A 144,179-nucleotide genomic window follows, 5' to 3' on the forward strand; every position below is an offset into this window, starting at 1 on the left:
GTTGACTTTGCAGGCCTTCTTCTCAATTTATACCTAAATGGAGTAATCCAGTAGGTTAAGACTTGGGCTCTGAAGGGGCCAAAGGTTCTTGGGCAGAAGTTCTTATTAAAGCATACCCCCCGATCATTTTGCTTGTTGTAGACAGGGTCAACGGTAAAAGTATTTTCATCAGAAAAATAAAATTTCCCAGTTGCTATCGTGCTTCAGATCATTCAAGAGATGTTGACATCGTTGAAGACGGAGTTTTTTTTTGACGTTAGGACAAGAGTGGCCTCTCAATTCTTCTACGCGACCTTCTCCAGCCTTGTCCACAAGAGACCGATGCACCATCTTCTTCTTGGCGTACTTTGACATCTTCTTCGTTGGGTTGACCTTAAGGACCTTCGTGATGCCTTCAGGCTTCACTTTGGTGGATTTTCCACTATTGGGGTTGTCCTTAAGGTTGTCCCTATCAGCCAAATGATTTCGAACCTAACATACTGTGGCCTTGCTGACGTTTAAGGCCTTCACGATGTCTGAGGTGGTCCTCCCGGCGCGGATTAGATTGCTTATGATTGCTCTTCTTGCCTCGATCGCGAAATATACATAATTTTTATTTACAACATGTATATCAATAAAAGGCTTAAAATCTAAACTATTGAAAAATAATCGGGACTTTAAGATTTATTCAACAACACCTATTCAAAACTGTATTTTTTGAAGGTCTCATTACTTTTTCTACACTCGATACGACAACATTTTTTCAAGCCACCGATCTTAAATAACTTTTTAAATATTAATCTTTTGAAAGGTACAGTTTTTTAATATGAAGTTGTATATCTTCACTTTACGTCAAGCTATAACTTGTGTCATTTCGATCAAAAATGAGGATTTTTTTTGTTCACAAGCACACCTTTATTTGCCTAATGTAACAATCCTTTGATACAAAACCGTATAATAAATTAAATATATTTATTGAGCATGTTATTAACATATGAGATAAAATTGTCACGTAGTGGGGTTCTTGTATTCCAAATTTTAGCTATTATAATATAAATGTCTTCTTTATTGGGGGTAGTATATATATTAACTGTAATCTTTGGCTCTTAAATACAATTTTAATTTCGAATAAAATGTTATTTTCAAGTGTTACCAAATTTCTCTCATAACTTCACATTAAAATAAAAAATTACTTGACGCATTTTTATTCTTATTGTATTCTTACAAAAGTTTCAAGTCCTTTTGTCTTGTGATCTTTCAAATATGCTTCTGAGAAGAAAGAGTGTTGGTTACCATCCTGTACTTCAACCAGTACAAAGAAATGGTAAATTTTTTGCTTTCTTGGCCCTTTTAATATTCACTTAGGCGTACACTCTAGTCCCAGTATTTCTTTCCTTCCTTTTAATGTTCCTTATAAAGCGCATTATACTCTTTTTGTGAATTTGCTTTTATATTCTTGAAAGCTTTAATCAATTTGTCTGGACTCCTGACTTTTGCATCCCCTAATGTAACTCAATTTTTATCTGTCATTTTGTATTCCAAGATTCTTGATCACACTTTCCCCAACCAAAACTCTTTTAAACAAGTTGAACAGTATGCAGGGGCGACTGCAAGGGGTAATATGGAGAACTGTAGCCCTCCCCAAATTATGAAAAATTTTACTGGAAAATTAAATATTTGAAATTTGCTTTTTTCCCCCAAAAAAATAACTTTTTGTTAATATCTCTGGTTTTTCGAAATTTTTTTCTTTAGTTTTTTGTGAATAGCCGTGGATTTTTGAAATTTCTTGAAATAAAATTTAATATATGAAATTTAATTTATCAATTTTTTTAAAAATGTAATTAAATTTTCTTTTAAAAATTAATTTTTAAAAATTTTTTCCAAAAAAATTTTAATTTTGGTATTTTTAGGAAAAAAAATAAATTCAAAAAACCAAGTCTCAACGACAAAATCTTCAGAGAATGGTCTTACTTTAAAAAGTTGTGTTACTTAAGGGAACACAAAGACTATCTGGACATGAATTATAGCCCGTGAAAACTTCCTCATAATAATCAAATACCTTGAGACAGCATTTTTAATTTTTGACTTAATGATCCTTCGATTTTCCTGTTTGTCCCTCTCAACCAATAAAAAAAGGTTCCTAATATTTTTCACGCTGAAACTTCGTGAATGCTTCCAACTCATTTTTTTAAGTGTTCCTTTAATTGGTGAGATGCAGTTGCACTGATTAAGTATAGGTAAATATTCTAGTATAAATTTAACTCCGTCTGACGTAGGAATTGTTTGGGTGAAATCCATATATATAACGTATATTTCTTTCTCTAGGAATCCCCTGGGCGTGAACGTACACACATGGAATTCAAGAGAATAACTTCTCCTGTGCACATTGTTCATGAGCTACGGTGAATCCATGCAGCTCTCATTTTATGATACAATTTGTGATAAATTCTGATTTTTGGAAGTTTACCTTCTATCCCAACATTGTTCGGTACTCTTCAAGGATGACTAAAGATTATTAATCGACCTTACTATTGCCCTATTTCTCCTGAAGACAATGTTGTATGTCGTCCTCTAATGCTTCAACTTTATGTTCATGGTCTCCATATTTTATACCATGTATATTCACAAATTCATTAATCTTTTCAATCAGCCGATTTAGCCCAATTATGAAAATATTTTGGAGATATCAGATCACCTTGTCGACATCCTCTACTTATTTTTCTCCAATTTATAGTGTACATTAAAATTGCTTGACTTATTGATTTCTCTTCCCATATCATCAATAAAACTTCCCCGAAGGAAACCTTTCTATGATGATACAAATTTTTTTAATTTCAAAATTATTTCTAATCTTTTTCCATTAATGGATCCAGCAATGTACATAGAAATATATATTTTTATCCTATAGGGAATACGCCCGGATCTGGTGCTCCGTTTTCCTTGCTGCATGCTAAGCTATATTTTAGCATTTTTTTCAGATCAATATCCTCCTCAAGTAAGTTAATTTTTTTAAAGCCCAATAGGCATACATTTACTTACAATTCTGGGAACCAAAACAAACAAACATTCTAACTGACTATATCACACTCTTTACACACAACTGGTATAAGTTAATGAAAAGACAATTATAAGAAAAACGACAATAAAAATAAAAGTTTTTTTCTTTTTTTCTTCTTCCATACTAGTATCCAAAATTCCGAGTGAATTACCATTGTGGGAAAAATTATCTAGAACGTCGAGTTCTTTCTCTATTACACTTTCCAAATTTGTCGGTATGGGTTTCTTGTTACATCTGCAAAAATATAGTATAACTTGCACTTTACTGATGATGGCCTCCATCCTAAAAGCCATGGGAAGATTCGGATCGGTAGCCACTACCCAATCAGTTTATGACGTCGAGACTTGTACTTTTTCTATTAATTTTACAAGACACATCCTTACCAAAGGATTCACCTTATTACACTCGTAGAAAATATGTGCTGACGTTTCTATTTTCTTGCTACAGAATGCGCAGTTCATACTGCCATCCTCTTTATTTGACTTATTTGTATAACTTGATGAGGTAGCGATTTTGTAGCGGAGCCATTTTTGCTTTGATGAAGTAAAATGACTTTAAATAGTATTTTTGTATCGAAGACAACCCTTGGGAGACCTAGTCTGTCCAACCGTTTGGTTACCAGCTTTTCCACTAAGGTTTCTCCACAATCTAGTAGTTCCGTTCTTATTCTTTTATTTTTTATTAAATCCAGAGCTATAAAGAAAGGAGTTGGTGGTCCAAAACGCATAGTTCCTTTGTACTTGAGGACAAACGAAGTAGTCTTCTTGTGAGTTATAAAGTTCGCAAGGCCAACTCCTCGTTCATTCCAAAGCCAGAGTTTACCATCAGTAATAATATAGAGGAGTGAATTGTATTCATTCCTTGTGTCCAGTCTTGGGTTATAGCTCAGGGATTCTTGTTGGCCTAGAATCTTGCTAACTTGTACAAGTGTTTTTCACCACCCTTGTGACATTCTTTTTCAGTACCAAGTAAGTTTTTTCGTCACTTGAAGAAGGTCTAAAGACCCTTTAAATATTTTTTCCTTCAAAGGGCTTCCGCTGGTTTCTTTGTTCTAATTAATATTGCCCAAAAATCTTACGAATTCTTTTCAGCCGACTAATTTTCAAGGTTCTCAAAAAAAACAAAAAAAAAACAACAAAAAACATGTAGACAAGTCCTAAACCCCCTTTGAGGTTCAGTCAATTTCGATTCGGAAATACACTTCCTTTGTCTTTCCCATAGAAACTCCTCTCTCTTTGCAGTGATTAATAATATTGCAAATGCTTTCTTTAAGGGGAATATCGCAAAAGATGCTCCATTTTTGATAGAATTTTTTGGTTCCATATGTATATTTTATCAAGTTTGTTTATCCTAAATGGGACTAACCCTTCGACTGCTTTGATGATTATGCTTAACATTTTATACCTGTTTTCGTGTAATGGTTCTTCCTCACTATGGTAGGAAACTATAATACCCAAAAGGCATACAGAGTCAACGTATGAATACAAAGGAAACTCCTTGATGAGTTCATTTTCCATAGATGTAAGTACTTGTGTCTTTGATAAGTTGACCTTTAATCCAGCCTTTCTAGTTCTCGTAAAGTAGTTTGCTTTGTACCATGAACCAGTTTATAAATAAAGAGACGTCGTCAGCAAATAACATTATCCTTAGTTTGTTTGAGTATGTGAAATTAAAGAAACATGCATGCTAATCGATGTAAAGAAGGGGGTCTTCCTATAGTCCTTGAAACTTTTATTTAACGGAGTATACATTTTTTGAGGAGGTTGGACGACAAGGGGCCAGGGAAAATGTTAATGCATATGTTATTAAATTTTATTTTTTTCATTGCATAACACCAACTACATAATATAAACAAAATATATATCGGAACAATTTAAAAAAATAACACAACCTCAACTCTTTTAAATGGGTTGGCGTTTATTGTACATCGTACATCATTTTTATTGCATATTACAAGTATATTTTATGGAATATTGCAGTACACTTGCTAGTTTCGGAGTTTATAAGCCAGAAACTTTTGCTTGGACTGAATAGACGTACAAACTAGTGTTGGGTTTTGCTCTGGAAATCCTAGACCAGTCTGATACAGTTATACTTTTGTAGGACCGTATTAGTTAGGTCCAACAAAAAAGCTCAGTCTCGACTGGTCCCATATAGAAATTCAGTCCTGATCGGTCCAAAAGAAAAATTAGCCCTACTTCGGTACCCAAAAAATCGGTTTAGACCGATTTTACAGATAAATTGTTTATAACATGACATCATATGTTTTTTCAAATACGGTGACGTTATACGAAGTTTAAACAGAGATAGCTCGGATTAATTTTGATCCTGCCGTCTCTTATATGCATACAGTATTTGTTCTATAGTGTACTTTTGAGATTTTTTGAATAAAATGAATTAAGGTTAATCTACAAAAAAAATGGCCTCTCATGATATATGATACCAAAAAAAATCGGTCCACGGTCTGTACCAAAAAATCGGTTCAAATCGGCCTAGAAAAAATCACTTAAGATCGAACCAAAGAAAAAAAAATCGGTGCTGGACCGAACCTCAACACTAGTACAACATTGTTTTTATTGTTTAAAACGATATATTGTATGTAGTTTCTATTTATTTCAACTAACTTTAATGTTTCTTTTGTTTGTAATAATTATTATGCTTTTTGAGTCATTTTCTTTATGAATTAATTTAATTTATACCCGTGATGTTGGATTACAATAAATGACGATACTACTAATAAAAAAAAACCCACTTTCTGCCTCCACCACTACTACTTTTTTTATTGTTTTCGATCTTTCGATGTTAACATAGAGCTTATCTCCCAAAATACATACTCCCAACGTTAATACATCTTTCGGAAATACACTGATTTTCAACAAAATTTTCCCTTAAAATTCCAAAACTGTCTCAATGTTGTATCATTACACAAGAAGAGCAAGCATTATGTTCCTTAATGATTACAATTCTAAAAGGACAAGTCAAATTCCAGAGCCCGAATGAAGGTCTAGTCCTTGAAAAGCTACAAATAAATATCAAGTGCTGATTTAAAAAAAAATATTGTATCCTTAGGATATGATTCGATTGGTAAACGAAACAAAATAATTGTGACAATGCAAAACAAATCATTTCAGGGATGCGGGTACATCTAATCATTTATACCGCCTCGGATCAAATCGAAATATTGGATCAATAAATATTTATTAATTGTATTGTAAAATATTTAGGCATCAGCCTGTGTCTAGTACAAACCAGCTGACACGAAAATGTACTCTAATATAGAACAAATAATCCCACTCTTTTCCAGCTTAAAGTTTAACGTATCCTCGGAGTTCTTTTAAGCCTTAATTGCTGCATCCTCTAGATTTCCTGAACAAACTATTTTCTTCATTTTCTTATTAGAAATTTTTCTTATTTTCATTTTTATAGTTTTCTGTATCCCTCCCCCTACTGGTCTCTTACAATATTGAAGTCCCTGATTATCAAGAATTCATTATTTTTCCTGTCATTGTCTTCCATGAATACAAAATCAATAAATTTGTAAAATTATGACTCATCTTTATTTGGTACGTAGAAAGACAAATCTTAATACCACTCCAAATTACAATAAATATTACATTGGAAAATCAACATCAATAGGCACTCTGAATATTGAGAGGAGATAACACCAAAAAGGACAATTCTAGTGTCTTAATACATGACATTTATTTTCATTATAGTGTTAAAATATGTTTAAAACGTGCAAAATGTTTGAGAAGATATTCTGGAGCAAAATTTGGGTCCTTTTCATTCACTGGTAAGGTGTTATGGGATCCATCAAACCATCCACCATTTTTTATTAGGGATCTAATGTAAGGTAACTTAGTCTTTACCGAATAGTTTCCCCATCGGTGTGTATCCTCCCTTTGAGCTGTCATCAACTTTTTTCATATTCGTTATGGTTTCAGGCACCTAGAAAATATATTTACAAAATTAATTAATCACAAAGTACAGGGTTGCACAAATCAAGTTTCATTTTTTTTTTTAAAGTTTAAATTAAACACTTATATAGTCATGGAAATTTTCTAGAAGCTGTTTTTATGACTGAATTTCTTTGGCTATCAGTTTTCAAATGATATACCACAGTACTTCGATTTTTTCTAAAGATGTCATATGCAAAGACAACTGATAGTTGATTTGATCGTAGTGCAATAACCAAATAGGCTGAATCATCTTTCTGTACGAAAAAAACAATGGCTTAAGTTGAATGTTTTGTCTGATTCAGACCGGTAAAATCACTTGGAGTAGACGGTTAGGTATCTGACATTACGTCTGTAGTAGACTTGGTCAATTGTGTGAGTATATATATTTGGCTTAAAAGATCGTAACCATCTCTTTTTAAAAAAATAACGTATCCATCTCTTTTTATAAAAATAACGATTTCTTTCCAATGTGGGATCCGTTTCGTTATAAAAGTCAGTATCAGCCTTTGCCTCTTGACCCATACATAACCTCATATTAAGCTCCTTCACCTGCCGTGAATGTTTGTCCTCGACTTCCCAATCTTGCTATTGACATCGTTAGATTGACGGCTATGCCCACTCCGCTCATCAAAGAATTACGAAGACAAAGAGATTTGCATAAGAAACCATCTACTGGCCTGGAATGAATAATGAAATAGAAATGATAATAGAAAAATATGAGCCGTGCTATAGTCAAAGAGCATGCCAATGCCAAGAGACCTTACCTTAGAACCGGATTCAATACCTTCCATGATTTTTGAGTCAATTGACTAATTAACGTTGAATGACAAATCCTATCTTTTATGTGTCTACGCTCTATCAGGCTACACTGTCGTGGATGAGTATAAGAAGGATTCAATGCTGACCAAATCATTGGAACATTCTCAAGATGGTTTCAAAATTTGGGATATACAAAGAACTTGAGATCTGATCAGGGCACTGTATATTCTTGTTCTTGTAAGAAATTTCAAGAGCTTTTGAATAAAAATAAAATTGTTTTGTCACCCTCAAGCCCACACTAGCCCCAAAAGTAATAGTATTTCAGAGTCCATTGTGAAGAATATGAAGGTGGGGCTTTGGTTTTGGAATTTTTTTTTTAATCCAAAAATTTAATTTTTTATGGAAAAAATTTGAAAAATTAAATTTCAAATATATAATTTTCTGAAAGAAAAAAAATCATATATTGAATTTCTAAAAATTAAATTTCTGATATAAAATTTAGACAAAAAAAAATCCAAAATTCACAGTTATTATTAAAAAAGAAACTTTTTGGGAAAAATTTCAAAGATCTAAAGCTGTTCACAAAAAATTAAATTTATCAAATATTAAATTTTCTGGAAGAAAAAAGTTCAAATATTGAATTATCAAAAATTAAATTTCAAATATTGAATTATACCCTTACATCAACTTGACAATGAATCTATTATTGATGTTGAAGGACAAAGAGCATATGAAGAAGAGTGAATATTATTGACAAAAATTGGGTGTAGTTTTAGCTCATCCGCTTTTTTAAAACTGGCAATCTGAAGAATGAATTTTCTTTTTTATAGCTGTTATCAGTATGCTTAAATTCCCGAGGATTGAATTTCCTTCTCTATTACATTCAATAATTTTTTTTGTTTCTTAAACTTTAATTGCCACTCCGTGGAACCCATTTTGAGTCTATTAGAACCATGGCCATGCCAAAAAGTGCAAAAAAACAACAACTGAAAAAAACGTTGGCATAGGTGTATTGCATCCCATGGAAATTACTTTGAAGGCCACACAATAAACTTTAATGAGTAAATGTGAAATTTGTCTTTTACTTAACAATTCCCGGTACTTTTTTGAAAGAATGTATATCAAAATACCACTTCCTCATCTAATATGAATTTAATTGCTTTGGTGTTTATCCAATTATTCGTTATCACTCTGTTTGACTCAAAAATGAGCAAGGATGATGCTATTTGAGAAAACATTGGAAGGGAAATATCTAATTCATCATTTTAGTGTCTATAGTTTTTGTTGAAATCTCAAATAAATGTGACTAAATGTTGAGAGAATCTATTATATAAATTTTAATGGAACTAGTAAAAATTAATGGAATCAATGTGTTGTTACTATATAAAAAAAATGAATCCATTCTTTGACTCATGATTGACTTCTCATTTTCTGGATTTTATATTGGTTATTTTTACAAAACAAACTGATTAAAAGCAAAACAACATAAGAAATTATTTTTATATGGAAGCAAATGTTCACAAGTGAATAAAAGGCAATATACAGTGATATGAAATGTAGTGATAAAATACGTTTTAGAAAGCTTTTGTTAGTAGGCAATCTGAAAAGAGTTTTATTTTCCAATCCTGCTCCCATTATTAATTAATTCTTCAAAAAAGAAAGATCCAAGTATAAAATAATAACTAGTGCTTGGTGTCATGAAAAGGCTGAGTGGAAAAATAAGGGTTTGCTCGGGAAGTATAAGTTTTTGTTGGATCTGAGTAGAATGACAGCAGACTGTAGTTGACCTAATGAAACGACATGACAGCTACGCTGCTCTTCCCCAAGACATTCTCCAAAATGATTAGTCTTAAAATGTTAATTTTCATTTTTTTAGCATGCCCAAAATACACACGATTTTCATTACTATATACATATATTTTATTAATAGCGAATAATGGAAAATAAGGAGACCAATGAATCAATGATGGTTACAATGTGTAACTGAGGAGATTGAAGAAGTGTGCAGTTGCTATAATTCTAGAAAAAATATAAAGAAATAGCTCATTTTATTAATATGCTTATAGCCATGTATGTAAATCTGGTGTGTTTTTTTAGCTGGCCCGTTAATTTGTAGTTGTTAGTATAAAGAAGGAATTTCCTTTTCCTTAGTAGTTGTCATTATTATTTAATTCCTGAGTAATGAACATCCTTTCCTAAATAGATTCAATTATATTCAAAAACTAATGAAACATTGGTGTGTGCTCATAAAAGACGGAGCGTAACCCTAAGGGTTTGTTGGAGAGATATAACTCTAAGTCCTTGTTGGATCCTTAGAATTAGGGATCGATATCAGAGAAATTCGAGCAATTGTCCTAGTTTTTTTCCTTCTCCCCTTCTCTCTTGTCATAGCTGATTGTAGCTGATCTAATGAAACGTCATCACCATTATTATTTATTTCCTCCAAAACATTCTTCAAATTGTTAGGGTTACCATGTTGATTTTAGGTTTCTTTTTTTTAACATGCCCATTCCACACTGGCTTTTCACCTTCGTATATAGCTCTATGTCTTGGATCTTGTTGAAAAGTTCACTGGTAGCCCTAGGAGAACCCTCTACATTTTGAATAGCAATGGTGTGGTGAAAAATGATACTCTTACAAAAGTTAATAGAAATACAAAGTTAGACCATGATGTAATGGGGCTTGCTAGAATTTTCCATCGGATGTATTGTACCGACTGCAGGGCAAGATAGGCAGGTTTTGACAAAAACGCAATCACTCATAGTCTATGACGTCATTATTAATAGAATTTTTAATTGAATGTATCGTACCGACTGCTGCCCCAGAAAAATAGATTTTGACAAAACACGCAACCCCTCATCTACTATGACGTCAATATTAAAAGTGTGGTGGAAGTCAAACATACGTTGTACACGCGTAATGGTATAACCTTGTATTTCTATTAACCTTGATTTGTATATGGTTGTGCATTCAGTTATTATATAGGTCGGTGGGGTTACCATGTACTAGGTTGCTATTATTTTTACATACGGGTGGGATATCTTTTATGATGATTATATTGATCCGAATGTTGAGCAAATATTTGCTGAATTCTTAAAAATAGTATTCAATTTTGTAGGGATATATATAAAAAAAGAAACCAATGAAAAAAAAATCTTTTTTTATTTTTTTTTATTATTTTTCCCCGACGGCAAGAATAAAGTTGACATGTATCCTTTTCAATGATAATTATTTATGTAAATGTTTTCTATAAATTTTATTGTAATTGTATAATTTTAAATAGATTTACATTCATTTCAGTTTGTGGTATTATTCATTCGTTACATTAAACACGGGAATAATCCTTAAGAATGAAATCTTTTAGTCAACTTTGAATTTCAATAATCAGTCAACAAATAAAAGAAATAGAAATGATTCAATTACACTGAAATTTTGACTCCATATCACAGTGTTCAAATATTTAATCCCAAACGCTCTGTCAATATGAACATCTTGGAAATATTATTTATCTTTATTAGCTTAAATGCTCACAAATACTGAAAAAATTATTTTTCCCATGTAAAACTTCATTCTGCAAACATCTACACGTTTAAAAGAAAAAAATTGAGAAATTTTTATTAGAGACAAATTTTTATAAATAAAATATGTAATTTTTTGATTGCACGGGTTTGAAGCTCCCTTTTTGTTTGTTGTTACTCTCTTATGTATGTATATGATCATAATTCATGTGCGTATGTGTTAAGATTTGAATAAAATTTAAATAGAGGTATGTTGAAATTAATTTTGTTTGTTTTTATATTGCTTTAGACAGAAGTATCGTACTCATAAGTAGAGATGGATTTCTTTGTAAGAGTGCTTCAAGAAGAAGGTAGGAGCAAGACACATGGTACACCTAAATTAAGGCCCTTGTCAATATAACCTGCCTGTTTTATGATTGATGAAAGAGAGGATGAATGACTCCCATAAAAAAGAGAACCTTCTATATTTAAAATAGCATTACTCATTAGTGCAAGGAAAAGATTATAATTATATTAATTATTTCATATACTTTTAAATTAATTTAGAACAAAGGTAGACGAAATAAGTTTTTAATTTAATTTTTCCCAATATGAATGCAAAAATAAACTCCAAGATGTATACGGCTGAGATTCTTAGAAACTTTGATAAAACTCATTGAATCATGAAATATTTTGCTCTAAAGGGAGTAAATGCCTTAGAATTACTCTAGAAATAAGCCGCGTTGCCTGTAAATCATTGAAACCATGATTTTAATTCGCCTTCATTTTATTTTATTTTGAATACTTATGGAATTTTTATATTCTCTTAACTGGTCAAATTGCTCTGATTTAGTGCAATATAAACACTTTTAATTATACAATTACACCATCTTGTAAATTTTCTTTGAAGTCCTTATACGTAATGTATATTATTTTTCCTTCTCTAGGAACGATCAAGTATCGAACCAACACTCTTTGCTTTATGGGGGGAGGGCATTCAAATCAAACTCAATTTTAACCCAACTTTCCGGATGAAAGAGCATATTTTAAGCCCGGTTGTTCTTGAAGAAGCAACTATAATTTATGTATATGGACTTCAAAGAAGATTCCTTGGTCAAATGGAGTAAATGTAATACTAAAATGATTACTTATACTTAATCAGTGTAACTACTTCTGACCAATTAAAGGAATATTAAAAAGAAAACCTCCAACCAGTAGAAGCAATCTAAAATTACAGTAGAACAATGGTCTTTGTCCCTTTATAGACCTTCTTTCTTGTCCAATGAGAGCTAAACAGGCTGCATTACGTAGTCCCTCAAAGGACTCGAATCCTCGAAGTTGTATATCTAGGACTATGAATTCATACTTCCAATCGATATCACGTAAAGTTATGAAAACCACAACAATTTACTTATAGGCTCTTTCAACAAATTTTTCTAAGTATTTTTCTAGTATGATGCAATGCCAATTGAAAATATAATTGGGGTTGTAATAATGGTCTTCAGTGATATTTGTCAAAGAATATGAATATTACAGCTCTCTATATTCATTCATTTAAATTTAGAATGAGAATCCGGCTCCAACTTCATTAACAAGTAAAAAAAAATATTAATGTTAATTCCTTTGTCAATGTTTAAAACCAGCAATTAATTTATTTATTGAATAAATGTAAATACATATTTCATAACGACAGAAACGGCTCTAAAAAAATGTTCTCGACACTCATGTAATGCAAATGATTGTTCGTCAACCCATGAGTCTTGTCCAATATGAATAATCCATCATGTCTAAAGATATCATATTTAATAACGGATAATTAAGTCATACTCTCCTCGAGGAGTGACCATTTATTCTTATTGGGGTCCCTCTAATAGAGTTGTATGGAGCTTCATAATTATGTGAATAGATTAAAGCTTAGTGCGACCGTATCCTTAATAAATATAAATATAGAATCGAAGAAGGCAACATTGAAATCGGTCGTATGATCCATTTTACGATTAAATAATTTCGTGTGGAGGTAATGATGGTTGATCTAAAGCAGGGTTTCCAAACTTTTTCAGTCTAGCGCCCTTTGGCTTGAATATAAACTTCTAGCGCCCCCCTAAACATTTTTTCAAAAACGAAAATAATGGGATGGGTGTATTTGACCGTTCTACCAAATATGATGATGGAAAAACAAAAATATATTTTCACCTTATTTCATATTATTGGATAGAGGTCAGATGCTTTTTTTTTTAAATCAAAAATCTTGATACGATATCTTGAACCTTGGACTTACCTCAATGTAGTTCTTGAGTAGATTGTATAATTTTGCCAGCCACGTCATACTTTCTCGAAATTGGTGACAGCAACAGCAGATAGTTTAAAATAAATTATTGTGGCCTTTTAATAATAATGTATAAATAAACTATTTATGTATTTTAATATTAATTTTCTGTTACAGGAATTATTTGTATTTCATGACGTAGAAGTTATTATTCATGATACTAATTACATTCATCCTGTAATTATACTGTAATGGCTCATGGTAGAAAATGAACTGACAAAAAAAAAGTTGTAGTGCTTTACTTAATTAGATGTGATCTCCTGCTGCATCATCCCTCTGTCTACAGATATCCTCCTCCACATAATGTGACCTTCTATTTACTTTCATGATTCCTCAAACATAATGTGACCGTCCATTTACTTTCATGATTTCCCAAAGTATTAACTGTCGGAATATTTCGAAAAAGTCGAGATCCTTCTTTGTTCATTATCCAATAATATATGCTTCACTTTGGGAAGTTATTTACGTATTATTAAAATGTTGCAATAATTGAATTTCAACTATCCATTGTTCTTTTCTCCAATTTCAAGATAGAAAGAGACAGTATGACGTGCAGACAAAATTATACATTGTACCCATCGTTCTTATTTAAAAATAATTATGCCTCTACCCATCTTGTTTCTTCACTGCTGAATTCTAAGAGTGGATTGACAACCCAGTCTGGTACTATTAGCTAGGTACTTTCAGACATGTATCTTTGCAAATCTTCAAGGAGAGTACAATACACTTAAAGCTGATGATCTGATATGTTAGTTTCTGTATCCCATATGAGGTTATGAACTTACTCCGGACCATACTGTCATTTTTTTTTTTTTTGTACTTTAAACCCCTATTTTCAAGCATTATTAATTACTAAGAAAATGTAAATTAAATTAGAATTGTTGTTTCCAGTGTTGTAACTTTCATATTATTTTATAAATATCACTCAAGACCATTATTACAAACGAAGAAATATAGTTTAAAAAATTTGTTAAAGGAACAAATTGGACATTTGTTATGCTTCTCATAAATTGCCTTGATATCCATTGGAGGTATGAATTCAAAGTGATAGATATACAACCCTGAGGGTTGAAGTCCGTTGAGTTACTATGTCGTGCGGTTCAAGCAGTTCTGGTTCTTGAACCACTAGAAAGAAACCGGCAGAGTCGAACTGAGACCGCTATATATTGTTTATCGGTCTTGATTTTTTGTGCTTTTGTTCTATAATACCTATATAAAATACAATAAACATTATAAAACATTAATTAGCAACAATTTTCGGAGTTTTTTGTGTGTAATTGCAGGGTTTCCCAAATTATTTTTTTTTGGTCGCCAGGGTAAGACAATTGTATCTGAGTTCCAAATAGTTAAGGACTTCTTATGGATCTGGAAAAGTGGTTTTATGTACTAGACGGTGTAAATAAAAGAGGGAAGGGGTGGGGTAGATTATGGATCCAGGTACGGTACGTAGCTTGACAGTGTCCTTAAATATGATAAATATAATATTTCTTAAGCCACAACCCCCCTTCAGTAATACATTTTTAGCTGAGGCCCCCTTAGTAACAACATGTACATACAATGTATGGTAGTATTTATGTGTAGACTGAAAGCAATCCTCAATTCTCCATCTTCCTGTGCTCTCCCCTAACCTCCCCCCACGCCCCCACTTTAAAAACAATTGTCTTCAGCAGCCCAATTTCTCGGATTCCTGCTGGAACATGTGGCACTATGGACTTTGCGTACAGCTGCAACCCTATTTGTATCGAATATCATTTACTGGGTCCGTTTCTTCTAGCGACGCCCCTTGTTTTAAGTGCCTGTTACTTAAATGAGCCTCCATAAAAAAGAACCAAGACCTTTAAAGCTGAACCGAGACAAAAAACCCGTCAAAATGAAAGAACCGCTGAACCTGAACAGGGTACAACCTTGAATATAGCCTGTTTCGTACTCTTTGTAGAAGAAATAAAGTTGATAATTGATCAAATCCTTCTTCCTCGACTACTGAAAAGGGTTCCCTGTCTTTAAGCTGTGGTCCTCCCCAAATTAAGGATTTTTATTTTACAAGACAATTTAATATTGGAAATAATTTTAGAATTTTTTCCCAAAAAAATTATTTTTTTGTGTATAGCTGTGAGTTTTTGAATTTTTTTTCCAAAAAATTTATTAATATTTTGCAATGATTAACTTTTTTTGTATATATTTGTGGATTTTTGGAACTTTATTCCAAGAAATTTTTATTTATGAAATTTAATTTTAGAATTTTTTTTTCCAAACAATTAAATTTTTCCCTGTGGACACCCCTGCGATTGTTGTAGAATATTACTCACAGGAGGTTATACTGTTGTCCACAACTTTTCCCCATTTTCTCTTTATAAAGAAATCCACTGTCCCCAAACGGCATACTTATAATTACTAGATAGAAGTACATATTCTACACCATATCAAATACGCTATATATAACTATTTGTTGGTGGATGATGCTTAAAATAAATCTTTAAAAAAAAAGAGAAAAAAAACATAGAATACTTTGAAGTAGCTAAAAACAAAGAACCGAGTAGTTCTTTTATTTAAGACGGAATATATATTTATGACGCAGAATATCTGTTTGATTTTGTAAAAAATAATAACCAACGCAGTTTTTCCTATTTATATTATTATATATTTTACTGACAATATGTATAATTAGGCATTATATTGAATACCTAGGTTATGCTTATAATGTCTGATGGTGTCAGGCAAACAATAAAATAACTGATTTATTCACAATTTTCTAGGTATTCTATGTAATACCCTAGATATTATATATAATGACTTGTAACTGTTTAGGCAAAGTATTAAGTGATGACAAAATGGGAATAGAAAACTTTATTTTAAATTAGATCAACAAGAAATTGTATTCTTGTCCATTCAAAAATGGAGCATAAGTATAGAATAAATTATTACCACTTAGTTTTTTTTATCAAAAAGAATAAATTAAGAAATAACCATGACATATCGAGCGAATTGACAGTTGACAACAAAATAGCAAGGGGGCTATATATAAAGTGTGTAAAGCAGTCTCGTTGATCGGTGCTTAACTGTTGGCGAATCTGTCGATGGCTTATAAAGCCAAATAGGATTTATTAAATATGCATTTAGATTATTGAATATATCTTGCAAAAATATTATATTTTTCTTTATAATACAATATAATGCGAAATTATTATATTGTTACTTGGTTAAAAAACACTCATTGACGTCACGAGGGATAAATTTTACCTTCTGTAAGGAGCCACAAGTGGTACCGGACTGGATGGTATTGGACTGAATGGTACTGGACTGGATGGTACTGGACTGGATGGTACTGGACTGGATGGACTGGACTGGATGGGACTGGACTGGATGGGACTATACTGAACCGCTGTCCTATATAAGGACCGATACAACACTAATGCCTTGTACCAACACTATTATAAAATAAAAGAATAATAATTTTTTCCGCCTTGAATTTTACTGCAAACTTTCTCAAGATAAATTTTCCAAAGGTTAGCTTTTCTGACACCAAAGTGACCAAGAAATATCTGTTCAATGATGTTCATTTTTACTAGTAACTTGCATCCAGAAATGCTAAGAAGGGAACAATTTGAGAACTGTTACACTCTATTGAAACAGCTTTTGACAGCTTTGTCCCACCCATTTGCACCCAATTCCATACAAATAAGTGCCTCCACCCCCAATTAATGTCTTTAAGATCTTAGAATAGGAGAAAAGTAATTTATAATTGTAAATATGGAGCGACGCACTCGGGAGAATTTATTCTCTTCACCTTCCTGTGCGTAGGTTCGCGCCTCGGTCGTTCCTAGAGAAGGAAATATACTTAATTCATATGATTAAAGACCATTCATAGGTCAGACAGAGTAATTGTAATACTATAATTTTTACCTATACTTAATCAGGACAACTCCATCAGACAAATTAAAGGAACAAAAAAAAAAAAAAAAAAATTACGTACAATTTTTTTAATGATTATAATATGAATTATAATTTATCACTGTATTAATACAAAATTTTATATAGCTCATCCTGCTTGTTGTAAAAAAATGGGACTTAGCAAAATATAATTATATCTGGGCGCAGTGAGCAGCAGCAGCATAGTTTTGCAAAAAATATACCAAAATTTAAAAGCTGTGACATCTGGCTTTTAGAGTTTGTTGAGAATAAAAATTCCAGATAAGATGTGAAAAAATATATAAAGAAAAAAAAATATAAAAAGCTTCAACAAATTGGGAAAAACATTTTTTAGGTGTTTTAAAATCATACTTTTGACCACATTTAGAAATTTCAAAGTTAACAACTATGGTTCCTTGCCTGGAATATTTTATTCTCAACAGATTTTGAAATCCAAATGTCCTAGCTTTTATGTTGGGGTGCCATTTTGATGGTATATTTTTTTGCAAAACTATACTGCTCCAGCTCACTGGGTGGGTCTTAGGTTCATGATACAAAAAGTAGACTTAAAGCCATCAAATTGATTCATATTATGGTACTTTAAAATTGTAACAAAAAAGATATTTTTTATCGTACACAAATATTTATATATATTTTTTTACATCTAAAAATAACATTCAGGGGGAAAACTAATTCATTTTTACCAGTAAAACATTGTTACTATGTCCGGATAATCCATGTTATGAAAAAAACCGGGAGCTGGATTCATTGTCACCATCCAGGTGTTAATATATAGTGGTTACACTCTATAAAAACTATAACTTGACATTTGTGCCAAAAATTGTTATAGACAGGTTACTCTTCGTAGGCCATAAGGGCCTTAAATTAAATTATGCTTAGATCCACCAAAATACTTGGACCCACACTCTGTTTGTATATTAAGACTCCACCGTTTTGAACATCTTTACATTTTCCAACTTAATATTTAATATTATTGATTAATATTATATACATAGATTCATCAGTTAATTCTTGCGGTAAATATTGTTGTCCAAGTGGTCCTTTTAGTAGAGGAGTTCAATCTGAATATGAATAAACTATTATTCTATGATAGATCCTTTATACCTTGCCTATGTACGCATTAAACACTTGATATAATAGTAGGAATTAACATATCTTGCGAGTACAATGGGATCCCTTTCAGAAGAACAATGTATTCAACATGCCCAGTCCAAACAGCCCAATGGAAAGCAGGCACGTAAAGCATGGACACACAATCCTTTTTAGCCTATTTTGAACATGTTGGAAAATTATAGGAGGTAACCTGTAGGAGACTCCGCTGCGTTACACAAGAGATAAGCGCATGAAAAATATTTAACCTGCCTGTCTAGTACCTAATTATAAATGTATTTGAGGAAGTTTACACCATCGAATATCGTAATAATCATTAGTGTATTCATTTACTACGAAACAAGTGACATATGTACTTTTGAACTCTATAAATGTTTGCAAGATATAAAATTGAATTCAGATAAGGCAAAAATTCGGAGAGTGTTTCAATTACATTTCTTATAAATAGTCATTCTCCATACGTCAGTGTCGTGAATATCAGCAATGAAGGCAAACACTAAATATATTTTGGATACTATCCTTAATCTTCTTTATTGGTAAATTATTATTTAATTTTTAATTAGCACACTATTATACCTTATTTATTGGCATAAAAACATTATTATTTATTAAGTCTGAGACCTATATAAGTATTACATGCATTAATTACGTGTAATTTACCTCGATCAATGTCGCTCTCACGGGAGCATCTTATTTCTACATGGAGAATTTTAGTTATTTTTATTCGGTACTAACAAAATGTGTATCTAATCAGTAGATATTCATTATACTTATTACAATAACTCAGGCACGCTATTAGATTTTGATTTATTTTTAACAGACATCCATGTTTAAGTATCATTGCTTTGTTGATATATTAAAATATACCTGGCGTACTTTTTAGCTGTCTGTGTTTCATAGAATACATCAATTATCATTAATTCTAAATAAGAATATTTTTTCTCTTGTTCCTTGACAATAATTAAATTATAATGTCTTTGAAGCAATGATTTCATTAACCTACATTGTCATTCAAATTCAGAATTTAACAAGAAAATTATATTCTAAATAAATATACATAATTTTGCCAGTTTAAACATGAATTTAACTCCAATGCAATTCATATATTGTCTTATCTACATATAGGTTGCCAAAAAATGAGAAACTTTTTTTTGTGAATAGCTATGGGGTTTTCAATTATTTTCCCAAATATTTGAAATTTAACATCGAAGTTTTTTTTGCGAATTTTTGTTTTTCGAATAGATGTAGAATTTGAATTTTTTGAATATTTCAGATTTAATTTTTGATATTTTTTCCCCAAAATTTATTTTTTTGTGAATAGCTTTGGATTTTTGAAATGTTTTATCAAAAAATTTAATATATGAAATGTCCTTTTTGAAATATTTTTTCCAAAAAGTTTAATTTTTCAGTTTTTGTTTCCAAAAAAATTTAGAATTTTTTTCCTTAAGTTTAATTTTCTATGAATAGCTAGGTATTTTTGAATTAATTTTTCAACATTTAATATTTTAAATTTTTTTCCAAAAACTTTTAGTTTTAGCTATAGATTTAAAAAAAAAAAATTAAATACTTGAATTTTTTGAAACTTTGTTGCGTGACCGTTGTTTGATTAAGTTGATGTGAGTATTTTGTGAAAATGGACAAAATGGATTATCAAGCTGTTAGTAAAACATGTGAGTCCCAAATGGCTGAAACTTTGTTGCGTAACTATCAACATATGATAGATAGATGTGACAAGCTTTTATTTACGGATACTGACATCTTCACTTAGAGGTTGGAAACTTTTCCTCATACCCTCATATGTATGCACATGAGTCCATTCCTAATCCAATTGTAACTTCTATGGGCATAAAGTTAACTCCTAGATGTCCACATAAATTATTATATCACAAATATTAGCGTGATATTGAATAATGATTGAAAAATGCTGAATAATGTTTTAGGTATATCTAAGTCATTATGAAATTGCTATTGTATTTATTACGTATTATGACCACAGGTTCATTGACGTGTTTCTGAATTATGTTTTTTTAACGCATATCTTATTTATTTTTTATTCTTTGGGCATTTCTTTACAACACGTTTTTACCTACTATATTGTATTTCCCAAACTTTCCTACAACACAAAAACGAGCTAAAATCCAGGGCTTGTAGAGTTGGAGTCAGAAGTTGGAAAACTTGTACTGAGTCCGACTACAAAAATTATTATAGTGTATATAAATAAAACTTATTTTTAATCTAAGGCTTACATAGAGTAAAGTTTTTTTTCTAAATGGTTTTAAATTATGGGTATTAATTACTAGTAATTTATGAAACTTGAAAATTAACTAATCTATAAATTTACTTCACAAATTTCAAAGGTGATTTGTAGTCTACACAATCACAATTCCTGAGCATCTCTAAAGTCTAAATTATTATATTGAGAAGAGCATAGCCACTAACGTAAGAATGTATTAGCAATCGATAGATTGTGATACGTTTCATTTGTTGATTGTTGTTCATCTTGTTAAATATCTTATATTCCAAATTTCTTTTTAATACCTGGTACAATTATTTACTACATATAACTAATAAGTTATTAGTTGTATTAATAATTATTTATAACTAGCTTTAAATCTATTTTTATAGTCTCTAGATCCAATAGTCATTATATAAGTTATAAAATATATTGTTAAAAAATTGTATTGGAGTCTGAGACGGTGACATTTAAAGTTCTGGATTCGGAATCGGGCATTTAATGTAGCAACTCCACAATCCCACTAAAATAACTTGGTAGCTAGTCAATTCTGGGCCAATTTTTCCCAACCATTGAAAATTTATTCAATAATAAATGTTGATAATTGTTTACAGCAGAATAAGAGGTAATTGGAAATCAACCTATCAAGGGTCATAACTAGACTTGGGATTTGTGAGTCAATGGCTCAAATATTTGGTCATTTTAACCTTTTTTGCTTTTTTTTTTAAAGACTGGTATGAAATTAATAGAGAGAAATTGGATTTTAGTTTGATTATATGCACAGTCTTATTTATTCCTTGAAGATATTTTTGGAGGGAAACTCCACCTGCAAAAACTCTCATTAATTAGGTTGGAAAACAATAAATAAAATCAACTCTCATTTTGGGTTATGATTACATGATCGGATATGCAAGGGAGCCAGATTTCGACCACAGCAAAAAAGAAGAAAGGGAAATTTGGTTAAAAATTGACTGTTGAATAATCTCCCTTGAATCTTGCATTTAATGGATAAATACTTTTGTTTCAAATTGCCTTATTCTTATCTATACATTTATGGAAACGATTAAACCTACAAACAGTGGTAGTGAGGATGAGATGCCTTTGTCAAACATGACTCCTGAAGTCTTCAAAACCTCAAATTTACTCCAACTACTAATGTTGACGTTGAATAGTTTTTTGGATGCTTAAAACTACCAAGGATCGAAGGCAAAAATTAACAGAAGAAAATATTTCAAAAATCTTGATTTGTTGATAAAATATAACAAAATTTATGAGTCTATATATTATATGTGAATGTCTGTGTGTGTTTGTTCTTCAATCACGGACAAACCAAATAATGGATTTCCTAAAACTTTCCATGTTGGTTCTTACGGCTCTAGAAACGGTTCTGGTAACATTTTTTTGGTCTTTAAGGCTACGGAAGCCTTAAAATAGCATTTTTTAGAACTTCATCTGTACAACCTGAAGGCCAGAGTTTATTTTGAATATTAGAAGAGTTTTTTGATGCTCAGGGAAGTGCAGTTGGAAGAATTTAGCCTACCTCAGGGACCAAAAGTTCATATACAGATACCGTAGTCAGGAGTTGTATTCTAGGATATAAAGGGGTTCTTGGTGCTCAGAAATTCAGCGGCGTTGCAGTTTAAACTACCTTGAGGCACATTACTTCATCTGTACACTCTAAGAACCGGGGTTTATTTTAGGATACTTGATGCTCAGAGAAGGGGAGGCGAGAAATTTAACTTGCCTCGGGCCCAGCCGTTTAGCAGTATTACCCGTGGGCTATAGTATACTATACAATATTATAAGGGTTCCTTGGTCCCTAGAAACACGGCGGCAGTAGAGTTTAAACTACATTTTGGCCGAGCAATTCACAAACTTATTACTTGAGAGCCAGTGTGTATTTAGGTATATTAGGTAGGTTTCTTGATGCTCAGGGAAGCGGTGGCGGAGAATTTAACTTGACTAGGATCTAGCAGTTTACCTGCCCAGCCTTGCAGCTCGGTTGTATTAAAGCATATTAGAAAGGTTTCTAGAAAAAAGCAGCGGTGGTAGATTTTAAACTATATTTTGTTTTACTTGCACAAATTGAGACGTTTTTTGGGATATTAGGAGGTGTCCTTGATGCACAGGAATCAGCTGGAAGACTGTGAGTTTGACCCAGAAAAAGGCAACTACTTTCACATTCATTTAAAGAAGAGTGACTATATAATGGCTATATATTGTAATACTCATAAAACCAACATGAGAATAATTCTTAAAATTTTACAGGCTTATTCTTTTGTTTTACATTAAGCGGAAGAGTTCTTAATTATTTTTAATTTCTTAATGTCCCGGGCAATACAAGGTAAACCTACTCTAGTAAATAATGATAAATATAAGCCTATACTAATTCTTTTATTCATCATTAGTAAACTGTATTTTTCTTTAAATATAAATGTATCAATTTTTATATTTTCTGTACAAATTTTTCAAAATTTTAGCACTCTCAAAAATCTAAAGACTATTCACAATATTAATAAGTAGAAATGAAGCAGAAACATCGATAGCTGACAGCAACACTGTATATTTTTGTGTTGGTGGGGTATCTCCTCTTAGAAGTTACCTCGAACTTTTAACGCAATTTCTCATGTTTCTTGTATAATTATATATGTAGTTTAAATTAAGAGAAAAAGAGAATGTTTAATTTAATTAACGACATGTGTAAACGGATATCCTATGATGAAATAATTTTTTGAGTTATTCGGAAATATCCACAATAAATTTGCCTCCCTACAAATAGGGAATCATAATTCATTAATTAAATTTAAAGGCATAATTATATCATATTCAAAAGTTATGACATGGGATTTTTTAGAAATGGATCGAATTTTTCTTTTAAGCACTTGTTTGAGACATTATGCTCAACAGCAGAGCGGTACTACAAAAATCTCAGTTTGCTTAAATCAAAATTCACATTTAAGATGTTGGGATGACTTATGAGTACTTAAGTGTTTCGAGCGATCACTAATATTTAAAAAAAAAATTATGCAATTCACTTCTTAACATATACTGAAAATGCACATTGATTGTGATATACACAAGATATCTAAAAAAAGAAACAAACAGAAACTGTTCTCTTCTTTTACACCCACAATATTCTTGATACATATAAGAAATAAAAATGGAGTCGTATTAAAGCAATATTGTAGGGGGGGTGTTGGTTATGGTGATAATAAAATCAATTGTTTTGGAAAAGTATATTTATAGGTATTTCAAAAAAAAAAAAAAAAAAAAAAAAAAATACATACTAAGTATGCATCTATGAAATGAGCCCTATGTGTCGCCAGTTAGACGTTATAAACCGGTCTAAAAACCTAAATGCTTATTTCCAAATGTGTCAACAATATTAAATTTATTGTTTGCATAATTTTATTCAACAACGCACTTTTTTCGCTCGTAAAAATGTCTTATTTTGTACCTACAAACTACGATGTGAGGACATCATTGATTTTATGTTACCAATGGATGAAAAACGCTTCTCAAGCCCATCAAATGCTTGTGGAAGCTTATGTTGGGCATGTTCTAAGCAGAATACAGTGTTTCAGGTGGTTTGAAAGTTCCAAAGTTGGTGATTTTGACGTGAAAAATGAAGAACGCTGTCGGCCACCGAAAAAGTTTGAAGACGCCAAATTAACATTAACGGTAAAACTGTTAATGTTAATAACAATTGGCTTATTTGAACCATGCTATACGCCAAAAGTGCCCAAGATATGAAGCCAGGTAATACAATGTAATTTTCCTTGATGACAACGCACCACTGCATCACTCAATAGCCACCCACCAGCTTGTTGAATCGTACAGCTGGGAATCTCTTGTTCATGCGACTTACTCACCAGAACTGGCGCTTTCCGTTCATCACTTGTTTACATCGATAGGCCACGCACTCAATGATTTACGCTTTGATTCTCACCTTGAAGCCAAAAAATGGATTGATGGCTGGTTTGCACCCAAAGACGAACATTTTTTTTTGGAAAGGGATCCATAAATTGCCTGAAAGATGGGAAAAGTATGTGGCTAGCGAAGGCAAAAATGAAATTTGTAACCATTTTGTACAATAAACATTCAAATTTAAAAAAAAAAGTCTTATTTCATAAGTGCATACCTGGTATATATTCAAAATAATGTCCACTGAAGTTGATTGAAATTGAGCTCATTTGAAAACTTGAGATTATGTATCACTTTTGAAAGCCAACGGGTATAGTGCATAACACCGGTTGACATGAACTTAACTCCACGCTCAGAGACATCACCTAGAAAAATAAATAGTCGTTCTAATAATTATCTATTTTCGTCTCTTGAAAATATATTTTTTCAAGATTATCTTTTGCATATTCAATAGTACTGTCTCGTATGCCTTCCAAAAGACTGGTCATCTCTTCATCTGTAGTACTAGGTCTATAGTTAGTTTTGTTGATTGATTACCAATTTGAACAAATGAATATCTGGGTAAGATGTGGGACACATACATTCATAGAAAACAGATCCAATAGCTAATCAATTATATAGTGTCTACAAGCAAATAGTAGAATAGTCGAACACATGTTCCATTATTTTTGCCGTTATTTGAACTTGTATTGTCAAAACACCTTATTTTTATTTAATGTCCAATATTCCATCCTTTAACTGCTTTCAATACAGTTCTGGTTCTTCTCCTGTCCCAGATGAAAGTTTGACCATCGATAATAGTTTAGAAATTCATTTTCCTGAAACTAACACAGATAATTGATCAGTTTTTTCGGTTCTATTAAGATTTGGACTCATTTTTCTCGCTGGGCTAAGAGTTTTTCTTCTTTGCAATACGGAGGTAGATGTAACAATCTAATTGATACATCATCAAGAAAAAAGAACATATACAAATGATATATTTTTTTGTGGGTAACATCTTTGACCATGATCACCAAGATTTTTATTGCTGGTTTTGTGTGTTAAAATTGAATTAATAATGTCACTTTCCCTGAAAAGGTCATATAAAGGTTACTAAGGTCACGGTTACTACAAATTTAATTTTTTTCCTTGAATTTAATGTAAAATAAATGTGATTGGAAATTTTAATGTTCATCAGTTGACTAGTTGTGTTGCAATAGGCTAAAGAAATAAAAAAAAAGCATATGAGCTAAATTTCAATCAACTTCAATTGACGTTATTTTGAACGTTTATGTATTATTATTATTATTTTTTTTGTTTGAAATACAGGGTGTCCACGATAAATTGGAACTACTTTAAACTTCATCCAGATGCATAATGTGGATATTCGGGGTTAAATCATACTAATTTAAAGGTTGCGTGAACAATACACTATAACTTCCACCACAATTGTTTTGACAACAAACAATAGTCATCATGGAACAAGCAAGGAGAGATGTCATCCTCGAATTGGCTCGCGCGGGACACAAGCCCTCTGCTATCTACAAGCTTCTGAACTACCCTAAGACCACGGTGTATCGGGTCTTCAATGCCTGGGAGGTTGAGGGGAAGGTCTGCCGCAAGGCCACAACATGAGAAGTGACCTAATCCGCACTCCCCGCTTCCTTGAAGGCCTCCGAAAGTCCATTAAGGCTTCGCCGGGGACTTCCTTGTCCAGGTTAGCCAAGAACCGTGGAGTGAGCAAGCAGCTGGTCTCCAAGACTGTGAATGAGGACCTCGGTTACAGGTCATACCGAGTGGCCAAACCACAAATTATCACAGCATCCATGAAGGCAACCAGGCTTACCAACGGTAAGCGTCTCCTCAATGACCTCAGAGGTCCTTGCGGTCTTCACCACAAAGTTCCGGCCTCCGTGATGACCCTGGATGTCATCTGCAGCACCGGTGAGGTGATGCCTCCTTTCTTCTTCAATCCCAAGGAAAAGGTTAACGCAATAAGGTACTGCGAAGTCATTGAGGAGTTCGTCATCCCTTGGATGAATGATACGGCCGCTGGGAAGGAGTTCAAATTCCAACAAGACTCAGCACCCTCACACATCGCCATGAGCACCACTAACCTCTTCAATTCCCACGACATCACTCTCTGGGATCGCAATACCTGGCCCTCCAACTCACCCTACCTCAATACGTGTGATTACTACTGGTAGGGGAAGTTGGAGAGGGAGGTGTGCAAGGTCAGCCACAAGAGAATTGCGGCCCTGAAGGGCTCCATTACGAGGGAGTGGAATGCTGTCGATTCCGCGGAAGTCATAAGAACATGTAAATCCTTTAGGGGTAGGATGGAGAAGATGGTGGCTGCTGAGGGAGGACATGTTTAATAAATTTATTGTTTAATATCATGTGTAACTTTTTCATATAACAAATACACTCCAAATTCAATTTTTATCAAGCAGGTTTAATTTTAAGATAGTTCCAGTTTATCGTGGACACCCCGTAGTTATAAAATATACCTTACTGTAATTTCAGTAAGCTCAATGTATTGTTTTTTCAAAATAAAAATCATTCATCTGAAGTTCATGGACAGTATTTATGCAAGTACTCAGTCTCTTTTCTTTAAAAATGTAAATTTTCAATACTTTGGGGCCGTTGAGCTACCTCGGAATATTTTTCCAAACTGTTTAAACTTTTCTTAAATGTTTTTTGTACAATTCGGAAACATTTTTTTACCTAAGACATTTACTTCCCACAAATAAATAACATTGATTTTATTATCACTCTAACCCACACCCCTACAATATTGCATTACTACGACTCAATTATTATTTTTTATATCAAAAATATTTAAACAATTTACATCAGGGATCACCTTATAGAGTGCACTCTGTATACATGTCCGATGATATATGCACACACCTCCTATGTTATAACAATACGACTACATTGTTATTTCTTAGATCGAAATATGTATATGATATACATCTTGGAGCACTATGTACGGTGTACCCCCTGATGGAGTTTTCATATATTCATTCAGAGTGACAAACTGTGCTTCAACATGGGGAATGGTATTATTGGAGTAAGTACCTGACTTTTGTCAAGGAGGATAGGAAATTCACAATGGTACAATTCCAAATTTCAAGGGGTTGTATTTACTTCAACTACCCTTCAAAGACTGGGGAAAGATGTAGAATTCAATTATCCAAGTATTTGCAACATTTCCATCATTATCTGCTCTTCGATACTTTTTCAAGTTGAATATTGGTCTTTTTAATGTGAATGATTATGTTCCCAAGTACTCATTTCCTTGCGTTCTTTTTGGCATGCCCTAAGGGACAGAAAAATCTACTCCTGAAACTATTGTCTTCTGTTTTGGTTAGTGCTAAGGTATAAATAGCTGGCTACCTATCTTCTGGCCGTCTAATAAACTTTTACTCCCTGAAGAAAATCTATATTGCTTCTGCAGCAAGGTACGCAGCCTTTTCCTTAAGGATTCCCTGTTACGAGGATGGAGAGTGAAACTACGCATCAGAAATGGTTAAGTTTTTCCCATAATGGTCATGTAAGTTCTATTCCACCCTAAAATGAATATTAAATCGTTATCTGATGATGAGAATAAAAACATCATATAAATAGTTTTTTTTTCTTTGTTTGTCTCCTTTTAATTTTATTATTTTCGTTTTGTATGTACCCATATTTTGTAAAGGTAGACTTTGATATCTTGTTTTTTTTTATACATTAGTTTTAATAGGAAAGGGTTGGTCTTTGATCAAGGGACTTAATTTTAAACTATAGTTTATGATCATTTTATCGCAATCTCTCTTTATGTATTTTTATATATATCACGGCATTAAGTCATTAAAACAAAAAAGCTTATGTATTTTGTTATCAACTGATTCAACAATTTTCTCCTCTGACTTGATACGTCATGGATATTTCACAGTTTATTCTTTTTGATAAATATACGAAGTAATAAGTTATCCACCGTTTCCAAAAGGACAGCTATACAATTTATTTTTGAGACCTCGTACGATATATATCTATATATACATGTTCCAGTTAAAGTAAGAAATCCGATAATTTGCCAATTAACTATAATAACTGAACTGTACCGCTAATGCACATAATCACTGAACAAGACTGTTAATGTTCATAATAACTAAAAAAAATATAGTTAACTATAAAACGGACTCTAGCCCACCGCCAACTCATATAATATTATTGGAGATGTTATCCACTTTAACTCCGGTTGTTATAACAACCCACTGATTTTGTTGCTTGCCAACGAGACTAACAAACGGGTTTAACCCCACCGCCAACTCATGCAATATCATCAGAGACGCTATCCACTATAGCCTCGGTTAATATTCCAGCCCACGGGGTTTGTTGCATGCCAAAGCGAATACAAAATGGGTTCTAACACACTGCCAATCCATGTAATATCATCAGAAACGCCATCAACTGTAACCTCGATTGTTATCAGAACCCAAAGGTTGTCTTGCGTGCCAGCACGACTAACAAACGGGTTGGAACCCACCGCCAAATCTTATAATATCATCAGAGAAGCTATCCAATATAGCCTCGATTGATATCCCAGCCCACGGGTTCTGTTGCATGCCAAAGTGACTAACAAACGTTACAACCCCTTTTTTTTGTGGAGTTGGCACACAAGACAACTCGTGGGATGGGATATCAACCCTGTTTATAGTGGCGTCTCTGATGATAATACATGATTTGGTTGTTTGTTAGTCGTGTTGGCACGCTATATAGCCTGTGGGCCGGGATATCAACCGTGTTCACAGTGGATAGTGTCCTTGATTTTATTTCCTGAATTGGCAGTGTGTTAGAACCTATTTTCTATTCACGTTGGCGTACAACAAAACCTGTGGGCTGGGATAGCAACCGAGGCTATAGTGGATAGCGTCTTTGATGATATTGCATGAGCTGGTGGTGGGTTTACACCCCTTTGTTAGTCGCGTTAGAAAAAAAAAAAAAAAAAAAAAAAAATCGGTGTGCTGTTATAACAACCGGAGTTACAGTGGATAGCGTCTCATTAATAAATTTTGGCTACCATATAGAAATAGAAATGTATAGCTACGCTCTTCCTGAAATATTAAAATTATTTATTTTAAAAAGTATGGAATAAAATACTATGTAGAGTTTTACTATTATGAAATATATATACCATATATAATACATTTAAAAAAATTAGGAATAAATATGACATTGATAGTCAAGGAGTACTTAAGAAATAAATAGCAGTTGGTATGACTGATTTATTTGGCTAACTACCAGATGATTTTAGCCCTTTTTTGATTCTTTTTGGAGGAATCTTGTGTGATACAATAGAGGTGATACGTGATATATTGATAATTTTAATTACATACCAAATAATAATAATTGCGTGAAAGGTTTCAGGCAAATATATCGGTGAATCCAACTTAAGAGATCTCTCTTTCGGAGAATATATTTTAATGATTAATTATATATTCATTTTTTCAGGTCAACGCTTTCTGCTTGTACAGTTGGACCTGGAACAGTTGTCACATGTGCAAGGGCCGGATACGCATACGGTTTTCAATTGATATGGGCTCTTGGATTTGCTTCTATATTGGCATACACTTTGCAAGAAGGAGCCGCACGGTTGACGATCAATAGTGGTAGAAGCCTTGGAGAATGCATTAGATATAAATATGCCCATGCTTATCCAATATACAAAACTGCCCTAATTTGTTGGATTATATCCATTTCAGTATTCATTGGAAATACATTTTACGAAGCTAATAACTTTGCTGGAGGGTTGGCTGCCATATATACTTTGCCTCCTGTTTATGAAACTGTAATAACACGAGTAGTGACATGTCTCATTTATGCTGCTATAGTTATTGCACTTTTAGTATTTGATTCGACGCAAAGCCTTGGTTATCTCTTAGGTAATTCAATAGGTTTAAATGAAAATAAATGTACAGGATTGATCACACATTTTATTAGTATTTATTTTTCATTAGTTGAATTTAAACAAGAGATTTTGTGAGGACATTTATTCTACAAAACCATCTGAAATTAGAGCTCGGCACAACTTTTATTACATATTTGGTCCTCAGCCCTAATAACTGCCTCAATACGAGGCCTAAATCCCTTGGATACCTTGATTGTCTGGTCTGACTCGAACTAGGCTCAGTGATTCTTCATGTAAGACTAGAAATTCATATAAGGAGTAGCACACAGCCTCTCATCCAGACTCGCCCAGATAAAGTAGTTCAAGGGGTTCGTGTCTGGAGTGGAGGGAGGCCACATGTTGAGGTACCAAAAGACCGGAAAGTTGTCACTTTTGAAAGCCTGGCTCATAGCAGTGAGATGCCACAGAGCTCCATCTTGAGTGAAAACAAAGTTGTTCCCGAACTTTTATCTGGCACAATGTAGCACTTTCTTATACAGAAGTTCGATATGTGCCACTCCTTCCTCTCCAAGGAGGTTGACTTCACCTGTGCTGGTCACTGGACTTTTTTTTTGTTCTAAAGACATTGCTTGGATGTTCGGTTATGATTTTGGGGATGTTCTCTCCTTATTCATAGTGGCAAATGTTTTCCAAATTTTTGTTGGCCTTGAGAAAATTAAAAATCTTCTTTGCTCTTTCCAACTGTCTCAGGTTGCTCTGTTCAGAGCCAAGATGTCTTGCTATTCTCCTCCTTGATTTTGCACTTAAGTCATTCCGGATTGAAAATACTAAAAGATGTACCACTAGATAAGATCAACCCTGTATATGCTTTTTATACGTATATGTACTGCAAATTAAAAATAAGTATATCAAACTTTAACATATTGTATTTAATCTTTAATATTTTATAGGAGGCATAATGGTTTTTATGATCATTCTCTTTTCCGTGGTTGTAGCTCATTTGCCTGTTGACCCTCTAAATCTTTTACATGGTACATTCATTCCAAAAATTCCTCCGGGTGCGTAAGTAGACTCGATGTCCAGAACTCCGAGGGATCTTTATAATATTTTTTTATATTACATTTATTTTGATCAATGACCAAATCAAATTATTTACCAACTTTTTTTAGGATCTGCTGACATTGTTATATCCCTAGTTGGAACCACGTCCCTTGGGTTTAATTTATTTCTTGGCTCTTCCATGGCAGAAGGCAAGTCCATGAATTCTATGAGATTTGGCATTGCCTTTTCCACTTTATCAGCTTTCATTGTATCTTCATTAATTCTAATTGTTGGGAGTGGTGTAGACAACAAAGTTTCAAAGTCTGCAAGTTCATTCAGTATTGAAAGACTTTCCTCACTTGTAGATATATTATTGATAAATACCTTATTGTATCAAAGCATCTCTTATTTAATTACGCTTAGGTTAAAGCAATAACTGGAGAAGTTGGTGTTTACATTTTTTCCTTAGGATTTGTGGCAGCAGCTCTTAGTTCCATGTTAGCTGTACCGTTAGGTGCTGGACTGACCATTCAATCTGTTTTCACAGATACTGTAAGTCCTTCATTATTTCATGCTTTGAATATACTGTGTATGTGTTTTTGAAGGAGGATGAGTCCGTGGAAATCGGCAAAGGAACACAGAAAAGTACATTTCCAAAGTACATTTACATTGGATTACAAATAGTAATGGTCATAATTTCAATAGTTGTGATATCGAGTGGAGTGAAGCCAGAGCATGTTATTCAATTGGCACAAGTAGTCAATGGATGCATTTTACCATTTTTCTCCATTTTACTCCTTTTATGTATAAATGATTCCAACTTTATGGGAGGGGAAAATAAGCAGCCGATTTTGTCAAATATTGTAATGATCATTTGCGTCACCATAACTCTGTTTTTAGCTATGAATTCAATCATTGATAACATATTTGGTACTTTCAAAAATGATACTCATTTTGAAACCATCAAGTAAAACCAATTCGAATTTAGCATTAAAATATTATTAATATCCATTTCTTTTGTACTTCTTATAGGTTAAGTTGTTCAGGTGTAATAAGCGTTTTAGCTATGACCTTGCTGTTGTTTTTTGGACAGATTTATAAGAAAATACTGCCAATAAATTGATGGAGTCTTATTTTATTAATGTATTATTATATTAGAAGCATTTCAAATTTGTCTCGATATATTTCTATATTTATTTATGTAATTAAATTAATTAAACTAACATTACAGAAGTAACTATACATATTTCTTAGGTATTTACTTTTTTAGTCCGTTTAGTCTACTATTTCTCCTTCCTAATAGTGGTACATAGTCTCGTGTTGGCTCTTATTTATTCAGTACATCCCATTCTTAGGATTGGTCCTTGGACTTTTTCCTGCAAATGTCAATAGTTTATTAATAGTGGGTGGGGTGTAAAAATCAAATTTAATTTTAGCCCTGCTATACGGATTCAAAAGCACCTTTTAAGCACTCTAGAAAATATAATTTTTAATTTCCAGCAAAAAAACAAACAAAAAAAACCAAAAAACACTATCCTGAAAATTACTTATTCGGTCATGATTGTGTAAGTTTTGAAATTCAAACTTCTGAATTCCTTTACAAATAGATAATGTCGTTAAAAAACGTCATTTTCAAATGGCTATAGATGTCAAAAAATGCCTTTTGAAGATTAAAAGTTGACAAACATAACTTTTTCATTAAAATATAATAGAGGATTGAATTAACAGGTCACCTTGATCTGGACCTTGTAGAAGCTATTGACGTGCCTCTTGAGGTCACCCAGTACACAGTAGAACAATTACAGACCAGCACTCCATGTTTTTGGTTATGACGCACTTATTTTTTGGTTGACTTTCCCTATTTTTTATTACAGTTTGTGTAGACGATTGTTTAAAATAAGTTATTTGGGTTAAGCATTTGAATAGGACAGAGGTACGTCATTTAAAAAAGTGTTGCATTTTAAACGGAGAGGCCTGTATAGACCGGAATAATTATAGAAAATGAGAAATACCCTGCTTAATGACGTCAAGAGATATCTATTTTACCTTATTGAAGGACCGACAATTGAGACTGGTCTGGACCACAGTCCTAAATAAGGACCTGTACAACAGTAGTGATGTCTTGTGATTCTATGTCATGTGTACATACTTTTTGGAAATTTTTGACTTGGTCATGACCGATTTTGATTATTTTTAATGAAGATGTTTATTCCGACAAAAGGACACTATGTCTGAAATTTTAGATTGATACAAGCACGAGTGATCGTTTTGGAGTCTCTCAAATTTTGGGCATTTTTTGTAAGGATACTTGAATTTCTGTGAGAAATAACTCTACTCAGGCTCATTCGATTTCCAAAATGTTTGCTTTAAAATACTCACAATAACAAGTGCTTTAATTTAACATTTATTAAAATAAATAAATAATACTTATGTATTATTGAGAAACGTTAAAAATGTGGCCACAGCCATGCTTCAAGTTGTGGACACAACATCGTTATGGCCAAGAAACACTTTTCCGTTTAAGGAGCACTGATCTAGGTTATCTGATATTTTTGTAGACTACATAATATAATTTTAACATATATTTGGTTTGTTATATCATGAATTACTTTATTATACGGATGATCTCTTTGTACGCAATCTCTGAAGCTCACCTTATCAGTTAGTTATTAAAAGGATATTGTTTATTACCGTTGTGATTCTTAAGACTTTTAAAAATGCTATTAATTACATGTGTGTGACTCGTAAAAATGAAAGGAATCAGCTCCTGAACATCACCTTATTTCTTTCTCTAATCACGGGGCGGATAAGTATTTACTCCATTGTCGTCATATGAGATTCAAGATATCAAATTTTACTCTGAGACAGCAAGTATACTTCCTTATAGTGGTGGAGGATATCCCACTCCTTAGGGAAGAACTTTAATTAGAGGAAGATGAAAAACACCAATCCGATCCCTCATTAATTTGGATGGGCTTATTTGACCTTAAAATTCATCAAGGAGTTATATAATAATTTATGTTGCTGGATACATCATTTCAGAATCATACACGAGTTTTCCTAATTTATATAATACAAGGTCAACATATAGGATTATATCTAAGATATCTTTCTAAATGATCAAACACGTTGAGGTTTTTGAGGAAGAGTTATCAGCATAAGTGTACGGAGATGCATCATATTCTATCCATATATAGTATTATGAAGTTATAGGGATTTCCAGGTGGGCCAACAGGATGGTTTCCCTCACTGCAAATGAAGTAAGCCTGTCAATTACTCCTGAGTTATTTTCCTTACACTATTCAGTCCAAATTTTACTTTCATCCTTTGGCCATAACTCCAAAACCGTTGAAAACGCAACGTTCATATGACTACTCCTTTCGTCGTTTTCTTTACGGCTTATCCCATCATTGACTTGGTATAAGCCTCATATCAATATATTTTATGAGCCGATTGATAATCTCCTAATGATATACATTCGATATTTCAACTTTTTAAATAGTATATAATTACAGCTGAAGAAAAAATGAAAAATCCAATTCTAAAGGTTATCAGATTATGGTATTAGTGAGCTCCTTAATTTAAAGTATTTTATTAAGATCATTATTACATTTCATATTGAGTGTTTCCGAAATCTTCATCTAAAATAATGGACACTCTGACTGGTCAATTATATTGCTTGCTCGAACTTCATATAGTTATAAAGAAATTTAAAAAGACACTTTGCTTCATCAATATTTCAAGAAAGTTAAAAGTCAATTCAGAATCCAACTACTTTGAAATCTGGATACCTATAATAAACGAACGGAACAACTGGATAGAGTCCAAATTAACGAAGCGTATTGTCATTTTAAAAACGTTAATATTATATTAATTTAACAATAAACCTACTATTTAGATAGTCTTTTCTAAATAGTTTCTAATTATTTGATTTTAAACTGCAAAACCAAACTTATTTGTTCTTCTGGTGTTCTGCTTAATCATGTAAGTACAATGAACATATAATTACGAAACTACATCTTCCTTTAGCGAACGGTGTTGGAGAAGTTTGTCCGAGCATACATATTCTGTGCGAAAATCTTCGTCTTTGAAATGAGGGGAACAAATAAGTTTGTTTTTTGCCATCAACTAATCTTCCATCAAAAAATATTACAAAAAGTTAATAAGTGAGGTATTTTAAGATGTATTTAGAAAGTATTAATAAATTTAATATTTAAATCATTTTCTAAAAGCAAATAAGTTGTTTTAAAGGTCAAAGTTAAAAACAAATTCATTACATAAATTATGTACAATTAGATTATCAAAAGTATCAAAAAAGAGTTAATACACATCTAATTTCGAGGTATGATAGATTTCCATTTATCTAAAAGCTCTTAACTTTTACTAGAAAATCAATGAAAAAAGCTTTTTTATATTCTATGTTAGTAAACTGGGATATTCTCCACTTAAAATTTGATAAAATAGGCTTAAATTTGTTTTAAATAGATTTTAATGCTGGAAACAACATTAGTATCCTCCTAAGACATCCTTCAGAATAAATACAAACTTTTATTGTTGCAAAAATGTAATTTCTTATAACTATTTGCAATTTTTAATCAAGGTTTAGCAAATTCAATTAATTTGTTCACTTTTAAGAAGTTCTAATGCTCTTTCTATTTCCTTTTTTCAATTTAAAAATTAATATCAGCTGTTATTCCATGTATCACATTCAATTTTCTCAAAGTTAAAAACATTTTACAAGTCTAATATTACTAACAAAGGTTCGTTAAAAGTAATTTATATTTCGTTAAAGTTATTATTGAAAATAAAATTATAATTTTTCAACTGTAATAATCACAAATTATATCTTGTTGATGCACAAATATAATGTTTTTATGATTAATTAGCGTAATTCTGAGTCTATGTTAACGTTGTGTGAACATATAAAATTCGCTTATTATTTGGGTTGACGTTTAATCCAAGTTAATAAAGTACGTCAAAAAAATAAAGGATATTCACCAATAGAGAGTTCACATAATTTCCAGCAATTTTTCAAATTTTAAATAATGGAACTACGCATGTAGAATTTAGAAGGCTTATACGGATACTTATATTGTTTAAAAATATTTATATTAATTTTGTAAATCTAATGTATTCTAATGCTAGACTTGCAGCTCACTCACAGCTTAAAAATTCAAACACAACTACTTACTTACTTCATTATTCCATGTATTTAGGAAGGAATACTTCCAAGGTTTACATACATAGTATTTGTCTTTCGTTATTATTAATATAGAAAAAGGTGAGCTTCCGAGGTTTTGTTGACTTTTAAAATTTCCACTCATTCATATATGTAGGTATTCATGGTTATATCACCAAGTCTGCTAAAAGCGAGAAAGTGAATAGGAGGGGATTTTTGTTATTGTTATAGTTTAAAAGTTTATAGTTTAGTTTTTTATAGTTCAGTATAGCTGTCCTGACGTTTTATTATATTAGCCTCAAGGTGCAATAAGAGCAAAGAAATAAGTTCTAATCCAACTCCCTATCCAGTAAGGATATAGGGAATAATTACCCCGATATTCATATCCAATTTACTCGAAGTTAAACAAGGGCCCAAACTTTATGGAGAGGGGGAGGGCCGCATGGTGTGGGCTATAGCCAAACTCAAAGGAATTTTTTCTTTTTTCGAAGTTTTTTTTTGTCATGATGAAAAAAGGTCATTCGGGAAAATTATGCAGCAGACCAAAAGATTTAATTTTTGAAATTTTTTCCCCCAAAAATTTAACTTTTTATGAGTGGATATAGATTTTTGATTTTTTCATTTTTGTGATCAACTCTAGATTTCTTTGTGATTAGTAATGATTTTTTAATTTTTTTGTAATAAGTTAAGAATTTTTGAAATTTTTTTCTGAAAAATTTAATATTTTAATTTTTTTTTCAAAACATTTTTTTTTGGATATTTTGTAAATAGCTATGGATTTTTAAAAAAAATTCACAATTTTTTTTTTTTTTTTTTTAACCTAGCTTTCCCCAAAAAAAAAAAAAAAATATATATGTTCCATCCTCAAAATTTAAAAAAATAATGATAACACCATTGGAAAATAAGAATAACTATTAGGTGACATTACAAGTTACAAAAAGTGTTACACTAGTTTAAAGTCATATTTTTTTACAATTCTAATTATTGTAATATTCAACACTTCAAAGTTTGAGACCTTTGACAGCTCTGTAAATTATAAAACTCAAGAATTTTATTAAGAGTAGCCATTAAATTGGAAAATGATGTTTATATTATGAATGAATCAAATATTTAGAATTGCATATAATTTCTGGATGCAAATGTGAGCATTCGTTACATTTCTAACTTATATTTAAAGGAAGGATTTATGTAAAGGAAAACTAAGCTTAGACATTGGAAAAGGAAAAAAAAAATGTTTATTGCGTGTGCTCTTTCTCCTTTTTTGTTCATTATTTAATAAGTCGTGGGGTTGTCAACATCCCCCTCTAATAAAAGAAGTCTCACCTATCTTTGGGTATAAATTGATTTAAAAATGCACAATAAATAAATTTATATGAATTCAAATATAATTAAAATAATTTCCCGGCACGAATCCTATTTTAAATCTCCAAAGGCTCTTCTTTTTATAAGAATAATTCATCTGGGAGCTGATATGAATAATTGTCTTAATTCAGCAGTGCCATATGTCGCACTTCCGCCTTCTCCTCACGCTCTTAACACAAATCCCATACTTATATTACAGCTAGTGTACGAAACATATTCCTTGTTGTATCTTTAAATAAATTTAATATGTAAATACTTTAATTTCGAACAAATTAGTATATGAGGCCATACTGATAGATAGAGCTAACTATCAGGATTTTACATACGCTTAAAAATCCAAAATAGCCCTTGGCTCTCAAGTTCTACCAGTCTCACTTGATGGGCTGATACTTTACTCTCTTCGTGAAGATATGGATCTTTGAATGTAACGACTATTTAACACATGGACTTTAAAGTCTTGGGCTTCACCCATGGATGAGCCTATTTTTTTGAATTCACTTCTTTTTCAGTTAGTACCAACGTTTAAAAGACAGTAGTCAAAATTTCACATGACCACATATCGAATTTATGTTTTCTGTTGACCCTCTATTGAATTTTCTTGAACAAGAGCGTTTACAGGGTTTGGTTTGGAGGGGCTTTTGTATGCCCCGAAGGAATTTTAGCTTTGTACTATATATTTTTTTTTGGAAAGGATGAAAAAATTTTATGCAAAAAATTGGGAAAAAAATTATTCAAAACTTTCGATTTTTTAAATTAAGTGTGATTAAGATACAGGCAGACATGCTTGAGTCTGTTAGAAAGCCTGACACCAGCGGTAGAACACCTTGTACTTCCTTCAGCTATATCTCTAAAAATGTTTTTTTAAAACAGTTTAGAAAAATTCAAGTTATTTATTTCATATTTACAGAGAAATAATCTAATTTGTATACATAGATAATATAAATTAGACAAAGTGTAAACCAGGTTGTAGTATCCCATTATTTAATGCTTTAGATCAGAGGTGAAACAAGTTTTTTGATACCAAATTATCTATAAAATCTTAACATACCTCCTCTCTTTTTTTCTGATAGGGACTCCAACTAGTTCCTTAGAAATTGGGTCCTGTTCTTCTTAATTTTCCGTTCTTTTGGGCGGTGGAGGATCTCCTTATAATTTTCTCTCGTGGGATTTAATTCCTTTTATAGAATTGTTATGGGCCTTTCCACCTTAGTCACATCTGAAATGGCCTTAACTGAGTCCTTGGATAGTAGGAATTTGAGATCCATATCATGATAGGAGCTGTCAAGACTTATACTTTTTTTCAATAGGTATTTCATGGGATGGAGAAGCGCCTGGATCTTATTGCTCACTAAAACTTGTTTAAACTCTTTGCCGGCATTGAAGACATTCTTAAATAAGATAACGAACCTTCTTTTTTCCCTGAGCGCCTGGGCTCCATTTCTCCGTGGAGAAATCTGATTTGAACAATGACTTTATTAGTTTTCTTCATATGCCCCATGATGGGCCGAAGACTTAGCTTGTTGGCTCTTTGAATTTCTGTGATGTTCTCATTTAAAAATTCCCCTCCAGTCTTCTAAATTCTGTGTTTCCTCCGACCGGCTCCAAGGCATCATGAGTGTTTTTCTCAAGATGAATTTGTCCACGACGAATGATTATTATGAGATAAGGACGCCCCGGAGAGAAAACTTCTTCCTTTAGGAATTTGATGGAATCCTGTTGCGGATTTGAAGCCCACCAAAACACCTCTAATGGAAGAAACCTCTTTACTCTCCTCTTCTTGTTTCTCCAATAATGATTTTAACTGCTCTAGTACGAGAGGAAGGGTAACAAATAAGACTGGCTGGTCGAGGAAGAAGTTCTGGGTTCTGAATACTTTTGTTTTGGCACTGTTCCTACTTTACCCATAGTTTTTTCCTGGATCAGACACCCACCAGTCTCTTCCCCAACACTGGACGAGCCTTCTTCGTTGTACAATGCTAATTCCTATTCTATAATTTTCCAAGTTCACGCAAAAAGTATAAAACAAATAATATGACTTGGCTCATTGACGAGAGAACAGGAAATGGTTCTTCAAAATACTTGAAATAATAAGTAAATTTGGATCAAGATATTTTTTTAGCTATTTATAACGTTGGTCCTCAATGCACTCCTTGGTTTATACTTTAACTGATCCCATATTAGTACGGGCAATATCAGCTGCTACTGATTGTATTAGACAAAATATACAGTTCCTGCCGGTGAGAATACTCAAATAATAAACACTTCGGAAAGGAAAAGGAAGAATTTACATCCAAAAAGGTATGATGCTTTATAAAAACAGAAATTACTAGTAGATATACAGAAATAGTTTGCATGGACCCTTTAATTAATATATGTCTCTATAATAAAATAGTTGTGATAAAATTGGATTCGTCATAATTTAAACAAACTGTGATGTCCATGCTATCAATAGAAACTTCATAGATGTACTCGGGTGAACTGTTTAGAATCAGTTTTATTTCACCAATATGCAAAAGAAGACAAAGTACACGTGTAATGTGTCATTCAACTCTTCAAGTCTCTCTACGAAGCTGAGAAAAAGAGAGAGATTGATATCCTATCTTAAAATTATTAACTTGATTGTACTGTACAAATATTCAATCAAATCACTTATCTCTTAAAGTAGATCAATTGTCATTTAAGATCATTATAGGAAATCTCCCTGCTATAAAACTTCCTCTAGTGCAGGGCTTCTTAACATATTTTACCCCATTTGAAAGGACGCAGTGAAAATCAGATTCAAGGTCAAACTGGCGGCTTTGCGATTTTTACTTTTGAGTGATCCCAAACTTTATTTCCCACCAAAGGATCTATCTTTCACAAAGTCGATTTTAACCTATGCAGTCTTTAGTACGTAAATATACACTTTGCTTTTTTTGTGACTTTTAAAGGATTAATTTTTGTTTGCAGATATTACATTTTTTACTAACAATTATCACATGTTAATAAAATACATATGAAAAGATTCGTTCTATTTTTTGGTTAATTTATTTGGCCTATAAAAACATACAATAAATTAAAGAAATATGAAGAAACATTAGACCCAATAAACATACCTTGGAATTTAGACATACTAATTGGTACAGATATTATTTCATTATTTCTTCTCGATAATCCATCAATCTTTGGTAAAAAAGGGGAGCCATATGGAAGAAGTGCACCTTTAGGATGGATTATTGGTGGTAACGTTAAAGGAAGCATTAATTGAAGGTTACTAGTTTCTCATATAGCAAATAATGAAGCAGAACCGAATTTAACAAAATTCCGGGAGATGGAGGACTGGGGTATAAAGTGCAAATTGGTATATAAACAAGTGGAAAAATTATTTAATAGAAAGTACGAAGACTTCAAGATAGTAGAACAGAAGCGCTTTTACTCCTTAATAAAAAAATACAGTGTTTTGGTAATACAAGGGAGAAGCACTGAGAAGATTTAATTAATTAGTAGCTAAGTTTCGTTAATATCCGTCATTTGCGAAGGAATATTTAAAAAAACATAAAAACATCAATAGAACTAAAATTTATAGAAAGATTGTCTCAAAGTGAATTGAAGAGTAGTCGAGTTTGTTATTTACCTCAACACGGAGGGATAAAAGAAGTATCGTCGGGGACAAAACTAAGAATTGTTTTCGATGTATGAATGATATCAGAAAATGGGGTCTCGTTGAACAATTGCCCCTACGTAGCTCGCAAGAAACAGTAGGATTTAATTGATCAATTATTTAACTGGTCGTTTTGCAGATTTGCTTTAGTATAAGATGTAACAAATTGTACAAAGGTGGACAAAAGTATTTATACTAGTTTTGTTTAGATGTGCATCTTTATGGCATGCTTTTATTTAATGATTGTTATTGTTTTTAAGTATCCGCAACAAATATAAATAATATTTAATACAGCCTTTTTGCTCTAAGCCTTCAAAATGAAGGTCCAAGTGTAAAAATAAATAAAAAAGAGATATATTTATATAATAATGGAACTTTAAAGTGTACTGTAAATACTTCAGCCCACCTCTGTATAGCCAAGTTGCTCTGCCTGATGAAGATAAAATTTATTACGTTTCTTTTGGTGAGACGGAAGGGACTATCCGATATATATCTTTAAAAAAAAATTAAGTATGCCACGTGATGTTGGACAAAAATTCGATGACGATAGTGTAGTCAGTTTTTGTATATTTTGTGACGTTTCGAATAAACCAAATGGGGTCGTAAGATGTCTTAGTGTTCTAAATCGGGATAATGTACGGATTCATTTCTCAGTTAGTAGGACTACATTGACACTTTTTAAACAAGTTAGTAAATCAAGGATGGAGTTAGAGGCTGCATTATTAGCACCTAAAATTGTTGAGCATTTAGAACCTCTTATACCTTTTCCTGTAAAATTGTGTGCCTGGATAGATTTGAGTATTGTATGCTATTGGTTACAGTCTGATCAATCAAGATGGAAACTATATGTAGCTAATCGTATGCAAAGGACAAATGAAATAATTTCTGCAAAGCAATGAATGCATGTTCCTGGTATTCAAAACCAAGCTGAAATGACGAGTAGAGAATAAAAAATTATGGAGACAAGGGTCTGATTGGTCGTGATTGTCCGAATGTTATTGGCCGAATAAATTCTCAATTATTGAAGACAAAATAATTAATGTTAAGGTAGAAGGAAAGAAGACCACATTTAATGTTACATAATAAAATTATTGAATACGTTTAGTTCCAGCAGTTACATGGTTTTTTTAGATTTAAGGAGTTTTTAAAATAGAATGGAATTTTCAACTGGTTTTATTTGTTCAAAAGAGCTCAAAGCAAGCCAGATTATCATAATAAGGCATAATCAAATGAAGTATTTGAAACATTGTACTTCAAATTGGAAAGTGATAAACATCTCACGAAAAAAGAACGATTTGTTAAATTGAATCCTTTTATGGACAATATCTATAATATTATTCGTGTAGGAGGTCGTTTGAGTAATATCAAAGAGTTATCAGAAGATGTAAAGTATCCAATTTTGATGTCACGTGAATCTAAAAGTTCTAAATTAATAGTTGAATATGAACATTTGAGGTTGTTACACAACGGACTAGTATTACACCTGCGTCGCTACGTCAGTATTATTGAATTAATGGTTGTAAAAGATTGGTATTATCAACTTGTAGACAATGTGTTGTATGTTTAAAATCTGTTCCTAGAGCTCATTTTCAAATGATGGAAGACCTACCTAAGGCGATAAAGGAAATTATCAAGACCTTTTATCCAAAATTCAGTGGGTTTTGCTGGACCGTTACCAGTATATCCAAATAAACACGTATCAAATATCCAAAGAAGGCATGTTAACAGCCATGGGTAAGAGAGCTGTTCATCTAGAACCTGTAAACTCATTATCTATGTCCGAGTTTCTTATAGCTCTCAGAAGATTTACGTGCTATAGAGACATACAAGAAGCCATGTTGAGTTACCATGGCAAAAGTTTTATTAGTGCATCAAGGGGTAACAAGAAATTTATGAGATTAAACAAGGACGAAATAATAAATTCATCCGTCTAAATTAAGGATTATTTAGAAGTTCATCCCACCTAGAGCACCTAATGACGAACATTGACGCTTCATACAATTTTGACTAGCACGTCTAACAACAGAACAATTAGAAACTTCATTGATTGAGGTTAAAGCAGTCATGAATAGTAGACCTCTTATGCCTTTACCATCTAACGTGAATGACAAAGTTTTCATACCCTCTCAATGCTTCTAACAGGATTTAACGTTTCAGATTTGCCTGATGGATTGATTAGAGCTAATTTACCAACCGATGTCTCTTTGGGAAAAAATAAACTCCACATTACAAAATTTTAGAAGTAGATGGATGTGAAATATGTGTTCAATCCTGAGGGCCAATCTGAATGAAAAAAAAAGTTGAAGTTTTTGAGAGGGAAGCATAGTTACGATTGTTGCTTAGATTCGAAAACAAAACGATTGGCCTATTGGAATGGTTATAAGTGTTTTTTCTGGTCATGAAAAAATTGTATGAAGCGTCAATGTTTGTCTTTGGAATGGTATGTTTTATCATAGACCTTCAAATAAGCTATCTCTTATCTTGCCTGCTAATGAGAATTTAATCTGAGTCTCTCATCCCGGGTGGTATGTTGGACAAATATAGCTATTTCTAAAAGCGCCTTCGGTCACTTTCATTGGTTGAAATCAGCAGGGTATCGACTTCCTTTTTACTATTATTGCGATGAAGTCTAAAGTTGTAGTGTGCTTCCTGTAAGAGTAAAATTAAGTGTAATTAAATAAAGTTTAGTCCAACTTTAATCGGAAGTAGATAATAATCTGAAAATAAATAATTGTTGCAATTTGTTTGAGTATAAAAATAAATTATTAAGGTAAGAGATAGTTTAGGATCAGTTAAAAGGTAAAACTTTAATTTAAGATAGTGATATATTTTCACGATGCTGATAAATTCATCAATTAGTTCATATCTAGTGCATATTTCTCTTTTTTATAGTTGCAGGTAATGGGACAAATAGGTCTTTCTAGGTAAAAGTAAGAGTTTTCTGTTTTCTCTCCTTTCCATTAGTTTTAATTGTTGTTGTGCCCGTCTTTATTTCTTCCGTACAACATAGTCTTAGGACCAGTCCTATCACTACATGGGACCAATCTTTAAGACTATCAGTTCTAAGACTTCTACTAATTCTATTAATTAAAAGAATTATGTTATTGAAAAGTAGGATCAATTTCATTGTTTTCAAATGTTTGATTTGTGTTTAAAAATCCAAACGTTAGCAAATGTTGATAAATTTACAATGATAGTCATACGTTTAAAAGCCAGTTCTGAATGTCTCTCAGTACTACAACTGATTAAAAAAAAAAGAAATAAAGTTGAGTGACGTCATCAAGGAATATACCTTATAAATTATTGGACTGATATGCAGGAGGGAAATGAACTGGAACAAGACTTAACAGGACGGGACTGTAGTCTTCAGTCCTGCATAAAGATCGACTCAACATTAGTTTTGGTACTCCATGGTATGGAGTATACGGGGGAAAAAATATGACAATGGAAGATTGAGGGAATTTTTGTAGTTGTAACCTGAGGGGTGTTTTTATTTTATTTCCTAGAGCTGGTATCATTACTATTTTATCTTTGAACATCTATATTAATAAAGCAAAGCTTGTCTGTTTGTCTGTAGGTATATTTTTATATCCATTTGTAGGTATGTTTTCTACAAACTCATTTTGAGTACATTTTAGAACTGCATAGATCAGGAATAGGGAACCTTTGAGACATGGAGTACCAACTTCAACAGTTCTTGTGCCACTATCAACAATAATGGTAAAAACATACACAAACTACGGGAACATGCTATAATTTGCATGTGCCAATGAATATGCCTCCACGTGCCAGTAGTGCCATAGGTTGCCGACCCCTGGTATAGATCCTTGATCTAAGAAATAATAAAGCAATTATCAGGAAGCGCTCTAGAGAAGAGTATTCACTCTTTTTGATATTTTACAAGTTGTCATGGAAAAAATATTATTCCAGTTCATTTAATTTATTTCAATTATATCGGATTGAATAAAAGTAGATAATATTACATATATATTCATATAATTATACTTCGATAAATTATCAATTAAGGCACCTTATATTAAAAATCCTTTTTAAAAAGATGGGGAAAATATTGATAGCTGACTCATTGCATATTTTCAAAAATTTCTATAATAATTTCTTATACAGTCGAAATGTCGTCATACCTTCTTTTGAAAATAGATTATACTGCAAAATTAGACGGCATTAAACCCATCTTTAAATATATTTAAAAAATAAATAAGCAGGGCATTAAATACGTGCATAAATTCACTAATCAAGTAATTCATCCACATCCTATAGAAAAAACAAAAGTTAACTTATCACTAAAAAAATTTTCAATCTACAATAGAGGCTTTAAATCATTATGATAAAAATTACGGAGAGTTGCAAAGTTACATCGAACCATTTTCATATAAAATTAAGTAGAAACCCAATTTCTAACGATCAAAGAACACAAACGTAGGATCTAATTTTATTTAGAGAATAGTTATTGAAATGGAAAATAATATCTGGGAAGCGCAACAGTTTATCCAATGAAATCTTTCAAACTATAATTCACGCAGTTAAAGGATCGGCATAGGACTTATCTCCTACGTATAAAACACTTTAGGTTTATATGACTCAGAATAATAAATTTTGACACCAGTGAAAGGAGATTCGGATGGTATCGTAAACCTGGCGGCGGTAATTACTTCTTGAGTTACAGAATTTTTTTTTTTGTGAGAGAAAAAAAAAAATTAAGTTCTTATTGAAAATAACCATTAGGTCCTTAAGTTAATTCAAAGAAATTTTCCCATTCAACTCTTCTTTAAAAAACGATAAAGATGGTTCATAAATCTTTTTGTGAATGATTTCTCATATAGATATCACAAACTTAGATGAAATTACCAGAATATAAAATGTTATTTATTACGTCAGCGTATTTATAGCCTTTAGCATAATGAAACTTTTACAACAAAATTTTTGTGTTGAATTCGTCTGTTCATCAGAAAATGAACTTATTTGTGTAGATGAAACTGGGGCACATTATATCTTAAATTCATTTTTGGATACCATGGATAGAGGTGGGCTCAAAAGACCAACAGATGTCATGTAGTTGATTACAATTCATCTTTATCAAATATTACATAATTTTTTTCAAGTACATAGATACTATAAGAAACACATTATTTACATTTCAGAATCCAAGACATCTATTTACTGTTACTGTAAATACTTTAATTAAAAAAGAAAAACATTTGTCTTGGATAATGACAGCAAAATGCAAAATAACCACAAATTTAATAACTTTTTAGATACAATATCTTGTACAATATGTATAATTTGTTAGTAATTTTTTTTCTTATCAAATGAAAATGAAAAATAAATAATTTATCAGAAAAAAATTAGTCTGCTAAATGAATAAATATGCTTCGATCATTAAATGAATAAATTTCGATTGAATTCCTATCTATAAATAAATAAATATGCCAAGTAAAGTTGTAATAATCTATTTTTTCCTATGATTTTTCTATAAGTTGAATATACATCATACAATTTCATTAATCATGTAACTATTGTAAATATTCACATAACATAACATCGATTAATAGTTATGTTCTCCAATTGATTTCAAGAAATGGTGAGCTGCTTTGTTGATAATAAAAATATTCCGAAGTTGATGATTGAATCACACCCATATTTAATAAATCTCTTGGGCTCTAGAATTGAAACAGTTTTTATAAGATTAATTTAGTATAATATTTAAAAATTATACAATACCACATTCCTTGACATCGTCGTGGATAGATATTCATTATCTGAACGTAGCTCAAACATAATCTAATGGCATTTGAAAGTTAAATACTATGTCATAAACGTTAATCAGCCGCTGTTAATTATTATATTTAATAAGCAATTATAAATTATGACAATTCTTGAAAAACGATCAACGGAAGAGAAAATATGTATTTGATGCTTGCTGATTTTGTAAGTTTGCCCACTGACAAAGAAAATAAAGGTTGATTATTTTAATGGTAGGTGTATTTTAACAGTGAGGGACATTTGATTATATGAACAAAACAAAAGTGTTTAGATGATCATTAAGCATCGGGGTGGAAACATTGAGGTTTGGGAGTATTTCTCAGCAAAGTAGAGATGAAAACTTCACTACATCGAAGGGAGGATGCCCATCCTCGGGGAAATCTTGCGTGATAACCTAAGATTACATCAGGACAGGGAACTGAAAATGGATCTTCTAGCACTGCAATAAACCAAAACTTACAAACATGGGAACAAAAGATTGATTAAAAAAGATAAATCACAATAAGGTAATGTAGTGGCCTTCCCAGTCTCCAGACCTCGATCTCATCCAAAATCCTTATAAGTGGGCAAACTTACAAAATCGACATGAGATCAAATACTTATTTTTCTAGACTAAATAGTCATAATGAATACGACCTATTATATTCCACCACTGAATGTTAAGAATCGAGTTATCCTTACTAGTTATGAGTCAAAATGATTCTCGATTAAAGTAATATTCCATTTATTTTAAATGTTTCTGCCTAAAAAGTTATTCTCACACACACCATATAATCAATACACTAAGTAGAAATGATGGAAGTGATTTGGTAGATATCAGTGTAGGGATATACTGTTCACCAAAGCTCAATTGGGTGTTTACTTCAATCATTAATATCCAGGATTGGAACAACGCCACTGAGTATTTAATCACGGTAAACATTCATAAAAGTCAATTGATTATTTTATAAAAAATTGAATTAAAGATTAATAATAAATGAAAAATATCAAACTCATATTATATAAAAATAAAAATATGCTTGAATAAAAACAAATCAACCCCAGAAATTAAGGAACGATAAATAAAAGGTCCTATTTTTAAGAGTTTAATATACAATCTTTGTAGTCCAAAATTATAAGTTGGTAAAATAAAGTGTCTCATTTCGCATTAATGATCAACAAAAGTATATTTGATAATAATATATTACGTACATGTAATCAAAAAATGAGATTTTCGTAATAAAAATGAGGAGAAACATGAAAATAAATGCGTGCAATACGCGGTACCCAAAGAGAATATTTATTTATTGGCAACATTTTTGGAACTAAAAAAACACATACCATGAAGTAAGTTAGAGATATAATGTAAATTATTATTGCAAAATATATGTTTTGCCCATAAGACTTAATAAAATAAAAAAACATGTAACTTGATTCAAATCAATAATTTAAAAAAAAAAACCATCAAAATTTCATTTTTTGTTGTTGAAATTTTACAGATTTTCAAATCAAGACGCGTCCATAAAGGACCATTTTTTTGGATTTGATGGTTCTTTTTTTGTTTAGAGGAATAAACTGCAGATTAAAAAGTATCCGGCGATACCAAATTCCAAATTTTTGTCATTACGGGACACCTTAATTTATATATTTTAACAACGAGCGTGTGAACTTAATCTCATATTAAAAAAGAAACGGGAATTGCATTATGTAAAATAAAAAAATGACTAATGTGACTCTAGATGAGGTTTTAGCAACGAACAAGGGTAGGTACAGATGACCATGTTAATTTTCGGTTTCTGTTATTTTTACATAGAGGCAAGTCATATTATTTTCAACTTTAGTATGCAGAATAAAAAGAAAAAAGGAACTAGGAATGAATATAATTTTTGTTGCATTAAAGGTCTACCATTTTAAATATTTTTGTTTTTTGTTGGACGTCATTCATTATCAATAATTTATTCAAACATATTAATCTATTAATAATTAATGTAAACCCATATACTAAAACTATGAAATATGAAATTAAGTCAAGATTAGAAATATTAAATCAAAGAAACCTTATCAGGTTCCTGTTGTAAATATTTTATACACTTCTATATTCAGAAAAGATAATATAAAAATATTTGTTACATTATGATAGCTTAATATGAATGGAGGGACATTATCTAATTAAATTGGATTCTATCCTTATAACGAAATCAAATTCAACTTTTCATCCATATATAAATCTTAAATTGGGATTTTTTTTTAAAAAAAAAAACAATTATTCTTTTAATACTAGATCCATTTATTTATTATCCAAGTTCAATAGAAATACGTCCACGATAACTTGGAACTATCTTAAAATTCAACCTGCTTGATAAAAATGAAATTTGGAGTGTATTTGTTAATATGAAAAAGTTAGACATGATATTAAACAATACATTTATTCAACATGTCCTCCCTCAGCAGCCACCATCTTCTCCATCCTGCCCCTAAAGGATTTGCATGCCCTGATGACTTCCGCGGAATCGACAGCATTCCACTCCCTCGTCATGGATCCCGCGAACTATGTGGTGAAGACTGCAGGGACCTCTTCTCTCTCCTTGGCAAGCCACCTGTCATTCTGGACGTTGTAGCTTCTGTCGACAGTCCAGTTCTTCTCGTCGGAGAAGAAGATGATTCTTCCTCCATGGCTCTTCAGGTCATTGAGGAGACGCTTACACTTTGGTGAACCTGGTGGCCTTCATGGATGCCGTGAGGATGTGTTGTTTGGCCATTCGGTATGACCTGTACCCGAAGTCCTCATTCACAGCCTTGGAGACCAGCTGCTTGCTCACTCCACGGTTCTTGGCTAACCTGGACAAGGAAGTCCCCGGCGAAGCCTTGATGGACTTCCGGAGGCCTTCAAGGAAGCGGGGAGCGCGGATTCGGTCACTTCTCATGTTGTGGGGTTTGTGGCAGACCTTCCCCTTAACCTCCCAGGCATTGAAGACCCGGTACACCGTGGTCTTGGGGTAGTTAAGAAGCTTGTAGATAGCAAAGGGATTGTGTTCGTGCGAGCCAATTCGAGGATGGTGTCTCTTCTTGCTTGTTCCATGATGACAATTGTTTGTTGTCAAACAATTGTGGTGGAAGTTATAGTGTATTGTTCACGCAACCTTTTATATTAGTATGACAGAACCCTGAATATCCACATTATGGATCTGGATGAAGTTTAAAGTAGTTCCAATTTATCGTGGACACCCTGTACAAGGTTATGCTATCATGTAATCGGGCTTGCCAGAATTTTTAATTTGATTTACCGAACCGACTACTAGGCAAGACAGGCAAAACTTGCCGTCATAGAGTATAACAGCCGTACCCTAACAGTTACAGTCAAGGAAGGCGATATATAGCTACTATTGATCACAGTTATATTCTTTGGTGTGACTATTAAAAAGCTTGGTGGAAGTCAAACATCAGAAAAATATTAAAATTATATTGAAATTTATACTACATATTCAAATTATAAATGTTTACCTATAACTAAAACAATGATATATTATTGTAGATTTATATTTTTATGTAACTACGTACCATAATTTATTAAATAAGGAAATGACATAATTGTATCACAATATTGGAGGATTTTCTAAGTTTCCACCTTGGGATAAGCTAAATAGGTAGAAAATAAATAGAAGAGAGATTCAATAATATTGGGGAGAGTGAGGATACATGTTAATTTTTTTTCTTTTTAAACTGTGATAAGTTTAACAATTAAAAAGATAATTCAACGGCCAGGCAACATGACATAGGTAGATAGCATATCAAAAGTAGGATACTTGGTACAACAGGAGGAGACATGATACAAAGTAGGAAGAGACATGGCTTATAGATGTTATAACAGGATGAAATACGTAAAACTGCCAATTCTTATATTCAAGCATTTATTTTACTTTTTTATTACAGTTGGTCAGCATAAAGTAAATACTTATAATCACATATATAAGATAAACAAATAAAATATTTACAGAAACAGAGCATAGTTAAAAATAAAATTCAAGAAATATTTTATTTTACTATTTACTGTGATTTTTAGTTAAAGTATACCATGAAATTACACACAAAAAAAAACCAAACTTAATTAAATGTAATATATTTATTTATATATAGTACGGGTACATATATAAAAATGAGGTGTAACAAGTCTCCTCCCGTGTGTTGGAATCAGAATAAATGATGTTGACTGAATATTGAAACTAATTATATATTACAAACGTATTAATTAATTGAACAACAGGCTAGACTATGACATTTAATAAAATTTAATTAAAATCTCATGTTTATAATAGAAATATATATCAACAAGCACTTTAATGTCGAAATTATCTATAACTGTAAGCATTAGGCAACCCGAATTTTATGTTGATTCGATAAACAAAGGATGACATTCAATGGTATAAGAAGGTTGTTTGATAACATTACATTTTAAAGCTATTGCCAGTGTAACATGTCTCCTCCGTAACAAGGTTCCTCATTCTTCCTTACGTATTTACCTTTATTCTATCCCACAACTTCCCCTCCGAAAGAAACAGAAAAAGGGCCCTAAAATAGTTGATACTTAGCCAATTCTTAGCAACTATAGAATTAGTATTTATTAGTCTTTGAGAACTGTTAACAGTTCAAATGAGTTAATTCTAATTAAACCAATCAATATCCAGAAGATTAAGTAGTCCAATAAATTATTATCTTCAATAAATATGATTTTTGCATAATAATTGTTGGAAGACGATCAAGTACTTTGAGTGTTAGTGATCAGACTGCTTGATATTTAAACCGTCATTCCTAAAGGTCAGAACGTTAAAATATCTACAGAAATTTCTCTTATAGATTAAGATTCTATTTTTCTGTGAGCTGGAAGCAAATAGAAAAACCAGAATTATCTTACTAAAAAAATAAGTAATTTATGCAACATATTAAATCCACTATAATAAGAATATTTTAATACTATGATTTCATTAAAAGGATGTGGATGTAAATATTTACACTTTTAATTTTCTTTTCTTTTTACAACTACACCTTTCGTGCGAAAGAGTGATATCCTTTAAGTTAGCACAGACAATTATGCAACCGAAATATTCTTTAAAATATGGCTACTATATAAGTAAACATAAAATTTTAAGCCTTTACGTGCAGAGAATAATTAATTGTTGTTTTAACCTATTTATTATTTAAATAATTAATATTATAATTATAGTTGAAAATATGGAACATTTCTTCTTCATATTCACTAAACCTATCTTCTTTTTTTTACTTGGAAATTGTATATAATTGATAAACTCTATATTCTTTGTAAATATGGGAACTTCTACTACTCTACTTACAATTATAGGTATTCAGTGTTGTAAATAAGTGTATAAACATTAAGTTTTGTGGTATTGCACCATGTATTACTTAAAATCTCGATAAACTATTCACTTTTAAAGTCAAACAAAACTGTTTTGATTCAATAAATAATTTAATCTAATCGTTTAGGTGAAACATGAATTACTTAATGTAAAGTAATCCATAAATAAAAAATTTTCCCCAACAGACATTTGTCTCGAATATAAGAAAAAATAGTATGAATTATGAAGAAACTGACAAAATAGTAACAATATTATGGATACTCCTTCAAAAATTGTCTTCCTTCGATGAGATTTGTCTTCCATACTCACTAATAAATAATGTATCTGATTAAAAGTTAGACTTGAAAGGAAGAGAAGTAAATTCTATATAAAAAAAAAGTTCTTTTTTTGACCAAATTCAATCACAATGGAGCACTCTTTCAAGTTTAACCCCCCAAAAATGAAATATTCCGACAAATATTTCGTCTTTCCGCTGATCCATGATTAGTTACTTAAATTAAAAATGATGGTTTTTAATGGGCGATGGGATAAATCCCTATTTTGGCGTTCATTGTTAATCACTTTTTATCAAAAACTAATTTTTCTCTTTTACAACTGTTATTTAATGGAATAATTATTTATTAATTATTTGTAAGGTTCTATGAACGAGGTTGGGTAGCTACTGTCTAACCCAAAAATATGTAATATATTCAGGAGCATTATATTTTAAGGTTTTTGGAACTTTTTTGAAAAACTCCCCCCTAAAAATTACAATATTTTGAACCATAATTTGTAAAATTAAATTTTTTGGAACAAAATTTGTAAAATTAAAGTTCGAAATACTACATTTTTTACAAAAATTCAAAAATTTAAGTTCAAAGTATTAAATTTTTTGGAAAAAAAAATCACAAATCCTCAACTATTAAAAAAAAGTTAATTTTTTTGCAAAAAATATCAAAAAATAAAGTACAAAATATTAAATTGAAAAAAAATTCAATTCACAAAAAGTTAATTTTTTTTGAAAAAATTTCAAATATTACATTTTTTCGAAAAAAAATTCAAAAATCCCTAGTTAATGTCAAAATTTTTTATTGTATAGTAAAAGGCAAAAATTCCTTTATTTGGAGGGGAAGGGAGCTACAACACCTCCAGCCCACCCTCTGCGGAAACTCCTGATACTAGACCCATTGGTATTATATACCATTTTTGGATGTAGAATATAATAATAGACTAAAGAAATAAACTATAATAAAATATGGTTGGCTAGGACCAATATCTAATAAGTGAAGTAAGTAATCAAACTTAAAAAATGGGCCAAATGGACTTAGTATTTTAAGGGTTAAAAACATACACAGTGCGAATAAGGAAGTTGCTTGCATACTTGTTCCTTGCATACATCTGTGGAACACAAATTTAAACTAATTACTTTATTATTCTTTTAAATTTCTTGTTACAGCTTGAGATGGTTAAATAGTTCCTGTTTATAATAGGTACATAATATATAGAAAAAATGGTTCCACTTAGATGTAAAATGTGAAAAATATATTTACTATGTATTATATCCTTCATAGATTACAAGTATTTATCTTAAAAAAATATTCATACAAGATATTGATACATAAATAGATATTAATAGCATTGAACCATAAATTAATTAAAAAAAACTATTCAAATTTCATACGAGGATCGCTTTAAAAGTCCGAGAGATGGCACTACTTGCGTGTATTGAAGTTATGATTAGTTATTAGCATCTCATGTAAGAAGACACACCAACTTTCAGTAAGATCGGTAGATTTCTTTTTGTCTGGCACTCATTTGAATGGAGGAAGTGGCGGGATTTTTAAAAAATGGACGAAAAAGAATTTCGTGTGTTGATTAAGAATTACTTTATGAAAGGCTAACGCCTCAAGGGACTAAAAAGAAACTTAATAAACATTATGAGGACTCTGCACCTTCACTTAGAACAGTTTATATGTGTTGTTTCAAATTTTCGGAGTGTACATAGGTACATTATTCTTCTATATTTTTCTTAATTATACAATAAACAAAATTTTTCTTACATTACCTTATTAATTTTTTAAAATTAACTCCTTATTTTGATTGACTCCTTATCACGTCAGTACCCTTACATTTTGAAAAAAAAATGTAAGGGTATCTTTTTCAATTTTACATGAAAACCATTGCCTCTTTTCCAGAGTTTTTCTATAAATGTTTCCAATAGGTAAAGTATTTGTTATGGCTCTGTAAATGAACCAATACATGGAATAGTACCGTATTTTTCAATTTATAGTATGCAATATTCTATTAACATAAGTCTTTTCGCCCATAGATTCCAGTTTGTTGTTTATTAATCTTATATATTGTGTTTTTGTAGATTCAAGAACTTGTAATCTCTGACTGTCGATTTTCTATTCCCCTTAAGAAATTGAAAAAAACTTTCTCCCTGTCCAATCTCCCTTCCACGTATTTTTATGTTTTTAAGAACTCTCATTATCTCTGATTCCACAAAGTAGGTCAAATGAAGGTTTCATGGAAAATATCACCCACATAATCTAATTTATTCTTCATTGACACAAAGTCAATAGAGGATTTTTAATGATAGGTTCCAGCTCATTGTTTTAATTATCTTCGAAGATATATCCCTAATTATTATGGATACTATTTTCCAATATTTATTAATTTGCCCAATGGCTCCCAATAATTTGACAGGGCCTTGACTCTTAATTTGTTGTATTGAAATACTGTTAACAATAGTTCGTCCTTAGAGAAGTCTTCCCAACCAGTTTAAATCATTTACAAACAAAAATTGAGCCTCCGAATACTTCAACTCTATCCTCAAAATCCCTCACGTTAATTCCCTTTATATAATTGGATGAGTTTATTTCCCGGATCAATGGTTCAAGTGCTAGAATAAACAAAATGGGAGTAATTGGATCGCTTGCTGAAATCCTCTGTCTATATCAAAACCGTTTCTCAGATCAGCATACTCTGTTTGAAGATTAGAAAAAGTCGCCGCTATCATTCTTATGAGCTTATCACTAGATATGTCCAAAAAATGCATAAAATTGGAGTTAAATATGCAAATAATAATCAATTTAAATATATTATTTTCTAGTAGAGGATGATGCACTTACTATTCATAGAGAAAAAATGGATTGTAAAAACTTCAATAGCTTTGGGGTCAAGATGGATATGATAAACGGGGGTGGGGAACTTAAAAGATGGAGCTCTATTGTTTTCGAAGGAAAATTTAAGAAGTGTGTAATCAGGGGTGTTACTATGGAACTAATACACATTTTCTATCGAAAAATGCAAATGAAGGTCGAAAATGGGACAAAATGCAAAATAATCATATTTACATAATTTGGACATAACTATTTATAATCAACGCCATATTTGGTCGACAAAAGTATTAGATGTTCGAGAGATATGCTGTCGAATGCCTTCCTGAAATCTATCGATATAATTGCAAACATAAGTATCCTTTTTTTTTTTGTTTATGATCTTCTCTAACATTCACCCCGATTCCACCAAAAGTAATGCGAGTATTGAGCGTTCTTTTTTTCCTAACACCTTTGATACTTAGTTTTTTGCATGTACTTTAGTATTCCCCTTTTTGATTCCAAACCGGTCAGACTGAGCTAATCCAACAAGCTCCAGTGACGAATTACATTAGTGTTTATACAAACTACATTATACCAACTTCGATATTACAGAACAAATATAAGATTATTCATATATATTTATCTCATTGTTAGTAGCACTCGAGGACTAAAGTGTCAAAATCCAGTCTTTCAGATGGATCTAGGATGTTTACCGTGGGCATTATGGTTTACACTTGCAAACAAATTTGTGAAATGGTGCCCTAACACCTTGAAAGATGATCATGCATTGACCTCAGAGACTGTCCTGAAGCCTCTTATGTAAATAAAGAATCGACCTTCTACTTTATCTCATATTTAAATTGAATTCGCCAAATAATCATATTCCTATATCGGCTTATATTTGAGTTTCTAATACTCCTCTTGAAAATATCACAAACAAAATATTGTTGATTTGAAGGTTCTCACATATATCCATGTGAAGAACAAAAAAAAAAAAAAGACCGTAAGACTTTATTTGAAGTGTTGTTGATTTGGTTTAAATATAAATATCTACATACATCTGTATACATATATAATAGAGTTTGTGTATGTCCTTTGTGGGCCCCCACATCGTTCTGCCTATGAGGTCTATGGATGGTCTTATTATATACTCAAAACACAAAAAATGTTTTTTGGAGCTCAAAGAGACAATATATGGAGTTGAGTTATAAATGAAAAAGTGACTCACGTCTCGAAAAACAATTATACGCATAACAGCGTTTTCTAAATTTATTCAAAATCAAAAAAGTTATTTGCACAAAAAAGAAATCAAATAATCTATATTAGTTTCCAAAGAATTGAGTGCATATTAATAGTGCAAGGAATACTCGAATACATATTTAGTCTAGTATTCACTGGTTAATGGAACTCTGAAGACCATTGTAGAATCCTTCCGCAATGTTGATTAATTTTATTTTGCGATTCACTATTCTATAGCCGATTTAATGAGCTACATTATAGGAAATAAACTCTTGGGGTAAATCATCATAACCAGCGAGCTCAAAAAATTCATCGATAACATCCAAATAGGTATACACACTAACGCAGCTAAATTTTTATACTAAAATTGAGATCGTTGGAGTATTTTAATTTGAAATCTAAGTTTACAAATTGACAGTAGATATTTTTAGACTTATGAAACAAACATCTTACAATGTTTGTTAGAGGAAACACAGTATAGGCATTAATCATTGCCTTTTGAAAAAAGCATCAGCAATGTTTCATGGCATAATCATGTTTTTATATATTTCAAAGTAGTTAAATGTAGGGTAAGATGGGGGTCTGAAAGATGTATTTCTGTATTTGAAAGCTTGTCTTAAGAAATTGGGTAAACTTCTTAAAAGCTTTATGTTAGCATTACATATCTTAGGTATCAGTTAAAATAACCTAGAAAAATTTAATGAATGTAAAAAAGTCAGGTATGCCAATTTGATACCAAAAAAAGGGGGGTAGACTTTTTCAGACTTTTTCTTGTAGAAGAAAAAAAATAGCTCTTTTAAATAGTTTATCTTCATATAATACTCTTGCCTACTTTTTGATATTGAAGTTAATTATGTTTAAATTTACAGTTTTTTTATAAGTCCATTAAAAAAGGAAAAAAGGAGGGATTATTTTCCATTTTACAATACGAAGAATTTCCCGTTTTTGATTTTTATAACTTATTACTTGATTAATTAATTTAATTTTGATATGTATATGACTGTGCCGCCCCGTCATGGACCATATAGTTTTCAGCTCGGTGATGTGATATTTCCATCCAGATTCAATTAACTGTGTCGCTTTTTTTAATGCAATCACACCTTCTGGAATGAATTTAATTTATTCAAACATATCTAATTCCAATGATATACTCCAGATTTCACCGTACTGCTAATCCTGTAACGATTCTCCGAATTTTCAATGAATATCCCCAAATATACTTCTTCATCATATACAACCAAAACATTAATGGCATTTGGGATCATATCTCATTGTTTCTAAAAGCATTTCCCCATACTTTTAAAATTATATAATATAACTTCACATTTAACGATATTTAGTGGGGTAATGCTTATGAAGTTAAGCAAATCTTGTGATTTTAAAGCAATTTTTATAAAATGACATCTCATATATAGTATCATTATAGTTTATTCATCAACCAAAACCAATGGTTTAAATAAAAAAATGCCCTAAAACCTATAAGTAGTTTAAATTAAACTACTATATTTAATTTACTAAAAAATTTTGCGTAGTAAAATTCAATGATTGGAAATATTATAGATGCATATATACTCCTCTAGAGTATAATGAACCAATTAAACCTCTTTCATTGGCTTTAAAGCACTTTCAATCTTCCAATTACTCTGCATAAACTTATTAGTTATTAAGACGGTGTCTTAGTTTTTTTTTTTTTTTTTGATCAATATAACAAATTGGTTTTGAGTAAGAAATAAATCCTAACAATAACAATTTATGGGACGTATATTTCAAGAGAATTTCTTTCAAATAACAGGATTTGCTTAACTTTATCAGCATGATAGCTAAAAATTCATTAAATGTGAAATTATATTATGTAGTTTGATATATATATAAACTAGCTAAGCCTCTCATTTCTCCCAAGCCCATAGACCTATCACTCTAATCTTTTTTTTAAAGTGATATTTTAGGTAAAAAAATATAGTGAAGGCCAACCATACTTTTTTTATTAAAGAATTAAAAAAATGGTTTAAATTATTTTATTACATAACTCAATAGCTATCAAATTCTGGGCCTGAAGCAATTATTTTACAAGTCATATTTTTTAATTCTTTGTTTTAGTATATGAAAGAAATTGTTTACATATATCATATTTGACATACTTCTGACATATTGGTTTTGAAAATGGAACTGTTGGAAGGCTGATATTCGAATAATGTTAAAAGTATGTCAGATATGATATATAAAAAGGCTTTTTTGTATATTAAAACAAAGTGTCACAAGTAATACTTTTGCTATAGACTCACGGAAGGATGTATTACATAAATCCATCAGATGACTGACTTGCGAACAAAAATCTAAAACACAAGGGTCTTCAAATACCATTTTTAATCAAATTCATCCTTCAAAGGAGTTCAAAACTCATAACTAGATTGAGTTACAGATCTAAAATTTCATTTTTGAGTTTTTAAATAATGCAAACATCGGTGCAAAATTACGGAAGAGGATTACAAGTGGGTTTGTCCCTAAACAGAAGAATCCGATACGGTTGGAAATAGCAACGAAGACTATAAGTTTTCTCTAGCCTAACAGAAATTCGAGCAAGATTTTGCTCTTTTCTTATTAAAAATATTTCAACGATGACGCCACTGTTAATCAGTGGAACAGCTGCTAAATAACAACTGAACATTCAGACAATGTCTAAGCTTCAGTGAGACATGTAGTCAGAACAAAAAATCCAATGTTCAGCTCAGGCAAAGTCTCCCCTCCCACTTTTGGGGAGAGGATGATCGGCTCAATGCATATGCTTACATCGAACTTCTGGACTATACTTTGGGCTATAGAAATGTTCGGGTACAGCTTTGATTTCACTCAAGCTGGAACTCCGTGTCATTGAACCACTAAAACCCAGTTATTCCTGAGAGATAACTTTCCAGACTTTTGGGACCTCAACATGGGGTCAACCTCTTCTCCAAACGCGAACTCCTTGGACTCCTCTATCGAAGTGTGTATAGAGGAGATGAATTTTGCTACTCCTCACAATAGTGTCCAGTACCTAGTGGCTTCCATCAAGAAAGAGTGAACCAAGCTCGAACCTGACTGCAATGTAAAGGCTTGAATAGGATTTAATCCTCTTATTGATGCAAGTATTAGAACTGAGGGCTCACATATTGGCTTAAAGTTGTACCAGACACTATTTTTATATGGTTTTGTTATATAAACGTCTTACAAAAATTTGTACCACTAGATAATATCAATCCTGTAGTATATTTGAAAACCGAAATTTTATTAAAATGGGTTTTAAAAAAAGTGTAAATTTTCCATGGACTATCTATAGCTAATTGGGAGAAAACTGATTTTGATTGAACCATCCCTCATATCCGTAACAGTTGTAATGCAAGACAAGAACGTCTAAAAGTACTTATCGTGTAATATTAAAGCGTATGATGTCTCCATATGATCAACACAAAAAGTCAAATATCTTAGAATCTACACTATTCTAAAATATATTTTTTTAAAGTTTCATATTATATAATATACGAACGGTAGGCACAATTTCAGGACAATTTATTTCCAATAAAAAAACCCTTTGAAAAATACATATAATTTATGGATGTATTTGACCGCCTTTGAATAAAAATATTTTGTATGTTACCTAATGTCAAGTGGAGAATTAGAAACTCAGTTATATCTAAGCCAATTCCGGATATAGCAATATGATTATTTCTTTCTAAGTAACATTGGGCAAATTATATTTAAATAAGGGATAAAGTAGAAGGTCGATTCTTTATTTTCATAAGAGGATAAGTCTCTGTGGGCAATGCGTGATCATCATTTCAAGGTTTTAGGAAACCATTTCACAGATTTTTTTACATGAATAACCTAATACGCAGTAAATAGTACCTGCAGATACTCTTTGCCAAAAAATAATATTTATATTTGAGTGTTGAGACTCGATCCAGCACCAATTTATATTTTTTCGGTTAAGTCTTAAGTGATTTTTTATAGTCCAATTTGGACCAATTTTTCGGTCCAGACTGCAATCTCAGACCGTGGACCGATTTTTTTTGGTCTCACTTTATCGAGCGATTTTGATTCGGTTTTACTTTATGGACCGATTTTCTTGGGTCTGAATTTATGGACCGATTTTTCGGTCTCATATATTACGAGAGACCATTTTTTTCCCTAGATCAGCTGTCATTCATTTTTTCCAAAAAAATCTTAAAAGTATACAATAAGTTCTAGAACAACTCATTAACCAAAGATTTTTATTTGCCACAAATTGGAAATGATTAAGTATTTATTAATTAATAGTTGATTTATTTTGTTATAAGGATTCTTCATTATTCGACTCAAACCGCTATGAATACAAAAATTATGACAACTATTCAATTATTAATTAAATAAATAAATTAGAAAGTGAAAAAATCTCTAAAGAAGAGAAGAAATCAATAAATTAATCAATGGTTTAGATTCAACGGACTGTAGGAATGAATCAATCGTTTATATCGAATCTGTTGGAACTCTAATGTATCTGGTCAAGCTCTGATTGACATTTTTCTATCCTGAGGTTGTCTCTGACCTTATATTTATCGAGATGAGTTTGTCATTTGAGCAGTATAATAGATAATTACATCATATTGCTACATGAGTCATCATAAAATATATATATCATTTTTTTTTTGGCAAAGTTTCCAAGAACCTACGTAATCCCTAAAGATCAGTTTTAGCATAGCAATTCACATTAAATTGTTCAATAATATGTTCTGAAAACCTAATTGTTAATGTTAAATTTTCCTCAAATCAAGTTTTCCTCACGGCGAGTAATCCCATACTAAATTCACACTAGCAATATTCGCTCCTCAGCAATTGTGGTTTTGAATTAAGGACTGTTTTTATATATTCTACCAATTCTTATAGTTTATAAAATTTGGATAAATAGATAATTTTTCCTTCAATTAAGGTCACCAACGTCAATTTCCTCAATATTTGGGCTTTTTAATGTAACGAAGTAAAAAATGAACGTACTAATAAATCTTCGAATATATCAGTCAAGTTGTTTGACTGAGATACGCTAATGAATACATATATAGACGGAAAGGTACCATTCATTTAACTTCAATAACCATTGTTTTGAACAGCTAAATACAAAATTTTCATAAAACATGATGAAATATATTTCATAGCTATTTTATTTAACTTGATTTTTTTTAATTCTAAAATATATGATGTATACCTCATAGATAATATTAATACTAAAAAAAGAGTGATTTTTTAAATCTTTAGGGGCGTTAAGCTATTTCTAAATATTTTTCAAACGGCTAAAAATTTTCACACCAAAAGAAATTTTCTTGAAAATCTGCTTTTCATTGTAAAAAAAATTAAAGTTAGCATATATAATTTCAATATTTGTCTATTCTTAGGAATATCAATTCAATTTTTAAATCTTTTGAGGATGAGATCCATTTTTAAAAATAAGTCGATAAAAATATTGATGATTTTTTTCTAGAGTAATTGAGCTCAACCGAACCCATGAATTCTTTAGCGTACCTAAAACATTTCTATTACGCAGATTTGGGATATATTTTTGGGATTTTTGAATGAAAAAGATTTACATGTAAAAGATGTCATGTAAATTTTCTCAGCCTATACTATACAGACTATTGAATTTTTATTTAATGTAAGTGATTTTGATATATTTCTTGAACGATTCCAACGTTAGAATAAGTATTATTCATATTTTTTACATATCTATATTTTGGAAACTTGATCTAAGAAATAACTATACAATGGAGCATGCGCGTCATATTAAATAAAAAAAGTGAGTATTTGTAAAGGATTGTATAAATACAGTTTGTAAAAATGAATGAAATCTCGCCAGCGTTATTTCAATTTATATCAAAAAAAAGAAAAGGAAGTACTCTTTATAAAATATAAAAAATGAATGTGGTGAGGTTTAGCAATGAGCTAAATTACTCCCTGGTTCATCATGTCAAGCTGTTATTATTTTTGAGAAGAGAACATATAAGTATTTAATAAGTACCTGTGAGTGTGCTAATGAGAAACGCTAAGTAACTTTGCGATTAATTGGGAGTTATATGTCTGTTTGATTATTTGTAAACGATTATTTACAGCTGGAAATGCTGGGAAGTAACTCTAGTTATAAATAAACATTACTTGAAATATCTTTATGTTAATGAAAATCGCCAAAAAGATCCAATTGTGGAACTGAGGAGGACACGACAGATGGACTGGATTATCTAAAATATAAATGTATCACTTTGTCGTAATGTAGAGTTAACCCAACCTAATAGATAGCCTCAGTTTCGTGATGATGGGGCACTTAGAGGCGAATTGTACAAAACATATATACATTATTTAAAATGTATTTAATTGTATTAATTGCCCTGGGGAAAATGATTTCTTATTTACTACAAATTACTGATTCGATAGTACTTAAAATATAAATATAGAATAATTAGTTTCAAAATAATATAACATATGCACTCAAAATTATTTTAAAGTGTAGATATTTAATTAATAAAAAATATTTTTGTACGTTATCAAATTTACTACAAAAACAAATGCAATGTTGCATTTGCTTTAAAACTAATTGATCGATGTATACTGGGGTGCCCCCCTTTGGAATCTAAACACTTAATAATTCAATAATTAATGAAAGTTGAGAGTAATTGATATTAATTCACATTTCGCTATATTGAAGCATACATAATTAGTTATAAAAAAACAAACCTGAGCTCTGTAGCTTACGTACAAGTACTTAGTATTCTCTACAAGCAATAATACCAGGCATTGTCTGAAGTAATTAGATATTGACAAAAAGACACACTTTGTTTTAATAATATATCTAGTCATCCATTGAAATCTGAACACTTAATAGCTCAATAATTAATGAAGGTTGAGCGATTGAAACTATATATTTAAGCATACACAATTAGTTACAAAACAAAACAAATCTGAGCTTGCTGGATTACGTACAAGTCGAGAAAATGACACTTGAACGTGATCAACAAATTTCTATTCCTGAACTCCAAACAGTTGGGCGTCACCAGGACCACCGTTTACACCGTCAACAAGTTCAAAACGTTGGAAAAGAAGAAGGGTTATGTCGAAAAGGCCAAATTGGAGTGGAAGGAGTTAAAAAAAAACAGTCCAGGCCAATCACCTCAAGTCCAAGAGGGCCCATGAAACAGATCCAGTGATTTTTCACCAGACTGTCCAGAGAGCTATTAAAAAGTGGAAGGAAAGGGCCTTGTGAGGGTGGAGAGGCCACTTTTGACACCAGAAATGAAAGAAACCCATCTCCTCCGTTGCAAGACTCTTTTAAATTAGTCTTTCTTGTTCGTTTGAACTCTTTTTGGCCCCCTAAAGGCTGATATTAACCCCCTGTAGTAAACTTTTTTGGTACATGTCGAGGGGAAAGCCTGCAGGGTCCTTAATCCAAACAACGATACCCTCATAGCCACTGTCAGATAACATTGAAACGGCATGACAGAGAACTACATCTGCAGAGGGTGCCAGACCTTTCGCCACCGCCTGGAAGCCATCATTGATGCTAAGGGCTACTACATTAATGATTAAGAGAGCTCAGACAAACATTTATTCATACTATTAATTTTGTTTAAGTTTTATTGTTAATTAATAAATTATATCTTGTCGAAGTTTAAAATTCAAAGTGTTTATATTTTAATGGAACACTCGGTATACAGGGTGTGCCTGCATAATTTATTTTTCCAAAAAGCAATCAAACAAGTTTTATAGATGAAAAAATCTTTATTTTTGATTTATAATGATAGGGCACATTTAAATATGAGGTTTGGAAAATAATGTCAGATAGCTGACGATCTCCATTGTCCACACACTGAATAAAGGAAACTTTGATATTTTAATAGCCCGAGGTTTGTTCATATTTTTTTAAAGAGTTTTTAAAGAAACAGTTATTTTATGTAAAAAGAAACAATACTTAATAAACAATATATATTATTTCTTAGTAGTTTATAGTTTGTTTGTTTTTTGAACATAAGTACAACTTTATTTACGACCTGTTTTACCTGCATGCAGGTAATCCTAAAAACAATTGGAAAGAAAAAATAAAACCACAGCAGAATACAAAAAGGCCATACTAAAAAATTAAACATTAAATCATCTTTGAACTAATCGTCGTTTGTGTTTGTCTTCGTTGGTGTAAAAATTGGTTCTATTTGTTGAAACGCTCAGTTCTGTCATTTACTGTGAAAAACTAGACCATTTGAAGCTAACGATCGAACAGAAGCATTGGTTTCATCAAAATTTGGCCTCAATGGAGACCTGTGAAAATGGTTTGTACCAGTTTTTTGATAATAGGGACAATGACTTTTACGAAGAGGGTGTTAAGAAGTGGATTCTCGTTGGCAATATGTTCTCAAACAGAACGGAGCATTTGGCTGAAATTGGATGATTTAAACACTTTTTATAAAGCATTGAAACAAAGCGGAAAAAACGAATTTACTTATTTATCAACTCAATCAAATAGTGCTTGTATTTTATGCCGTATTTGTTACAACTGTGAAAAAAACGGTCCCTCTTTCTTGCCCTTATAATATGTTTGAATTTTTTAAAATGGGAAGAAATATATTAATAAGAACAATAAATACCTAATGTCTTCCAAGTTACCAACATAATATTATATTATTAATTTATTTTCTCCTATTTTCCAAGTCAATTGTTTGCAAATTTTATGAAAATTTGTTACCACTTTTTTCTATACTCTAAACTTTACATATGTATTTTTTATACATCCTATAAGTAAAATTATTTAAAAAAATAACTTGAAGAGCTTTAGACCAATGAAGTTTGGATACAGTATCTAATGTTATAGAGTATTGTGGGTGAAGGGGGAGGGGAGACAAGGACTGTTGGATGAGGCCAGAGGAAATCAAATCTCATTATCTATGCCACCATGACTTCGTAGAAGCGTCAAATTCGTCTCTTTCTGTCTATTTTGGCATTTTTCTTGGATAGAAATCGATTAAGGAGTGAATTATAGTAGTACACCGGCTGTAGAAAAAGTAATGAAACCTTCTATAAACACAGTTTTCAATAGGTGTTGTTGATTAAATCTTAAAGTTCCGATTTGTATATGCTTAGATTCTAAGCCTTTGATTGATGTACATGCTGTAAAAAAAAATTATGTATACATATTTTGCGATCGAGGCAAGAAGAGCAATCATATGCAATTTAATCTGCGCCGGGAGGACCCCCTCGGACATCATGAATACCTTAAGCGTCAGCTTAAATCGTTTGGCTGATGGGGACAAACTTAACGATGAACCTTAGAGTGGAAGACCTACCAAAGTGAAGCCTGAAGACATCATGGAGGCCTTTAAGGTCAACTCAACGTTGAACATGTCAGAGTACACCAAGAACGCCAGACCACTCCTGTCCCGATGTCAAAAAAAATTTCGTCAACAACTCCTGAATAATCTGAAGCACAACAGCAACCAGGTAATTTTTTTCTCTCATGAAAATACATTTACCGTTGATCCCGTCTACAACAAGCAAAATGATCGAGTGGTGTACATTGGCAAGGTTAATAACAACATCAAGACCAAACATAGCCTTTGTGATTATGTTGGGGCTTGTAGCATCAACTGGAGAAAAAATGCCTCCGATTTGGTTTCCAGGTGGATACCGTTTACTTGCAGTTGACAACTTGATGGTATTGAAGGAAAATGTAGTCTCATAGATCACCAAGACCATGAAAAAGTCCAACAAGTATTTCAGCAGCTCCATACTGTTGATATTGTACAAGAGTGGTTGGGTAGCATCATGAACTTCTGGTCAAAGAACATTTGGCCCTCTCAGAGCCCAGATCTGAATCCACTGGATTACTCATTTTGGTGGCAAATTGAGAAGAAGGCCTGCAAGGTCCGCCATCCGAATATTAATGCACGGAAGACGTATGTTCACCAGCAGTGGAGGATCATGAAAAATGATTAAGTTGCCAATGTGTGCTAGGGGTTCTGGAGGTGGTTGGAGGCTGTCATTGATGCTGATGGTGCCCAGATTCATAATTAATGTGTATTGTTTTAGTAACAAGTATTAAAAAATAAAATTTTCTATGTACAACATCATCCTGCTCAATTATGAGTATTTTAATTATTACTTAGAGACAGTTCTGAGTACTTTTTCTTCACCCAATATCATATAACTAAGTATAACTTAATTGTGTTATGATTTTATCGATCACAATTGCTCAAATACGTGTTCCCATAGAATTAGACAATCATTGAAGTTTGTTCTGTATTTTTCTATTTATCTGTTTTAGCAGTTAATGAATTTTTTGGGGTTTAAATTCCTCTCCATCTCTAATACGTTCATCTAGTATTTATACTGTTATGATTCATTTTAGATAAATGAAAAAGTTGTTGTGCCTAACATAATGGATATGATCTCCTCCAGCGCCTCATCCTTCAGTCCAAGGATCGACTCTATGCCCTTCACAACCTCCTTCACATACGTTGACCGTCCATTTATTATTATACTCCTCTTTATGAAGGTATTTTTTTATTATGGAAGAGTTGCAATAATTGAATTTCAATTTTCGATGATGTTATCTCCAGTTTCGAGATAAAAAAAGAAAATATGACATGCAAGCATACTTATACAGTGTGCCCCCCACTTAAATTCGTACATAAATCCATCTCTATTTAAAATTATAAGTCGATTTGTTTCTATATTATCTTAATATTTTGTTTGATATAAAGTCAATGATTTAACAATATAATTATTATTACAAAGAACGAAAAAGCCTTTGAATAAATATTTAAAAACTGTATGAAATAAATATTTATATGAAATCTAAGGTATTATACAATATACAACGGAATTCGTGAGGAAATATGCTCGTCATGTGATGATGAATGAGGAAGAGGATGTTAGTGTGTGAACATGTAACACATGTAAACACACAATTAAGAAGACTCACTAAGAGTATATTTAGGGGGGGGGGTAGGTTTGTGGATTTTTTTAATGAGAAAATCCAAAAAATAAGAAAAATTAAATTTTTTAATTTTCTTAATAATAAATTTTGTGGAAAAAAATTTCAAAAATTCACGGCTGTTCACAAAAAATTTATTTTTTTTGAAAAAAAAAATTCAAAAACTCATTGCTGTTTACAAAAAATTTACAAAAGTTATATTTCAAATATTACATTTTTATAGGTTGTAGTCGTTGCTGTATGTAAATCAGTTCATTTCTAATATACAAAAACGATTATTTATCTTCATTTTCGTAATTTGAAGCTTTAACTAATGCCAACAATTTTGTATGCAATAATTTATAATTGGTGCAATTTGATCAAATCAGATATTTTTTAAGATCCTTTGCAAAAAAAACCCAAAACTAATTAATTAACCATCTAATCATCCTCAAGTATTAAATAATACATATTGTTGGTTAAATTATGCATTAAATGTATATATTTAATATCTGATTTAAGCCTCTCCATGAAAAGTTATTTAAATATAAACGAAAATAAAATATGTATCATGTGTCGTTGTTACTGAAAACAACTGGGACATAAAAACACATTTAAAATATTAAAGCATCAGAATCGTCCAATCACTGTTTTTAAGACTGTCAAACTTTTAACTAATTCGGTCAAGTTTCAGTCTGCTCCGGTTTGTATTAAAATTTGTTCCATAAAAAATGTCGATGTTACTCTAGTTCTTTAAGTAACGTCTTTAGGAAAAAATATTTATTTCTTTATAGTAAAAAAAAAAGAAAACAAGTGCAAGCTTTATTTTTTTAGAACGAATTTTTGTTCCATGGTTGAATTTGAGTCTACGATGTAAATTTTGGTGTATGGTTTAAATTTCAGTCTGGATCAAAATATTGGTACAGATCAACATATCAAAAACTAAGATTTATTCTAAAAAAATCGATATCTGACCAAGTTTCAACATTTGTATAAATCAGCTATAATTTATAATCAATATTATCAAAGATGACTTGAATACTCGATTCATGATTGTTAATTTACTTTTGCAAACAATCAGATTTACCTATTGTTGGTAAAGATGAAATATTAATGGATGAATATTTTTTGTAATATCATTTTTGCTCAAATATTTATTGACTGTCAATCAATTTAATGTTTTCTCTTCTTTAAATGATAGAAGGTATTCAGATTACAAAGGACTACATAACAATTAATATATATTCCATCTCCCAAAAAAACAAGTTGTATATATGACAAATAACGGCTTCAAAAAACCAAACTTCCTACTCATTTAATCAAAATAGATGATGCAAGAAACTACAGTTTTGATTTGTTTTCCAGTTTTGTGGTCGTTATATAACTTTTTTACAACTTCCAATCCATCAATAATGTTTTAGATAAATAGACCTGAATTCCCATACAAATATGTAATTGGAACATAATATACCTATTTCTAATTCGTTGTTAAGCTTGTTTAAGTTGTTAATCTTAACAAAAACAGTAAATTGATACAGTCGAAAGATACAAATACACGTATTCACGATTAAACTAATCAATATGTTATCTATCAGCCTCTGAAAAGTTAATATATGTACTGCGCGGGGATTTAAAACAGGAACATTGAAGGATAATGTATACTACAATTAATTCCTTAAAATTAAAAGCAATTAAAAATATTAGCTCTTACATGTAGGGGTCCATAGTGAAGTTAATCACTCAGACCAACTACCTTCAGATTCAAGGACAGCCACCAACCTGGCACTGGACCTTGTCTTGATGAGGAACTCTTTATCTGCATTGACCGCTGCCTCGAGAATGGAAAGCCACAAAGAGTAATCATTGTAATGTGCACGTTTATTGGACTCTCTTTCTCCAAGACCGTGACCGGAAGTTACGCCCTCTGCAGTTTCGCCCTGTGCAGTTTCGCCCTGTACAAGTTTCGCCCTCATACATATTTTATTGCATACATGTATCTTCCACATACAATTGAAGGTCCTCCTTGAATTGAACTTGAAGTCCTCTGTAATTAATTATGAAATTATGGCACTTGAGAAATTAATATGAAATAATTGTTCTTTCTTATTATAATGAATTCGAACCGTTTGATATATTTTATTTTAAAATATATATATAATTAATTTAAATGCACTCATTTTACACTACTGAATGCTGTAAAAATGCATTACAAATAACTTCAATTGGAGGGAGACTAATTTTAAATCTTAAATTATATATATAGGATACATTTATGCTATAATATTTGTATGAGGGCGAAACTGCCCGGGACGTAACATCCTACAACCCTCTAAGACACCTCATACGTAGTAGTACGAGAGGCTCAGATCTGGTGAGCAAGGAGGCCACATTTCTTTTGTACTTTTGCTTCAATGAGTCTGGAGTTCGTTTTTTACTCTTAGAATGATCATGACTCTTCCTGGTAGGTGTTCCCAACAGAAGACTCCTTAAAATTCTTGACAACATTATAATAGCGGATGGTCCTTTGGAATCTGAACACTTACTAATTCAATGATTAATGAAGGTTGAGTGATTGAAATTAATTCATATTTCGATATATTAAACTATACATAATTAGTCACAAAACAGAACAAACCTGAGCTCACTAGCTTACGTACAAGTCAAGAAAATTGCAATTGAACGTGATCGGCGAATTTCCATTCGTGCAATCAATGCAGTTGGGCGTCTCCATGACCACTGTCGACCCAGTTAGCAAAGTCCAAAATGTTGGAGAGGAAGAAAAAACATTCCCAATAAAGGCCAAACTGAACCCAGAGGAGTCCCGGCAAGCCCTATTCCCTCAAGTCCATGTTGGCCCAGATCTTGTGATTTAACACCAGACTGTTCAAAGAGTTATTAAAACGTGGGTTGAAAGGACCTTGTGAGGTTGTAGATGCCACTTTTGACACCAGCTCCTCCGTTGCAAGAATATTTGAATGAGTTTGAATAAAGTTTTTGATTTTTTTTGAGCTCTTCTTTGACACTTTTTGGCCCCCTACAGTCCTGAATCTAACCCCTTTGACTACAACTTTTGGATGAATGTGGAGGTGAAGGCTTGCAGTGTCTGTCATCCAAAGACAGAGGGCCTCAAAGCCACTGTCAGTCAGCACTGGGACACCATGAGAGAGAACTACATCTGCAGAAACAGCTGTCTATCTAAATGATAAGTTATTTGAAGAGGAACAAAAAAGTGATAAAAATCCCGGATATCACCATTGAATAGATTCGAACAATTGTAGACATATTATGTAGGTATTTTGTGTTAAAATTGGATGAGTCTGAGTCAAACCAACTTAAAATAATTTAGGCAAATTAAAAATAAATTATATTTCGACGGTTTCAGACTTTCTCTCCTGTTTTTTTTTGTAGTATAATAGCAGTATACGAGGGTGGAATGAAAATTTTCAGACCTAACAAAGATAAATTTTCAATGCAAAACAATTGTTCACGAGACACTTTTTGTTTTTGGGTCAGTTACTCCGAGTTCGATAGACTTAGACGCGTAAAAGGACAACACAACAAGCCTTTATATGTCTGCTATTGTTTGAATCAATTTAAAAGTTACACTTTAAAAGCAAATATATAATGACAGGAGTCAAATGAACACCGTTCCAAAATTGAAGGAAAAGCGTATACGCCGCTCATTTTTCCATTCAATGTCCTAGCCTCTTATTGGCCTAACAATTCCATTCACCCGTGAATATTAATTAAAATGTTGAAAATAATTGTATGAATAAAAGACATCGTTAAAAAATGAATTCTTATTTTAAATTAATCTTAACAACATGAGTTTGGGGTTTCAAGAGAATATCTATTTTTTAATTTCTATGGTAAAAATATTAAAATTGTAGTCTTGAATAAAAGTTCTATAAACTATTCATTATATTAATTGAATTTCGGGAATCGCATTAGAACCCATTCGTTTAAAGGAGTGTATTATTTAAATTAAAGTATTTTGAAAATAATTTTGATTTTTTTTTTTGAAAATAATTTGAAAAATTAAATTTTTTTCCCAAAATTTTGAAATTTAATTTTTTTTAATTAAAAAATCCACAACTATTCACCAAAAGTTAATTTTTTTGAAATTAAAAATTCACAATTATTCGCAAAAAATTAAAAATTTTTCAGAAATAATTTCAAAAATCAATTCCTATTCTCAAAAAAAATTAAATTTTTTAATAAGAAATCCATAGTTGATCACAAAATATTAAATTTCCTTTAAAGATTTTTTGAAAATTCATTTCTATTCTCAAAAAATTTCAAATATTAAATTTTTGAAGAAAAACTTCAAAAAAACCAATTCACAGAAAATTAAATTTTTGGGAAAACAAATTGGAAAATTTAATCGCAAGATCTTTGTGGCTAATTGCAATCACCTCTGCGAGAGATAACAAGGTGATTAATGAATTTTTTTGGCTGGAATTGGATGGTATTGATCTGGACAACGTTTACTTTCAAACAAGATGGCGCTATGTGCTACAAAAGTAATGAAAGCATCATTCCAAAAGTTTCCGTACCGTATTATCTCTCAAAAAGATGATCACAAATGACCATAGTACTTTTGTGATTTAATACCTTGCGACTTCCTCCTTTGGGGCCACGTGAAAGATAAGGTCTACGCCATCAGCCCAGCGTCGATTCAAGACCTCAAAGATGGAATTCGTGAAGCTATTGAGGGAATACAATAGCCACTTTGCAATTCGGGATGAAAAATTTCATAAAAAGGATACGGTCCTATAAGCGTAGCTGTGGCGTCCGTTTGGATGATATTGTTTTCCATTATTAAGAGTATACTTTTTCTGTACATTGAAATAAACATCCGATCATTTATCTCAAAAATGCCATTTTTCTTTAAATATCAAATAAAACTTCTAATTGGAAAACCTTATATATATATATATAATAATTATCAATTCTATTGTAAAAAGTCAAGCTGGTTTCTTTGTTGTATAATTTTGCCACTTATAAACACTATTCTTCAAAATGACATTAACTCTATACTGAGAGTATTTCTCAGTCAATCATGGTCTAAATTATCACAGTATAAAAATCATTTATTAAGTCTCATATATCATATATATTATCTACATATATTGATACATTTCACACCTTCTGAACACATGTTTACCTCTCTTTAGAAGTAATAATTTTATAGCCCTACGTATCAAAATATGCTTTGTTACCTTCTATGAGATGAAATTAGTGATGTTCCACGAGTAAAACTCGTAAATTGGTACTTTTATGAAGTAAAATAGAAAAAACACATAAACTTGACTCTTGGGGATTAAAAGCCAAGTGTTACTCGGAACTCGTCAAAACATGAGATTCTCTATTTTTTCTTTTTCGAGCCAATATGTAAATCTTCCAGGACTGTCTTCCTTTCTCTGTTAAATTTAGAATTTATGTTTTCCCAGGCATCACTATGTTGACTTTTGTGAAATGTGTACGCTTAATCCTAGTTTGTTCTAAAAGTAACCTTTGTTTGAATGTTTTAAGTCTAGCAGGAGTACTCGACATTGCTTGGAATTACGCAGTTTATTAAGACCACACTCCAAGGTAATCCTCAGACCAAAATACATACGACAAACTGGGATGCATTAATACAGATAAATGTATATTTGTAAGTGCATGAGGGAGGGTCTGCTATTCAACATATATTCGAATGTTAAAATCTGATTTCCACTCTGCTATAAGTTGATTGGTTAAAATTTTAATACGTCTTTGTATTCGATACATTACAATCATTAATTTGCCATTAATAATTTTAATGATGAGGAAAGTAATGGCGAATTGATGACTTGTTTATCTTTTCGAATCTCTAGTTGAGCCACAAGATTGGGAAATGGTCAACTTTGCATATCTTATAACAGATAAACCAGCTTTTAATTCATATTCTGGAAATAGTTCCCTTCAATCCACCCATACTCTATCTAGTTAGAAGAAAGGAGAGGGTACAAAAAACATTGTTTAGATCAGTGCTTCTTAACCTGGGTTCCATCGAACCCCAGGGGTTCGTTGAGACATTTTCAGCGATTCGGCTCTAGCATCAACTGACACGACTGTAGACGGGGAAGACATGCTTTCAGTCGAGTGTGCCATAACAGCATTGCATCGATCACTGCGGAGGGATACCAACATGAAAAAACAACTGTGAGATTAAAAAAAGTTTCTTCTCCGTGTTCGATTACAAATATTTAGTTGCTTAGTAAAAATGTGTTAACAAAATAAATACAGTCCATTTGTGTTATTTGTGACGTTACGCCTTGCTTGTTCTTCATTGGCTGCAGGTGATCAAGTTATATTATTAAGGTTTGATATCTGTGCTGTAGGGAAATTGGTGCGTTCATAAGTCAACTTGTGGTTATAGTGATTGTCCATAATTTGTTATTTTCTTTTAATCTTTCAATGCCTTCTTAACTATGTTAAGCAAAAATAGAAAGTGGTCTGACAAACATGTACAGTATTTGTCGTCCTCAATACATGATTTGTACTTCCAAGTTAAGTAATTCTAGAGTAGCACCAGGAAAGCTGAAGGAACATTTCCTAAAGCTGCATGGAGAAGGAAATACAAGAACACAGCACTTGTTGAACTCAAGGTGAAGAGAGTCAAATTTGATGAAAAAATTACTTTACCTGTTCTCGGTTTTTTACCCATCGAAAAACAATCCTTACAAATCACACTATCAGCAACAGAATAGAGGATATAATGAATGATATCTGGACTCAAGTAATTGCAGATCTGATTTCAAACCCAGCAAAATTCACCCTTGAACTCAATGAGACCACTGACATTTCCAATTTTACCCAGCTGGTTGTATTCCTGTGCTATACGAAAGAAAAAGAGATAAAGGAAGATTTTTAGTTTGTGAGCCTCCAACAACAACAATCAAGGCAGTCCATGCACGATGAATCTCGTGGATGACTGCTTCAGACACAACAATCTATCTTGGAATATGGTTTCTGGAGTTTGTTCGGACGGAACTCCAGTCATGCTAGGACGACACTCTGGTTTTGGAGCGCTGATAAAATCTGATGCACCACACATCATTGTTATGCACTGTGTTCTGCATAGGCATGCGGTGGGAACAAAAACCTTGCCTCCAAAAATGGAACAAGTATTAAAAATTGTTGGTGAATGTGTGAACTACGTGCGAAATAGTGTTATGAAGTACAGCATCTTCAAAGAGCTGTGTGTAAGGAAATGGGCTCCGAATTCGAGTTACTTCTGTTCCACTATAACGTTGGGTGGTTAACCAGAGGAAGGTGCTGAATCATGTGTTCACCATACGTGTGAAATAAGCCCTGTTTTTATGATATTTCGAACATTGTCTCGCAGACTACTTAGAAAATTCACGGGCTCTTTATCACTTGTGCGTTCATGGCAGGTATTTTTGATTCTCTCAATCATCTCAATCGACAGATGTAGGGCAGTGGAGTATGTATTATCGAAGCGGAAGAAAACCTAGAGGCATTTAAAAAAAAGAAGCTACTTTTATGGAAACGACAAGCAGAGCATTTTCATTTCCAGTCGTTTCCATTCGTTTCCACTCCTCAAATTTTCCTCCACTGGACGGGTGTGTTAGTAAGATCAAAGGTGTTGTTGGAATTTGAGACATTTTCGTTCCTGGAGAGCTGAAGAATACAATTGCCATGCACAGAAGAGATAGCAAAGTCTCTCGATGAATACTCCCCCCGCCCAAATAGGGTCAAATCCAGTATGGGTGAGACAACCTTTCACGTTTAGTGTTGTGATTGATGAAATCATTGAACTTTAGCAGAACCAGCCTCAACAGCAACTCCTCAGAACAACAACGTTGTCAACGTTTTGTGTCACCAATCTATACCATACCCTCTTATGAAAAAGAAAGCCTTGAGGCTCATACCGTTTGTAACAACATATCTTTCTGAGCAATCGTTTTCGAGAATGGCCGACACAAAAAAAAAAAAAAAAGGAACAGACTCTGTTGCATAAAAACGATGTGAAAGTTGCCACAGTGAAGCCTCGCATATCTGAATTTGTGTCTAAAATGTAATAGTAAAAGACACACTAATTTGCAGCAAATACTCATTGAGTTATGTTTTTATGTGAAATTCATGTTTGTTGGGTTTCATCTTTGAACACTGTGGTTTTTGGTTGTAACTGAACGATGGTTCATTTTGTGCACTAATAAAATCTATACCTAAGAAATCATTTAAATTTTCCAATCACGAAGGGGTTCGGCGAATGCATTGATGAAGCTTGCAGGGTTCAGTAACTCCAATAAGGTTAAGAAACACTGGTTTAGATGTGTTTTACTTGATCTAAGATGGATACAGTATTGGGATTTACTGTCTATGTAGCAAAAATATAAAATTATCTTCTGTCAACAGCAAGACCTAAATCAAACAGCACTTAGAAAACATACATGGAGTCGCTTTAAATTATTTTATTCATAATAATACTTTACAACTTTTTGATTATGATTATTATGATTCTATGATTATGTATTAAAACAAATCTCAGGGCCTCGAAAAGAAATGCTTGATTGAAGGGCAGATAGGATTCCGATACAAAAATCTAAAAGAAAATTATTTATTGTTTAAATAACTCTTAAAAAAATGATTTTTTTGAGTGACGGGTTTTTTAGAGAGCAAAAAGTGTTTGAGTGAATATCGATTATTTAGATGATTAACGAGTATTCAAGCGAGTTACGCGTATTTGGACGAGTAACGAGTATAGGTCGTAATTCCTAGAGTGTTTTTCTTTAGAAAATGATAAATACTCATGCAGCAAAATTCAGCTTGTGGCACATCACTAATTAATATAAAATGTGTGTAACCAAATTGTACCGTTTTTTAAATTAAAATTTAACTCAACTTCATCAAGAACAAGATACTAAAATTATATTATCAGTAGTATATGGTTATCAAATATTATACACAACAATATCAACAGTTATTTCTCAAAATTATCTCCTTCTCCAGCACCATGGCTTCCAATCTGGGCCTTTACGTTGTGTACTCCTTGATGATGTAGGCATTGGAACCACTCCTTCTCAACAGAGGCCTTCAGGGAATCATCATAAAAGTCAGAAAAAGAAGATAAAATAATTGATCCATTAGTAGATATGTTATTCATGAGGAGTCTTTAAGAGATCAAGAATATATCGACTTATATTCACGAGATGACTATTACACCAATTAAACTCTTCTGGAAATATGCTATTTTTTAACATTGGGTCATCAGAAGAAGTATTTCTTCTATTAAGTTATCTTGGAAGAATTTTAAGACAAATATCAATACGTTTGACACATTTTCATTCACATTATTGTCACGGGTATGAATAATTTTGAGTATCGCATTTTTTTAGTTATTCATCAATAAAATACCAATGAAAACAGAAGTTCCGTAAATTGTGTAGCCAGATAGAGTATTTTTTAAAAAATTTTCTTTAATTGTTGAGATAGAGTTACGCTGATTCAGTATAAGTAAACATAATAGTATGACATTTAGTCTATCTGACCTAGGAATCGTTTTTGAACTCAATTTGCATAAAGTATATTTTTATTTAGGAACGGAACGAGGCCCAAACCTAAAGACATTGAGTTAAAGAGAAAAATGTCTCTCGAGCGTGTTGTCGATTTAGCTTCGTTGTTTCATTGCATTTTAGAAGCTAAAGTACTCCGTGGATCATCACATTATATTAATTTTATTATCTTTTCATTCTTGAGGACAGAATATCCAAGTATTGAGTAGATTCATGTTAGTGTACTGATGAAAAACAGAGAGTAACACTGATTATATGTCGGATAGTTATCTTATTCAATCATTATTTGTTTGTTCATCGACACATAAAAACTCAGGGCAATGCCGGGTACTACATATATGAATAAAATTAGTTAAATTACGCTGTTTTCATGATTTAAAATAGTTTTTGGGGATGATTCTTGGGGGAATTAATAATTTTTGAAGAATAACATCCACAATACTGAGGGAGATGTCTTCGAAGATAATTAACACAATGGGGTTACAGGAACCTATAATTTAAAATCATCGACTAGACTTTGTGTCAGAGATGGCAATAAAAAAAATCTATTTTTTCGGTGAGATTTTTAATCAAAACCTTAATTCGACACACCTCGAGAAATTTGGAGATTATGATAGTTCTTAAAAACGTAAAAGTACGTGGAAGGTAGATTGGACAGAGGGATAGTTTTTTTTATTTTCATAAGGGGACTAGGAAATCGACAGATTCTGAGATTACATGTCTTTGAATCAACGAAAAAAAGAAGAAAAAAAAAGAGGAATAAACAGCAAACTGGATATATATATGGGCGAAAAGGTTTATAGGTAACCCTTTGGAAACAAATATGGCAAAACACCGAAGGAAACACAATGTTTGTTTTTTTTAAATTAAAAAAAACCCCCAAATTTTTTCTGAAAATCTAACCCTACGGAATAGATAAAAAGCCGAGTGTTAGAGATATTTTATAGGATAATACAAAGTTACATAAAAAGATTTTCGGTGGAGGTTTGCGTTCGACATAGTACTATTCTATTTTGATACTATTTTAATCATTTCAGAGAGGTATGTCAGATATTTGATTCATCTTTAATTGTACATGAACAAAGGTCATTTTTATATGTTAATGTTTGTATTTCAGGGCCGTTGACACGATGTTAATATTGGGAGGGGGATATAGGGAGGATCTTCAACGATATCTTAACTACAAAAAACTTGAGGGCCATGCCCTCCCCTCAGATGTCGAAGACCCTACATTACAAAGATGACTATTGTTTCATTATTGATTAAAACAGATAAAAGAATACAGAAAATAGTTTGGAACACTCATGATATAGAACATTTAATAAAAGTTGATTACTCAGCAAACATTCAACATTATTTTATTACGAAAGATAATTTGATTTATACGTAGTAGACTTTAAATTATGTATATTTTGATTAGATTTTGAGAAGCATACCCATATAAAAAAACAATCAGAGCTTTAATATAATCTAAATTGACCCACATACAAGTATACTTTACCTAGATATAAAGTATATATACTCGTAATTGAAAATTTATCGCTGAGATAATTAAAGTCTCTTTTGTTAAGTAGATGTGGTCTAAAAAAATATTGTATTTAAGTAAAATGCATAAGTTATTTTGTGTACAAAGAAAATATTTTTTTAATAATTTAATTAATTATATTTTATGTTAACAAAGTTTTTCATATCTTATATATTTTTTAGTCTGGTTTTTGTGATATTACACATGCATTTTATAATGGTCAAAAGATAAATCTCAAATTTATTAAGTAAACATATAAAATATCCGAGCAATTCTTATTCTTATGCATTTTTCTCAATAGTTATATAGAAACAACATTTTTCAATTCTCGTATACCGGGATATTGAGATATATGATGTAACCTTATAATGTTTTAATATGTTACTATTAATAATATATTCAGTAAATAGTACTTAATGAGATATCTTGGTTAATAAAATTAAAGGAACACACCATTAATAGCAAACCACATAAGAAATAAATTAAAATTGCTAATTGTCGATATATTGCTTCAATTATTATATATTATCATTGGAGACTAATTAACTTTACATCATTTACATACTAGGCGGATTCTTCATGAGGAGATCCTCTCCGATGGCTATACATGTGTGAAGTGTGTATATTCCCAACTAGGTATATAAAACTATAGAACAAATAAAAGCTTTACAGCAAACAAGTTGAAAAGAAGGAATATAAATTCAAATATAATTTGTATACTTTATTTCTTTTAATTAATTATGAAACATATATCCTTCGTCAGAGGTAAACTCTCTAAAAACTGAATAAACTCAATAACAGCCTCTTCTGTAGCCTCCTCTTGAAGGTTCCATCAATATCCGTCACCTGTGGTCCGGTGTCCATTTACCTCTTTTCCGTCTCAAAAACGAGCATTCCTTTAGCAGATCATTATTGAGCTGTCTCAACTTCCGTTTTAACCTCGTGAGATTCCATCAATTTCTTCACCCCTGGAGAGACCTCTTATTGCATGAAGAATTTAAAGATGGAGCTGTAAAGCTTGAAGCCTTGTCTGAGACAAAAAAAACTCTATTCATCCTACTCAAGGACCTCTTAGTGAATTTTAAAATGGAGCTCCGCCAATACATGGAGACGGGAATGTTCCAGTGGGCAGCAAAACTTTACAGTAGTTTTAGGGGTCAGCCGACAGGCAGAGTTCCTCTCTAAAAATAGTAATTACTCTTGATATAGTCAAAAACCTCATCTAGGCCCTTAAAGGACAAGTTGCAGAGTTGTCAAAGTAGACCATTCTCTGAAGACACACATATATTCATTTTAGTATCTAACATAATTTCTCATTAAAATAACTAAACTATATTTAATATTTATTTATTAATACTAGAATTAGTAGAGTATAATATATATTACTTTCTACACTTCCGACTCAACTCGAGCTTTTTTATTTATTATTAATGCACGAATATATTCTAGTTTATAGCTAGTCGATAAAGATGTTATTTTCTTGAAAGTAGAATTAATAAAAAAAATACTGCCTCTGGCGTACAAAAAAAGTAAATTCTGACCAAGACATTTTTCACCTGTTTGTTATTGTTGTCCTCGTTTTGCTACTTGGATTAAAGCTTTAATTGTTTTTATTCCCCTCTATCCAATACTACAACGTGGATATCCTCCACTAGTATATTTATGGCCTTGAAGAAACTATGCGTTGTAGGTTCCATCTATTGTTTCCAATTGAAAGCTTGATTTTGTAAACATAACTTTTATAAGAAGGTTGTTGCATTTGGACAAAGTTTTTCCTATTTCCTATAGTAACTTGGAACATTTGTCTAAGGAAAAAGAAAGGATCTAATTTTGTTGGATTAGGTTGGATTTGGAAGACCTATACAGTTTTTTTTTTGTGTCTCCGAGCATTTTTTTTCAAATAAGTTTAAAGAATCCGTAGAACTAACTTTTTAAACTTTTGAAAATGTGTTGATTTCTGACCCAGGTACATTGCAGGCTTCCATCATTTAGGGGTGGGGGGTATCTACACAGAAATTTTGGTACTTGGTGGACGTGTGAAAGGAGGCGCCGTCCCAACTAGTCTGCACTTGCAATGTGCTATTATAGCAGCTCAAAACTCAATTGTAACGATTAAATATGACTGAAAATATTATGAAATGTGAAAAATCCAAGCTTATTGAAGAAGTTTATAGCACAAAAAAAAAAAAGATGGCAGGGAGTAATTATAATTTTTTGACAAAAATCGACTACCTTTTAGTGTTTAAAATGTGAGATCCTCTCAGGTTTTGATTAGATATAGGGGGTCCTTGCAGCAATTCTTGAACATAAAAGAATATCCATATAAAACGAATGAGTCTATTTAATGGGGAATAAGCGGTGTTTACATTGCAAACGAAGCGACAGAGAGTGTCGCCATCTGGTGGGAAAATACAACTACTCCCCGAATGATAATAATATTTAATATAAATTATGACTCACAAAGAAGGGCTGTGAAAATCGATCTCAGCGTCCATTTTTTACTATTTTATTTACAAGCTACAGACTGTCAAAAATCCTTCAATATAATATATTTCTATAGCTTGCTCATGCCTACTGTTTCAACATTTTCAAATATTATGATGTAGAATATCTTTATTGCTGATGATTTTAAAAGATACCAAGCATTCATTATAGTTATTGTGAAAGGTTATGAATTCATATTTAAGAAAATATTCCACATGTAACTCATATATTTTTTTTAAATTTCCTAATATTTTTTATTATTATCTTGAATGTTAATAATAATTATTTATTTTATCCTTTCAAGACCTTGACTTTTTTTAAATTTGATAACCTGTTATAACTTAATAATTAATTTTTAGAAGGATAATTTTGACCACATTCTACTCTTGTTATAAGTGAACTAATATAAAAAATATATTATTTACATGGTGGTGTGCCAGAGTGTAGCTTGTTTCAAAGCATGAAGCATGTTCATAAGCAGTTGGGAAATTTGTCCAGGAGAAAATTACCTGTATTTAGTTCAAACTTTATTATGAACAATAACACATGATAAATGCCCTTAATATTATTTATGACAAATATCTAAGAAAAATTCCCCCTCAGATTGGCCAGTACCCTGGGGATGGTGTGGGATTGTTAAAAACCACTGCCAATACATCCAAGGAAACTCTCTAATATCACAAATTAGATCAAAGCCCTTGGGTTGATCGGAGCCTTGGGGAAAGTTTTGTATAGTTAAAAACCTCCACCAATGCATCTCATATATCCAAGGAAACCATATAATATAATATCAAAAAGTAGTTCCTTGCCCTCAGGTAGCGCGGGGTACAAGTACTTACAACTTTAGATCATTATATATGATTTCATGGCCTAATTTAATTAGGCCAATTCCCCAACACTTTTATATATATAAATTAATATACGTACAACACCATATTAATCATATTAGTACCACGATAAATGTAAATCCGATGTGCTTTTTAGCTGGCCTGTTTATTTTGTAATTGGTACTATTTAGAACGTTTTTTATTGTCCTTATCAGTTGTTATTATTATTAAATTCCTGAAGAGGGAACATCCTTTCCTTAATAGATTCAATGATATTCAAAACGCGTGTGCTCATAAAAGACGGAGCGTAATCCTGAGGATATAATTGTAAGTTCTTGTTGGACTCAGAGTAGAATTGGGGATAGAAATCGGAGTAATACGAGCAAATATCCTGGTTTATATCCTTATTTCCTTCATCTCTTGTCACAGCTGATTGTAACTGATCTTATAAAACATTATGAGGATTATTCTTTCTCTCCTTCAAGACATTCTGCAAATTATTGATTTTTGTTTTTCATTTTTTTAAACTTGCCATTCCACACTGGGTGATCACCTTTGAGTATCACAAACCCCTCACCTTTGCACACACACCACCTCCCTCTCAGCTATTGTGGGCAAGAACACGAGAGAACAATGTTCCACCATATTGGAGGATATATTATATAAGTGACTACTGACTACCGTGCACACTAGGTGTCGGACAAGCTGCTTCCAGCTTTCTTCCACTTCCCCTCCTATCAGTCCACACTTGGAAAGTTGCCACCATTTTGACTGCGAAGAAAGAGGAGATCGATATCCCTGTTTATGATTAACCGTACCACTATGATACTACAGTATAAATCCCTTTTTTCTATCTAATAACTATTCTTCTATCTCCTTACTCAATATTCTCAAACAATAACACTACATTTGGCTTGATAGCTATTATGACGAGGATTCATCAGTAGTAAAAAAAAAATTACACCTATTACTCACGAGCAAGCCCCCTTTGTCTTTTATGAGCACATGCATTATTTATTACTTAATGCTCAGATGTTTTGAATTCACAAATTAAATAATAATGACAACACCTTTGGCGAATAAAACATTCTGTTGAGATTATCAAATAGAAAAAATCCACTCTCCCGTTCTAGGACAAGTTTCATACACCTCTAGCCATGAACGTTGTTTACTCATATTAGTCTGTAAGTAAGCAAAGCGGCAGATAGTGGCACTGTCTTACGGCAAAATATTACCACACACTAAAATGGAACCATGTAGCTCAATCAACAACACGCTTGGGATAAGATTATACTTGAACTCAATCTGCATAAGTTTGTGTCTTAATCGTTCCTACAGAAAGAGATATGTATAAGGACTGTTAATACCATTCCTAGGTAGATGGAGTAATTGTAATTGAAATATTATAATATGTCTACTCATACCTAATCAGTGCATTTCCATCGGAGTAATTAAAAAAACATTAAAAAAAATCTCCCTTAATGATAATATTATTTGATATAAAATATAAGTATATTACTCACATAGAGGTTTCTGTCAATTTTTATTTAATTAAAATGAATACTTTTTAACTTACTTATTTTGCACATCCAAGCTACAGACTGTTACACCACGTTGCTGATAATATATGTGCATGCGTACATTATGTCAAAAAAGTATCGAAAATCGTTAATTTAAATTACCTCCGCAGAAGGGATTTAAAATCTTTTTCCTTGATAGGAAACCCTGTTTTTCATTATTATGCCAAGTTTGAAAGTTTGAGTGCGCTCTGTATACCAGTTTAATTGCAACAAGTCCAGATAAGTCAGTCTACTTCACTAGTACATCACGATTTTTTTAAAGTAAACAAAGTTATTTAATAGAAAATCGTCATACCAGCTTAAGGGAGTTAACATCTCTCACGAGTCAGTTCGTACCATTCTGATTGAAAATTCAGGCATGAGACATGTTGCTCCACGGCTTGTTCCAAAAGAATTGAATTTTCTCCAAAAGCAGTACAGTAAGAAAGTCTCTATGGACATATTTGATCGTGCAAATTCCGACCTAACATTCATGGAATGCATCATAACTGGTGATGATACGTGGGGCTACAAGTATGACATGAAAAAAAAAACCAACAGTCCTCAGAATGGAGGGGAAAAAAATTTATTGTAAAAATTGTGTAGCACTAGTGAGGTAGACTTATCTGTAGCAAACAAACTGGTCACCAGATCACGCTAAAACTTGGCATCATTATGAACGACAGTACTACCAACCCAGCGCAGGCAATTTAAATTAACAATTTCTGGTACTTTATTGACAGAATGTATATTTTTAGTCTGTTTATGCTTATTTGTATATATGTACAGGGTGCAGAGGCCAAAGTACGATTTTTTATCATTTTAATGGTTCGGAAAGATGTGGCATATAGAAAGGATTGTAAAAAAAAAATGACTTTTATTAAACATATTTAAAGAAGGCTTCAAAACAACTTCTATTCAATATGGATCCTTTAGATTCAATGACAGCCTATACTCGACATCTAACGTTCAGACAGCTATTAATAAGGACTAGTCAGAAAAATGATCCCATTGCCTAGGAAAGGTGGATTGAGAGACTCTATGCCAGGTTGGGAGGTTCTATTGTACTACAAAACACACCAAATAGCATAATCAAATGGATGAAGATCGAGGCTATAACTGGGCAAGAAGTTAGAGGGCCAGAAATCGGGGTGAATAGAAACAAGGAATGAAGGTAGAAGAAAGGAGACACAGGGAGTGGTGGAGAAAGAGACAGAAGGAGAAGAGAATAAGATAGAGACAGAAAGAAGGGGAGAGATATAGAAAGAGAAAAAAGTTGTTTTTTTAATTCAAAACCATACTTTTATTTCCAACGTCTACTTTCTATATTTCATACTTTTAGAGTGGATTAAGCCCTCCCCCCATCCCCAAGGAGCTAGTGACACCATAGGTTGCCACCACTGATATCAATCAAAGGTTGTATAATAATTTGCTTGATTTTCAAAAGCAATGAATAACTAAAAGTGTTGAGTATTAAAATGTTTCTATGATTATTAATACGATACAAACATTCAATTGGTGTTGTCTTGAATATGAAATTGCAAATTTTCAACTCTGATACTTACATTAAGTTGGTTATAATCTAAATATGCATTAGTCCAATTAAAATATACATTAATCAAATTAAAATATAAATTAGTCAAATGAAATGTTTGAAATATAATATAAAACATATGCAAAGTTAATTTTGCTCATACAAAATTGAGTTAAGCGCCCCTTATAATGTCCAATTCATTAATTTAAATGCGATGTTCTAATTCCCAGATGTATTTTATAATACAAATTTCTACAAAATGATGATTATATCTAGCCTATTTAAATAATTTTACGAGCTTAAATTAATATTATTATGTATGACAAAATAAGTAGGGTATAATAATTTTACTCCAAATACATTTAATGCGTATATTTTCAAATGTTTAAAAGTGTAAGTTAATTTATATAGTAATTTAGGGCATTTTTGTAAATTTAGAAAATAAAAATTTGACTCAATTCTATAAGTATACTTGCTCATTGAAAATAATTGTTTTAAGGTTTAGTGATGTCACAGATCGCAGGTAAAAACCAGTTTGTGAACCACTAAAATTAGAAAAGCAGGATATCCTCGAATCGTTTTTCAAAATACGTAAAACAATCCAATTATTTCCAAATGAACTGGGTTGTGAATTGTGAATCATGGATATTCCCAAAAAAGATCTGATATAAAACATATATAGGTTAATATAATATTAGATACGTTGTACAGAAAGAGGGAACATTGCAAACTACAGACAATTGCTCCACTCTGAATAAACATAATAAGAGAGCTAATATCTTGTAAGTTACCAGCTTACACTTTTTTTTTTTTTAAATGAATGGTTTTCCCTCAACCTCTTGGCGGTTGTGACGAATGTAATAGAGACATGATATTATAAGTTAACTACAAAAAAGGGCGTCTTAAAACAACTCTACATATATAAGAAGCCAATTTGAGCCATACAAGGACTCTTTCCTAAGTATTAAAGAAGTTCCCAAAGAGAATGAAGTAATTTTGCAATCGACTGCATCAATTTTGTCGGATAGAAATAGGCAAGGGTTTAATCGGTGCCATTGTACAAACTCCATCAGGTGCAAAACGAATATGCGCATTTGCAAAAATAATGTCAACCTCTGTAGTAGCAAATGCCATAATAGCAATTCATGTTGCCACAAATAGTTTATTATGTGACGTCGAATTAAAAAAAAAATACTTTCAAGAATTTTTTATGTCTGCAAATAGGCTGTTATCGGTGGGAGACAAATTTGGAGAGTAAGGTGGATGAAGAAGCAATTCAAAATTCAATTAACGCAGTGTTTTAAAATTGTTAGGATTGACTTGTGGCATAAAGCAACGTGTAAAACAGATCTTTCTATTCTGTAAAAGGGTCATTTTTTGCGTTATTTCGTCCTTCAAACGCTCTAATATCGCTGTATAATATTTACTGTTGATGTTATTTCCATTTTCAATGAAGTCTCTGAATATTATGCATACTAAATTACCGAAACCATAACGTTTTCATCTTATTCTTGTGCTTTCGGGCGCTTTGAACGAGGTTCACCAGTTGCGGTCCACTCAAATGATGATCGTTTTGATTCCAGAGTGAATTGATAGATCCATGGTTCATCCATAGTCATATACCAAAATGGGAATTCCGGTTTGCAAATGCCCATGCAATATAAAGACAACACGTTTTTTTGAGAACTAATTCAAGCAACTTCCCTTTCAATCATAAAAAAAGATTTTTTTAATATATATTCTCTGTTGTTATCGCCTAATTTGGATGTTCTGCATTATTGGTGCCTCTACGACCACGTTTTAAGTCAGCAACATATCGTTAAATTGTCTTTTTTTTTTGATGGAGCAGAGTCCCCATTTTACTTTTTAAGCCATTGTTATGCTTAATAGGTATTTTCCACTATAAAGAAACAGTGTAACATTAAAACTCGAAGTTGTGTTAATCCATTGTTTTGAAAAAATAAAAGTAGCGTCAGACTTAGCATAATAACTCACTAACTCAAGAACTTATTGTCCTGAAATTTTGACAGCTGCCTTTATAAGGTTGGTTCAGACTGTAAAAAAGGTTAATTTATCATAAGAGTTATGCCATCTATGTGTGAAACCTGGGAGTTTTCAGGCAAATGCTATATAATTTTTAAAAAATGACTCGTTGGGGGAAAAAAGCCGTGTCTTGATTTCCATGGCCCATGTATGGCTAGTTTACAAAAATTTAAGTGCAATAATTGAAATACAATTTAAAAAATGATTATACTATCTACTTCATTAGCAGACCCTGCTCACAATATATGTATGAATATCCACACAGAGATAATGAAATACCTTATCACATAATAAAAAAACTGGATTTGGAATTACATCACAAGTAACTCAACATGAAGGGAAATTAAACAACTTATTGTCATCAAATCTTCTTGATATTAGAGTGAATGGGTATCACGTAGCAGTCTTCATTGTATATTTAACCTTTCCTACTTAAAAAAAGAAAGAAAGAAAAAGGCCTGAAATTATATGGTAGTTGTTGGACAATATTACTTCTCAATTGTGGGATAATAATTCATTTTATAGCAGATAATTGGTTACAATGTAAGGGGTGAAATAGTGTTCAATCTATCCAAAGGAAGACACAATAATAAAAAGCCCAACATACCATTGTTCATGTTGGGCATTTTGGGGCTACAAGAAATACATTTTATTTATAAAGCAAAGTTTATCTGTAAGTCTGAAAACAGTCAAAGGGCGCACTGTACATAGTGATCCCTGATGTATACAATAAACATATTTTAATCTAGGAAATAATAATGGTTTTGTATTAATGAAATATTGCAGATCTGCGCATAATGAATCAAAAGTGTATACAGGTGCTTTGATTATAGTGATCCCTGATGTGTATCATATGTATAAAATTTGAATACAATATAAATGCTGCTACGTAAAATGAATTAAGTCTCGCAGGAATGACTCATTTACCATAATGAAGCACTGTTTTTGTCAGTGAGAGCTCTGAGACCAAATTACTCATCAGTCGTCACATTATTTTTTTGATTTTTTCTCAAATTGTTATTTAATTCTTTCAATCTTGAGGAGAAAAACACATTTGAATTGATATGTTCCCTATTGTTATAGCGAAATCTGTCCCTCAGATGATTCCTAATTACTCTGGGCAATGCCGGGTATTAGCGTGTGTACGTATATAAAATAATAAACATGACTTTAAATGAGTTTTAAGAACGTGTGTGTGTAGGTAGAGGGCATGCACTGAGCATTCTAGAGACTAACATACTCTATTGCTCATCAACACATCATATTTAAAAAAAAAATCAAAGCCACTCCAAGTAGCAAACTCTATATCCTCACATGAATATTTTAATAACTTATCAAAATAGTCAAAGTGGATAGGAATATTTGAGAGGTTGAGACAACACAAATAAATCACTAATTGTACTAAGTTGCTTTTGTATGTTCTCTAAAAAGAGTCGTTGAAAAGAAAGAATCGGCTTTGAAGGACAGAGCACTGTTTTTTGTTTGTTTTTTAAATTCTTCATTACTTTGCCATCAAAATATGACAATACATATATTTACTATCTTAATATATTTAATAAAAAGAAACAACCAATTTAAAATAATATTATTTAACAAAATAACTACTTGAATTCATGGATGATTATCGAAATAAAAGATTAACAATATGAAACAACATTTTGTCTAAATAACTTCGTTCTCATAAGAGTAGAGAACGAAGAAGGTGAGATGAGATTATCCATTTTTTAATCTGACGCTTTGTAAATAAATCTTAGGAAGCTAGACTCTCGACTGGTAAAGATAGTTTCTTTTACCCCCTTCCTCTCACTCTATCTTCTTCTCTTCTCTCCTCTCGGCCAACTTTGTCCACACAAACTCGTTATTGTGCTCCCGATAATAAACGCGACAATTTAATAACAAACTTCCGGGTCAGTCGCTCGAGATCGTTAGCTCCCCGAAAACCATACTAGAGTTCGTGCTTCGATGGCTTTCTACCCAATTTGGACTCCAATCCCTTGCTAATTTCTTGTAGTATATACTTCAAGGAGCTACAGTCCTTGAAATTATACGATGTATTTTTTTTCTTCATTACATTCCCTGCAGATTGCCCGCTCGTCCTCGAAGAACCCTTCTGTGAAAAAGACCCGAAACGAGATACAATATTTCAAGAACATCTGCTTTGGTCTAAGGGTTGGATCCCAAACAAGCTTGATGAAGTCCTGTCTTCTTTCTGTTTTCCTTGCAGCCTCTTTAAATTTGTCTCTGTATTCTTGCCAAGACCTGTTGTGGCAATATTGCAAGGGTCCCCGTCTTTGTTTCTTTTTGGATTGAATGAAGTGCTGGAGTGTATTCTTAACCATCAACAATAGAGGATAAACCCTCTTCAATGTAATACATCTTCCACTTTGTCTAACTCCAAATTATTTTACACTTTTTCAGGTGTATATATATATATATGATAATCCTTCGATTGGGGCACCTAAGCCAAATCTAGTCAGTATGCTCTTTCCGATTTAATCAGAACGCTATTCATTTCTCTGATCGGCGAAAACTGTGAAAGATCTGGATTCTGTTTACCTTCAGCTTTTAGTATCTCCCTCTTCTACGGGAACCGTAAAACCGTAGCCCTCCTCCTCCAAGATAATGAAAGGAGACGCCATTGTAATTTTAAGTGTAGCATACCTAAGCCTCCACGGCTTTTGATTTTGATGGAGATGGTACTTCCCAGGATTGTTGCTCTTTCTATTAGATTGAAGGAAAATAGATTTTGAGGAATCATTGTCATATTCATCAAAAACAGACACTTCACTTTTCCCTTCCAATATGTGCACCTTTATCTTAGCATCTAACATTTTTGTAGGTGAGCGATGACCAAAAGAAAAGAAAAATGGGACTCACATAATCTTCTTGTTCCACACCCTGCTACAGCCTTTTTGTCAGACTCTTTTTAATATCCTTGGTCGATTCTGATTAATTCACCAAGTTTTTCAGAGCCGTACAGAAGACTTGAGGGAAATTCCTCCTCGTTAACGGTATTGAACAATTTTTCTAAATCCAGAAGAATCAAGGCAACATCTTCTTCTTTTGCTTCGGAATCACTAACAATGGTTTTTAATGACATGGTTACATCTTCCATTTGATGACCGTGAGGTCACCCGAATTGAGTTTTTGAAGAGTTTAGCAAGGTGTAATCTTGATTGTGGAAAATGTTTCTAAAATTCAGCTATACCTCAAAATTTTTGTATCATAAGTTATTGAGGAATATATTCCCAGATTTTCGATGGAGTACATCTCTTTGTCAGATCCCTCTGGTCTTTTTTCAGACATATCGTTTTCCTGCTCGATTTTTCTCTCTGTCCAAATTTCCTGCTTGACAGTATATAAACGTTGATGAAATTTCGAAATGAATTTAATCTTCTGATCTGTGTTGCATTTTTTTGTATTTTCAACCTCAATGATACTGAATATATAAACTTGATTAGTTTATTCCATGTTTTTAACTTATTTACATTTATTAAATTTAAATTATCATTTAAAGTACAGGTTCTAATACATTTTATAATTGATTAACATTTATAATTCTTCCAAAAATATAGTGTCTTTTTTTTCATCCAATAACTTTGTAATACTTTTTTTGTTGTTCGCTTTTATTTTTCGGCTCATTCTTACCAGCAAAAATTTTTAATTCTTGGTCTTGTAAAAAAGACTTAATGCTTTTTCCACAGTACATCCAATATTTATGTTTCATGAATGTCATCAATTGTATTGGGGATTGCCTTCTCAACATAAACAATTTCGAGTAACTTTTTGTTTAGTTTCCATCTAGTATGCTTATCATTTTTTAATCTATCGAATAACTGCATCGAGAACAAAATCATCCAATAACCTATTTGAACTTATCTTTGTTAGATTAAATTGATCTGTCATGACCTTGTCGGATACACAGTTGTGATCTATCCTGCTTTTTGATGTTTCACCGATAGTCTCTGACATAGGTAGGTCGATATTTTTTTATTACATCTGCAATATTATTTTTTTTATTTTTTTTCAGATTTTTAATGATGATATGTTGGAGAATCCAGATTCTGATGTACAGTCTTGTTTTGATTTTCTGAAACATTGAAGTCGCCGGTTATTATGACCCTCTACTTCTTAAGATTACATTTAATCTTTGTTTAAGTAGTCTTTAATTTTTTTCTTCCAAGATGGAATATACAGGGTTGGACTCAAAAGTTAGATAATTTTAAAGCAACTTTAAAAAAAAAAAAAACTTTGTTAGCAAAAATTGGTAATTCAATAGTTTTCAAAACACTTTTTATTCAATATGTCCCCTCCATTCCGAATGATGGATTCAATACAGGGACAAACAGAATCCCCGCTGGACTTGATGAAGGCCAAGGAAAAGTTGTTCCTCTCCTGGGTGATCACGGCCTTCAGGGCATCGACATTCGTGTGAGAAGTCTTGTTTGTTTTGTCCTGTTTTGTGATTAACCTCGGATGAGGACGAAGGCATGAATACTGCTGGTCATAAGGCAGCCATACTCTTCCTGCACCTTGTTGGACGTGAGTGCAGGGAGTTGTCTCGGGAAACATATAGCTGTCCCTGGGGAACTTGCTCTTCAACTATGGCAAGATATGGCACCTGTGGACTTTATAGTAGACGCCCGTGTTGACTTTCTCGTTGGCCTTGAAGAAGTAGGGAGGTATCTTGCTGCCTTTGGACGCCACGACACCAAAGACATTGCTGGATGTTTGGTCCTGAAGGCTCCCTCGACCTGAGCGATTGGTTCAGCCAAGAAGTCGTCAGTTCTCCTGTTCATATCAGCGTCCACTGTGAAGATCTTGTCTGTGATTGACTTGTGCGTGGAGGAGATCGAACACCCTCTGCCGTTTTTCTTGTTTCTCGGACATTTTGGATGGCAAAAAAACAAAACAAATATAAAATTGTAGTTTTTGTCAGTTATTTGAAATGGCACCAAGTACAACATAGTCATACTTTTAGAACTGAGGCAAGACAGCCTTGAAGAGGATTCTAATTTTTTTGTTCTCGCCCTTGTATCTTTTATATTTTTATGGAAAAAGATTACATCAATCGCTCAAATATTCCCTTTTCACTCTTCAAAAGTTGGTTCGTAGTTAAACCATTTCCAATAATTTTTATATTTTGAACTTTCTAAATTGCCATCTGTTAGTTCTTCGTATTCTATTGTATAAAAGGAAGACAATCTCAGGAAAATTTAATCATTTCAAGAATTTCAATCAATAAATTCTTTTTTGAATGAATTTTCCCGATTCCTTTTTGTGCTGGATCTTACAAGCTTTGACTTCCCATTTTCTGAGTTAGTCCTTGATCTTCTACTGAGTTATCCATTAAAATCTGAACATTTTGAATTTTAAAATTCAATTAGATATATTTTTTTAAATTAACAATAGAATTTCAAGAAAATAAATACTATGAATAGATGTGTGCCTGAGCTCGCTTATTTATTAATTTTGCCACCCTAGAGTCAATGAGGGCTTCCATGCGGCGACAGAAGACCTGGTACCTACCACAAATGTAGTCCTCTGTCACGGTGTCCCAGTATTGGCTGACAGTGACTTCGAGGGCCCCAGTCTTTGGATGACGGACACTGCACGCATTCCCCTCGACATGCACCCAAAGGGTATAGTCGAAGTGCATGGCATCAGAACTCTTGGTGGGCGAAAAGTTTCGAAAAGAGTTGAAAGGAACTCACAAAACTCATTCAAAATAGTTTTGCAACAGAGGAAATTGATTTCCTCCATTGCTGGTGTCAAAAGTGGCCTCTACTATCCACTACCCCGATACACCGATAAAGTGGTACAAGGAGACGGGAGTGTCGATGACAGGTACAAGAGTGATCACCCGTGGTCCATGTGAACGCCCAGGTTGATCAAGGCAGCGACGTCGAAGGTCAACCTCAAAAATAAGTTCTCCATAAGAAATAAGGCTTATTCGGCTGGTATGTCTCGAAAAACCATGAGTAGGGTGACCAGGGAGAATCTGAGACTGAACCTGTATTGTTTACAAAATATCATCTTTTCATCAAGTCAAAACATGGCCAAGAGGAGGATCCAGGTGAAGGTGCTTCTGAAATCCCTGAATTCTTGTACGAACGTTTAAATCATTTGGACTGACATTGAGATCTTCATCGGGGAGCTACCTTAAAGTAGCCACACTGGCTGGGTCCTGGGTAGGAACATCGAAGAACATTCCCTTGTATGAGCACAGTGTGTTCAGGGGCTAAAAGCCGGCCTCGGTGATGGTCTGGGTGGTTGTCACTTCTGCAGCATGAAGTTGCCCTTGATCTTCATTCCCAAGGCTGTGAAGGCCAATCAACGTATCTATCCGGACATGTTACATTACAAAGTACTTCCCAGGATCCAGGAACATAGCTTTGAAGAGTCTTACTGCTTCCAGGAGGACGGATCACATTCGAATACTGCAAAGTCTCTGCAAGAGTGATGCCAAACCACTTTTGAGCATTTTTGGAGCTAAGACATGTAGTAACCCTCTTCTTCCTTAGATCTCTACATTATGGACGTCTCCATAATGTCAATTCTGAAGGAGATGAGTGTAACTTTGCCCCAGAGTCGACGACTTGAAAGCCACCATAGTGTCTGCATAGGATAGCTTGCCGAGGAGACCATCCATACAGTGTGTATAGCAGTTCTGAGCTTGAGCCAAAAGCCGGCCTTGGTGATGGTCTGGGCAGGTTTTACTTCCTGTAGGATGAAGATGCCCTTGATTTTCATTCCTAAAGTTGTGAAGGACAATCAACGTGTCTATCTGGACATGTTACAGAAGGACACTATAGAGTCTGCATGGGACAGTTTGTCGGAGGAGACCATCCATACAGGGTGTATAGCAGTTCCAAAGCGTGTGAGAGCTGTAGTTGCCCCAAATGATGGCCATGTGGAATGAACTATCACTCATTTTAAAAGAAATTTTACGCTGATTGCAATCGTGTAAAAAGATACATCGTAAAATATATATTTCTGTACTTTCTTGGCTGTTGAAGAAGTCCTAAGAATGTAGAATGATGTAAATTATTATGATGTTCAGGTTTGTAAAAATTAATAAATATTAATTCCAAGAAATAAATTATAAATAATTTGTAATTCAATAAGGTTTTTTTTATTGAAATCTATATTCTGAGACAAATACTACGTAGATTATTGTAATCATATGAATACCAGAAAGGACAAAATATTCGTTTGACGATTTATGATGCATATATATTTATCATTTAATACTTGCATTTGCTAATAAGTAGATAAATACTTATTCATGGTTTTGGTAAGAAAAACTTGAGGAATTATAATTTTTACAAATTCAAACTTCCGTCAAGATCAGTCTCGTAGAAACATTAAGTCAATTATAATCATCAGTTTTGATTTCGGTACTTCGGCAATATTTTTTTTTAGGAAAAAAAATTTGGGTAAAAAAAATTAGATATTTTTGTCTACGAATGTTTCGATCCATGGTCTGATTTTCTTTCTATATAGAAATATCGGTCCATACTGCAATTTCAGACCGTAGATAGAAACTTAATTTATTTTTAAATCATGGACTTATATTTTCAGTCTCAATATAGAAAGTTGGGGATCCCAAATTTCGAGTAGCATTTATAATGATTATATCCCTCTTTTTTTTATTACAAAGTTCCATTATGCATTAAAACCACAGTTGAAACAAAGATAAACAAGTTTTGTTGTTCTCATGTCTTTCCATGTGTAAAAATGTCGAAGCAACAACAAAAAAAAAAAAATCAATGGTTGTGTATTCTCGTCTGCTCCTTTTAAGGCTGCGGAGACCGTTGGTATATCCATCGGGACTGCCTAAAATATCAAAAAGTTCATTACATCCAATACAGCCAACCAATTTCAAAACTTCGGCAGCAACATTATGGTTGACTTTTTGAGTGTTTCTTTGTTGCTCTCTTCTAGCCCTGACCTCAACACACTGAACCTTGCAGCTTGGAATGTCTTAGAGAAAAATATCTACAGCACCTCTCATCCAATGGATTCACTCCGAGCTGCCATCATGACAGCGTGGTAAGTCATGGACATATCCTTCATCGCCATGAGCTACTAATCTGATCGGCAGCGTCTGGAGATGGTTATTGCTTGTGAATGAGGGCATATATAATTCAAATTATTGTTAAATATAGTATGTAAACAAATTGGTTTTGAGTTGTCTTTTCGTACTGTTAACAATTGTGAAACACAACTGACATCATGAATAATTCATTTATAGAACCTGTCGAGATCGAATTTTTAATGAGACCGATTTTTTGTAAATCGATGCAGACCGAATTTTTCTTTGGTAGCAATCTAAACCAAATTTTTCAATTTCACCGAAATTCTGTAGAGGACTGAATTAGTTATGTCCACAAAAATCCTAACTGTCCCCGATTGATCTAGGATATTCAGACCAAAACCCAAAACTATTACATATGTAAATACATATATCAATTATTAATCCCTTGCAATTATGTGTCTAAATATTATATCCTGAACCTATCTCACAATGTATTAGGATGGAGCTTATTAATTAAATGTTTAAAATATGAGGTTTTTAGAGTCTCAAAATGTTTCTTATTGTCTATTAATATCAGTGTCTAACTTTGAATCATTTTGAAAAATATTTAGGTGTAGCTCAACAGAGGTAAAGTTTTGAAATTTTACACTTCCTTAAAAAAAAATTGTGATTTTGGCTTGATATGATCAATTTAGTACGCAGTATAGTTTTTATGGAAAACAATTCGATTTACAAAATCTATATCAATACATTATTTTATAAATTTTAACTATAATTTCGTATATACGTTTCCAAAAGAAGAATAAGGGTAGTTAAATTAATCGTAACTTTGCGTCTATCTGTCTGTTCTTTAGCGTATTGGCCGTAACGCCCAAACAATTCCATATGCCAAAATTTGAAAATGCGCGTATCGTTTACAATGACAAACAAAAAAAAATGCTATTTAGACCATGGATATCATATTTATATCAAATTGACTCCTATTAAATTTGTTTTGTTAATCTTTTTTTTATAAAAAGTTCCTGGCTTATTTTATAAAATTTAGTTGTATGGATATTTTTATTCTAATAAAGCTCATAAAAATGTTACCCACCTCAAAGTAATCTAATTTGCAATTTTTTGGTTGATATTAGTAAACAATATGCGTATTTAGCAATTTGGGTATGCATCAGCTGAATTGTTTGGATTTGATACGTTAGCAGATAGGTGGAAAGCTATAATTCTTGTACTTACACTTGCCTGATTTTCTTTTGGATTGTAGATATGGAATTTTAATACTAATTTATGAGTTATTGTGGGTAAAAATTTTGTTTATTTCTAAATTTGTTATTTTTTACAAAAAGTGGAAAACTTTAGAGGCGTTGAGCCATCATAGTTCAAAGTTAGCCAATGATATCTATAGACTAATAGGAAAATTGTGTGACCCTATGGACATCGTAATTCGAAGATTTGAAAAATAACCTCCACCCTAATATTGATGTGGAACCTACAAATAGGGAAGAATCATTCCCTAAGAAGAAGACATAATCATTCATGGAGCTCATGTATGTAATAAATAAAGTATTGTATCTGTGTAAATAATCAGTGAGAAATGTGGTAGTCTAATGGTGTCATTAGTGGTAAAGTTGATTGATGATTAGTAACAAAATAACTTGTGTACCAGTAGAAATATCCGTGACAACGAATACTAATAAATAAATAATTGGATTCGACATTCCTATGAATTTTTTAATAGGAATGAAGTAGCATCGTTTCTAAAATTTTGAAATTAAGTCCATTCTTGCCCCTAATATCAATGATATATCAACAACTTCCAAGTATTTTTGTTAATTTGTCAATTATTTATTTCCTTTACTAGTGTTTTGGATTTTGATTGGTTGAATAAACTGTTGCTAAGCTGGGATCAACTTCTCTGCTTGTCTGGGTATATATAAGACAATATATATCCCCCGACTGTTCGGAAGTGAGTTTAGTCCATGCAGAAGTCACAAGGAAGAATCTAAATTTTAGTTTGCGAAAATTGCTCATGGCAAGCGAAGACACTTGGGCAAATTTGGCTATTTTTTGGTAAACAAATTTAAAGCTATTAACAAAAATTTTCAAAAAGCAACTTTTTTTTGAAAAAAAAGTTCAAAAATTAAATTCCAAGAAGAAAAGTTTTGAAAGAAAATTTCCAATATTAAATTTTGTGGGAAAAAAAATTAAAAATCCACAGTTGTTGACAAAAAATTTAAAAAATCTTTTTGCTGTTAAATAAAATATTTTTTTGTAAAAAATTTACAAAATAAATTTTCTTTGAAAAAAATCTACATAACAAAACTATTTTTGAAGAAAATTTACAAAATTAAATTTCTAATGATATTTTTTTTTTAAACTTAAGCTTTTTGGAAAAAAACTGAAAATCCATAGCTAATTACAAAAAATAAATTTCTGGGAAAAGAAACTAAAAATTAGTAACTGTTCACAAATAACTAAATATTTCGACAAAAAAAATTCAAAAAATGAAATTTCAAAAATTAAACTTTTTGAAAAATAAATTCCAAAAATGAAATTTCAAAAATTAAACTTTTTGAAAACATAAACTCAAATATTACATTTTACGAAAAAGATTTAATTAAATTTTTGAAATTTTTTTATTGAAGAATTAAAATTTTTGGTTATTCGGGGTGGGGGCTACATTTTTAAGGGTCAGATTTTTTAAACTCTAAACATTTTATAATGATAAAAAAAAATTGATTCCTTGTTGAGTTTTGTGATTTTCATTTTGAGCCACATAATGATAAAGATTTAATTATACGTATTATTTTTTCCTGCCCAAGTTTATAGATGAATGATGTATCTTCCCAAAAAAATAAATATCTGTAGGTATGTATATACATATATGGGTTGCCTCGAATAGATAAGTTTATTGACCGAAGAAAAAAATAAATAAGACCCTGACATATGAACAACAAACCAACAACATAAAAAATCGTTGATAAATGAAAAAATAGAATGTGTGTTAGTAGATCTTTCAAAAGAGAAACTTTTTTCAAGACAAAATATTGTTTGTGTAACGGTTTTTCTAAAAATCATTATAATGAAAGTTTCCTCAACGTATCAATATCGTCTCATAATCAATGCTCATACAATCATTTCAAAATAATGAAAATAATGTTAACGTTCGTAAAATTAAAAGACGTGTCATAGGGGCGCCCGTAAAAAGTGAGCTGGAGGAGATGTAGCCTCCCCCTCACCTCCAAATAAAGAAATTTTTTCTGGATTTTTTTTTGACAGGACCAAAAAATTTTACGTAAAAATAGATGTAAAAATTATCTTAAAAAAAAGGATCATTCGGGCAAATAATACTGCAGGGTAAAGAAATATCTATTTGAAATTTTTTATTTAAATTAATTTTTTTGTGAATAGCTATGGGTTTTTGAATATTTGAAAATTAATTTTTGACCAAAAAATTTAATTTTTTGTGTGTAGCTATAGATATTTGAGTTTATTTTTGAAATTTTTTCCGAAAATAGTTTTTTTCAATTTGAAATTTTTTTATTTAAAATGTAATATTTGAAGCTTTTTTTATTTAAAATGTAATATTTCAAAGTTTTTTATTTAAAATAAAAATATTTGAATTTTTGTATTTAAAATGTATTTGAATTTTTTTGTTTAAAATATAATATTTTAAATATTTTTATTTATATATATATAATATTTTAAATTTTTTGATTTGAAGTTTTTTGTTTCAAATATAATATTGAAAAATTTATCTCCAAAAATTAAGTTTTTCTATTTTATAAAAAAAAATTTCTATTCGTATAATTAAAATTAAATTTTTCTAACTTTATATAAAAATTAAATTTTTCTATTTTTATAAAAAAAAAAATTCAAATATATATAATACTGCATGTTAGATTTAAAGGAAATATTTGCATGTTAGATTTAAGGTCAATAATTATACCTACCTCGGCAAGATATTCTGCTTTTTATCCCAAAATCCCAAACTTGGATGGTAGCTTCTGGGTCAACGCCCTTAAGGTGAATCGGTATTGTATTTCTGAGTCTCTCCTATACTATTTGACATTGAAGATTTGACGTTTTGACGGTATGAACGTCTTGTGAAGAGATCAGGGTTTGAAATTGAGGATTTTTTCACCAGTTTTACATTATTTTATCCTGCTATTATTAATTAGTTAGTCAATACTTGTATTGTTGTTATATCTTGGTTAGGTAGTTTAGTTTTAACCTATAATGCTTTCATATGTTTTGTTACAACGCAATTCTTCCTAACATTGTTTTAATTCTGTATGTGCATTATGATCAATATAATTAAATACCTTGTAAAAAAATTACCCCTACCAATTTCATAATAAAATATAGGTAAATTTGGCTGTTTTCTTCAAATCTATATTGTACCTACATTATCAAATTTAAGTATCTGAAACTTTGTATTAAAAATTCAAAATATGTAATTAAAGATACATTTATTGTATATCCTATGCGTGTAACCTTTAAAAATAGTTTCTAACATTAGATAAATGATATGTAAATAATGGGTACATACATAAAATGTTATTAAAAATACTTACGGATAAGATGCTTACTATGTGAGGTATTTCCTTCTTTGAATTTATAAACTGTTTAATCGTTTTCCCCAGTCATGCTATAATTTAAAAAAACGTATTACTGTATTCTTCAACAATTTTGCAGGAAGTTCCAAGATTCTCTAGCAAATGAAATTTCCATTTTTAATATATTTTGCTTCTTTCTTGAATTTTTTTATTCTATTACTTCTAAACATATATTTTACAAACATTCTCAAAATGACTGCCTTCTTTTTCAACTTTTACAAAAGCATTAGTCTTTTTCAATTGCTAAGGCTTCTTTTTCCGTGGGACTGTTTCTTACCCTTTCCTTTCATTTTTTTTCTCCAAATGAAACATCAGATCGCTTTTTTAACTATCAAGCTTTGACATACAGCTTGAACATGTTTAAGCATGTGAAGGCGATACTCTACCTGTCTGCACATTATCTCCATGGAAATATATGGGAAAGAAGTGTAATAAATATTTTGAACAGGATACCCAAAAATCCTGCCAATGCTTCCACCACTATGTGATTAAAGTTATCAAGGGAGTCAGATTTTATTTAAAAAAATTGAATTTCATTAAATGTAGCATTCAAATAATAAAAAAATTATGATTCGTTCGTTATGAGCCGTTAAAGATTTTCCCAATTTATCTGCACCATTTTGTACATCCTCATATCTACTTACAATGTAAACTCGTCTATTTTTACTATTTGAATTGACGTTTAAAAAGTATTTTAGCCAAGGAAAAAGAGAAATTATCACACCTCTCGACAAATCACCAAAGCGTTGTTCTATTTATGAAAATAGCACATATATCTTTCAGATACAGAATAAATTCCTTTTGGTCATTCCAGGGTCTATTATAATTCTCCGTAGCCACAAATCGAGGCATACAGTACAATGCATGATATGAAACTGATCTATGCTTGAAATCAAATCCGGATATACCATAAAGTTCTTGAAGATCGCTTCCAAGGTCATGACTATCTTAATCATAAAGAGCCTTTCATTTATGGATGAAGTAAATCCAAGTGTGGTGTGAGTACTGCAGAATAATTGACCAGCTTGAGTTTCAATATTAAACTAAAGATAAGTTACAGAGAAAGCAGTCCTCTGTTTCAACAAAACATTTTTCTATTTCACAATTTGAGATGCAATTAAGGCTTGATGGAAGATCTCTCGGATTATTGGTTCTTCAAGTCAAATTTACAAACTAGTTAATACGTAAGTACTCCCTCTGTTATGTATCTTACTTCATAATGTTAGGTATCTTTCGTCATGATTCCATGTAACAGCATTTAATTCCTTTTCCTATGCACTTACGCGTTGTACCGTGATTTTGTTCGATAAACACTTATTCACCACACTCACGGTGTAGTTGTTGCTTTTTTTGGGAGGGGGAGCTACAACCCCTAAATTACACTCCCTGTGCAGGCCCCTATCCCTACCGAAGGAAGCATTTTATATAACCTTACATCCAAAAATGTAGTCTTTTGTCTCTAAAGAATCTTGGTAGGGGCAAATTTTTCTCCAATAACCATGTTTTTTACTTTTTTGGAAGTGTTTTTTTTTGGAAGTAGTACTGCATAGCATTGGTATAAGCTTGCTTTTTGCAATTATAATTTTACCCCCCTTCTAATTAAGCCTACATTTTTACTGATTATGTTATTATTAGTATATTAAGACCATATCTGCCGAACAATATAAAGAAGCTAATCCTGCATCTTACACTTACCAAACTCAAGACAGAGTGCCTCTGTATGGAGCTAGCTGACAGCTATGAAGAACTCGTTGGGGAAAGAAAAGCTGACTTGGTTCAGATCCTAAAGGAACCCCAACAACTTAGAACGATAGACGACGCCTTTTCACCGGTTCAGTCTGCCCTTTTTGAGAGGTATGGCCTCATCAAAACCAGAAAACTCTCGGGAGAGCTCATTGACAATTTTGTCGCTCCACTCCGTGTTCAAACACGCTTTTGCAAATAGGCATGCTCTTCATGTAAAGCTTCGTGCAAAGAAAATCCGATACTTGGGTCAATTCTTGAGAACATGAACTCACCTAAACTGAGGGTGCTCGTGTTCAAGAAGAGGTTCTCCAACCTTGACGAAGTAGTTTAACAGGCACGTTCGCTCGAGTCGGTAAAAGATAACTCTTGTTATCCGGGATAAGTTCAAGAAAGAACTTTTAGATATGGTCAAACATGGTACGCTGAGGAAAATCGAATCCTCAGAATGGGCATCTCCTATAGTCACTGTGATCAAACGTGATGGAAACGTTTACATTTGTGTGGACTATACCCGCACCATCTCCCCTGTCATCAAGAAACACCTCCAACCGTTGCATCACACGGACAAACTGTTCGGAGACCTTGCCGGGTCGAAGTTATTTACTAAGTTAGATTTTCTCCACTGCTTTGAACAGTACAAACTCGAAGCTTGTTCCAAAGACCTTACTGACCATAAACACTCCCTTGGGCCTAATAAGATATAGCGTTCTCCACTATGGTCTGTCCTCCGCCCCAGCGATCGTTCAAGCCGCCCGGAGAAACTCTTTGAGGGTATACCCAATCTCAAGATTTATATCAAGAAATTCAAATGTGTCTTCACAAGCGATTGGATTACCTACCTAGGATTCAGAGTGTCTCAGGAAGGGAAGTAGATCTATCCAGAACAGGTACGACCTGATCTCAGTTTCCCAACTCCCAAGACCTCTTCCCTGGTCAAATCCTTTCTCGTACTTGTGTAGTTCTACGGCCAATTCATTAAAGATCTACCACTGATCACTAATCCTCTACATGAACTTACAAGGCAATGTGTGGTCTTTACGTGGAGGGATGAGGCTTATGTGAGTTGTAGTAAAATCAAGAAAATATTTTCTAATCCACTTATCCTTGTCCATTATGATCCTGGTTTGCCCTTGTTTGTCTCAAAAGACATATTGCCTATTGGGATTGGAGTCAACTTGTCCCATCCGGTAAATGGAAAAGGACCGTCCTGTTGCCTATGCATCCCACAAACTGAGTTGCGCTGAGAAGAACTACTCACAAATCGATAGAGAAGACACTGGAATCATATGTGGCCTAGAGTGCTTTCTCGGCCGAACTTTATCCATAAAACAGACCACAAGATTCTCTACTTTATTATTACCCCTCAGAAAGACCTTCCTACTGTGGCCACGGCTGTTTCTCCTGTTACGCTTTTCGCCTTGATAATGGTCCCCAATTCTCTAGTTCACTCTTTTTGGAAAAATGGTCGCAATGGGGTGAAGGTAACCTTCTATCCTCTCTACCATCCCAAACCTGACGGGTAGGCCAAAAAAGTGGTGAGGATTGTCAAAGATTTCATACAGAAGAATCCTTGAACATTACTGGATAAACTTCTCTTCACATACCATTCTACTCCTCTTTGGTGTGGCAACTCACCTGCAGAACTCCTATATTCAAGGCCTATGGATTTTATGTGTGGTGCAAGAGTTATAAATCTTGCGGGCATATTAAAACACGTCAGATTAACCAACTCCCACCTCTTCCCATGGTTGATGAGGTGTGATGTTATGTATCTTACGTCATTATGTTAGGTATCTTTCGTCATAATTCCCTGTAACATCATGTAATTCCTTTTCCTACGCACTTACACGTTTACCGTGATTTTGTTCAATAAACACTTAATTCCTTTCTAGAAAGAGTATGTTTTCCTCATCCTTGTATTATATCCTATTAATTATTATTAGCTTATAAACACCACACCCTCACAGTGTAGTTGTTGCTTTTTTTGGGGGGAGGGGGAGCTACATCCCTCTATTCTACTCCCTGTGGAGGCCCCTATCCCTACCGAAGGAAGCTTTTTATATATGCTTACATACAAAAATATATTCTTTTGTACCTAAAGAAGCTTGGTAGGGGCGGAAAATTTTTCTTCAATAACCATGTTTTATACATTTAATAATATTTTTTGAAGTAGTACTGCAGAGCATTGGTAGAAGCTTGCTTTTTACCATTTGAATTTTACTCCCTTCTAATTAAGTCTACATTTTTACTGAATATGGTTGCCGAAACAATTCATAACTTAACTTTATTACTGTTAGAACATATTACTTATTATTGTTATAATAACATTGTAATTACCACAGGATGCAACTTTTGATGTATAGATCGCTTCGAGCAATAATAAAGATAAATAGTGATTCTTCGTTCAACATTGAAAATATTATTTATTTCATTAAGATTTATTTATTAAGCAAGACTATGAGCTTTTTAATATAAAAAAAATTCCTGGGATTGTATTTAATATCAGTAAAACTTTGAGTACGCGACCTTGTTTAGATCTTTTTAAACAATGCAATTTTAGTTACAGCGCACCCCGGTACTTTGGATACTGGTCCGAGGCCTGTCTTATTTCTAACTACCAACTAATTTTAGGCCTTTTTTCTGTTTCTTTTTTGAGGAAAGGTTGCAATATATAATATAAGTTACAACCTGATTGACATTAAAACCATATCTAGTGTAGCACTTTTTATTCTTCTTAAGGGTATTACAAATAGTGTTGCGTTGGTCCTTATTAAGGAATGAAGACTTCAGTCTCATTCCGATCCAGTTCAGCTCTAAAACGTATTAAGTTCGGTCATTGATGACATCACTCAACTTTATTTATTTTTTGTTATCATTTATAATACTGACATAACGAAGGACCGACGGTCTTAAAGACCGCTCCTAAGAATTGAGAGGACAGGTTCTAAAACTGGACTGGATTGAATAAATAAGGACTGATACAACAATAACACTGGTCAGTGGACTCCCTGAAATTTAAGAGCTAGTCCGAGTTACGAGTCCTACATGAGGTTCAACACCAGCTTTTCTCTTACATTATATGCCACATCCTCCTTCCAGCGGTTGTAGACACCGTAGACTGTGTCTTTGAATATCTGAGCATCTTCTTGATGTACGCTGGACTGTGTCCTGCACAATCAAATTCGGTAAGGGTATTCCTCCGGGTCTTCTATATCGTAAATGCTTGTTTTGAAGTAAAAGTTGTGCGACTAAATTAAAGCTTAAGCTCAATTTCTCGCGTAGAGCTTGAAATAACCGAGTGAAATGCTTTTTTATTGTTCAGGATGAAATTAAAGATCGCCCGGATTTACAAGAGTAATAATAATAATTTATTAATTCGAATAAACCATATTCAGTCTTGTTCCTGCCTTCTTTTTTCAATTTATAAAATCCCAATCGCTACTACTAGTGATACAATGAATAATTTATGAAGTACTTTTGTAGTCTAATTATAATCTAGTATTTTAAAAGAGTTTCAACTATTACAGTAATTTGTTGATTTAGTCACCTTTAAAGTGTCTTATTGTATTTACCATGACAGTTACTTTTTTTCATTCCGATTTTCAGCACTAATAAATACCTAGGTACACGACTATCATGCTAGAAATATTTAAGTTTATGGTTATCATGTTAGAAATATGTGAATTCATTACTGTCATCCTAAAAAAGTTATGAGTTCACAATTGACTAATCAAAATTATTTGATAATCACATTCAAGAGAGCTTATCAAGTCTATTTTTGTCTTATTTTATACATATGATATTATACTAATTTTTTAGTAACGTCTGTCTAGATTAGTTCAAAATTAGAAATACCTCTAATTTTGTTTCAAAAGTATTTGGAATCCTATTTTTAGTTAAAAAGTGTTTTTTTCTATTTATTTTCCTAATATTAATGTTTTAAACGTAATACATGAGAAACGTTCCATTTGTTTGACATATATTTTAGCCTAAATATACTTCCTGTTGCACCACTTCTGAGAAATTGTATAAAAGTTCATGGAGATTTAGAGGGCTTGACTTTTCAAAGGCTTATATGGTTGCAGAGGACAAACAATTGCAAACTACCTTGTCTTGCATTCAAAAGTAACATATAGTAACACAGGGACATAATTTTTTAATCAATTCGAAGATCATGGTCGTAGTAGTCATTAGATACGGTAAAATTGATATTAAATCTCCGAAACGTCCACGTTTCCGCTTATCAAGCCGTTATAAGCTAGGCTTATTATTTACTGACACCATCTGAAAAATGGTTTGCATATCGAGTTGTGACAATAATACTGGAGGTATCAAGATACTATAAGTAAAGAAGGGATCCATGTAGAGAAAAAAATAAGTACAGTGACTTGAAAAGGAAAAACGGTTGATGAGTGTGCTCTTTCTTCTTTTTTGTTCATCATTATATAGTTCATGGGGGTGTTAATATCTCCCTCTAAAAGAAGAATTCTCGCCTCTCTTTGGTGTAAATTGATTTAAAATGCATAATAAAATAAATATACATATATGATTATAATATTTTCCCTGCACTAATCACATCTTAAACGTGGAAGATTATCCTCTTTATAGCAGTACTTAATTTTCTCCCTTCAAAATAGTATTAAAGGCATGTTTTATTATCAATGGCCTGCATTATGTAATACTCGCCTTCTTCTCGCACACAAATTCTATCTCTAACCATAAGATAATCTTAATTGTTATTTCTGTAGTTCAGAAAGAGAGACAACTTCACACATTCCGTGAGAGGGCACAGTTATAAACTCTGTTTACGTCGTTTTGGGAGAGTTGATAAACACAATGTCACCTTGCTAACATAAAAAATATCTTTCGTATTTATTTGTCAGCTGTCCAATATTTAGTATTTTTGATAAATAAAGAAGTAATAAGTTATTTTATACTTTAGGTATCGTACTTTGAGTAGTGGAATTCTTAATATCATTCAAAAATAAAACTTTTATTTTTTCGCCGTAGCTTATGGACAACGTGCCCTGGAGAAGTTATTGTCTTGAATTCAATGTGCGTTCAAGCCAAGGCGATTCCTAGAGGAAGAAATATACTTTCTGTATATGGATTTCACCAAAAGATTCCTAGGTCAGATGGAGAAAATGTAATGCTATAATGTTTACTTATACTTAATCAGTGCAACTCCATCTACCCAATTAAAGGAACAATAAAAAAGAAAAAGATAGAGGTTACACGGAGAAAAAGTTTAAGCCCATACTTTTAATTGCTATTAACATGAGTTATCCTTTTCTCGCTGTCTGAACATGTAATTTTCTATGCCAATCAGTTAATAAAATTGTTAAAGAAGAATGATTTTCACATGGTATTTCTTCATACTTGAAATGATGAAGGGGATATGATAGACACTTATTAACCCTGAGACTAATTATGGAGCTTATTGTATCTATAATATAAATACAATACTTATTATTTTATTTCTGGTATAGAAATAAATGTAATACATTTTTACTACTAAAAGGTATCTTAAAAACATCAAGGAATAACTTGAGTTTTGGATCTACAAAATAAAATTGGCGTGAATCCGGTCCCACATCATTTTTTTTTTCGAAAATAAATTTGAAGAAATATATATCGCATTTTTAAAGAATATGAAATTGGTGTCTGCAATTTTCATCTCGTTCCACGAACATTTCAGTCACGATCGATAATCAAAAATTACTCAAGACCGAACTGAAACAAAAATCTCTCTCAGAACGAGTCTAAACAGAAGAATACATTTTCCTAAGCAGAAAAGTGTATTGTAGTCATAGTAGGAGCGTCCACAGGAATATAATTTGAAGGGCCTCAGTTTTTATTATTGGGTTCGGATACTCCAATTTTTATGGATCATAAAAAAAGATCCGAGGGATTATCTGGATCTTAAAAAACCCTGATAGTAATTCTCAAAATTTAATCTTAGTGAAAAGAGTTTTTTTTAATACACATCAAATTCTAGAGACAATGGAATAATCACACAGAATCTTTATCCCCACATGTTTTTTTTTGGAAAAAAGGATCAAAAATTCATAGCTATTCACAAAAAAATTCTAAAAATAATAGCAATTCACAAAAATTTTAGAATTTTAATTTTGAATATAAAATTTTTTGGGAAATTTTTTTTACATGCCGAGACATATCTGATATGGGTTAAAGAAAAAACAATAATAAGAAAAACAACAATAAAAATCAAAAGTTTTTTTTCCATAATATTACCCAAAAGTGCGAATTATTGTCGGAAAAATGAGCTAAAACGTCGAGTTTTTCTCGATTACACCTTCCAAATTTGCTGGTATGGGGTTTCTTGTTACGTATACAAGAATATATTATAACTTGCACTTTACTGATGATGGCCTCCACTTTAAAAGTCCTGGGAAGATTCAGATCGGTGTCTTCTACCTAATCAGTGTCTGACGTCGAGACTTGTAGTTTTTCTTTTAATTTTACTTCACACATTCTTATCTAGGGACTATCCTAATTATACTCGTATAAGATATGTGCTGACATTTCTATTTTTTCGCTAAAAAATGTTCAGTTCATACTCTCATCGTCGTTATTTGACTTATTTGTATAAATTGATGAGGTAGCAATTATGTAGCGGATCCATTTTTGCTTCGATGAAGTAAAAGGGTTTTTAAATAGTTTTTTTTTGTATCGAAGTGAACCCTACGGAGACTAAGCCTGTCATTTGGTTAAAAAGATTCAGAATTAAATTTTTAGGAAAAAAATAGTCAAAAATGCATAGCTATTTATAAAAAACTAAATTTAAAAAAAAAATCTAAAACTAAATTTAAAAAAAAAATCTAAAATTAAATTTTTTGGAAAAAAATTACAAATATTAAATTTTTTGCCCTACAGCAAAATTTGCACGAATTGCATATTTAAAAAAAAAAAATCTTTCCTTTGTAAAACCCATGATTTTTGCCTAAATTTTTTTCATCCTGACCAAAATAAATTTAACTAAATTTTTGGTAAAAGCAAAAATCCTTATTTTGGGTGAGGGAACGCCTCTGCAAAAATGTACAATGTATTTGGTTGTCAATTGTCTATGTTTTATTCATCTTTACCTCTAATCAGTGTTTTTTACATTGATTGGTTGGCCACTATTTAGTTCTTGTTAAGCTGTGAACAATTGTGAACTATTATTGAAGAATAATTTTATATTAGAAAGAATTGGCTCTCAACCATCGATTTTGGGCTTTATTTCTATTTCTTTTAGGAGAATAGGTTGGGAGATACCATAAAGCTAACGATTTGTACAACCTTATTATAATAAATATCTTCTAATACTAATAAAATTGATATTTTTATTGTTTCGACATCAGTAATCAATAAAAATGTAACTTTAATTCAGATTATATTGTATTAAGATCCGAACTTTTGATAAAATGGTCATACAATTTAAGACGAGCATCGGTCTAATTTTAGTTTCGGATCTGGATCTGAAAGTTTGGGCATCTGCAAATTTACTCAAATAAATATACGTACTCTTGTATGTATACAATACAAATTGTACTTTAAAATGTTGAGTATCCAATAAACTTTAAGACCATTACATATTTTAGCAGCATGAGTATAATAATTGACTCTTCAAAAATGTGTGGTCTCATAACCAATTCTTTTATGATTCTCAAGGGATAAACAGGGGCACAAATCATCTTACTTTTCCCTACCATTATTAAGAATCAAATAAATCCAAATGAAGATTATCTTTTTATATATATATTATAAAAGGATTTGAGGAGTTAGATATCACTTAAATTAGTGATGTGCCACGAGCAAAACTTGTAAATTGGTACTAGAGTTTTATGAAGTAGATAAAAAAAGATACAAAAGACTTGGCTCGCAGGCATAAAAAGCAAAGTATTATTCTGAACTCGTCAAAACATGGGATTCTTTCTTTTTTGAGCCCATTACAACATGTAAATATTTCTAGACTGACTTCCTTTCTGTGCAAAATTTCGAATTTATGTTGCCTTTTTGTAAAGTGTACCCATAATTCTAGTTTCTTCTCAAAATAATCTTTGTTTTATTTTTTAAAGACTAGCGGGAGTACTTAACATTGCCTAGAATCACTTAGCCGTTTATTTTTTCTATAGATTAGCATTAATATGCATTCATATGAATGATCATATTTTTTACAAGTTATAACCAGACTATAGTAAATTACTGATTAAATGATTATATAAACTGTTGAATTACCCTTATGACCACCATTCAAATACAGTTTTACTTTAAATCATGGATTTTTTTAAAATAAACATAACTATAATAAATTTGAATTAGTCAAGTACTAACAATGTGAAGGTTTCCACATCATTATTCTTTAATTCCTTTTTTAAAAAAGAAAAAAAACCATATAATAAATACGAGACTACTATATAATATGTACACACTTATAATTTCTAGATTACCTTGACTTGACGTTGCCCCCTCCTTCAAGACTGACTTAGTAGGAAAGATCCTTTCAATTTCCGATTGTTTTATAATATTATTTACAAATACAAAGTACAGGTTTTCAAAATATCTTCTATTTGCCACTCATAAAATATTTTACATAAGTGTTATTTCATTAATTGAATATACAGAGAAGAGCCACATAACTTTCATTAGCATTTAATTACAGTCATTATTAGGTTTAATTACATAACCAAACGACAGCTAAAACAAAAAAATGGAAAAAAATTTCAAAATTTTAATTTGTAGATTAAAATTTTTTCAAAAGAATATACATAGTGTTTCACAGACCGTTAATTTTTTTGGCAAAAATTAAATTAAATTCCAAATATTTAATTTTTTGAAAAAAAAAAATCAAATATTAAATTTTCTTGTAAAAAGGTAAAATATCCTTAATTTTGGAGGTGACTATTTTTTTCATAACCTAGAAAAGTAAATAACAGTTACATATCTGTAAAAAATCAGAATGGGAATCACATTTTTCCCTAATGCCGATCCCAATTCCTATTCCAGAAAAAACATTCGATTTCTTAATTCCCGATTTCGATTAATTGTCCCATCACTATTAAAAAGTCGGAGAAACAATATAAAAAGGGAAACGTGTGTGCGATCTCCTTAGTGCTGGAGTCAGTGCCAAGAAGGCTGTAAATACATTTGTCATCTCTATCCGGACTATTTGTCCATTACACTCCAATAATCCAAGAATAACCCACACTTCTGCAGTAAAAATATAGCTGGCTTCTGGCCTTCCTCCATACCTAATCTTAACACCCTAGACTTTGGGGCAGGTTGGAAATAATGTTTATAGCACCTCCCATCCAAATTTGAGTTCGCTCCGAGCTGCCCCCAAAACAGCGAAGTATGGCATAAAACGGGCCTTCATGGACAAGATCTATCTTTTTGCCGGCGTGTTGAGGCTAGTTTTGCTTATATTGGAGGACATACTGAATAACTATAAGCATAGTTATTTACAAAAACTGAAATTTTGGAGAAAAAAATTCTAAAAATTAAATTAAATTTTCTCGTAAAAAGCAAAAATTCCTTAATTTGTGTGGGATATTTTTTTTTATATATATCTTAGCGAAGAGTAACAAATTGTTAAATATCATTAATATGTAAATAAGAATTAGAATCGAAAATTATACATTAATTTCCCAATTTTTTTATAAAAAAAACCCAATTCACCGATTCCCGATTCCAATTAATCTTCCTACTACTAGTATTTTGTACTCATATGAATGGAGAATATCATAACAAAAACTAGGACGATGAAATTTACACTGCAGATACATACTGGATGTCCTTGAACCGCATTAATTTGGTCAGTGGGCCTTCACTACAATAATAACAATAATAATAAAAATAACCTTCATATACCTATATCTATCTACCTATGTAGGTAGACAAATAGATACTACGTTCTTCCAAACAGGAACATGAGAAATAAGATATCATGTACTATAGGAAACCATTTATTCTTTAGAAGGCAAATGACTTCTTTTTTTTTTTTTGCAAACCACTTTCTTAGTACCAAGTACAGACATATGTATGTACAGGTATGAAGCCATTGCTCAAGGGATAATACACAGTATTAAATAGTGATGGAATGATTCTGATTCTTTAATATAATATTTTAAATAATAGTTAAAAAATAACCTTTTCCTATATATTGCGTCCATATATCATATTTTGCACATATTCATTTAAAAAAATATGTGAAATTAAAATTTGATGGAAAACAAGTTCAAAAATCCAAGGCTATTCTCAAAAAATTTCAAAAATCCAGAGCTATTCACAAAAAATTAAATTTTTTATAGAGAAAAATTTCCAAAATATAAAGCTGTTCATAAGAAATAAATATCTAATAATATTAAATTTCAAAAATCCCCAGCTAGAAAACAAATTTCAAAAATTCTATTTACAATATTTTTTTTTTTTTTAAATATTCAATAGTTTGAAGAAAAATTTGAAAAAATTAATTAATTTTTTTTTTTAAATGAAATATTTTGAAAAAAAATTTATATATAAAACTTTTTAGTAAAAAGCAAAAATTCCAATATGGAATTTTTTTTTTTACATAACTTAAAAAATAATGAATAAATAATAATTGGAATGGCAATATATACATTATATTCCCAATTCCAATTCCAAAAGATACCCGTGTCCCCGTTTCCCAATTCTCATTGATCGTCCTAGTATTAAATATACTTTTATTCAAAATATATAGCTTTTAATGATTTAAACGACTCTTTTGTATAGTAACAAGCTTAATTAATTCAATATTTTCAAACAAAGATAAAAGTACTCTTATTTATTATTATTGGTAATACCCGGATTGTCCGGGGTTATTTAGCACATTTTGCTTTAATTATATCGAAAATAACTCCCCACAAATACTCAATACTTATACCTTTTCTCCTCAAGAACAAAAAATATTAATAATAGCATGAGAGAAAAAAAAATATATATATGATTTGATGAGCCAGAAAGATCTTTAGCTTGTTGCTAAACCTCATTCCTTTTTTCATATTTTTTAAAAAGTACCTCTCTCTTTTTCTTTTTTAATATGAGTTAAAGTAAACCCCTATAATATTTAATTCATTTTACGCAGTGCTCCCTGAATATTATACTCCCTCTTTTCTTTATACTGTATTGGTATATGATATACATTAGGGAGCACTATATAATGTGCACCCAGTGACTTCTTTTCAGACATAAATACATTATTTTTTACTCGCTAGATGACACATATGTTGAGTGAATGTTTATATTTATAAGCTTTTTAACGACAATTAGCAAGATTTATTACAAAAGAAGAGATATTTCACTGAATTTAGTCAAATTATATATCATGGTCGCATAATGAAATGCTCCAATTTTCTTAATAAACATCTTTTTAGATTGAAATAAGCAGGAGTTGAATTTAATACAAGTACCCAGAAGTGAAACTTTGTTTTATTAATAAATGAGACAACACAAAACTACTTGTGAAGCGAAGGTTAACTTTTAATTGGTTTGGTTGGGCTCTGTATTTTCAACCCCTAATTACAACAAAAATTAGCTTGTTCATCCTTGAGTATTATTATATTTTTATACACTAAAATATTTATATATTAAAATTTAAATATCTTATTTCTTCTACTAATCCATAGCGTGTCCCCATTCCCGGGCTCTCAAGACAAGCAAGTATACCCTTTCTTGCGCTTCTATGCCACACATTGAATTTCACACGTATTTTTTCCAAACGTGCATACATGTAACCTTGAATTTGATGAGAGGACATTTCTTTTTGAAACTAACATTGAAAGTAATAGTTAAGAGTGGGAGGTTCTATTATTTCTGTGACAAGTTGTTATACAAATTGTGTGAGGGATCTATTTCAAATGATACGCCACACTCCGAAAGGGTTTAGAAGGTAATTTCATCATGAAGCAGAATGAAAAAATTTATGCTCAATTATGTACACATACTCATAAATATCAATTAAATACTTTCAAATTAACTTTCCTTTCGCTGGGGAAGTTGTATGACACGACAAAGACTAGAAATAATTAAAACTATTAGTTTTTTATTCCAATTTTCAATTATAGTTCAGCTAGATCAAATGTTGCATGACGAATTTTAAAGTAGCAGACCCATGGGCTCTAAAAAAAAGCAAAATCTCACACCACTAAAAAATACATATTCCACAGACAAGAAGAAATATTATTTTTTATGCATGTCTAGGTTAAAGGTTAAATCTTGGTGCATAGTTTTATGAAGTATTTTCTATGTAAATGTATTTCCTTATAGGCATATTCCACAATATACTTACATATAACAAAAAGATGTGCAAAGTTGAATATTGTAAATATAATTGTTAATTTTATTGATGGTATTTAAATATTGGTTCCTATATACTAAGTATAAGATCATTAGTTACTATATTATTAAGTATTTACTAGTGTTGAGACGCGGTTCAGACCCGATTTTTTTCGGTCTCAATTTCTGGACCGATTTTTTGGTCTAATATATTATAACCAATTTTTTTTTCTACATCAACTGTCATTCATTTTTTTCAAAAAATCGCAAAAGTACACGATAACTCCTAGAACAAATACTCTATATGTAAGTATAAGAGGGAACGGGATCATAATTAATCCGAGCTATCTCTGCTTAAACTTTGTATTACGTCATTGTACTTGAAAAAAAAACATATGATGGCATGTTCTAAACAATTTATTTGTAAATGGGTCTAGACTAATTTTTTTTGGGACCAAATTAAACCGAATTTTTGTCTTTGTACCAAACTAAACCGAATTTTGCTTTGGACCGATCTAGAGGGAGCTTTTTTTTTGGACCTATCTACACCGAATTTTCATATAAGACTGGTACACCTCGAGCTTTTTTGTTTGGCCGAATTGGTTCGGCCAAACAAAAATATAACGGTCTCAGACCGGTCTAGGATTTCCAGACCGAACCCCAACACTAATATTTACTTTAGTTATTTACAGGGGTTGCCATACTTTCAGGAGAGGTTTAGTATTAGAGATGGAATATATTGTTCACTTCCTTTTTGTTAACACGGTTTCTTGGTTTACACGTGTTAGACGGTTTTGTGTGTGTGTTACTTACGAATAATTTTGGTCCACTCTAGGGACAAACATCAACCTTTAAGTTGATTAAGAGCCTGTTGTTGACCGAAATCTATTTCTATATTTACCTCCTTCTCTATGTCTTTTCCTTCTAGATCTCTCTGTATTTTAACACAACATTTGTATTACGAATACTTTTCATTTCTAAGTTATAATAATTTAATATCAAGTTGCATCACCTCAGGATCATCTATGAATAAGCATCAGTGTGGAACCGATTAATTTATGTTAATCAATAGAAAACCAATAACTTTCATAAATACAAAATTTAATTGTCATTGTATTAATATGTATATGCAATGATTGTGGATATTGTCCACCATGAAAGTAAATGTAAATATATACATGAATACCTATTTTATGTATATAATTTTTACTATATATGTTTGTGGTATTTAATTGTGAAGCTTTGATCTAATATCATTATCATACAGCCTAACAAAAGAATGATTAATATATAGACATAAATTACATTGTTTCATTCTAAATATATTTTTAATCCTTAAAAAGTTTGTGGTGTGAAGACACAGGGGCGGGCGTCCGTAGGATTATATGTATAAATGTTTACTATATTTAGCTAGTTAGAAAAAGTTAAACTTTATGGAAAAAATTCAAAAATCCATACCTATTCTCAAAAAATTTCAAAAATCCATACCTATTCTCAAAAAATTAATTTTTTTGGAAAAAAAATTCAAAAATCAAAAACTGTTCACAAAAAGTGAAGTTTAAATTTTTTGGAAAAAAAAATTCAATGTTAAATTATACTCAGACATGAATATTCTCAAAAAAATTAACTTTTCGGGAAAAGTTTCAGAATCAATAGCTATTCTCATAAAATTGAATTTTTTAGAAAAAAAATTCAAAAATTTACTTTTAAATATTAAATTTTTTGTAGAAAAATGTCAAAAATCAATAGCTATTCTGAAAAAATTAATTGTTTGGAAAAATAATTCAAAAATCAAAAACTGTTCACAAGAAGTGAAATTTAAAATTTTTTCGAAAAAAACTTATTAATTAAATTATCCCTTAAACATATGGCTATTCTCAAAAAAAAAAAAATTTTGGAAAAATTCTATAATCTTAAGAAACTTAATTTTTTTGGAAAAAAAAATTCTAAAATTTTCTTTAAAATATAAAATTTTTCGTAGAAAAGTCTCAAAAATTCATAGCTAATCTTAGAAAATTAACTTATTTATTAGAATTTGAAAAATTCTATCAAATTTTTAATTTTCTAATAAGATTCAAATTTTTTTTTTTTGGGAGTGGAATACAAACCATTCAGCCCTCCCCTAGCCCCTGAGGCACACCACACATTTTGTTTCTTTATTACAAATATTTATCAAAAAGTTTATTTTATTTTGTTAATTTATAGTTATTATTTATGTAATATTTTAATACAGGACCATGGAAACTTAATAATTATTTTAGTTTATTGGCCTTATAAGCATATTAATTATTGCAGTATGAAATAATTTATATATATTAAATTATTAAATATTAAATTTGATTCTTAATTACATATTCTCATCCCTGAAAAAATACTTATATACCAACATAAATGAAAATATATGATAATGAAAGAAAGAGCGTAGGTTTTTTTGTAGTTCCTACCTGAACATATTTTATTAAAGCTGTCATCATTTTTTTTTTATTATGATTTTTTCTAAAGCCCAAGACGTGTTTATCAATATTATGGATAATATTAATGATATTTTATCATATTTAAATGGTTTTTTGATTACTTTTGTAACTGTCTATCTTACAAAGATCTAAGCATCTAATCTAATAAATACATATGAAAAATATATATTAAAGCTGGTTTTCCTGAACATGTGAGCAAGAGAAGAATGAGAGATCGAAATACTAAGTATTAGTGCTCAAGAGTTAAATATTGGGGGCAAACATGTCGGAGAAATGAGGTAAGTAATTGAAGATTAAGAAGTAGTCCGTGTTATCACAAGTCTCTTGAGGACTCGAAAAGAAAGGATCATCCTCTTCACCAGAGGCGTTACTAGCTTTCATCATTCGGGATAGAGGGGGGGGGAAGGGCTTAGCCCCAAAAATTATCAACAAAGTAGAAAATTGGTTATACAAATAGGTTTATTTTATAAAACTAGCAGAGAGTGCACGTGCTACAGGTCTATATAGAAGGGAGTCGAAACAAAGAATGAAGGTAGAAGAAAAGAGACGGAAAGAGGGATACAAAAATAAAAACTAACTAGTTCTTATTAGGAGTGGACCGGACCGAGTCTTCATTCCTAAATTATAACTAATATGTACAACACTAAGTTGACCTGTAATAACAATAGTGTTGGACTCGAGTTAAACGATTGAATATGATTAATTGAATATTGAGTCGAGTCGAGTGTAAGCTTTTGAGTATTGAGTCAATTCGAGCTGGATTAAAGACATTTGGCAAAAAAAAAATTAAGTCAGTTTATGGTAGTCGATTATTAGTCAAACAATTTAGATAATTCCTGCGGCGAATTGAACACATAGGGGATATATTTGGGCGGTGAGTTTTAGTTTGGAGACTTCTAATCTACAACAATGTAGTATGAAAAATAGAAATAATATTTTTTTTTTTTTGGAAAATTAACAAAGCAGAAAAACTTGGGGGCAATTGGGCAAAAGAAAATGTTTGATAACGAAATTTATATTGAACTACTCATTAAAAATGTAGAAATAATTGAAGGTGGGATTAATCTATACTTGAATATATGGAGTTATGATCAAATTTGAATTTCGTCGAATTTTTCATATGATATTTAAAGGAAGTTCGATTAATTTTTGGAAAATTGTTGACGTAAGACATGACGATTTTTCTTTGAGATCGTGTAATACTCGAATACAAGAAAATGTATTACTAAATAAAAGTTGACTTATGTACACCATAAAGGGAGGTCCACAGAGTTAAAAATAATTTTTTGGGGGCAAAGAGATATTGTTTTTTAAACTATTAATTTAAAAATATTAAATGAATTTGAAAAAAAAAAAATCAAAAATCGGCAGGTGTTAAAAAAAATTTCAAATATAAAATTTGATAGAATATTTTTTTTAAATCCATAGCTATTCATAGAAAATTAAGATTTTTGAAAGATTAAATTAAGTTGCAAACATTTAATTTTCTAATAAAAAGCAAACATTCTTTATTTTGGGTGGGGGCCCATAGGATTTCCATCATATCCCCTGCGGACGCCCTGAATATACTCATTATTTGCTTTAATATTATACATACTTTTATTTAGGTATTGTATACATTAAAGTGTTTCATTTTTAATGTTGATCTCTTTTGAAACCGAGTAACTTGAAATGTGGGTTCGATCTTTATTTAGGACGTCAGATGGCAGTCCTGTTCAGTTCAGTATTGTTACAGTCCATTTCAGTACTAAAACGGATAAGGCTTGGTCCTGGGTGACGGCATCCAGCTTTATTTCTTCTATTTAATCAGTTGTAGTTCTGACTGTCCGAAGGACCGGTCCCAAGAACTGATAAGACTGATTTTAATACTGGACTGGACTAAATAAGTAAGGACGGACACAACACTACCTTCAAGCAATATTTGCAATTGTAAGAGTGAGTGCTGTAACCAGATTTATATCCAAGGAGAGTGGTTTTATATTATATGAAAAGTCTGGTCTATCACTAGGTTTTTTTTTGTGATTTAGATGACATTTATATATACTAATTTTTGAAATACTTTTTTTTACTTTTTTTTTCTACCAGCGGCGATAAACAAAGCCTATACAGGTAGACTTATATTTAGTGTTTATAAAATATAAGAATGAATCATTTAAAATACGAATATTAAAATTTTTTAAATAACATGTCAGTGCTAAGAAAAAACAGACATAATAAACACAATTGTAAATATTTTGTGTGACAGGTATAGATATATATATATACCTGTCATGCAAAAAATAATTAACTAAAAATTGCTTGAGGTCAGCCTCACTTCCCTGGCGAAAGCAAAAAGATATTGTATTTCAAAGACTGGTCGATCCGTAATAAAAACTATGCTTAAAGATGTCAATCGTTGGTTTTGGTAGGTAGATTTTAGAGTGGAGAGACTCGTTTTGGGGAAGAAATTGTCTTTATTTATTATTTAGGGTGGAAGATATATTTTTATGTTTTTTTTTAAATTTTTGTGGAGCGTAATTATATCTTTGATTGCACGTCTATGAGACAAAGTGATTTTGCATTCATAATTATCTGTATCTCCCAATGAACGAAAAAACGACACAAACCTGGCTTTCACCTTTTCTAAGGGCTTAATCAAGTAGTTTCGTGAAGGATTCTAGATCTCCATACATTAAAATAGGGAGGACAAAAAGCTCTAATTTCTACTGAGCGTGTTGTCGACTAAGAGACACGTCACTCTATTAATATCTTTAAAATTGAGACCTCAAGCTCATTGAAAAAACTAATTTTTCAAATTTTTGATGGTTTGCCATTGGAGGACAACACTGTTAAACATATCATATCATACTATTAAAAACGGTACACACTAGTCTACAATACATCTTCATTCATAAATATATCTTGTTTGAGGAAGTAGTTTGAAAGAAAAAAATAAATACAGATTAGTGTTCCTTTTTGTATGCCATTTTGATCACAATATTAATAAGTCATCTTATTAATTAATTACTAATAATTATAGTAAATTTATTTTCACGGATGATTAGGCATGAATCTTGCAAAGTTTGATTGGTTTTTTATGCTTCTTGATGAAGCATATATTTACTCATATGTACTATTTCTAAGTACGTATACCTAGATAGGGGTTTCACGCAATGTTCAAGTAACAAAGAACCTAAGTAAACCATTAGTTAGGAGGGCCAGTCAAGGAAATGAATTACAAATGCAAATTAAATTGTCTTACTAAATACATACATACATTTGCGACCATTGTTTGCAGTTGAATACTTCTCACGCTATGTTCCTTTAAGGAACGGAACTCTAAATATTATAGCCTCTTCGTAACTCTGTGGTTGTCTCTCTTCATCAGTTTGCTGTAATACATGAGTCTATATATATATATATTACTTGAATTGCTCAAACCATAAAAACTTTTGTCCATGAAGGATTGTAGATATATTTAAACTCCGTTGATGATTGAAATTAAAATGATGCAAGCACCATTTTGTGTTGAGCCAGTTCTTTAACAAAGCAATCAAGTGTCACATCATTATGATTGAATTGACCTCCCTTCAATATGTCTATTTTATCAACCACCAAAAGGTCATATTTGTAATTTGTAACATGTACGCACATACAAATCAATATGAGAAGGGCACATGTTGTATTAAAGAATATTTTCTTTAAAAACCATAAATTGACTTCCATATTGGGGAGAAAAAAATCACGTTTCAAAGTCTACAGTTTGATTGATGTCTGAGGAAAAAATTGAGTTTCCATTCATATGTACATAAAATACATGTTGTGATGTCTGTAGAAGTTGCGACTTGTACAAGGTAATTGTACAATTTGCAATTTCTTTGTACTGAAAGGCATTATTGAATTACATCTCTGGTACTTCTTAAACTTAAGTATAGCTTGATACAATCATTGCATTTTTGTCAATTAAAATTACATGTTTATTATGTAATTATAAGATATACTACTGTGGGTTTTTAAACTTTACAACGTGCCATGGATTTTTATATTTTAGTCATTCGTTCTAACCACAAATTACACTACTAATAAATATATTATCTATAAGAGACAAAGTGATTGCATTATTCTCATCTCAAGTACTGTAAATCCTTCTTTTAAAATGATTCATCTCACTTTTTGGTTTTAACTTGTACAATTTACTTATAAAAATTAGAACTTGTACACAATATATATATAAAATCAAACTATCAAATAATTCTAACAAAATACTGGAGTAAAAATTAGTGATGTGACGATTAATTGAAATTGGGAATGGACATCGCAGAAATAATGTTTAATTTGTGATTGCAATTATAATGCATTATTATTTATTACTAATATTTATATATTTATTATTTTTTAAGTCATCAAAAATAAAAAAAATAATACCCAACGAAGGAATTTTTGTTATTAACTAGAAAAATTAATAATTGAAATTAAATTTAGTTTTATAAAACTTTTTATTACAAATAATTTAATTTTCTCTGAATACCTATGTATTTTTTCTCCAAAAATTAATATATTTTTTTTAAATCTTAAATTAAAAATTTTGTTTTTGAAATCTGCTGGGGTTTTTAAACTTTTTTTCCAATTTTTTTATGAACAGCCGTCGATCTAAGAATTTTTTTCTAAAAATTTTATTTTTTTTCAAAAAGTCGTATTTTGAAAATAACAATTTTGAAACTTTTATTTTATTTTTTCTAATCAACTGTAGGTTTTGGAAACTATTTAGAAAAAAAATTAATTTTTGGTCATTAACTATTGATTTTGGGGGATTTTTTTTTTTTTAACAATTGTGGTTTTTCAGAATTTGTATACAAAAAATATTATTTTTTTCCAATTTTTCCGAGAATTTTTTTTTTTTTTTCAGAATAACCATTGCTTTTTTCAATTTTTTTCCAAACAGTTTATTGTTTTGTGAATTTTCGAAAAAAATATTATTATCAAATTGTATATTTGAAATCTTTTAAAAAAATGTAATATTTGAATTTTTGAAACTTAAAAAAAAAATGTAATATTTGAATTTTTGAAATTAAAAAAAAAAATTTAATATTTGAATTTTTGAAATTTAAAAAAAAGTGTAATATTTGAATTTTTTTCAAATCAGTTTTAAATTTTTGATTTTTTTTCTCAAAAAATTCCCCCCCCTCCCAAAAAAAATGAAATAAATATCCTGTGGACGCTTCTGATAGCAAATTTGTATTTTTTAACTATTATTTCAAGTATTAAAGAATCGGAATAGGCATTGCGAATTTATACTAGAATTGTATCAGAATTGGGGTTTTTTTTTCTCGTCCCATCACTAGTTACATCACTATTTCATGAGAAAATCTACTTTAATTCTACGTACATTGACCTTTATATGAACGATAAGAATTAATCATCTTTTTTATATCTCATAATATCTACTTATGAAACAGTGATTAAAATAAGTGATTCGATTTCAATACTAAAGGTAAAACACTCCTTCAAATAATATAACAAAGTATTTGAATACCTTTTTAATCTCAAACCCTCCACATTTGAACATACTAATTAAATGCAGGTACTATCTTATCCTTTAATTTATTAAAATATTATATTTTGCTTACAATGTATCAATATTCAGTTTCTATTGAAATTGTAGAAATAAAGATTGAATGCAATTAAAAAATAAAACCTACAAAATCTTCTCAATAGTTATTTTAGTGAAGCAACGGGGAAAGAATAAACTATGACTCATTGCCTGATTGAACCTTTCCTATTGTCCGTATCGTTTTATGTGAATTTTGTGGAGTATGATTTCATAGCCTGACAGTGTTTCTAATACTCAGCCAAGAATTGTCCTAAAGGCTCTTTCAAAAACTATACGGGTAATTGGAAAGGGATCAAGGGGCATGGCTCTACTTTTCCCGTTACTTTACCAAAAATTGGCCTAATATGTTGATATGTCAAATTATCTCTGAGCAAAAATTTCAAATGAAATGAATAACTCAGAGTAATTTTTATGAAAATGAAGTTTGCTAGACCTAAAAGAGTAAGCAGGACAATATTATTTATCTAGTGACACAAAGCAGGGATGCCAAACAGAATTTTATAATATCGTTAGACTCCTCCCTAAAATTCCCAAGAATCAGCAGTAAAATCCCAAGAATAAAATAATATCTTACTGAATAAAAAATACAATTTCACACCACTCACCTTGAATCATTTATATTTCATGGTTTCTAGGACAATTGGTTGCAAACATTTTTGCCGAATGTACAGGGTGGACAAGGTTAATCCGGAATAACTTTAACGGCTAATTATGAGACTTGTATAAGAGATAGAAAGATAATTTTTTATACATTTGAAAGCCACATTAAATTTAAAATGATTATTTATAATAAAAGCCTTTGTTCTCAATCACGATCTCTACACCGCGACTGAATGCCTTGCATGTCTTTGCTACATCGTGCGGATCTATGTTCTTCATTATATTGACTATTGGTGCCTTCAAGTCTTCAACTGAGTCATAATAATTCTTGCAGATGATCCTCTCTACCCTACCCCACAAGTAAAACCACAGGGATTTAGGTCTTGGCTGTTGGCTGGCTAATAAAATAGAGGTCCTAGATCTGGTCCATTTTTTACTAAGATCTCTTGGACAATCTCGGCCTTATGAGGTAGTGATGAGTCCTACTAGAATATATATGGCTTCCCATCAGTGACTTCTTCATCGATGGGATGATCATGTCCTTGAGAACGTCATTGTAGACCTCCTTAGTTACTTTCTGGTCCTCTTGGAAGAAGTTGGGGGCAGAACTTACTCCTCCGTACTGATGACCGTCAGGACCATAATTGAAGCTAGATTCTATGTTTTCATGACTGGTTGGACCTCTTCAGGGTGCGGACATATCCATCTATCGTTTTTACGATTCTGCTTGGCGTGAATAAGAATCCTGCCTTTGCTTATTCTGTCTACCTTATTCTGCTCTGTTAGCAGATGCATTGAGGCTCTGACTAGAGACAAAAATGCATGTCAATCCTGAGTGCATTTTTGATGATCACTTTGCTCACGTCGGAGTCCTTGGCCAGCCTAGCAATTGGTGTATCTGAATGAGTATCAATTGATCGTTTCAAGCCAGTTATCAACCTTTTAGTTTGGATATAATGAGATATTCTTGAATGAGCTGCTCTCTAAGTTTTTCCCTTCACATCAAAGGCCTTGATCATGTCATAAACTGTTGATTTTGGATATTTGAAGAAGGAAATTATCTCCTATGCAGATTGTCCCGCAAGGCGAGCTTCGATGATGGAAATTCTCCTGACTATTCCATGCTTGAACGACGAGATACTCAAAAAGTCTATTGTTAAATTCGACAGCTAACACATTTAGCTTGTAATAAGTATTAAACATTTTATCACAAACCCTCTCCAATACTCACAATTAGCCATTAAAGTTATTCTGGATTTACCTGGTCCACCTTGTACATTTCACTGAACGGACAATTTACCATATTTACTTTTTGCCGAACGACATTTCGCTGAAGTACTGATTTTATTTATATTTAGTTTGTTTATGTTAAAATTCTAAACTAAAACGATCTACTATAAATTATAAACATATCATTAGTAAATCTCTATTGTAAAAGCTCCTTGTATACAATATTTTTTGTTATTTTTTTGTCCATTTGATGTAAATTTATGTAATCAAATCTGCAACCCTTTTTAACACTCTTGAAAATGCGACATATAATTGATCATGTGAAAATACTGATTTTTTGGTAAATATAAAGGATTTTTTTTTCAAATGTTTGACCTATTGATTTATTTATTGTCACTGCCATCGCTAACTTAATTAGGAACAATTTTCTTATAAATGAAAATAGAAACTCATGGCCACCAGAAGTAAGGGTTATTTATGGCATAAGTACAATTATTATATAAGATGTTCCTTATTCAACCTTAATGAAGATACATTCTCAGACTAACACACTAATCCTCTTTTTCCCCTTTTTAATTCGTATTTAAATCATAATTCCCCTTCTTCTGCTTGTGCAATAATTTGTTTTTTGGATTTTTCATTTTTTGGATATATTTTCAAATCGACAACACATACCTTATTAAAACTTTTGGGACACCAGAAATCGATTTAGTTTTATATTATAAAAATCGACTTATTAGAAAAAAAAAACAAATAAAAACTTGCCCTCCAGAGCCTAGGAATCAGGTCTGATCAGAAGTATTTGTCTCCATTTTTGAAATAAATGGGTTTTTATGATTGTTTTTCCAAGCGGGACATATATCAGACATACACATAAATTATTTTAATAGTATGTAGGATATGTGATTTTATTTAATTCAATGTAATATAATATAATTTATGAATAATCCATCATATCTAATGATAATTAATTTATAATAGATAAGTGATTAGCACTTCTTATATTGGAATTTTTGTCGTGTTTGTTTATAACTTAAATTATCTAAAGTACTTCAATGATAAAGAGTCAAACTACATTGAAACTTTATACCAATGTGATGTATTTATGTAATGATCATTAATGTATATATTTAATAGAAAAAATGTTTTCCCACAAAAGAGTGCACATTAATTTAACTTATATGAAATATAGCAAGTATAATACTTATTTACAATACTATCGTTTTAAAATGAATTAAAATATGCAATTAACAATTCTTATAACGGTACTTCGGAGAAATGTCCGTTCGGCAAATTGTCCTTCGGCGAAATGTCATACCCAAAATTATTCTCCCGCAAAAATATTTCCGACCAAAAGTTTTTCTCGAAATATCATATATTTCTTCACTTTAATAACATCTCCTGATAAGTATTTAGAACTTTCTTTATCCATTTTAAGCCTATCTTTGAATCGTTGATGAACATTCTTCCCCTGTTCAAATTTTGTTTTTCAGGGTCTAAGAGTCAGCCAGATCGATCACGTTCCATCCATCTTTCTTATTTATTAATTATTTAGTTAAAATCAGACGTAACCAGAAGAAATGGAAAACAATTAAGCGTCTAGTAAACTCATAGCGTTTTATATAAATAAAGTTTGACGATACAACTAATATAATCAAACAAAAGTAATCAATTATTGTTGCATGTATGAAATCCCAAGATATCGTCTTTTTGATACAAATCATCCATACCGTAACGTTAATTTTTTTAAATCTTTGGATAACCCTCAAGTAGGAGTATGTCAGGGGCGTCTGCATGTTTTTTGGGGTAGGCCTTAGTTTTTTGAATTTCTAGGAAAAAAAATCAAAAATTAAATTTCAAATAATAAATGCTTAAAATAAAAACAAATATTCAATGTTTCAAAAGAAAATTTCATCCCTTGCTATTCACAGATAACTTAATTTTTTGGAATTTTTTTTCGAAAATCTACTGCTGTTCAGAAAAAAATTAAATTTTGGAAAAATATTTCACAAATAAAATTTCAAAATACTAAATTTTTTCAAAATAGAATTCAAAAGCTAAAATTTTTGGAGAAAAATTTCAAAAATCTACAGCTACTCACGGAAAATTGATTTTTTTGGAAGCAAATTTGGAAATTTCTGGAAAATATATATTTAAAAAAAAAATTAAATGTCAAGTATTAAATTTTCTACTAAAAAGTAAAAATTCCTTAACTTGAGGGGTGCTACAGTCTTTTCAGCCCCCCCTCCTCCTGGGGACGCTTCCGTATCTCTGATTATGACGTCTTATCAAATCATTTTTAGAACCAAATAACATTTAATTTCTTAATACATAATATTATACATTATCCAATTTACAGAAATCCAAGGATTTGACTCTTAATTAAAAAATAAACTAAATAATATTCTGTATAACCTCATTACAAGATTAATATTTTGCTGTCAAATCAACAAACTATGTTATTAACAGGAACATTTATTTTGAAGAAGTAATCAGGAAATTTACCATTAATAATAAGAAGCATATTACCAGTAATTATATTGTTATTCAATTAAACGTGTCTATATAATCATCATACCTAATTGAACAATTTGATGACGTTGAAGAATTTATGTTCCATTTATTTTTCTATAAATAAAAACATTTGTATAACTATCCTATTGTATAATAATATTTAAGATAAACATCTCCAATGGGTTTCTCCCTTGGGAATGTAATTTAGGTATTGTTTCAAAATGAAGAAATTATTCAGGAAGACATTCATTGATTGTTAAAACCATCACTAATAAAGAATCAAATTGTGCGATAAATAATGACAATTATTATATGTAGTAATAATTACTTAACAATATCTTTTGTTGTATATAAAAACATAAATATGGTCGTATGTTTTCACGTTTGAGTGAACACATAAGTTTGAATTCTCAAGCATAACAATTGGATTATAATATTTACATACACGGTTTCAAACCAAAATGATTGTTTAAATATTATTATAGCTTGTCTATTGTTCTAACATTATGTAGATATATAAAGGTAAATACTTTGTGCTTGAAATGAAATGAATTGAATTGACTTTGTGCCCCCATTGTGTTATGAATAATTTTAAAAATGTCTTTCCTTATCTTTTAACTTTTAAAACTACCTATTCATTAGGATGAAGTAACAAATGATGATTCATCATGCTTAATAAATGAATTGTCTTCAGTGTTGATATATTGTTTGAGTATTCGATACTTCATGATTATACATAAGGAGACAATATGGTTAAAATAAAAAGTAAAAAAAAAAAAACTTTGTACATGAATGATGTTTCAATTATGAAATGCGCAAGGGATGAAAATAGTGCAATTATTGAATTTTAGATGCATCAGAATTAGAAATGAGAAAAAAAAATTCTTGATTGATATACATAACGCTTCTTTCCCTTATAGTCTCTTTACTAAGCCCTTTAACAGTCATTATGTGTTCTAATTCGAAGTCTGAATCTTTAGATTACTTTAAATTAAAGCCATTTCCATTTCTATGAACAAAACAGGGTTTTTTAAATTTTTAAATCGACCATAACCGAAGATTTTGGGATTTTTATTCCATCAAGAATTTAAGATTTGCTTAGAAATTGATATTTTTTGAGAGTTCAAAGTAACTAACTGGTTAGTTTTGATGATGTTTATAAAATAAAAAAATAGTTTTTTCTAAATACGAGAGTCGCCCCTAAAGTACCCGATCCAACAAAGAAAACATAGACTTTTCGGAATAAAAAAAGATGTATTTTTCGAAATAATATTCTTTCAGATCTCTACACTTTCAAAAAAAGTTGATGTTCACAAAAATTATGTTTTTTGTTTTGTTTTTTACGTGAAACTTTGTTAAACACTCAATTGAAACTTCTTTTGTACACTTTTTTGGCCAAGTGTGACCAAATGCAGAACGTATCTTGCACACAGCTTTCTCAAGGCCAAACTTTCCGATAATAGGGGATGTACCGACCTTTTTGAAATGTCTGCTAGCTTGTACACATTTATTCGACGATCCTCCAGTGCCACTTTGTAGATTTTCTTTACAATTTATAGAGTTGTCACTTCCGTCAGACAACTGCTGTCATGCTACATAAATTCATTTACAAAGTTCATTATAGATGGCTGCCTAACAAATACTAACCAAATTGGCCCTTCAAACTTGAAAAATATACTTTATAGATTGTACATTTTTAGTGCAATTATTTTTTAAACAACTACCGCTATCTTTTAATCAGGGCTGCTAATTATAGAACATCCTCGTATCATCTAGTGATGAAAATTATGTTTATACTAAAAAACTTAAAATCAACATGGTAAATAGGACAATTTGAAGAATGTCATGAAGTTACATTATATCAGATACAATCAGCTGTGACAAGGCAGAATAGAAAAGCAAGGTTAATAGAATTAACCGATTAGACCCTCATGTAATCGGGCTTACTAGAATTTCCAATTTTTATGTATCGAGGGACTGCTAAGCATGACTGGCAGATTTTGACAAACCACGCAACCAATAATTGTCTATGACGTCATTATTGCCATAATTTTCAACTTCATGTATTGTACAGACTACTGGGCAAGAAAAACAGATTATGACAAAACACACAATCCCTCATACACTATGACGTCGGATTAAATAGAGTGGTGGAAGTCAAACATCAGTCGTACATACGTTATAATATAACCTTATATTTCTATTATCCTTTGGGGGGTTGGGGGAGTAATAAACAAGGACATTAGCAAGTACTACTCTGAATTTGATCCTAAATTTTACTTTGAGCCCACCAAGGACTTTCAATCATAACTCTGCCACAAATTGTCAAGGGTACTCTGCGTCTTTAATGAGCGTACACAAATGCTCTATGAGATATTGAATATAAATCAGTGTACTGAAAAAGAAAGTTCAATAATCAGAAGTTAAATAATAATAATGACAACAGATGAGGAGGTGAATTTTCATTCTTCAAATTACCAATAAAAAAACCAGGGGAGCTTAAAAATGACCACAATTTAGATCAGTAGTAACATCACAAAATTTAGATTTGTAATTTTTCGAAAAGCATGTTGAGTTAGCACTTTTTCGATGAGGCAATTCGTTCGCAGCAATGGAAGCTCATCACTCATCAAGTCGTTAAGTATCAATTAGTTATATAATTTATTTGTTTCATGAAGTTTTTAAGCCAAAAAGTCGTCAAACTGCTCAAATCGATGGTTCCCAAACTCCTCTAACAAATTTGAGTTTTTTTTTAATTATTCTACGGTATACATCTACTAACATACAAAAGTCAATGAATACTACCAAAGAATGTGTTAAATTTTGACATCATAAACTTTGTCATCCATCATACATATATGATGCTGTTTATACATGCATTTGAATCTATGGTAATATATACCGAAAGATGAAGAAATATGGCATTCTAAGGTTCATTGTAGATAAAACTTTTCATAAAAGGCTTCATTGTTTGAAATATGAGACTCTAATTAGATAAAAAGAAAAGAAAATTTGTTAAAAACAGAAGTTGTATATTTATGAAAAACAAATGAAACCACTTCACTTCATAAAAAACAAAACAAAAACTATTTTTTACTGGTTATTTTGTAGTCATTTTTATTAATTAATTAATATAAAGAAGCTCATTAGAATAAGACAAAACCATTTACTGTCATATTAGTTAGTAAATAATAATTCAAAAAAAAAACCTTGATAACTATTTTTTATTTGATATTTTCCTTTACTCATTAGTTTAGCTAATTAAAAAAAAATAAAAAGCTTATAACTCTTATAAAAGTAATAACTATAAATTCTATGACAAATTTTTTTTTCATAAATTATATTATTTATAATATGGAAATAAATAATTTGTTATAGACTTTATCAAAAGTGGAGAAGGCGAATGTTTACATGCATGAAAGACGTTGTAAATCGTCTTCTTCGATGCCCTAGTCTGCTTCTCGATGACCTTTTTGGGACAATTCCGCGAAGAAGAGCACTTCTCAATACTTTTCTCGTAGTGTGTACTCATGGTGGTGACTAGGACAATGTTTAACTTAGCAATCGACAGCTAATTATATGTTCTACAACATTATTCATAGAGAAACTGTAAAAAAATGACTCTCAACCTATCAAAATTGGCATAATAGACATGGAGTAAATAATAACGGTTTGGCCTTGTAATATGGAATTGTTCTGAATGTATTTTTATTTTATTTTTTGATTACATATTTTAACTAGAATGGGCACTCAATGGACTGCAAAACCTCTGCCAAAAATCAAATTGAGTTATGTATATGGTTGATTATACTTTTTTTTGCGTTTTGTGTTAACTTAACATTGATCTCTTAATGTACTGATCATATATAATTCATACCTAGTTTGATCAAAATCGATCAGTAATTTTTGCCGTAATCTTTGTGACTAGCAAACAAAGAAACAGGGGCAAAAATATAATCTCCGTTCAACTTCGTTGATGAGGTAAGTATAAAATAATTTTAATACCTTCTAAATTTAAACCATATGTATTTCATAATTAATTATCTCAATAATTACAAGTTTACCTACTAGATTTTTATCAAAGGGATCTATCGAAACAAGAGGACAAACTGGCATTAGCCCCCATTCCGTCCCGAATAATACTATACAACAAAATTCTTGTGAATTCTTAATGAATAATAACAATTGATAAAAAACGTTCCAGCATGCAAAAGATTTATTCAATGATCTGTAATAGAGTTCCTACAAAATGTGTCTAATCATCCAAAAATCAAGTAAATTGAAGCATCATATATAGAAGCGAATGTTTTTGCAATTGATTTATATTACAGCTAAAAATATTGAATAAAGCTTATATTACAAATAAAAAATATTTTCCTTAAAAAAAAGTTTCCTTGTGATTGATTTTTTTTGGTTTAACTTTAAACTTTCGTATAGAATATTAAACAAATAAGCAAAGTAAATTTGCACGAAAATTTTCGAAATTAAATATAATTAACGATTTTTTGACAAATTGTAAAAAGTATTGGATATTTTATAGGTAGGGAAAGGTCAGAAATTAACTATAAATAAGTCCATTAGAATACATACATCGAATCAAAACATACTAATCAAATTTATTGATTATCAAGCACGTGTCATATAAATGAAATATTTTTTTAAATTAAAAGGGCTTAAATATAGTCTAAATATATGACTTATATCTATTGTTTTACAAAAAAAAATAACACATTTTCCAAACAATAAGCAGTAAACAACGCCTTTATGTAGGCTTGTGAGACCTTCAAATAGAAATAATGACAATGAATTAATATACATATATATCTTTTCATCAATGATGTATCAGGTGTAAGTAAACGTTGCTATTGCTTAGATATATTGATTTTTAAATCAATTGTTATGTGATACGTATGTGATGTAAAATTACTCATGAATGTATCCACATTAAACGGGTTTAATTTTCAACTTGTTTCAAATTTTGATTATGACTAGTTATGATAATTGTCCGACATAGTTATTTTTAGGTAGCAAGTCTCGATTAAATTATAAAAGGGGCAAAACTCTTTGCATGGTGAATATAAACACAATTTTTCTTGCATTCAATAATTTTGATCGACATATTTTATTAAATAAAAAGTGTTTAGTTTTCTTTTTAAATTAAATTGTCCTATGCTAAACAAAAGAGTAAAAAAAAAAATCTATTTTGCAAAGGTAAATTTCATAACATAACCTTTCCGCACTAGTCATAATGGATATTCGAAAAAAATTGAAAATCGAACCGGTCTAATCCCCATATAGTCTGTATATAATTGAGTCTTTTCATTTTAGTTTTTACTCCATTGATGTTACGATATTTTCTGTTACACATTGTTTTATAAAATTTAAAGATACATATTTGAATGAAAATTACAAAGATATTTGCCATGAATAGTGTGGATTTAAAATCCCATCGTCACTGTCTTCACTTTAATCACTACTATCGTCATCTTCATCAGCATGCACTCAAAGAAAAAATACAAAGGAAAAATTATTTCATTAAGATCATTTTCTAACCAATGTTATAGATTTACCAGTTTTAAAATGGTGATAAAATGTCATTTTGATGTATGTGGCATTAGTAGGGCATTTAGTTGGACAAAATTCAGGCATGATAATTTTCAGTTTTTAAACTGAATTTAGCCTTTATTTGTAACATATAAACAGTTTTGTTTATTTTAGCCATTTATAAGAGAAAATTTTCAACCTGTCGCACTTTCAGATTTTTTTTGGAAAATTTTTGTACCTACAAAATTTTGTTTGGCAAACATGCAAATCGTAACTTGCCTGTTGCGCTATCTTCCAGGAAGAGATCTGCCTCTGTGCGAACAACAACTAAAGATTTCGGGGAAGAATCGGCCTCAAACCACACCAAATGGTAGTAACCATTTAGATCCTTCCAGCCATACTCTTGGGGAGATAATTCTGCTTGGGTCGATCTAGTTGCAGTAAGCCACCGTCTTGCAGTTAAATGAGTGCGACGTATCTTTTGGAGTACTTATCTTGAATATGGCGGTAAAGAACTACCATCCAACTTCTGTACACATGTGATTCTTTCATCAACTTTCTTTGGTACAAAATACTGGAACGCCACTTCATTTACAGATATCATTCTCTTCTTGGTGTACAGGGTGCGTGGACAAAATCTGTAACATTTTAAAGACAATATTACTCAACTAGGTGATGTCTGATCAGTCTGTTTTTAGTGCTAAAATTTTTCCCGGGTCATAGGCTTCAGTTATTGTGCACCAATTGTAGCAATAGCATCATTTTAAGTGCCCAAGAAAAGTCATAATATTCAATGAGAGAGATCGTAGGTGCACTGCTATTCCGATTATGCTTAGTGATCACATGAAATTAAGCAATGCTGACATCTTTGGCCTTCTGTCAATGTCTCAGGAAGCAGCTGGAGGAATCATCGGACCCGATGGACGTTGTTGACAGGAAGAAGAAGGAGGAGAAGAGCACCAGGATTGTCCAGGACGTCCCCAGGGTCATGAAGATCAAGTTTCCGGCCACTGTCATGGTCTTTGGGGTCGTGTCGAGTGAGGGGCATGTTATGCCGCCCTACATCTTCTAGACAGGCCGTGGGTGTGGCAGCAGGACTCGGCTCCGGCCCACAAAGCTAAGCGGATGCAAGAATTGCTGAAAAGCAATGCTTTTGCGTTCGTACCCTTCTCCTCTTGGTCTCCCTCATCACCGTATTTGAACCCGTTGGACTACTTTTTGTCTGGTTCTACGTGGAGAACATGATCAACCGCTCTTCCCATATCACCAAGCAGTCTATCATCACCTACGGCAATGGTAGATACTGACTCCATCTGACACAAGCTGACTAAACGCTGACTGTGCTTCTTTATTATTCTGGAGGAGCTTTAGTGGTTAATCTTCTCTTTCCATTGAATGACGATGTACAACCCGTGAAGGCACGATAGGCAGGCTGTGATTTGCAGAGTGTATCGCCAAGTGATCATGAATCTGAGTAATGTTTGTATATCACTAAGATTGGCAGTGTTATAATATCCTCATAAGCATTATCAACATATTGTTTTAATTTAGGGGGAGAGAGTTCATTTTGGAAGGTCTGAACTCAAGTTTCCCATCGATTTTTTTTTGTTAGTCTTTGTTTTTGATTTTGTCCTGACATAGTACTAAGTTTTGCCTATTTACCTAATAGTTCGAAAGCCGTTCGGAGGCTATTTTCAGGGAGGTCTGGAGGCCCAAACCAGAAGGGGGTTAGGTATTTACAAAAAATTAAATTATTTAGGGAAAAATATACCAAAAATTCACAGCTTTTCAAAAATAAATTAAATTTTTCGGAAAAATATACCAAAAATCTATATCTATTCTCAAAAATTTCAAAAATCCAAAGCTTTTCATATAAAATGAAATTTTTGGAAAGAAACTTCAAAAATTAAATATTAGATATAAAATTATTGGGAAATTAATTTCAAAAATCCATAGTTATTCCCAAAATTCTTATTTTTTGAAAAATTCAATAATCTTGAGCTTTTTAGAAAAAACTGTAATTTAAAAAAAAAAAATGTTAAAATTAACTTTATCGGAGAAAAATTTCAAAAATCCATAACTTTTCAGAAAATTAAATTTTTTAGAAAAAATTTGAAAAATTTAATTAAATTTCAAATATTACTTTTTCTAATAAGAATAAAAAGCTTTTCAAATATTAGAATAGCTTTTTAATTGGGGGGGGGGGAGGGCTATAGCCCTTCCAACCCTAGCCTTACTGATGCCACTGATTAGTGTTTTTATTTATCTAGTCTGCATAACTCTTTATATATTTTTGAAACCATACCGAGACAACATTTAAACACAGTTGTTTATTCAGCTTCTATGTACAATGTAAATAGGCACAAAACTTAATATGATATACCTGATTTTATGTTTATCAGTTCACATTAAAAATAGATATTATATAATCAAACACAATTAAGGACAAACAAGTAACAACCAAAGGTTTTAAATTACGCTGTGGTTACAGTAGACCTGGAGAATTCAAAATACAATGTAATATATTCACTATTGTTCGAGAAGGGATGTAAAATAATATTTTTATATTTTCATAATAGAATTTATTCCTATAAATATTTACAATACCACGAAAAGGTCAAGAATGTTTCTTGGCCTGTACGATAAATATTTTAAAGGAGAGTAAAATACCGGTTCTATGAACAAACATTAATGCCAGGTTTATGGAAAATATCTTACAACTACATAGTTGCTTCATAACAAAGCAAGGCCTTGGAGTATGCTTTTTGTCAAGGTTTGTGCACGTATTATTCATTCTCTCTTATCATTTATTGGGGTATCCGCAGGATTATATTTATATTTTTATACAGCTTGGTTAATGGATTTTTTTTGAAAAAATAATTCAAATATTTTTTTTTTTTTTAATTAAATCTAATAATAATTTATTTTGGAAAAAAATTCAAAAATCCATGGCTATTCACAGAAAATTAAATCTTTTGGACTTGTTTTATTTTTTTTACATCTGTTTCCAAAAAATTAAATTTAAATTTTTTTTAAATTCAAAAATCCATAGCTATTTAAAGAAAATTATATCTTTTGCAAATAAAATTAAAAATTCACATTTGTTCCCAAAATATTAGATATTTTAGAAAAAAATTTCAAAAATTTAATTCGAAATATTAACTTTTTTGCAAAAAAAAACTTCTGAAATCCATAGCTATTCATTGAAAATTAAATTTTGTGGATGTAAATTTCAAAAATTCTACTTCAACTTATTAAATTGTTTGAAAAAAAGTTTAAATATAAAATTTTTTAGAAATAAATTTCAAAACCCCACAGCTATTCACATAAAATTAAATTTTTGGAAAAAAATTTCAAATACAAAATTATTTTCTTTGTCCATAATTTTCTTGGATGAACTTTTTTTGTTAAAATACATCTTTAAATAAAAAAAATTTACTATTATTTCTAATTAATATTTTTCGTCCAGACGAAAAAAAAGTTATAGTACAAAAAAAATGTTTAATTTAGGGGTCTACAGCCCTTCCAACCTGCAGACGCCCCTGATGTGTTATTATTATTAATATCAAGTCATAGTTTATTTAGATTTTCATTAATTCGATCATGTTCAGAAACAATACAGGTATGTGTTCCTCATCTATATATGCTATCCGTGATAAGGGGACTTTTAGATACCAATAATTCTATATCTTGAACAAAGTTAATTAAGAATACATGTAACATATTAAATTTGTTATTTTTAGATTAATGTCGACTAAAAAAGAATAATAATAATTTTGTAATATCAATCCATTTTAACTGAAGGCTTAAATGAAGATGAACAAGGCTATTTTTAAATGGCATTCTGTTCTAAAGAATAGTCTACAATGTAATTATTGAAGTTACTCCGGAGTTGTAAATCCCTGCTGGACTCGGAGTAGAATTGAGGATCGGCATCTTTTCTATATATAATTGCTCAGAGGCTTCCACAGGGTTATATTTTTGGAGGGGCTTGGTTTTTGGATTATTTTTTGTTTCAAAAAATTAAAATTTTTTGTACATTTTTTTGAATAATTACACTTTTTGATTTTTGTTTTCAAGAACCAGATCAATTTGGAAAAAAAAAATTCAAAAATCAACTGCTGCTCCCAAATTTTAAATGTTTTGAAAAAATATTTCAAAACTTAAATTTTAAATATTAAATTTTTTGAAAAAAAAAAATCAGATTTTAAATTTTCTAGTAAAAACAATTATTTTTTTTAAGGGGGGGGGCTACAGCCCTTCCAGCCACCCTCTGCGGACGCCCCTATTGCTTAAGAACTACTAGAAAGAAGGACTTGTCAACTGGTGCCAAAAGCCTTTCATCTTTATTTCTCATTATTTGAGACTTTATAAATGTGATATGAAGTGATAATTAGGTTAAAAGTATTCCTTGACGTAAAGTGGTTCTTCTAAAGATTAGATTGGTCAATCCTAGAAGTTAATTCCAAGATTAATTTGAAAAAAAAAAGAAACGCATGGCTCATGAGGCTAATTCTCAAGTTTGACTATGACTTATAGCGGGAATTGGCTATTACTTCTTAGTATTTTATCTCGATCAAAGTACCGTGATATTGAGATAGTTACATTGATTCAACTCATTGACGAAGGTTTGAAAATCTTTCCCTTTGACACTTAAAAATTAAATTAAGAGGGAAACCGATCATTATAAAATCTCTGAATCTAATGGTACCATACTTATCCTTCAATCAGACCCTTCAAAGTTACTTTTGTTTAGAGGGACATGGTTTTTTATAGTATAAGTCCCACTTTAAAAGCTTAGCAGTCATTTGCAAAAGTTTAAGACCACCTGGGATATTGTCTTACTTTAGCAGACAAGGAATGTATTCCACAATTTCTTTTTGTCCATATAAATCCCGATTTTCGAAAAATTACTGATAGCAGTGTGAGCACCTGTCGCACTCAGAATAGCTTAATTCGTATAATGTGAATATTTTAGTGCTTTGAACCTTTCTCCAATTTTAGAGGAATAACAATTGAAGCTAACATGCAAGTAGAATCTTTTACTGGAAGCGTCATTAGGCAAGAGGTTGATAAACCCACTCACTAGACTCAGTAGACCATATTACACATGGATAATACGCATTCATACACGCCAAGAAAAATATTATTATTGAATTAGGTGAAATATAAGAGTGGTTTTAATCTTTTGCAAATGACAGTATAGTATATCTATTGTTATTTGTAAACATAGCTTTGTTACAATTGAAATGCAAACATCTTGTTTTCTCTTGTTTCTCATTCACGATCTTATGCGACTAAAAGAAGATGGAAGGATGAGTTTGGAATAGTTCAGGTTCTTGAACGGGTAGAACCGGGACAAAGTCGATCAGAGACTACAGTATATTGCTTATCGGTCTCGGTTCTTCTACTTTTGTTCCTATATAGAATATATGAAGGAACTAAAATATATATATTAAAAGATAAATTAGCTTTAATCAATGAGTCTATTTTTGATTTTTTTGTACAATTGCTGCGTTTTCCAATGATTTTTTTACGACGCCAGTGTGTGATATAATTGTATCTGAGTTCTAAATATCTAAGGGTTTCTTATGGATCAGGAAAAGTGGTTTTAGGCACCAGATGGTGTAAATAAAAGAGGGAAGGGGTGGGATAGACTATGGATCCAGGTCCACTACTAAGCTTATCGGTACCCTATAAAACGATAACTACAACATTTATGACGCAAGGGATGACATCATGTCATACGAAACATGTGTACTATGTATGTAGGAATCCTCAATTCTCCATCTTCCTTAACCCACACTCCAGCCTCCTCTAACGGCTCCCTTTGAAACCCATTATCTTAAGCAACCCTAGGTTTCGGGGAAAACACACAAGGAAGTAAAATGCTTAATCCATTCCAGTTAAGAATGTTGATGTATTCAACAAGAAACTTTATTATTAATAGAATTGAAATTTGTGTAACGAAAAAAAAAAAAAAAGGTTTAGAAATAAAAAAAGGAAAAACGGTAATTACATGTGTACTTTCTCCTTTTTTTACTAATTATTTTATAGGTCGTTGTGGTGTTAATTTCTCCTTCTTAAGTAAGCATTCTCCCCTATCTTTGGTGTAAATTATTTTGGATATAATTATCATATTTTCCAGGGCTAGTGCTATTGTAAATGTAGAAGTTCCAGTCATCCCCCAAAATCATATAACAGGCAGCTGATATTAACAAGGTTTTGAATTCAGTAGTACCATACGTCCCGCTCCCGCCTTCTCCTTGGACTCTTTTATTCTTTAAAATAATATCAAATTAGAGAAGGTTTTTTTAAATTAATTTGTACTCATTAAGAATAAATGTTAACCGTTTAAGAAATATTATTTTTCTACAATCATTATTCATTAATATGCATTCATATTAACAAGCATTAAAAATATAAATTGATTTGTTAATTATATACACTGATGAGCCACGCTTACAAACCACGATTCAAATAATTTTTAAGTTAATATGTTAAACATTAATTACGGGGGTAATATTTAAATGCCACTTTAAAAATATATATAGTTTTTAAATATGATTTTTTGATAGACGAGTGTGTTAGTGAACAAAATAAATTAGAGGGCGAGGAATTAGTATCGTTCGTTAGTACATTTCTTCGTGTATTTTTTTTTTTAGAAACTCAAAAATACTCAAGTAGCAAAATTCGGCTCGCTTCACATACTTAATTTTAACTGAAGCTTTAAATAAGGACGAACAAAGGCTTTTTTAAATGACATTTTGTACTAAAGATACTTTATATAATGTAGGTATTATAGCTTAATGCATATCAAAGGGCTTGGGTAATGTATATGTCCTGCTATCTTTACAATATTATCAATCAAAGTTCAAAAAACAAAACATGGGACAAATTGAGTAATCCATCAATTTTAAATCAATATTTAATGTCCCATTAATTAAATTTGCCACGGCTTAGTGGGAAGTAACCATTAGTATTCAGCAAAAGTTGATTCATGAAATATTTGTAGTAAAATATCTCTCAGTTTGGCCTTGGATGAGAGCCTCTCACTTATTGGCTGGATGGTGTTCATCAAAAGGCGGATAAGTATATTTATCTTGCTTGTATACGTCTAAGTGTGTATATATAAATAATATCGGGAGAAGAGTTGCTCTCACAAAAAACTTCCTTTAATCACTTATATATATATATAATGGTGTACCGTAATGACAAAAATTGGGAATTTGGTAAATCCTGATATTTTTTATTTGGCATGTTATTCCTCAAGACTAAAGAAGAACCATCGAAGTTAGATATGGATTTTTAATATATTGTTGCAAAATTCAATTCGATAATTTTAAAGAAAAAACATCAAAATTTCATTTTTTTCAACATTTTACAGATATTTAAATCAAAACGCATCCAAGAAGGATAATTTTTTTGGACTTTTGATGGTTATTTTTTTGTTTCGAGGAATAAAATGTATAATAAAAAATATCCAGTGAATTCACAACTTGTGTCATTTTAGTAAAGTCAAATATATATACAACCTTAGACCTGTACACCATAGAGAAAGAAATATATAGAGGTGACAAGGCATGCCAAAGGCTGTTTTATTGCCTTCAGCTGTTCACGTTTGTCGTATAATATAGGTATATATCCGATATCTTATTCGAACTCGAGGATTAAAAATAAATATTGATACAACATCTTAAAAAGAACTCATATTCAGGGTTTTTAGAGACATAGAAGTCAAGTAATTTTATCGTCCCTAGGAAAACAATTATTTATTTATAGAAAAGACTTATTTTAGTCCACATTGGACCAAAAATTCATATAAAATATCAAAAAATCTCTTGAGAGCTTGCAAAATAGTTACTTATCCATACCGATTGGTTCGGTACATTTGTTCAGCTTGGAGTTAACTCACGAATTCATTATTCCTCCTTCTCTGACCGAAATCTAAATGTATCTGTTCTTATGATTGATCCTGAGAATGAATACGTATACTTCTGATTCAAACTCCTATGGGGTGGGATGCCATTCAAATTTAGGTAGTTTATCTTAGGTTTGATGAACCTGGATCTCTTGGAAATTTATGGAAGTGAAGACCCGGCTTAGTGTTTTTATTTGAGCAGTCGTAGGTATAACAATATAGTACCGTGATGATTATCTCAAATGATAATTCAAACCAATGAATACTAAAATATCAAGCATGTAAAATATTATTGTTGAAACTAATACCAAAAAACTAAAGAAAATACGTTAATTATAACTTATAAGTGCTGAACGAATCGCTGTAACTAGTTTGACTCTTCATATGTTCTTAATCTGCCGATTATTTGTTAATGAATTAATAACGCCAAAACAGTTATAAATAAAAAAACCTGAATAGATCTTCCTGTAAATAGAATTATAAGGATGTTTTAAATAATTAAAGATATACTCAAGTCAAATCAAGTTCGATTTTTTCCTTCAGATTAAAACATATCTACAATTACACACATTACAACAGCTGTACACCATTTTTTAAGATCAGAATGTTTGTTCTCTGTCTTCCTAACTAAGAAAAGCATCCAAGAAAAAAATCTTGTCATCTCTATATATTTCTTTCTCTCTGCTGTACTCTTACGATCGATGTGATAACACATCATCCTCATTTATTAGTTAAATGCACGTGCTTCAATGATTTATTGAAAAAGTGTATTCAAATGATAGACTAGTGGTAGTCTCCACCATTTCCCACAAAGTAATTAGGCGTCGACTTAAAGACAAATTTTGCTTCAATAATATAAAAGATAACTCTCTCACCAATCTTGAGGGTTACTGTCCGTTTTTTATGAGCACACTCACACGTAAAAGCTCAATATTTATATCTTTACTCTTCAAGAATGAAAGTGTTATTAACAAAGCTTGAAAATGGGAGTACTTTAGTCTCTAGAAGACTAACTGCCTATACTTGACTTGCACATGCTCGTTGCTCAAGCTCATCATTAGAGTTGAAATGTATGAAAAGATAATAAAAAGAGGGCAAGGAGAATGCAGGAGTGAAGCATATGATACTACTAAACTAAGGCCCTGTCTGTTTTATAACTTTAGGGATAAAATGAATTACTGCACTATAAAAATGGAAACCTTCTAAATTTAAAATGGCATTAGGAGGTTGGAAAATATTGTATCACATTTAAATGCATTGATCAAACAATTTACCCTAAAGATAGCTGAGAATGCTGAGATAAGTGGGAGATTCTAACACCACGATAACATATTAAATAAAAATAAAGAAAAAGTACACCCAACAAACTTTTTTCCTTTTCTAATTTTTAAAGGTAACTTATATTTCACATTCAGTATTTTTCAATTTATACATTAAGTACTTCACTCTTTGTTTCTTTATTGATATAAGTTTGTTGACACATTGAGTTATTTTCTGACAAGCAAGCAAAGAGGCATACCAACAAATTTTGCTGTATTTATATAAACACGGGATTAAATGTACAAAACAAGAGCATTCACATCTTTTAAACATACTTTTGATTACTTTTGTAATAAATTATTTACACAAATATTATTTTAATATGTCAACAAACTTAATCGCATCACATCATATTATTAATGGAAGAACAAAATTAATTAAAATTCTTTAAAATTGTTAGTTTAATATGTATTAGAAGTAAATATTATGCATATGTTCAGGAGCGTTCGTGGTATTATATACATTATTTGTGTGTGTGTGGGGGGGGGTGAATTATTTTTAGGAACTTTAAGAAAAATAAAATATGATATTACAATTTTTTGTAAAAAAAATTTTAAAATTAAATTTTTATGGAAAAAAAATTTAAAAAATTCACGGCTATTAAAAAAAATTAAATTTTTTTAATGTAAAATCTATAGTTATTCTGAAAAAATTATTTGTGAAAAAAATTCTAAAGTTAATTACGAATTTTTTGACAAAAATTTCAAACACTCCATTTTTTAGAGAAAAATTTCAAGCCATTCACAAAAAAAATTATCTTTTTTGGAATCAAATTTAAAAAATTCATAGTTATTCTTAAAATAATTAATAGTTTTTCAAAAATCCAGATCTGTTCAGAAAAAACTATAATTTTTGGTCAAAAATTTGTAAAATTGAATTGAATTTCAAATATTACATTTGATGAAAAATGATGATTAGAATAAAATTGGGAATAACAATTATAAATTATAATTTTAAGAATATAACTAGTAAGAATATAAAATTACTTAATTATTATTTTTTTTAGGGGGGGGGGGCTACAGCCCCTCCAGCCCTCCTCTTTCGGACGCCCCTGATGTTAGTATTAAGAAAAAAATTTGCCTAACATTGCTGTAGAGTAAAAAAAATATATCATAGGTACTTGACACTTTTTTTATGAAGACGATCTAACTGTGAAAAACATAGTCCATATTTTTATTTGTTAGTACATCACCTGTCTAGACATGTATTGTAACCTTATGTAGTTACAATGGCACCTTTAATTGCGGTAATGTATTTATACCAACGAAATATTATGTGTACTTAAAAGTAATCCATTATTTTTGTTGGATTTTACTCTGATTTTTCCCCATTGATGTTTCTCTTCTTCCCAATCAAATGACGATTGGACCCGACGATTTAGATTATTTTATCCACATTTTCGACAATTGGCCATCCAGAGCGTGACAGAATCCACAAAACCCAAATCAAGTATAATTGGATGCCATAGTATCAGGACCATAAACACTATTCATTTTACAGCCGTCTCTCTTCACGGGTTTACTTCACTAGCACAAAAATACCCTAAGTCTATGTAGGTGTTTTTTTCAGCTGTCGATTCCTTGCTCTATGTCAAGGCCATTTCATAATTTGTCTTTTTTGATAAATATACGAATTATGTCCGTTTCCAAAAGAGCAGGAATAACATCTCTTGTTGATCCCTCGTCTTATATGTATATATATATTGGTCATCTTATAATAACTAGGAATAATTTTGGCTATCATATAGAACTACAAATGTATTGGTATGCTTTTAATAAAATATTACGAAGCAATTTTATAATAGAGTATTGAATAAAATACTAAGAAAGATTTTAATATTATGAAATACATATATGTAATTCATCTTAAAAAATTGTGGAAAAATAATGTGATAATGACAGTTTGGTAGAAATTAAAATATAAATAACAGTTGGTATGAATAGCATATTTGGAATACTACCAAGTGATTTTGGCCCTTTTTTCTTGTTTCTTTTGGAGAAAAGGTTGTGTGATACAAGTCTGGAAACCACGTGTCTTGCTTTTTCTCCTTGTGTGAAGAAAAACTGTTAAATATGCAGTATTTTATCTTTGATGGTATCTTTGACGCCCGCTCAAAGAGTCCCAAAACTGTGTCTCTTAATACCATGTTTGATAGACCGACAAATATTGCTCTATTAATATAGATGCCGGATTATTTACACAAATATTTTAATATGTCAACAAACTTAATGTTATCAGTTCATACTATTAATAGAAGAACAAAAGTAATTAAAATTTGTTCAAAAGTGTAACCTGATATTTTGAAAAAATATAAAAAGATAAGCATGATATTTCTCAAGAGAATAATATCTAATAAAAATCAAAATCATATAGTTTCTTTTTTTTTCAAAACGATCAAGTCTTAATTGAAATTGGATAGAAGTTAAAAAACAGATTATTCTAATGTGTATGTAATTGCAAATGTAAACAAAATG

At 31.3% G+C, this 144,179-nt stretch overlaps 1 protein-coding gene and 2 long non-coding RNA genes across 3 annotated transcripts; 2 read left to right on the top strand and 1 right to left on the bottom strand.

Annotated features, from left to right (window-relative positions):
• The first annotated feature begins 18,680 nt into the window (after positions 1-18,680).
• Positions 18,681-32,930, top strand: LOC121121559 (divalent metal cation transporter MntH). The gene is made up of 7 exons (XM_040716518.2): positions 18,681-19,151; positions 30,251-30,681; positions 31,598-31,705; positions 31,817-32,049; positions 32,112-32,240; positions 32,294-32,655; positions 32,721-32,930. The coding sequence occupies exons 1-7, from the start codon at positions 19,099-19,101 to the stop codon at positions 32,809-32,811; spliced, it is 1,407 nt and encodes a 468-aa protein (XP_040572452.1). The 5' UTR covers positions 18,681-19,098; the 3' UTR covers positions 32,812-32,930.
• A 9,297-nt stretch (positions 32,931-42,227) lies between these two features.
• On the top strand, positions 42,228-49,874 carry LOC139905905 (uncharacterized). The gene is made up of 2 exons (XR_011781025.1): positions 42,228-45,282; positions 45,471-49,874. It is a non-coding gene; the product is annotated as an uncharacterized lncRNA (long non-coding RNA).
• Positions 47,322-73,398, bottom strand: LOC139905904 (uncharacterized). The gene is made up of 3 exons (XR_011781024.1): positions 72,889-73,398; positions 69,986-70,318; positions 47,322-51,265 (listed from the first exon to the last, which is right to left on the bottom strand). It is a non-coding gene; the product is annotated as an uncharacterized lncRNA (long non-coding RNA).
• Positions 73,399-144,179: the final 70,781 nt, after the last annotated feature.

This window comes from Lepeophtheirus salmonis, chromosome 7 (genome assembly GCF_016086655.4).
Source record: "Lepeophtheirus salmonis chromosome 7, UVic_Lsal_1.4, whole genome shotgun sequence".
NCBI lineage: Eukaryota > Metazoa > Arthropoda > Copepoda > Siphonostomatoida > Caligidae > Lepeophtheirus > Lepeophtheirus salmonis.

What these genes read in the sequence shown, in the direction of transcription:
- LOC121121559 (XM_040716518.2), top strand. Translation starts at nt 19,099, where the DNA reads ATGAAGGCAAACACTAAATATATTTTGGATACTATCCTTAATCTTCTT. An exon ending in AAGCCTTGGTTATCTCTTAG is followed by an intron (nt 30,682 to 31,597) that starts GTAATTCAATAG and finishes AATATTTTATAG; the next exon opens with GAGGCATAATGGTTTTTATG. An exon ending in AATCTGTTTTCACAGATACT is followed by an intron (nt 32,241 to 32,293) that starts GTAAGTCCTTCA and finishes GTGTTTTTGAAG; the next exon opens with GAGGATGAGTCCGTGGAAAT.